This window comes from Chiloscyllium punctatum, chromosome 17 (assembly GCF_047496795.1).
Source record: "Chiloscyllium punctatum isolate Juve2018m chromosome 17, sChiPun1.3, whole genome shotgun sequence".
In the NCBI taxonomy this organism is placed as follows: Eukaryota; Metazoa; Chordata; class Chondrichthyes; order Orectolobiformes; family Hemiscylliidae; genus Chiloscyllium; species Chiloscyllium punctatum.
The window spans coordinates 99648565-99792743 of record NC_092755.1 but is presented as its reverse complement, the minus strand read 5'-3'; the positions used below and the strand labels follow the sequence as shown (position 1 = coordinate 99792743).

Here is a 144179-nt window from a genome sequence, read left to right as displayed (position 1 = left end):
AAGTTACTGTGTGTTCGAGCTTTTTTCAGAGGTTGTAAAACAACCCAGGCTCTGAAACGGCTGAGTTGGTACAGAGATGAATGGTTTATTGGGACCCTTGTTTACCCCTAAATAGATGATACTCAGGCCAAAGGCTCTAATGTTTTAGAAATAATTTATATAATGAAAGGGGAATGGCCAGTCCTTGTAGCTGAGGTTGTGTGGTTCAGTTATTGCAGGGGATGTTTGAAACAGGCTGCTGGCTTTTCTCTCTCCTTGCAAACTGTAAGCCTTTGTTTGATTTTACCTTCTGTGTGAAGGGATTTGTGCACTGGGATTGTTGCATGTATTTTCGGAACAGCATCATTAAGTCAGGTTTGGATAGGATAAGTTATCGGGTATTGTATTTTCAGTTCTGTGTGTATCATTCCGTAATTTTGTACATAAATTTTGTTTGTTTAAAACTTGGCAGTCAACCCAACTAATTTACACAGGAAATATCTACTATATACCTTGCTAAACAAATAGCAAAGTTATGGTCTGGGCTACCTGCTTAAAAATGTTTTGAGGGGTCTGGCCTAGTCCATAACACTCCTCAACGTCTGAAGATATAAAAATGGAAGCTTCAGAAGAGGCATCAGCAAGGCTGCTCTTGCAAGATCCTCACCCCAACCAACTCAAACACCTTCATGGGGGATCATTAGTGTTCAAAAGTTTAGGAGCCCTCACTGTGACTGCTCTAAGTTTGGCCAAGGAAAAAAAAGGCCCAGGCCATTGGAATTTGGAGGAATGCTGGAGACCAAGCACCTCTCAGTCTCAGGCAGGAGAGGAGCATGTGATATCGGCACCTCTGTGGGGTGCAATGGCCCTTATTGCCCAGAAGCTTTAACAGCAACTGAGCCTCTCATGCCAATGTCTGTCTGCCTCCATGAACAGGTCAATGGCTGCCATAGCAAGCCAGGTCCAGCACATTCAGGCTGCTATGCATGCCTCTGTAGTCATCCCCTTAGAGGTTGAGCCATCGCAGTGGAAAGAAGAGTGGGACATGCTAAGTTGGTGCAACGTGGATGTTGCATGATCCCTGCAGGAATGAGGTGCCTCCTTATTCATAATGTGTGAGACAGGGTGGTCCCATGGATTGATGTCTCTGTTGAGGGCCTGCTGCAGCACCTGGAAGCAAAAGAAATGAGGTGCCTACAGGCTATTGGGTCCTACTGACATTACTGATCCGTATCCTAAAACAGCCCTATTCTTTCCCTGGTCAAATGTGTCGGTGTGAATGCGTTGGTCAATGGTATCTGGACAGGGAAGCACACAGTAAACAGGGAGTCAGTCTTTTAGGATAATCAGGAATTGGGGATTCTGCAGGTCTGTGCAGTGCAAGGGTCTGTATGTAATATTCGTTCTCCTCAAAGGGCTTTACATTGGGTGTTGTGCAGCTCCTTCCCTCATAAGTCACAATAGTTACCCTGCTTACTGTGAGTATGGTCATGGCCATTTTCTTCCCCTTTACATGCTCTCAATTTCTAGCACGCTGACAGTGAGTACTCTTTGGTCAGTGCTTTCCAGCCTCTGCTTCTCCATGTCAGTGATGCCCTGAGCATCCAGAATGAGCCGATATGTTGGTCTTTCCTGGAAACCCCACAGACCTTACATCTTCCTAGATCTCCAGCCAAATCATCTACATGAGGCTGCAGCTGCCTGTCTTACCCCACCTTCAGCTGGCAAACCATGTGGTGACCATGTCAGTCATGATCACCCTTGAAGCCAGGGTGTTCCTGACTGTGGACGGAACCCTTCTCATCCATGCATTACCATATCCCCATTACAAACAATATTGGCCTCTTCGCTTTTGTCACAGCCACTTTTTCCTTCAGCCTGCAGTCTCCAATCCTAAAGAATAGGTTTCTGACTGTCTTTTCTGTGGTAGAAGCCTTCCCCTTAAATCCTGCCTCATACCACACCCCCCACCACTCTTTCCCTTTCCTTTCTGTGACAGATTAACTCATTCCCTCAAGTGACCAATCAGGATGGCCTTGAGTGAGAAGGGGCCAAAGCTCTGATTGATGCCTGTACGTCAGCGCACCCATGTTATCCTGACCCTGGTCTAGCTGCTTTGGAGCCACCAGACCACTACCCCCCCTCCTCCCAGGTGCCTGACTGGGGCAATCCCCTCGACTAGTATTGGAAAGTTCCATTCATCTACTACACTGGGACCTCCTGACAGATGGGTGCCTCCATGGGCTTTGGTGAGGACTACTCCCTGAAGACTTTGAGTCAGGCCGCCTGCTTGCTGCTCACACAGTGTGTTTCCCATGTCGCATATGGTGCAAGTGAGAGCTTGAAGTAACATACCACTGCATGGCAAAATGACTGAGCAGTGATAACCAGTGGGGCAGTCTGCCTGGTTGTGTGAACTATGGTACTTGGCTGTGGTAACAGCACCTTGTCTTGCTTTGTCATGCTATGTGAGTGAAGCCAAAAGGGAGAATGTGGGTTGTCCTGAGATGCAGCCTGGTCCAAACTTTGAGTTGGGTACCTGTCCACAACCTCTACCCAAGAAGAAGGTACATAAACCTGAACACATGTACCAGTCGGTTTCGAAACAGTTTCGACCCACTGTTGTGAGAATACTGAAGGGACTCAAACTCTTAACATTCGCCTGTACCTGTGTTTTTGTTTTTGCTGCTGTTTACCTATTATTTACTTATGTATGCTACTTAACTATGTGATCTGTCTATATTGCTGGCAAGCCAAAGTTTTTCACTGTGCTTCAGTACATGTGACATTAAATTCAATTCAATTCCACCTGTGCAAAAACTCCCTGCTGCAGGTTTCAAGACCAGCTGCAGAAGCAGGCCACAATGTAAGTCTGTGAATCCTAGTGGCCTGCAAGTGGATTGGAGAGGTGCCATAATGGTCACAAAGGCTTGGCAACTGTCAGACTCCAATGTCAATGGATGACTGTGGATGAGGTTTGCTCCTGTGGATGGTGCCCTGCAATACAGTTTGCGACTGAACAATGTGGAGTCTGATCACAGCCAGTGGTAAGCTGAAGTTGCTGCTTTCCCACTCTGACTCCCATGTCAAGAATGCTCAAAGTCCAGCTTGTTTGATGCATCTGGTAAGAGTGGAAGCAGAATATTAATGAACAGATTTGAAGTTTTAATCAGGTTTTTAACATGCTATCATCATCTTTAATCAGCAGCTCATTGTTACCTAGTGAGAAACTTACCTTGCTGCTCACAAATGCATAAAAGATGCAACGAGATGCTTCTGATGTCAAGATAGGTCTGACTGATTCCTCCCCCAATCCTGCCATAAATCATGCAGACCCCGATAAGATAAATTTAAAAAAGGCGTTCTGAAGAAACATCAAATTTAAGTCACTCTTGGTTAGATACAAACATTCCTGACATACACTAGGCCACAATTATTCAAAGTGGACTCAAACTTCAAACTATGGTAGCAGTGGTGTTGGTATGGTGATACTAATCAAACAACAATTTGTGTCATTGCTAAACACAATTGGGAGAAATCAGAAGATTCTTCAAAAGTCCAGCCTTGACTCATCAACAATTGGTCATGATGTCACCACCCCTCCTCCTACAGCAGTCACTGCCCCTCCTACAGTCAGTAGAAAACCCCATAGGTCCACAGATGGTCCAGTATTGGGGTTGTAGAAAAAAAACTTCCAATCGAACAGCATTGGGTTTGCAGGTCAAAGGGCAGAGGCACCCTGTTAATACATTCCAGTAACGAGTTGCATCTATAACTGACAAAATCCTTGTGAGAAAGGGGTATAAGAGGTCTCTGCAGATTTTGAAACTGCCCTAAAAATCACTCATAATTGAGTAAGCATGGTTCAAACAGATTCCAAAGGTCATCAAACTGACCATTAAAGGCCTGTACGGCTTAGCCAGTTGCTGCGATTTGGTGTATGCAAGGATGAACTAATTCGTGACTGGATCGTTGTTAGAGTCTGTGACTAAAATTTGTTAGATCTTTTGCAGAGCAAAGGCAACCTAAAATTCTAACAGGTGGCTCAATACACTACACAGGGCAAACATATGGAGAAAAATTAGAACATAGTCCCTGGATTGCCAGGGCTTTGGATGAATCTCTTCGTTGGTAATGTTTAGAAGCAGGACTCCACCAATTCAAAAACCCGCCAAAATAGGGGAAAACGCAGGAAACCCAGCAGTAGCCATTTTAAAGGTTTTGTATAATGAAGCCAGGAAGTAGCACTGAAAGCATAGTTGCCCAGCAGAGGGCGCAGAATGGTTCCAGTGTAGAAAGGTAAGACAATTCTACAAACATAAGTATGCAATTAAGGGAAGAATACAAGGGAAAGTCACTGAAAAGCAGACAATTCAGGAAATTATGAATACAGAAAACATTGTGAATACTGATTGTTTCAGAGGAGTACGGGATCAAGAACAACGACAACAAAAGGCCATAAGCTGTAGAGGTTAAAAAACTTTCAAACTGAATCCAAACTTTATTCCTTTATTCATAGAACTGCCGACCATTTGGAAAGTTTCAAAGCAATAGGTGTCCAAAGACCAAAAATTAAAGTGCAAATTCCAGGTGGTGTAGATCTCCAACTAAAGGGTTGAGAACTACCACCATTCTCAGCCAGAGATTAACAAGAGCATGTACATCTTACAAAACGCACAGCTCAGTTCAGCAGAAATGTATATGTACAACTAGGCCTTCTGAAGAAAAGTAGACAATGTCTTACAGCATGTCAATAGGACAGATTCCTCATTTCGAGCAATACTTCTCATAGCACATGCTTGGCTAAACGCAGTACACAGCAGACATATTATCGAGAGGTGTGCCTGATCAAGTAATAACCCAAGAATTGATGCTTCTTTCAGGGGTGGAGCTATTTGCAGCAATCATAACAAACTTTTTACATCAGCTCATGAGAAAAATAAACCAACTAGAAATCAGAAAAGGGAGATGCCAATGATCAAGATATAATCCAAATGATTAACTCATAAGGAAATGCCAAGAAAGAGTAAACATCTAGCAAGGGTTGGGACTAGATCTTTGACTGCAGGGAAAATGTGTACTAGATCACACTGGATTATTGTTCAAGGAGACTGGAAGCTACCAGATCCCATGGAGCAACAGCTGAATACTGTTATTAGAACATAAAAATATATCTTTACAACACAAGATTTTCCAGACAAAATTGATCCAGATGGTGGTTCACAGTTTGTGTATGAATATTTCAAGAAGTTTGCAGGTGACTATGGAATTGATCATGTTACTAGTTCTTGTCCACAGGCCAATGGAGAGACCAAGATTGCATTGAAAACTATTAAAACAATAATGATTTGCTGAATTGTAGACTGATATCCTCAAACAATGGATGTTCACTGGTGGAGCTGTTATGGGCTGAAGCTTGAAAAACTACAAATGTTATTGTTGTGGCAGGACATAAAACCAAATACTTCTATGACCATAAGAAACTAAAAATTGTGTGGAGAAACAAGAAGATCTGGCATAATTGCAGGCATAGAGTGCAGACTTTTTTTTTAGCCTCTTTAGTACAAGGTAAAAGAGATTTGAATGAAAAACTGAAAGAGTGAAAACATTGCCCGTAATGTTAGGTAAGGGGCAAATGGAGGGGTATGGGTGGGTTGCGCTTCGGCGGGTCGGTGTGGACTTTTTGGGCCGAAAGGCCTGTTTCCACACTGTAATGTAATCTAATCTAATCTAAAAACAGAGATTACACAAATAGAACAACCACCTTCCAATGCCTCTTGGAACATTCAGAAAACACAGAAAAAGTTTGAGTATTATTAGAGGAATTACGAACAAATTAATTTGAGTATTACAAGCTCTGCCCTGATGGAAGCAAGGCTACATCAATTTATTACAAAATGCTGATAAGTTAATGAACCATCTGAAAGTATCACCCTTGATTAATGGCGACAAAAACAAGATTAGGGAGAATTGTAAAGGGACAGCAAAGGCACCTGTCAAATGCAGAGTTTGCAGGGAGATGGTGAGAATGTAAATAGATTAAGAAAGTAATTTTTAAATATTCAAGAGTGTTATTTTAAAAATTGCAATTATCCTTAGAGTGAGATAAGGTCATAGAGATGTACAGCATGGAAACAGACCCTTCGGTCCAACCTGTCCACACAGACCAGATATCCCAACCAAATCTAGTCCCACCTGCCAGCACCCGGCCCATATCCCTCCAAACCCTTCCTATTTATATACCTATCCAAATGCCTCTTAAATGTTGTAATTGTACCAGCCTCCACCACATTCTCTGGCGGCTCATTCCATACATGTACCACCCTCTGTGTGAAAAAGTTGCCCCTTAGGTCTTTTTTATATCTTTCTCCTCTCACCCTAAACCTATGCCCTCTAGTTCTGGACTCCCCTCCCCCAGGGAAAAGACTTTGTCTATTTATCCTATCCATGCCCCTCATAATTTTGTAAACCTCTATAAGGTCACCCCTCAGCCTCCGATGCTCCAGGGAAAACAGTCCAGCCTGTTCAGACTCTCCCTAGAGCTCAAATCCTCCAATCCTGGCAACATCCTTGTAAATCTTTTCTGAACCTTTCAAGTTTCACAACATCTTTCCGATAGGAAGGAGACCAGAATTGCATGCAATATTCCAACAGTGGCCTAACCAATGTCCTGTACAGCTGCAACATGACCTTCCAACTCCTATACTCAATACTCTGACCAATAAAGGAAAGCATACCAAACACCTTCTTCACTATCCTATCTACCTGCGACGCCACTTTCAAGGAGCTATGAACCTGCACTCCAAGGTCTCTTTGTTCAGCAACACTCCCTAGGACCTTACCATTAAGTGTATAAGTCCTGCTAAGATTTGCTTTCCCAAAATGCAGCACCTCGCATTCATCTGAATTAAACTCCATCTGCCACTTCTCAGCCCATTGGCCCATCTGGTCCAGATCCTGTTGTAATCTGAGGCAACCCTCTTCGCTGTCCACTGCACCTCCAATTTTGGTATCATCTGCAAACTTACTAACTGTACCTCTTATGCTCGCATCCAAATCATTTCTGTAAATGACAAAAAGTAGAGGATCCAGCACCGGTCCGTGTGGCACTCCACTGGTCACAGGCCTCCAGTCTGAAAAACAACCCTCCACCACCACCCTCTGTCTTCTACCTTTGAGACAGTTCTGTATACAAATGGCTAGTTCTCCCTGTATTGCATGAGATCTAACCTTACTAATCAGTCTCCCATGGGGAACCTTGTTGAATGCCTTACTGAAGTCTCTATAGATCACATCTACTGCTCTGCCCTCATCAATCTTCTTTGTTACTTTTTAAAAAAAACTCAATCAAGTTTGTGAGACATGATTTCCCAAGCACAAAGCCATGTTGAACGGGTAAAGAGTAATAAGTTCGTGATATAATGCGGAAATATCCATGATATCATCAGTAAGGGATGATGCAATAGTCTGTGAGAAAAAAGAATCTACGGAGAAGTATAGAAAGTACCAAAGTGATGAGTCATTGATTTACAGAGATGTGCAGCACAGAAACAGACCCTTCAGTCCAACTTGTCCATGCCAAACAGATATCTCAACCTAATCTAGTCGCATTTGCCAGCACTTGGCCCATATCCCTCTAAACCCTTCCTATTCAGACACCCATCCAGATGCTTTTAAATGTTGTAATAATACCAGCCTCCAGTTCCTCTGGTAGCTCATTCCATACATGCACCAACCTGAAAAATTTAAAAGTGCCCTACCGGGCAAATTTTTCGCCCCTCACCCTCAAACTATGCCCTCTCATTATGGACTTACCCACCCCAGGGAAAAGACCTTGTCTGTTTACCCTGTCCATGCCCCTCATGATTTTATAAACCTCTATAAGGTCACACTTCAGCCTCCGACGCTCCAGGGAAAACAGCCCCAGCCTGTTCAGCCTCTCCCTATAGCTCAAATCCTCCAATCCTGGCAACATCTTTGTAAATTTTTTCTGAACCCTTTCAAGCTTCACAACATCCTCCTGATAGGAGGGAGACCAGAATTGCACGCAATATTCCAAAAGTGGCCTAACCAATGTCCTGTACAGCTGCAACATGACCTCCCAACTCCTATACTCGATACTCTGACCAATAAAAGAAAGCATACCAAACGCCTTCTTCACTATCCTATCTACCTGTGACTCCACTTTCAAGGAACTGGACAGGTTTTTCTTGACATTCGACACTGATTTCATGATTGTCATCAGACTCTTAAATGCACATTTTTATTGGAATCAAAACTCCATCATCTGCAATGACAGAACTTGAACCCTTTACCCAGATCTCTACTATGGTCTCTGGATTAATAGTCTACCGATAATATCACAAGGGCATTGGGATTGAGAAATTGTGGAATTTCATGGGTTTCTCAAACTTTTGTGCACACCTTTCTCCATAGTTAACGATCCAAAAGTATGCCTGATTCCCCCAAAGCATCCGTGACCCCCATCCCAAAGGATACCTAACCCTGAAAGAATGCATGAATCCTATCCCAAGATATTCTGAGATAGTATGTTCAGGGATACTCCAGATCTCCACAGGGGCACAATGCACTCAGAAGGGAAATGGTTTTACCTGACATAATTTGTACAACTTGGGTTCCAGACACCAGCAACTTCAAAACCCTTTTTGAGTGGAAGGAGCTGATCATCTAAATGGCCAGGAGCCTCTGTATGTGTGTACCATGATTCTCCCCAAATCCCATCCCATGAAAATATGAAATGCTGGGTTTGGGAGCAAGATGCCTCCTTGAATTTTCATCTTGGTGGCAGAAACTCTACAATGCAATGAAAACCTGGCGCAATGTCATTTTCAAGCATTGCCTAAAGAATATTTTTGATGTCATGGTCACTGGAGTTGAGGCTGTGAGGGCAACCTTTGTCTCAGAAAATCCCCTCGTGTTTCATTCTCTGAGGTGTTTATTTTGAAGGAGAAAGTGTTGTGATCCTCCACCTTATTGATCAGCCTTTGGAAGCCGGTAGGAAGGGATTATGAGAGATCATTTACATATATCTTTGGCCAAGGAATGGACTGAAGAAAAAAAAACGATTGTTTACAAACTAAGAGAAGTCAAAGTAGACAGATTGGCACAACCATGACAAAGAGGGATACATTTCCTTTTTGTTTTACATGAAAAAATATCCCCCAAGAACCTAATCTTAGTTTCCCTCCACTTCTCAGATATCAGCTGCCCATCAGTGACATCTTCTAAAAACACCAAGTAACATTTCATCTGTGCTCTGATGAAACCATACTATCTAAATGCATGCGATTAGTGTTATAAAATTGTTGCATTATTCTTTGGGAAAGGAAAATAATCCTGTGATCCAAGAATAAACAGCAGCATTCTCACAGAGTCATCATTCCAGCTCGTTCTATTTGCTGCTCTCAATCTATTTCATAATAAATGGGAGTACGAAAAATGTTGAGAGAATGAATTTTGCAGATGCTGAACATGTGGACACCACGTGCACTTATGCACAATGGCTTGAGACTACTGAGGATTAAATAGTTTGAAAGTGGGCCGCCTGCTGTGCATTTAGAACTGCAGTCACATTTACAAAGCTCGTTTGAAGGCTTGATACCATTCCTGTAATTTTTATAGCAGGCTTAGGCTGTGCCAGTTCTTTGCGAAAACATTGAGCTCTCTCAAAGACTGGGACTGAATAAATAGCGCATGATCCCCTCAAGGCCTCTGTTGCCAGGTAACAACTTCATTTGAAGGTCATCCAGTCCTTATTTGAGGAGCCAGATGATTAAAATTAATGGGAAACTTTGTCTCAAACTGAGAGTTATATAACTCAGCAGTTGTGCCTTCTAGTGTTGCCCCATTCTCCCATGTTTAGTTGTTGTTTGTCATGTACAAGAGTTACTCTTTTGAACCAACTCTCGCCTCTAAAGGAACGAGACTCTTGTTTTGGTTTAATTATACTTGTGCCTGCAGCCCACTGTAACTTTATCCAATCAGCTACTCTTCATGGCTGAAGCTGAGCACTCACTGTCGGCATTATACTAAGCATCAGAACCAAAAGCGATCCTCATATAGAGTCCACACAGTCTTGGTCTCCAACTAGGCCCAATGACTGATGATCATGAGTCAGAAACGTAGTTAATTTTCCCCTCTCTCACCCCGAAACGCTGCTGCCAATTTGTCAAGCTCCCTATTACTTCACCACACTATAAATAATATAGAAGCCACATCTTGTAAAATATTACTGTCATCTGAATAATCTGACATCTGCTACTACGTAAACCAAATGCAAGTAAACTGAGACAAAAAAGAGAGGAGATTTCTAGCCAACAATGGTTAGTGGGGAAGGACTGGAACCCTAGATGGCTGCAGGCATTGAGTGAGGATTTGGAAAACAAATCCCCCACCACAAAGTTTACTAAGACTGTCAAATACTTGAAAATCGCTCTTCTGGCAATCTTATCTAGCAGACGTAAAAGGGGTGGAATGTCATCTTGGAGAGACTTTGAGACAGTTGAAAAAAGAAACCTCTCCGTGTGCTCTCAGTTTCTGGCAGTGATGACAGGTTATGATCCCAGCTCTCACTTGTCTTCCCGAGCCATTCATGACATAGACTGGGTATCCAGCCCAGAAAATGTGGGTGATTAACAACTTTAAAAAGATGCTGGATGACTTCAGCAACAAATTGTGACTTTTTGAAATTCATTCACAGAGCCCAGGCATTGCTGGCTCGGATACACTTATTGCCCATTCCTAAATACAAAGAGGTCAGTTAAGAGTCATTCGCATTCCATTGGGCTGGAGTCAAATGTACACCAGACCAGGTAATAATGGGAAATTCCCTTCCCTAAAGGAAATTAGTGTCCCAGATTTTCTTCATTGTGGCCTCCTATACATAGAGGAATCAGTGCGCAGGCTGGGTGACTGCTGCACAGAACATCTACGTTCCGTCCCCCAAAAAAAGACCCCAAGCTTCCAGTTTCCTGTCACTTCAACACCACCCTGTTCCCTGGCCAACATCTCTGTTTCAGGCTCGCTGCTCCAGTGAAGCTCAACACAAGCTGGAAGAACAGCACCTCATTTTCCACTTGGGAATTCTACAGCCTTCTAGACTCAATGTTCAACAATGTGAGGGCTTGAGGCATTTTCTCCCATGATCCTCACGAATCATCTCCAACAACAGCCATTCATTCTCCTGGGCTGACCACTATCCACACCTTTGTCTGTCCAACTCTCTTCTGACTCTATCTCTACCTATGGTTTACGCCTTACCCCATCCCCTTCTGCATAAAAACTGACATTTTCCTAGCTACCACGCATTCTGAAAAAGGGTCACTGGACTGGAAACATCAGCTCTGATTTCTCTCCACAGATGCTGCCCGATCTTTTAAGATTTTCCAGCAATTTCTCTTTTCGAGCCGACAGATACAGCCTGGTCCTATCCATGAACTGAGTGCATGTCCCTGAGCACAGTGTTCTTGCTGCAGTATTACGATGAGAGTTACCGCTGCAGCCCTAAGGTGGCACTGAAGTGCAGAAGTGTCCTATTGGTGGATTGGATGTGCCATGAAGTTTATTACATGCTGGTACATATCTGATGCCAATGTCAGTGGATGTGGCCAGTGGCTATGGAGTGTGCCCTCAGATGTTGGTGTCCATTTGGAATCAGCCCTCTGGAACATGCTGAAGTTGCTAGGTACCTGTTTTCATTTCCATGTCGAGAATTCTCACGTCTAGCTTATTTGATGCATTTGGAGAGATGGGAATCTGTACATTACTGAGGTGAGTTGCCCTCTATAATGACGTGTTTAATAAACTACAATCCCCCTGAATTGGCGACTCGCTACTGCCTAGTGAGAAAATAGGCAAAGGCATGAAAAGTGTGGCGAGTTGCTCCCAATGTCGAGATAGGCCTTGCCTGATTTCTCATCAGATCCTACTATAATCTCAGTCTAATCCATCATCCAGGCCTCTATAAAATTCCAGTCTGAAGGTTTATTTCTCATTTCAAGGCAGTGAAGGTTCAGGAATAAACTTGGAATGACTGAGTTGAAGTTTATTGATTTAGCTTGAGCACAGGATGAGGACATTGGGATTGAAATAAAATAATTTGTATTGGTGCCATATGGTGTTTAGAAGGATATTATCAGCACTTTCATTTGATCATAGGAAGGATGCACACAATCTCTGCCACCAATGATAATTTGTAAATATTTGCCCATCGCAGCCCTCCTAACACACTAAATATGCAGGAGTTACCTGGTCAAATTGCATACTCCATCTTTGTCCCTGCAATATTCTCTCACTCCAAATAAACACATAAGAAAGTGGTGGAAGATGCCATAATGGTCTTCACATTCTGTCAAATGCCTTCCAAAACCACGGTTACATCCCTTATGATGGCATTCTCGATTTTCTTTTTAATGGTAAAGTAGCCGACTGGCAAAGTCAAGGAGTTGCCACCTGATTTCCCCAAGATACCTGTTATAAATGATCAGCCATGCAACTAAGGGACTCCTATATCTGTAGAAGACATAGCAGGCCAGGGCCGAAGGGGCACACGTTAGTTCTGTGCATTGAAGGACAGCACAGTGCTCACCAATCACCAGATGTGAATTTAAGAGAAAATCAGTCTATTTTCTCACTGACAAGATATATACAGAGTGATTAGGGCCAAGACGCAAAGAAGCCTGGACAGAACCATTTCCAAATGGAAGCCTTGGTAGTCAGGGAGGAGAGCTAGATGTTAGCAAGGAATTGAGTTTGTTTCCCAGGAGACCATAATAGCAGGAGTTCTTTGGCTTGTGATCTGTGCACACAGCTGTTTAGCCGCTGGTAGAGTTCTGCCACATTTTTGGGTTATTACACTGTTTAAGTCTCGAGTTCAGAATCACTGGTCACTCCCGAAAACAGATGTTGTACATCTATAATATGCAAAGCACATTTTCCTGTCTGATATGTAGATACAGGATAGCATGATCCAGGGAAAATCACAAAGAAACCTTACACTGCTCCAATGGCTACTGAATATATCAGACATCAGTGTATGTTAATATCAGACTGGACACAATTACATTAATATAATTTAATATACGTTAATATAATTTAAAGGGCAGCACAGTGACTCAGTGGTTAGCACTGCTACCTCACAGTGCCAGGGACCCAGGTGACCGTGTGGAGTTTGCACATTCTCCCCGTGTCTGCGTGGGTTTCCTCTGGGTGCTCCGGTTTCCTCCCATAGTCCAAAGATGTGCAGGTTAGGTGGATTGGCCATGCTAAATTGCCTAATAGTGTCCTGCAATATGCAGGCTAGGTGATTACACATGGTATTTTGGGGGGTTACAGGGATGCATTGGGATGCTCTTCAGAAGGTGAGTATGAACTCAATGGGCTGAATGGTCTTCTTCCACAATGTAGGGATCCTATGAAACCTCAAATAAGCCTTTCATCCAATAAATAGTGGATGTGAGGTATTTAATGTGAAGGGCACAATTAAACAGATTAATATATAATCATATACACTTCTTGAAATACAAAATAAAGGTGTTACAAGTTGACTTTATAAATAGGGATTAAACAGATTATTGGCAGTGAGCGTCCTTTCACCTAACTTTGCTTGTTCACTTATTGTGCTACAAGATTTGAAACAATGTTGACTGTTCCTTGGAAACCGACTGTGGTTTGCTGTTTCAATCTTTTTATTGCCAGTGTCTCAGCCTACCAAACTGTCAATCAGAGCACACTGTTGGCAATCAATAGCCTTGGCAAAAGTGAGGACTGCAGATGCTGGAAAACCACAGCAGGTCAGGCAGCATCCGAGGAGCAGGAAAATTGACGTTTCGGGCAAAAGCCCTTCATCAGGAATAGAGGCAGGGAGCCTTCAATAGCCTTACTCTCTGCTGCTAGTTCTTGGTAACAACCGTCAATCAAAAGTTTTATACCATATAGGGGCCTATCCCTTGAGTGTTTGATTAGGGAATTTCTCATAATCTGTTTGGTTATATGTCCTTCTGGACATTTAGCAAAACTTTAAGAGTAAAACATCCAAACGTTGTGCACCATGGCATCTAATTGACAATAGTTCAGGCTTACTGGTTTTCCAAATAGCAGACTTCAGCTTAACTTAATAAATAATGCAGTCATTTTCTTATTTCTTTATTATTGCAACTTTCTCAGACATTTCCAAAATATCAGTTTGATGCTGAAGTCGTTCCACCTGGTTCTGTGCCCACATGCCAGTGGATATCAATGGTGCCTAAATAGTCTGGCCTTTCTATGATTATCTTATTCTCTCTCCTCATTTTTTTTGTAATGGCAGAAGAACAAGGTTGGGCTGAAGGGAAACGTCTCTATTTCCTGCAGGGCTTATAAACCAGTAGGAGTTTATTCAAACGAAAACTACTGCTGTGCTTGGGTCTAACCAAGAGCACATCGCCAAAAGGAAATTCCACAGCAGCAGTCTTCTGGAACTACTTTTGGCTGTTTTCTGGCTTACAAAGTTTCCTGTGCCTGTGGTTATACACAAGAACATGCCATTGTTTCTTTGATGTAAACGCTTACTTCAGGAGACGTGGCCATGGGCAGTCAGGAAAAGAAATGGTGCCTCCTAGAAAATACAACCCTTTTAATGTTATCTGCACAGGGCAAGGCCGGTGAGCTGTGCTTCTGGTAAACTGTACAGGAACTATTAGTGGTGCTGGGGAGAAGTCTGAGAAGGGACAAGGAGTTCAATTGTAAGAATTGCTGACCAATTTTCATCTTTTGGCCACACACCTAAAAAATTGGCAAGCTTTCTGACCCTAGCCTGGGCATCTAAAATGTTAATAATCCCATTTCCCACATCTAGTTGAAAGTGAGGACTGTAGATGCTGGAGATTAGAGCTGAAAAATTCTTCCTGAAGAAGGGCTTATGCCCAAAACATCGATTTTCCTGCTCCTTTGATGCTGCCTGACCTGCTGCACTTTTCCAGCAACACATTTTTCAGCATTTCCCACATCTACCAGCCATCAACTTAACAAAGACTGCTCCAAGGTTTAGCTCTTATCTAGATGTTTTCTCCATCTCAGAGCTACTGGACACTCTCATTAGTGATTCGAATGTATTGTTGTCAGGATTGTACCCATGCTGCTCAATATCTGTTTATGCAGTGGTTGAACCCAAAGGTATAACAGTAAGGGCTCCTTATGGTTTGAACTGGAAGTTGTGTTTTTTTCAAAAAGCCTTGTATGACCTTCTTTCCAACTTTTTCAAGCAGACATGACCTGATGTGAATTGTTAAAATGCTTTTTCTTAAAAACGTAACCACAGTAAGTGAACAGATAGAATAGCAGTTATAAACACACCTCACTTTTTCCAGTGTTTTCCTTAAATTCTTGAATAATAAGGAAACACATTTGTTTTGTGTTATTTCCTTTCTCTATAGTTTCAACTGTAAAATAACTATGATCTACACCTCAGATTCTAGTCCTAGGCTTGCTGTTTGTCAGCCCTGATTAAAGCTTAATTCAAGGAGGTCAGGATACCTCACGGACATGCTCCTGTGCTCTGACTGAGCAGTCGGCCTGTCATTAAAACTAACTACTTCCGCAGTTCATGTTTGTGGCCTCTTGGTGGATGCAAGTTGGGTTCATATAGGAAGGTCATTCCAATGATAAAAGTGTAACTGTTCTCCAGAATTTCTAACTTGCACTGAGTGTGTGCGCGCGCGTGTGTGTTTCTGTGTCTGTCTGTGTGTCTGTGTGGTGCTTGAGAGATGATTCTCTAATTTGAGAAATTGGAAGCCAAGGATACTGTACAATACCAACATTCACTGGTGCAAATTTTCTGTTTAACATAACAGCAAGATACAATACCTTTGTTCACCAGTCACCCATAAATACTATCAAAGCCCATTGAGTGTGACTTAGGCCAGTTATGGGTCACAAAGATGACACATCCTTTCTGTGCACTCAAAATTGTGATCAAAATTCAGAGCCAATAAAACATTAAAAAAATGATGTTAAAATAGTCCACAAAGTAACACAAACACGAACAGAAGGCTACATTGTAGAACAATAGTTCAAGTACTTTAGATAGGTCAGTTTTTGACCAATGTGTGCAGGAGGGTTTCCTGACACAGTAAGGAGACAGGCCAACAAGGGATGAGGCCACTTTGGATTTGGTATCAGGTAATGAACCCGGCCAGGTGTTTGGATGCAGGTGAGCACTTTGGTGATAGTCACCACAATTTGATTATGTTTATTTTAGTGATGGAAAGGGATAGGTATTTACCATAGGGCAAGAGTTATAGCTGGGGGAAAGGCAATTATGATGTGATTAGGCAAGATTTAGGATGCATAGGATGGGGAAGGAAACTGCAGGGGATGGGCACAATTGAAGTTGGATCTTATTCAAGGACCAGCTACTGCGGGTCCTTAATAGGTCTATAGCAGTCAGGCAGGGAAATGGTTGTTGAGCGGGGGAGCTATGGTTTACTGAGGAAGTTGAATCTCTTGTCAAGAGGAAGAAGAAGGCTTATGTTAGGATTGGATGTGATGGCTCAGTTAGGGCCCTTGACAGTTACAGGTTAGCCAGGGAAGATCTAAAGAGAGAGCAAAGAAGATGCAGGGGAGGATTTGAGAAGTTATTGGCAGGTAGGATCAAGGAAAACCCTAAGGCTTTCTATAGCTATATCAGAAATTTAAAAATGACGAGAGTAAGATTAGGGCCAATAAAGCATAGTAGTGGAAAATTGTGCGTGGAGTCAGAGGAGATAGGGGAAGCACTTAATTGAATACTTTTCGTCAGTATTCACACTAGAGAAAGACAATGTGGTCGAGGAGAATACTGAGATACAGGCTATTAGACTAGATGGGATTGGGGTGCATAAGGAGGAGGCGTTAGTAATTCTGGAAAGAATAAAAATAGTTAAATCCCCTGGGCCGGATGGGATTTATCCTAGGATTCTCTGGGAAGCCAGGAAGGAGATTGTCGAGCCTTTGGCTTTGATCTTTGTCACCATTGTCCACAGGAATAATACCAGAAGACTGGAGGATAGCAAATGTTGTTCCCTTGTTCAAGAAGGGGATTAGAGACATCCCTGGAAATTATAGACTTGTGAGCCTTACTTCAGTTGTGGGTAAAGTATTGGAAAGGGTTATAAGAGAGAGGATTTATAATCACCTGGAGATGAATAAGTTGATTAGGGATAGTTGACATGGTTTTGTGAAGGGTAGGTTGTACCTCACAAACCTTACTGAGTTCTTTAAGAAGGTGACCAAATAGGTGGATGATGTGGTGCATATGGATTTCAGTCAGGCATTTGGTAAGATTCCCCACAGTAGGCTTTTGTAGAAAGTACGGTGGCATGGAATTGAGGGTGATTTAGTGGTTTGGATCAGAAATTGGCTAGCTGAAAGAAGACAAAGGGTGGTGATTGATGGGAAATATTCATCCTGGAGTTCAGTTACTTGTGGGATACTGAAAGGCTCTGTTTTGGGCACTGCTGTTTATCATTTATATAAATGACCTGGATAAGGGCATAGAAGGACGGGTGGATGACACTAAGGTCAGTAGACTTGTGGATAGTGACGAAGGATGTTGTAGGTGGCAGAGTGACATAGATAAGCTGCAGAGCTGGGCAAATGGAGTTTAATATGGAAAAGTGTGAGGTGATTCACTTTGGAAGGAGTAACAGGAATGCAGATTACTGGACTAATGGTAAGATTCTTGGCAGTGTAGGTGAGCAGAGATGTCTCAGTGTCCAGGTACATAGATCCTCAAACGTTGCCACCCAAGTTGGTAGGGTTGTTAAGGAGGCATATAGTGTGTTAGCTTTTATTGGTAGAGGGATTGAATTTCGGAACCATGAGGTCATGTTGCAGCTGTACAAAACTCTGGTGCGGCCACATTTGGAGTATTGCATGCAGTTCTGGTCACTGTATTATAGGAAGGATGTAGAAGCTTTGGAAAGGGTTCAGAGGAGATTTACTAGGATGTTGCCTGGTATGGAAGGAAGGTCTTACAAGGAAAGGCTGAGGGCCTTGAGACTGTTTTCATTGGAGAGAAGAAGGTTGACAGGCAACTTAATTGAGACATATAAGATAATCAGAGGGTTAGATGGGGTGGACAGTGACAGTCTTTTTCCAAATTGGCAATGGCTAGCACAAGGAGATATTGCTTTAAATTAAGGGATGATAGATATAAGACAGATGTCAGAGGTAGTTTCTTTACTCAGAGAGTAGTAGGGGCATGGAATGCACTGCCTGCAATAGTAGTAGACTCACCAACTTTAAGGACATTTAAATGGTGTATGAATTGGCATATGGATGAGAATGGAACAGTGTAGGTTAGATGGGCTTCAGATTGGTTCCCCAAGTTGGTGCAACATCAAGGGCCGAAGGGCCAATACTGCACTCTAATGTTCTATGTTCTAACACAATCCATTCACTTGTTGGAACAGTAAACCACACTGGGTTATAAATGTGTTCCTGCTGAAACCATTCCCAAAAAATACAATGTGTCTTCTAAGGAAAAGAATTAAGAAAGGCAAGCTGTTATCACAATGGATGACAGAGTTGTTGAGGAATGCAACAGGACACATCCGAGAATGTTATAAGTAGATGAGGTAGAGCAGTTCATGATTTAATTGTTAGATAGTGTATGTACAAGTCAGTACTGGAAACAGATGAGAGTATCTTCGATTCAGTTGTGGCTACTCCTTGCCAACTCTGATTGGATGACAATAAATGAAGACTTGCCATTGACATCACTAGAAGAAATACATGTATATCATAATTTTCTCACCATAACGTTTATCTGGTTATTTTGCTTGCTTCAAGTCAAACTAATAAGGAAATGCTCATATACAGTGCTTGGTGGCTGATGTTAAACTTTTCACAGCCAGTTGCTAAAGGAGATCAAAAGTCAACCTTTACTCATTTTTAGACTTACTTACAAAGTAAATCCTTACAGTGAATAGCTCTTAATTCTTTCATACACGCTGCCGATGTCCATACGTGTCTCTTTACAATTTTCTGATAAAATATAAGGACACCAATGTTAGAAGCCTTATCCATCAGGCAACATAGTTCCTGTGTCTCTGCATTCACACAAATCATCTTTCAGTGAGTAACTGCTACCTGTATACACATAATCTAATTAACAGCTGATAGTTGGAGAATCCGGCATTGGGTTGTCATACGGAGCTCATGTTGCTTCCATTAGTTCAATCCATAGAAATGGAACAATTCAGTTGCAAACAAAATATATATTTTGTAGTCTTTTGCCTCCCATGAGAGGTTATGGTTGGGTGGAGTTGTTGCTGAGCTGGTAATTCAGAGGATGTACAGGGTTCAAAGCCTACAATGGGAGAAATTGAATTTAATAAAAATTTAGAAGTTTCAGAAAGCCATACTTGTTGTTGTTAAATACCCAACTAGTTCACAAGTGCCCTTTAGGGAAGGAACCTGTTCTCACTTGATCTGGCCTATACATGACTCCAGACCCACAGCAATGTGGCTGATTCTAGTAAGACATTCAGTTGGGCAGGCCACCTGGCATTGAATAAGGCCTCATTCCTGATGAAGGCTTTTGCCTGATATGTCGATTTTCCTGCTCCTCAGAAGCTGCCTGACCCGCTGTGCTTTTCCAACACCACTCTAATCCTGACTCTAATCTCCAGCATCTGCAGTACCCACTTTTGCCCATTGAATTGAATAGTCTTTGCTCCAAGTGCCAAGGGATACACATGTAAATGAATTTGACAATCCAACACTAACTGCATTATGTCAAATATCAGGTCTCCATTTTCTGTCAAACCCACTTACTCCTCAAGAGCAAAGATGACCCCCTAGCTTCCGTTTTCTGGTCTACTCACAACTCATGTTCCCTTTGCCCCCACATTTATGCCCAACAAGTAGAAATAACTCACAGCATTTTTATTTTCATGAAATTGAAATTAGCGGATCTCCTTCTGCTGCTTTCCTTCTCCTTTTCTACCAAACTTGATTTAGAAAGTCAGCTGTTTCTGAAGCCCTGAGATGTTTCCAAAGCCCTGAGTGCAGATTTTTGAGTAATCTTCGTCATCCCTCATTTCTCTCTGGGCTTGATCTCATCCATGAGACTGAACACCAGCTACTTTTATCCCATTTTCATGAACACATACTTTTTTTTTCTTGCCCCATGCTAGTTTTGATTGCAATAGTTCTGTCTCCTGAAGTTGTATTCCCCCTCTGCTTGAAACTCCCATATTGTCCCATCCTTAAAAAGCTCATCTTTGACCATTCTCTCTGAGAAAATTATGTCCAGTCTCCAACCTCCCTTTCCTCTCCTATGTCCTTGAGAGACCAAAACCAAAGTCAAAAGTGACATTCTCTAACTATGGTGCAGTATCCCATCTCATCCACTTTGAATTCACTATAGTCTTGAATGTAATTGATAACACCACCTCGTCTAAGTCCTCTGTTCTGTTTACAGCTTAATTTTACACCAATCCAACTGATCAGAACATCACCAACAATGGCTTCACTACCCCACCATGCACTGCTACCTCTTTGTCCTTGACATGGTGCCCTTTGGCATAGAGCTAACTTCACAATTTGACACCCAGCGTTACCATTTCCAAGACTTCACTGGACTCCTCCAACTGGCTCCGGATTGTCAGATTGCTCATCTAACATCCCGTCCTAGATGAGCCTTGATTCTCTTCAGCTAAACATTAGAAGAAGTATAACTGTCATCTTTGACTCTCACCACAATTCTCCCCAGCCCTTTGCTGCAGTTGAACCAAACTCTTTAGAACATTGGTACAGTTGATGCTAAGCTGAACTTCTGACCCAATACCCCTTTAGTCAAAAGCAGCATTTAGTTCTAAGCTGTAACATCACCCACCTCTTTTCCACCTTGTCTCATTTGCTGCTAACCAGCTGATAATGAATAGATGCGGTTTTATGTACAGTAAACTGGGATTGACACAAACAGGACAACTAGTAACACAAAGGGAAGTACTGTTGAGTATTCAGGAGAATCCTTTTTTCAGGTGTCTCAATGAGTCTCTGACCTGGGAAAGGTTGGGGCAAATTCAATGGTTTGGCATCCAACTCCAGCTACATTGCAAAGTAAATGATCAATTCCAGGAAAACTTCACTGGAATATACTTTGTGCAGAGCAGGACACATCGTATGTTTCTAACACTATCCATTTCACTGCATTGCATGCACTGAGTGTCCTCTACTGGTAAACATTCAGACTGCAACCAATTACAGATGGCATTGTAACCTAATGGTGGCGCTGTTCACCTTTGTTGTCAGCTGATCCACTCTCCATCAGTTTGAGAAAGTTTAAATGAAAACCAGAAGCAGCAGCAGCTCTTTGGGGGTACACAATGATTATTAGACTGTAACTTTAAGTGGTTTAATTAAAGTATTGCATCAGTTGGGATACTTTTACAATTATTCATAAGACTCCCTTCCCACTGACCTCTATTTTTGCCAGAGGATGTGGCACATGTTCTCCTGAACAGGCAAGTTGGAGCCAATGGCGTCCTTTATTAAATGTGCAGATCAGGTGATCATTGTTGCTTCATTATCATAACTATAGGCCTGTGAGAGAAAACCTATTGTGAGGTGCTACTTCGAAATTCATAAGAAAAAATTCAACCCTTTTTTTTTGATTTTTGTTTGGGTATTGCTGATGGACTGTTGTTCTCTCTGGAGAACTTTTAGTTTTCTCAATGTGTGTAACCAAAGGCAATTGAGTTGGTGAAATAAATGATACTCTTCTTTTGACTTTACCATGGGTTAGATTTATGTGAGGAACTTCCACTAAGATCTTTAGCTATGTTGTTTCAGTCAATATCATCATTTTATTTGCTTTCCTCACTGCCAATGGCATTGACTGTGCCTTGGTGGTAATCCCTTCTCTGAATGTTTGTGTTCTCTGGTCTGAATGTAGTAAGAATTCGCCAGTGGTTTCAGATGGAGGTTCTACAAAGACTTTCTGGAGGACAAATTCTGAAGATTATTTCATTAGTAAGGAACAAGTAAACAATTCTTTAAGCACTGTGAAATTAGTCGTCTTTTCCGTGTTGGTAATGTGAAACAATTGGTTAATACTAATGTCGCTGGTCTTATTTGGTGTGTGGTTACTTCTGGATTTAGCCAGTGTTCTTTTGAAACCAGTAGGGTCTCCTTGTTGACATATGTCAAGTTGGTCAAGGATCCATGTCTTTTTGGATGGTTGGAATCCTTCCTCAAAGTTCAAGATGCTTAAAGCAAAGTATAACTGCTGGCTCAAAGGTGAAGTCTTTTGGTTCTGGGTATCATAGGTATGTTCTACAAACTGATGATTTTATGTCTTAAAGAAACTTCTACCATTCCTTCAATCTTTAGCGATTGTTCTGTCTTCCCTATGTCGCATCAAATCAGTAGGCTGTACCTTCAGCTTCTGTTAAGGAGGTCAGTCAGATAATGCACTGTCACTTGATCCTGCATCAAGTTGAATGTACACCAACATGGATGAACTCTGTTATTTCTGGTTCAGATCGGTCACCCATTTCTGACAGGAGCTGCTGTGGTATGTTTTTCTTGAGAAGGAATATCATAATTTATGGATACACGATCCAATGGAAGTATACCTCGGGAATCTTTTATTTCTAATTATGTTTGATATAAAGTATTGATTTCTTTGCAGATGTTGCCAGCACTCTCTCTGTTAGATAGGTAGTATTTCTGTGTTTCACACATTTTTAAAATAAATATTCACTTTCTTGCAAAAGTGATATTCTTTTCAGAGAGCTGGAGATTGTTTTGCTTCAAATATCTTGGTCAATATCTTGGACAGTTACTCAGAGTATCAAATATTTGAACACTCTTTGTCATGTGACTGTTTGAGGTTTTTGCATCTTATGAAGTTGATAAAATTTGAAAGTCTCCTGGAGTACATTTGTCCCTCTCTTTCTCAGACTTCCAGTGGATTTAACACAGTCTGGATAGCCATTTACAATGTGAGACCTTGATTTCATTATAAAAGACCTGATAAAGATCAGAACTTTGAACACAATTCAGTCCTTTAGTTCTATTTGTAATGCTTTATATTCACCAGATTCAGGCTGTGTATGAACATCATTGATGAAGTTGTCAAAAGGTTCTTCTGGAAACTGTATTCCTTTGTTGAATCTATTGAAGACACAATCTTCTTATAGTTCTTTAAACTATAATTTTTTAAAAACTGATTTGTAGCTTCTTTCTTCAAATCTGCTTTGTTTTTTTCTGTAGAGTTGTCAAAGCATATTTTAATCTTTTTATTGTGAAGATAATTCTTCAATAAAGCTTTGAAATCAATTTCAATCATTTAAGGATGTTTAAAAATTCTTTTTAAATTATCTAGAATTCCTACAGTGTGGAACCAGGCCCTTCGGCCCAACAAATCCACACTGACCCTCTGAAGAGTAACCCAACCCATTCCCATTTCCCCATGAATAATGCACCTAACCTACACATCCCTGAACAATATGGGCAATTTAGCATGGTCAATTCACCTAACCCGGACATCTTTGGACTGTGGGAGGAAACCAGGGCACTCGGCGAAAACCCATGCAGACACAGGGAGAATGTACAAACTCCATGCAGACAGTTGCTCAAGGCTGGAATTGAACCCTGGTCCCTGGTGCTGTGAGGCAGCAGTGCTAACCACTGAGCCACTGTGCCACCCCATAAATTGTCATTATTAATCAATTTAAGATATAAAGAATGAATTGGAGGGCTAGAGTTGTTTTTGGTGGGTTTTCCACCCTTTTTAACAATGTTGATAATTTGCACAACTTCTACTTCACCCTAGCTCATTTGCACCTTTTATAATTGTAAAAGGTGCATGCAATTTTAGTTGTACAACAAAAAATCATTTCAACTTTAAAACAATTACTTTCTTTATCTCAAAATCACCTATTTAAAATAAATCTGCATTCAACTTGTCTTAAACTCACTACTGATGTTAACGATTTGAATTATTTTATGAAGAATTATCTTGTTTTAAAGTATTTTACTCTACTTACAGTAATTTTCACAGCCAAAAAAGGTAGTTTTTAATCAAGGTAAAGATTCTGTCAGGTACTCAACCCAGAGCTATGCAGCTTAAGTAAATATTTTCACCTTTTCCTTTTTCAGAGATATAAAAACAGTTTTAAAAAATTGAAACTAATTAAATAAAGACGGATGGTCAGGTGACATGTTGTTGCTGCATGATGTGGGAGCTGGTGCACCCCATTGTGGATCCCAGTGACCATGTGGTAAATGTTGATTGCTGGAAGAACTCTGGCTCAGAGTCAATGATCTGGAATCTGAGCTTCAAACATGACACATCATCAGGGAGGGGGGAGAGTTGCCTGAATGCTGTGTTTCAGGAGACAGTCACACCCCTTAGACTGACTAACTCAAATTCAGCCAGTGCTCAGGGACAGAAAAGTGTGACTGTGAGAGAGGCAGATAGAGGGATCCAGGAGGTGGAGTTGCAGGAGCCTTGGGCCCAGTCCTTGTCCAACATGTTTAAGAGTTTTGCTCCCTGTGTGGACAGGAATGGAGACTGCAGGGAGAATGAGCCGACTGGCCGTAGCACCGTGGTGCAGGAAACCATTCAAGTGTAGGGAGAGGAGAGAAATGTTGTTCTAATTGGGGATAGTATAGTTAGGAGACATAGACACTGTTCTCTGTGACCAGGATCGAGAGTCCCAAAGGTTGCGATACCTCCCTGGTGGTTAAATTGGGGATATCTCATTTGGGCTGCAGAGTAAAAATCCAGTGGTTGGGGTCTATGTAGGTACCAACAACATAGATAATACTAGGTCAGAGGTTCTGTTAAGGGAGTATGAACAGCTAGGAGCTAAATTATAAAGCAGAACCAAAAATGTAATAATCTCTGGATTACTACCTGAGCCATGAGCTAACTGGCACAGGGTCAATAAGATTAAGCAGGTAAGTGCATGGCTCAAAGATTGGTGTGGGAAAAATAGGTTTGAATTCATGTGGCATTGGCACCAGTACTAGGGAAGGTGGGGACCTGTTCCGATGGGATGGTCTTCATCTTCATAGTACTGGGACCAGAGTCCTAGTGAATCACATAAATTAGAAAACCTGAATTAAAGAAGGAGGTAAGAGTGCAGAACTCAGGAGTGGTTATTAAAATCTCCAGCACAGACACAAATAGGACCACGTGTATGGAAAGGGTTAGCAATCAGACTTCAAGCACACTGGACAAACAAATGGCAATGAGAAGAGAGAGCGTTAATACAGGACTGAAGGTGTCATATCTGACTGCACACAGTATAAGGAATAAGGTAAATGAGCTTGTGGCACAGATTGAAATTGGCAGGTATGATGTGGTGGGCATCATGGAGATGTGGCTGCAAGGACATCAGGATTGGGAGCTGAATATTCAAGGATATCCATCCTATCAAAAAGATAGGCAGGTGGGCGGAGGGGGTGGAGTTGCCTTATTAGTAGAAATCAAATTAAATCAATAGTAAGAAACAAAGTAGGGTCAGATGGTGTAGAATCTGTGTGGGTAGAAATGAGGAACCACAAAAGGTAAAACAAAAACATAGTTGGAGTTATGTACAGGCCTCCAAAAAGTAGTCAGGAGTTGGGGCGCAAGATACACCAGGACATAGAAAAGATGTGTAAGGAAGGCAAGGTTACAGTGATCATTGGGGATTTCAATATACAGGTGGGCTGGGAAAATCAGGTTGGTAGTGGGTTGCAAGAAAAAGAATTTGTGAAATGTCTACAAGATGGCTCTGTCCACCAGGGAACGGGCAAAACTGGATTTAGTGTTAGTCAATGAGGCAGACTTGATAAGGGAAATTGAGGTGAAGGAACCCTTCGGAGGCAGTAATCATAATATGATTGAATTTAATCTGCAATTTGAGAGGGCGAAGGTAGAATCAAAGGTAATGGTATTATAGCTGAATAAAGGCAACTACAGAGGCATGAGGGAGGAGCTGGGTAGAATTGACTGGGAGAGGAGCTTAGCGGGAAAGACAATGAAACAGCAATGGCAGGAACTTCTGGGAGTAATTCAGGACACAGCAGCGATTCATCCCGAGGAAAAAGACACATGGTAAGGGAGGATGAGGCAACCATGGCTGACTAGGGAGGTCAGGGATAGCATAAAGGCAAATTATATAATGTGGCAAAGAGTAGTGGGATTCCAGAGGATTGGGAAGCTTACAAAGACCAACAGAGGGCAACAAAAATAGAAGTAAAGAGGGAGAAGATTAAATATGAAAGTAACCTAGCCAGTAATATAAAAGAAGACTGTAAGAGTTTCTTTAGATATATAAAGGGCAAAAAGGAAGAAAAAGTGGTCATTGGGTCGCTGGAAAATGATGCAGCAGAGATAGTAGTGGTAGCAAAAAAAACGGCTGAAGAACTGAATAATTACTTTGTGGCAGTCTTCATGTGAAAGACACAAGTAATATCTCAAATATTCAAGAGAGTGAGGGGGAAGAGCTGAGTATGGTGGCCATCACTAAGGAGAAGGTGCCAGAAAAACTGAATGGCCAGAAGGTGGATAAATCACCTGGACCAGATGGACTACACCCCAGAGTTCTAAGGGAGATAGCTGAAGAAATAGTGGAGGTGTTAGTGGTGATCTTTCAGGAATCGCTAGAATCAGGGTAGATCCCAGATGACTGGCAAATCATTAACACGACATCCCTACTTAAAAAGGGAGTAAGGCAAAAGTTGGAAAATTACAAACCAATTAGCCTAATCTCGGTCGTGGGTAAGATCCTGGAATCCATTGTGAAGGGTGAGATTTCTGAATACTTGGAAAAGTATGGTAAAATAGGGCAACATCAGCATGGTTTTATCAAGGGGAGGTTATGCCTAACAAATCTGCTAGAATTCTTTGAGAAAGTAATGACTAGGTTAGGCCAAGCAGAGCCAATGGATGTTATCTACCCAGACTTCAAGAAGGCCTTTGACAAGGTGCTGTACAGGAGGCTACTGAGTACGTTAAGGGCCCATGGTGTCAGAGGCAAGGTGCTAGCATGGTTAGGGGTTTGGCTGTTTGGCAGAAGGCAGAGAGTGGGGATAAAAGTTCTCCCCACCTTTATCTCCCAGGATGGGAGCTGAGGACAAGTGATATTCCGCAAGGCTCAGTGTTGGAACCACAACTTTTCACTTTAAACATACATGATCTAGATGAAGGAAGTGAGGACATTCTGGCAAAGTTTGCAGACAATACAAAGATAGTGGAGGGACATGTAGTATTGAGGAGGCAGGGAGACTGCAGAAGGATTTGGACAGGCTAAGAGAGTGGGCAAAGAAGTGGCAGATATAGTACAACATGGGAAAAAGTATGAGATCATGCACTTTGGTAGAAAGAATAAAGGCATGGATTATATTTTTAAATGTGAAGAAAATTCACAAGTCTGAAGTGCAAAGAGCCTTGTGAGTTGCAGTCCAGGATTCTTTCAAGGTAAACTTGCAGGTTGAGTCTGTAATTAGGAAGGCAAGTGCAATTATGGCATTTATTTTGAGAGAACTTGAATATAAAAGCTGGGGATGTACTTCGGAGGCTCTATAAGGCTCTGGTCAGACCACATTGGAGTATTATGTGCAGCATTAGGCTCCAATCAGGAGGGACGTACTGGCCTTGGAGCATTTTCAGAGGAGGTTCACGAGAATGGTCCCAGGAATGAAAAGCTAACATATGAAAAATGTTTGGGCACTCTGGGTCTATACTTGATGGAGTTTAGAAGGATGAGAGGGGAATCTAATTGAAACATACAGAATACTGAATGGCCTGGACAGAGTAGATGTTGGAAAGATGTTTCCATTGGTAGGACCCGATGGCACAGCCTAAGAATAAAGGGAAGACCTTTTAGAGCGGAGGTAAGGAGAAACTTCCTCAGCCAGAGAGTGGGGAATGTATGGAATTCACTGCCCCAGAAGGCTGTGGAGGCCAGGTCATTGAGTATATTTAAGACAGAAATAAACAGGGTTCTTGAATATCAGGGAGATAAAGGGTTACAGGTAGAAAATGGGACAATGGGGCTGAGAAACTTATTAGCCATAAGTAAATGGCTGGAGCAGACATGATGGGCTGAATGTATTAATTTCTGCTTCTAGATCTTATGGTCTTTTACGAATTCAACTTGTATCTGGAGTCCAATTGTTGACTGCTTGTTTCCCAGGTCATAAGATGGAATCTCTCCCTTGTAAGTAGGTGACTCTTGATCTAGTCTTTGCTAACTCTCTCTGTACTATTTCCTGATGGCTCAAGCTTGAAATAATTGCACAGAGGCTGGTATCTCAACACCAAGTCACTCCTTATTTACATATGCACAGTGCATAGTCTCTGACTAGACAGAATAATATTATTTTAGTATAATGTTACCACTGTTCTTGCTGCACCTCCAATCTCATCCTGTCCTAATGCACAGGCTAATCCTAAATCTCCCTCCAATTGTAAACATAATTATAGTCTTAGTCTTAATAGTCTTAAAGCAAACCTATTCTTCTTTGAAATCTTGCCCTCATTAGCTACATAATCTTCTCGAGAAACCTTCTTAAGAATGGAGAATAAACCTTCACTGGAATGGAGAATAAACCTTCTCGAGAATGTCAATCTTTGATCTACTAGGGTCAAAGGTTGTGGGGGGCAGGCAGCAAAGTGGAGTTAAGATCACAGTTAGATCAGCTATGATCCATTGAATGATAGGGCATGGTGTCAAATTGACTTCCTCCTGTTCCCAGCTCTTACATTTTTATAGTTGTTGTAATTACCACCCTTTTCACAATTACTCTGACAGTGTAATCTACATGAGTGCTACAACTGGCCAAATGGAAGAAGTGTTATTGGCTCAGTTGGCCTGATTGCACTGTAAAAAGAACAAAATTGATTAGATTAGATTACTTACAGTGTGGAAACAGGCCCTTCGGCCCAACAAGTCCACACCACCCCGCCGAAGCGTAACCCACCCATACCCCTACATCTACATTTACCCCTTACCTAACACCTACGGGCAATTGAGCATGGCCAATTCACCTGACCTGCACATCTTTGGACTGTGGGAGGAAACCGGAGCACCCGGAGGAAACCCGTGCAGACACGGGGAGAATGTGCAAACTCCACACAGTCAGTCGCCTGAGGCGGGAATTGAACCCGGGTCTCTGGCGCTGTGAGGCAGCAGTGCTAACCACCGTACCGCCCACAAAGTGGAACAGAAGAAATGGAAATGACAGCCAGGCTGCTCAGACCCCTTGGCATCATGGGAGCCCACAAACCCACCAACACACTGAAACAGCAGCTAATGAACTTGAAAGACCCTATACAGATAACAAGCAAAACTACTGTCATTTAAAAATACCTTGGAAGAGCTGTAATAATCACTACATTGGACAAACAGGCAGAAAACTAGCCATCAGGATACATGAACATCAACTAGCCATAAAAAGACATGACCCACTCTCACTAGTATCGTTACATACTGATGAAGAAGGACACCACTTTGACTGGGACAACTCATCCATCCTAGCACAAGTCCATCAGAGACACACAATAGAATTCCTAGAAGCATGGCACTCCGACCAGAACTCTATCAACAAACATATTAACTTGGATCCCATTTACCACCCCCTGAGAAAAAGAACAGGAAATGACATCACCATAGGAAATGAGGTCACCACAGGAAATGACATCAATCCAAGGGAATCTAAACATATAAATAGAAAGCGGGCTACACCATCAGTGCTTCATTCGGAGGCTCACTGAAGATGGTGTGGTGACGAAACATCTGAAAATGAACCTTCTAGCTAAGTGAGCAAACCTACATTCAGAAAGTTTTGTGAGTGCAGAAGGCTTCTCTCAATTTAATTAATCAATTCTTTTCAAAATCTGAAAAGTCTTCATCAAATCATATTCTGTATTCAACCTTAAAGCATATTTCATCATTCAGTGAGATCAGGACTGACCAACTCCATTTATACAGCTAGGCTCCATTCTCCTTAGTACCCTTGACTGTGAAAGGTCTGTTAAACATCAGATTTAAAAATACAAATTAACCTGGCATCAATTTCCATTTCTGGGAAAGAATTCCAAACTGGCATCACCCTGTAGGTGAAGAAATGTTTTCTGACTTTTCTCCTCAATGGTCTGACCTTGAATTTGGAGATTGGTTCTTTCCTCTGAGATAGCTTCATGAGTGCAGAAAACTTATCTCTATTTAACTAATCAATTCTTTTCAAAATCTGAAAAGCCTTCATCAAATCATAGTCTGTAATCCAAAGGCTGGAAGCATAGTTTTCGTAAATCTTCACTTCATAATTTAGTTATTGGAGTCTTGGTATCAATCTTGAAGTGAGGTCAGAGTTCATCCTTTGACAATTTTTGCATTCAGATTACAATTAACTGCTGGTTTTGTCCTGGTGTACCACACAGCTTTAGTTTAAATGAGGAAAGAAAATATATTTAAAGACTGATATCCCTGAATACCTTCAGAATGGCTCTTGGTTACTTCATGGTCATGGTGCCCTTGTTCTGGGTCTAGCTAACTAATTGCTTGATTTAGTTTTCTACAGCTTGTGAGCAGAGTGCGCACCACTAGCAATACCATCAAAGCAGACAGGGCAGTGCCTCCTACAAGCACTTTTTCATATCCTGTTTCTGCTCATAGGATGGGTTTATCAAAACATTATCTTCGCCTAATTAATGATGTTGACTTAAAATACATTTCCTCCTCTGTACCACCCTGGGTCAGTTCGGAGTTTACACTTAAAAGGCAGAGATAGTTGCACCCTTCTGTTGACTAGAGAAAGAAAAGGCAGAAATGAGAAATCATTTTAGACACAGCATCATTTAAGTGACTTGTCTTTTACTGACTGTTTCAAGTTCTCTGCAGGTTCCCTTTCTTTTGCATTGTCATATGTACAGGAGCAAAATAGTTATGAAACTGTGCTAAGATTTTGTGTGCCCATGTACATATGTACAGATGTATACATCCAAAAGGGCAGGCTGTAAGGCCATGATTCTGAAAAAGGTAAATGGAGTCTTTCTGGCTGTTTCCATTTGGATAATAATATCCCTACAATGTGGAAGCAGGCCATTCGGCCCAATAAGTCCACATGAAGAGCATCCCAACTACCATATCCCTGTAACCCTGCATTTCCCAGCCTAATCCACCCAGCCTGCACATCCCTGATCACGATAGACAATTTAGCATGGCCAATCCAACTACCCTCCACATCTTTAGACTGTGGGAGGAAACCGGAGCACCTGGAGAAAACCTGTACAGACACGGGCAGAACGTCTGTGTGGAGTTTGCACAGTTGCCAGAGGGTGGAATTAAACGCGGGTCCCTGGCGCTGTCAGGCTAACCTCTAAGTGATCCATTCCACTTCTGTCCATTAATGCTGTTGAAGGCCCTTCAGACCTGCAGAAATCCTGAATTTCCACACTTGTTTTCAAATGCAAATCGTTGCCAAGGAAAAGCAGTGCCCTGAACCAGCTTATTTAGGTTGGTTCATGTGACCTGTGGCAGAGTTTCACTTAAGTCCATTCTGTCTGATTGGAGTGAAGACTGCAGTAATGGGTAAAAAAAAACACCCAATAAAACATAGTGTCAGTGCTGGACACACGTTGCCAACTTTGTATAGTAAAGCTTACTAAAGACACAAAGAAAATAATGAATCCTTGGACTGTAACCAGGAGAAGGCTGTTTTCAGAAAAAGGTTTAATTTTTACTTCCTTCTGGTATTAACAGGTCATCCAAAAGTTAATATTAAATCCAAAGAATGATCAATGGTTGGGAAGGAGTCTCAGGTAAAAATGCTGAATAATTTAAAATCTAAGAATTGGGTTTGTGGACTCTGCACCACCAGCTAAAGTGTTGAGACAAAGATGACATCAACATTGAATTTCAAGGGGGTTTTTAGTGCATTCCCCTCTGGTGGGTAATTCTAGCGGCTGAAAATGTGTTGCTGGAAAAGTGCAGCAGGTCAGGCAGCATCGAAGGAACAGGAGAATCGACGTTTCGGGCAAAAGCCCTTCTTCAGGAATGAGGAATTCTTCAGGAATTCTAGCGGCGCCAAGATTAGTTAATTTTGTGAGCCTTCTCCTGAACACTACAAATCAGGAGGAATTAATATCAAGGTCCAGTGGATCAATATTGGCTCCTACTCCAGAAACTGAAAACTGTGGCATTTTGGCCCTGGTGTGTCAGAATGCAGCACTGTCAGATTGAAGGGATCTGTAAACACAGAACTGTGACCAGCAGTGCCTAATGGTTGAGACCCTAATTCTAGGCCCCAGACCATAATATATAATTAGATATTTGTAAAGCAGAAAAGGTCAGGATCTAGCCAACCATGGATGAAAATAGTGTGCTTTAAATAGATTCTCAAGAAAGTGTATTTACAATTCTGAAGCTACTCAATGAATATGATACATATATTCATAGCATGTTTGAATGTGTATGAACAGCAATGGTAGGCCACAGCTCCTCAAGACTGATCCATCATTTAATAAGATCATCGCTGATCTGATTGTAATCTGAAATCTATATCCATGCCTACTTCTGATAACTTCTCATTCACCTACACCCTCAACCACGTAGAGTCATAGAGTTGTACAGCATGGAATCAGACCCTTCGGCTCAACCCGTCCATGCCAACCAGATATCCCAACCTAATCTAGTCCCACTTGTCAGCACCCGGCCCATAACCCTCCAAACCCTTCTTATTCATAGACCCATCCAGATGCCTTTTAAATGCTGTAATTGTACCAGCCTCCACCACTTCCTCTGGCAGCTCATTCCATACATGTACCACTCTCTGCGTGAAAATGTTGCCCCTTAGTCCTCTTTTATATCTTTCCCCTCTCACCCTAAACTTATGCTCTCTCGTTCTGGACTCCCCCACCCCCAGGGAAAAGACTTTGTCTATTTATCATGATTATATAAACCTCCACAAGGTCACTCCTCAGCCTCCGACGCTCCAGGGAAAACAGCCCCAGACTATTCAACTTCTCTGTATAGCTCAAATCCTCCAAACCTGGCAATATTCTTGTAAATCTTTTCTGAACCCTTTCAAGTTTCACAGCATCCTTCCGATATGAAGGAGACCAGAATTCCACACAACACTCCAAAAGTAGCCTAACCAATGTCCTGTACAGCTGCAACATGACCTCCCAACTCATATACTTAATGCTGTGACCAATAAAATAAAGCAAACGCCTTCTTCACTATCCTATCTACCTGCGACTCCACTCTCGAGGAGCTACGAACCTGCACTCCAAGGTCTCTTTGTTCAGCAACACTCCCTGGACCTTAACATTAAGTGTATAAGTCCTGCTAAGATTTGCTTTCCTAAAATGCAGCACCTCGCATTTATCTAAATTAAACTCCATCTGCCATTATTCAGCCCATTGACCCATCTGATCAAGATCCTGTTGTAATCTGAGGCAATCTTCTTCACTGTCCACTACACCTCCAATTTTGGTGTCATCTGCAAACTTACTAGCTATACCTCCTATTTTTATATCCAAATCATTTATATAAATGATGAAAAGTAGAGGACCCAGCACTGATCCTTGTGGCACTCCACTGGTCACAGTCCTCCAGTCTGAAAAACAACACTCCACCACCACCCTCTGTCATCTACCTTTGAGCCAATTCTGTATCCAAATGGCTATTTCTCCCTGTATTCCATGAGATCTAACCTTGCTAACTAGTCGCCCTTGAAGAATCTTGTTGAACGCCTTACTGAAGCCCACATAGATCACATCTACTGCTCTGCCCTCATCAATCGTCTTTGTTACTTTTTCAAAAAACTCAATCAAGTTTGTGAGACATGATTTCCCATGCACAAAGCCATGTTGACTATCCCTAATCAGTCCTTGCCTTTCCAAATACGTGTAATTCCCATCCCTCAGGATTTCCTCCAACAACTTGCCCACCACCGACGTCAGGCTCACCGGTCTATAATTCCCTGGTTTGTCCTTACCATCTTTCTTAAATAATGGAACCACGTTTGCCAACCTCCAGTCTTCCGGCACCTCACCTGTGACTATTGATGATACAAATATCTCAGCAAAGATCCCTGGAATCACTTCCCTGGCTTCCCACAGAGTTCTAGGGTACACCTGATCAGGTCCTGGGGATTTATCCACCTTTATGCATTTCAAGACATCCACTACTTCATCCTCTGTAATATGGACATTTTTCAAGATGCCACCATCTATTTCCCTACATTCTATATCTTCCATGTCCTTTTCCACAGTAAACACTGATGCAAAATACTCATTTAATATCTCCCCCATCTCCTGCGGCTCCACACAAAGGCTGATCTTTGAGGGGCCCTATTTTCTACCTCGTTACCCTTTTGTCCTTAATGTATTTGTAAAAACCCTTTGGATTCTACTTAACCCTATTTGCCAAAGCTATCTCATGTCCCCTTTTTGCCCTGCTGATTTCTCTCTTAAGTATACTCATACTGCCTTTATACTCTAATGATTCACTCAATCTATCCTGTCTATACCTGACGTACGCTTCCTTTTTTTTCTTAACCAAACCCTCAATTGCTCTGGTCATCCAGCATTCCCTACAGTTACCAGCCTTTCCTTTCACCCTGACAGGAATATACTCTCTCTAGATTCCTGTTATCTCATTTCTGAAGGCTTCCCATTTTCCATTTATCTGCGAACATCTGCCCCCAATCAGCTTTTGAAAGTTCTTGCTTAATACCATCAAAATTAGCCTTCCTCCAATTTAGAATTTCAACTTTTATGTCTGGTCTATCCTTTTCCATAACTATTTTAAAACTAATAGAATTATGGTTGCTGGCCTCAAAGTACTGCCCCACTGACACGTCAGTCACCCGCCCTGCCTCATTTCCCAAGAGTAGGTCAAGTTTTGCACCTTCTCTAGTAGGTACATCCACATACTGAATCAGAAAATTGTCTTGTACACACTTAACAAATTCCTCTCCAGCTAAACCCTGAACACTATGGCAGTGCCAGTCTATGTTTGGAAAGATAAAATCCCCTACCATAACTACCCTATTATTCTTTCAGATAGCTGAGATCTCCTTACAAGTTTGTTTCTCAGTTTCCTGCTGAACTATTGGGGGGTCTATAATACAATCCCAATAAGGTGATTATCCCTTTCTTGTTTCTCAGTTCCACCCAAATAAGTTCCCTGGATGTATTTCCAGGAATATCTTCAGTCAGTACTGCTGTAATGCTATCCCTTATCAAAAATGCCACTCCCCCTCCTCTCTTGCCTCTCTTTCTATCCTTCCTGTAGCATTTGTATCCTGGAACATTAAGATGTCAGTTCTGTCCATTTTTGAGCTATTTTTCTGGAATTGCTATGATATACCAATCGCATGTTCCTAACCATGCCCTGAGTTCATCTGCCTTCCCTGTTAGGCTTCTTGCATTGAAATAAATGCAGTTTAAGTTGTCAGTTCTATCTTGTTCTCTGCTTTGTCCCTGCCTGCCCTGACTGTTTGACTCACTTCTTTTCTCAACTGTACCAGTCTCAGATTGATCTCTTTCCTTTGTTTAGCAAGCATGTATACACATCCTCTTACAAGGATGCCTTCCTTGAAGAAGCTAACTTCCATTCCTGAAGAAGGGCTTATGCCTGAAACATCGATTCTCCTGTTCCTTGGATGTTGCCTGACCTGCTGTGCTTTTCCAGCAACACACTTTCAGCTGTATACACATCAGCCTACTTCCATTACCTTTTCAGGAAGAGAATTGTCAAGTCTCCTGGCCTTCAAAGAGGAAGAAAAAAATCACTTAATCTCTCTTTAAATGTGTGACCCCTGATTTTCAAACTGTGACTTCTAATTCTTGTATATTTTATGAAACCATCGCACAATTAAGTGTTAATTCACATATCAGATTATTGTATGTTTTGAGTCATAATTGTTTGTGTTTTTTGGATTTTATATTCCCATATTCAGTTAATGGAACACTTTGCCTCACTACTGCATGATAACAATGAGATGCATCTCCCCCTATATCCGGCTGTTTGCAGTTTGGGGCAGTGAGTATTGATGCCTATGTTAACTGGGGTTAGTACTTTCCATAGTATTTGAGAGACTTGCTGTGCTGAAAGGTTAGACTGGAAGCATGGGTCTTTGAGATCAGGACTTAGATTGCCTGATACTTTTCCATTTGGATTGATACATGAATAGGAAAGGTTTGGAGAGATATATGTCAGAAGCAGGCAGGTGGGACTAGTTTGGTTTGTGGTTATGTTCAGCATGGACTGGTTGGACCGAAGGGTCAGTTTCCATGCAGTATGATTCAATATATCAATGCATCAAAATGCAGGCAAAGCACAACTCTCACATGATCCAATTGACAGATGTCCTGCATGTGTTTCAGCCACATATTTGCTATGAGTGTAACTACATTCAATCATAGTAGAGGGACCCCATCTTCTTGCAGTTGGTAAGAAGGATTGTGTGCAGAACAGGGTGGGCTCTCCTCTCTGGAGGACAATGTTGAACAAGCATTGGTCAAGGCCCGATATCCAGGCATTCTTAATAGCAGTGTAGGAAATCAGTAGGAACAACTCCAACATCTGAAACTCAATGAATTGTCATTGCTGAACTGGTCGTCCACTTCTGCTTGTTGAAAAACACTTCATAATCTCCTAAATTTAGCAAATTGTGTTCTGTGCTCTTGTGACATCATTATCGAGATGAAATGAAACAATAGTGTATTCATGGCCAATCAAGTTCAGGAAGTGGGTTTGGATTTTGGTCATTCCAGTATGAATCAGCTTTTCAAACCCAAAGCAAGCTTAGGAGCAAATCATTCCAAGTTTATATGCTGGAGTGTGAAAGTGCACAAAGGCATTGTTGTAAGTTTACTGGTTTGTCTCTGATCCATGTTGGGTTGGGAGTGGTCTGCTTTGCTCTCAGATGCAACATATTTCAAAAAGTATAATTTGTTTTGTTGGTTCTGCTGTTTTAGGAGTCAGGCAATGATAATGCTACTCTTATTTTTTAAAATAAATTTGTTTCAGCAACTCCATTGCAGAATGAAGAATTTAAAAATCTGTTCAATGGGACTGCAGTGATTCCAAGAAAACAGTGGACGCTATTGTTTGTGAGTGATGGCAAGGCCAAAGTTGAGCTACTCCAGGATGGGAAGAGTCCTTATAAAATGTTATGTTGGGTTACATTCTTCAGTTCATGATCACAAGCATTGGAAGAAAAACTGTTGCAGTTCACAGCTGGCTCTGAGGGAGATGGACCAGTGTCAAGGACTTTCCACACGTGAATAAAGGGTGACTTGAGGATGGGAAAGTGGCCTCTGTGGAGGTAATAGAGTGACGACGAGATAAAAGAAACTTTCTTGCAACAGTCGCCTTTGAGTTGGGGTGAGGATTTCTGGCATCATGTTGTTATTTGGGAAGCTTGACTTGTTTGATCCTGCCATCAAAGACTGGGTGCAATATGTGGAATAAATGTGTTATTTTCACTGGGCAAGTGATATTGAGGCAGATGAAAAGCAACAAGCAAACAAAGCTGTATCAGAACTCTATTCCAATGAGCCACCACACACTGCAGCATAGACAAACTTCGGAAAACAGAGGAGAACCACCTATACAACATATTCAAGAAGAACGGATACTCAAAAAATACAGTGCGCAGATTCCTCAAGAGCAAACCACGACAAGCAGACCAAACACAGCCAGAAACCCTAACCATCTTATCATACATCAAAGAAGTTTCAGAAATGACAGCCAGACTACTAAGACCCCTCGGAATCCCAGTAGCACACAAACCCACCAACACTCTCAAACAAAAACTAACAAACTTAAAAGACCCAGTATAACCCATGGACAAAACCAATGTCATCTACAAAATTCCATGCAAGGACTGCCACAAACACTACGTAGGACAAACAGGAAGAAAGTTAGCCACCAGGATACACGAACACCAGCTAGCCACAAAAAGACACGACCCCCTCTCCCACGTAGCTCTACACACGGATGAAGAAAACCACCATTTCAACTGGGACAACACATCTATCCTGGGACAGGCTAAGCAAAGACATGCTAGAGAATTCCTAGAAGCCTGGCACTCCCACCACAATGCCATAAACAAACACATAGATCTAGATACCATCTATCAACCCCTCAGAAAACAAACAGGAAATGACATCACCACAAACCCCAGGAACCCCATCCAGGAGAAAGATATAAGTAGAAAGCAGGAGACAACAGCTTCGCTTCCCTTGGAGGTCGCCACTGATGATGTTACCGAGCCAGGTAATGAAACGTCTGGATATCAAATCTACAGCTCAGTGAGGAAACCTACACCCGAAACCTCAATCTGAGCTACAAACCTTCACAAACCTTGCAACAAGTAATTATCCTGACAGTCTGTGGACCAGCAGCTCTTCTGATTATTAGCGGCCTAACTTCCTCTGAGGCAGCAGATACGAAAACATTTCATGAGTTGATGGATTTAGTTAAGAAATATTTCAACTCCAAGTCTCCTGTAATTTTGAGACACTATCGTTTTCACTCGGCAATTCAAGAATCAGGGGATTTTTGACGAGGTTAAGATGACTGGCAGGGGCATGTGACTTTTCTTTAACCCTTAATGAGATGCTGAGAGACCAGTTGGTATGTGGTATTAATGGTATAACCTTGCAACAATGCCTACTAGCTGAAACCATTTGGAGTATCGTCAGCCTGAGCAATTTTTCAGCTGACAACGAGATAATTTTGTAAGGTCTACCTAAGTCACCATTTATCAAGATGAAATGTGAATTACAAAGAAGACCAAAAAGGAGCACTTAGAGAACTTGAACATAGTCCTTTGATGTTTCTCCCAGGCAGCCACACGCCTAAGGAGGGAAAAGTTTCAGGGACCCCAGATGACCTACTTGGGCTACAGAGTTGACATTGGAAGATAAAGTGTGGGTCATCAAAGGTGTCCTGGCTCCCATGTCTGTACAGGAGCTTAGTTATTTCCTTGGGGTGGTGAATTATTATGGAAAATTCATACATGATCTGGCCTCCATCCTGGGACCTTTGTATAAACTCGTAAAAAAAGGTCAGCCTTGGAAGTGGTCATGCAGCTAAGCCATAGCCTTCAGGGAAGTGAAGAAACAGCTATCATTTTCAAAGGTTTTGGCACACTATGATCCCAGACAAGATTTGGTATGCACATACAATGCCTCCCCGTTTGGCATCGGGGTAGTTTTAGCTCATAGATGGCCTAATGAAGAGGAATGCCCAATAGCATATGCATTCAAGACTTTGACTAATGCAAATAGCAAATATGCCCAGATAGAGAAGAAAGGTTTGGCAGTCGTATCTTCAGGCAAGAAGTTTCATTATTACCTTTCCGGTTGGAAATTTGTAGTAATAACGGACCTCAAACCCCTGCTAGGTCTACTTAAAGAGGACACCCACATCTTCAGGCCAAATTCAGCAGTGGGCTCTAATACTAAGAGATAATAATTACAAGTTGGAACACTGTTAAAAGGCCGAGTAGCAAATGTGAATGCATTGAGCTGCTCCCACTGGCAGATACACTACTGGCTTGTACCACCACTGGAAGATTCTGTGCTGGTTTTGAATTTCCAGTCACAGCTGACAATATCAGACTTTGGACACAGAAGGATCCACTCCTGGCAAAACTGAAACAGCTGGTGGTGATGGGGGAAACTGAACAGCCGTCACAACCAGAACTGAAATCTTTCTGAACTCGGAGAGACTGGATCCTAGTAGAGGACAGCATATTAATGTGGGCAGCAACAGTGATTGTCCCAAGCAAAGGTCGCTGCCAGATACAGGCTGACCTCCACCAGGGTTATCCAGGGGTTTCCAAAATGAAGATGTTGATGAGAGGTTATGTCAGGGTGAGGATTTCTGGCATCATGTTGTTATTTGGGAAGCTTGACTTGTTTGATCCTGCCATCAAAGACTGGGTGCAATATGTGGAAAGAATGTGTTATTTTTACTGGGCAAGTGATATTGAGGCAGATGAAAAGCAACAAGCAAACAAAGCTGTATCAGAACTCTATTCCAATGAGCCACCACACACTGCAGCATAGACAAACTTCGGAAAACAGAAAAGACAACGTATTCAAGAAGAACGGATACTCAAAAGATATAGTGCGCAGATTCCTCAAGAACAAACCACGACAAGCAGACCAAACACAGCCAGAAACCCTAACCACCTTATCATACATCAAAGGAGTTTCAGAAATAACAGCCAGACTACTAAGACCCCTCGGAATCCTAGTAGCACACAAACCCACCAACACTCTCAAACAAAAACTAACAAACTTAAAAGACCCAGTACAACCCATTGTTGCATTGGTGGGGCAGTACCCAGAGTGTCAACAAGGACAGAAACTACCACCAGCAGCTCCCCCACATTTATAGAAATGGCTAGGTAAACGTTGGACTCGGTTGCACATAGACTATGCAGGTCCTTTCATGGGCTCAATGTTCTTAGTCATTGTGGATGCCCACTCAAAGTGGCTAGACCTGCATAGGGTTCATTTATCAAACACCAGGACAACAATAGAAAAACTGTGAGCATCTTTTGCAAGACACGGACTCCTGGAATTGTTGGTCACAGAAACTGGGCCATCGTTTACCACCTGGGAATTTGAGTATTCCTTAATGTTGAACAGGATTCAGCATATAAGGGCAGCTCCACGCCATCCATCATCCAACAGTCTGGCAGAAAGAGCAGTCCAAACTTTGAAGCCAGACTTTAAGAAGCAGCCCACAGCTTCACTTGATACCAAACCGTCTTGGATCCTATTTGATTATCAGACCACCCCTCGTGCAATCACAGGGATAGCTCCAGTAGAGTTGTTATGGGGGAGAAGACCCCACACCAGGTTAAATCTAATCTTCCTAGACCTAGGAGGGAGCATCAGGAATGCCAGTGTCAGATGCCAGACTCTGCTATGTGTGTGTGAGAGAGAGAGAGAGAGAGAGAGAGAGAGTCTATTACAGGGGATAAAGTTGATGTAGGAACCACGGAAATGGTCCTGCATGGCTAAGAGGGTGAACAATGTGAGGTCAGGACCAATGACGCATAAAGTTTGAGTAGGAGTCACAGTCCTCAACAAGCGCGTGGACTACAGGAAAGCCGCAAACTTGCAAACAGTGCGGGAGCAAAACATGGCCTGTTCCTTGGAACAGTTGGAAAGGCTTTCAGAACTCTAGGTTCTTTCTCTCCATCAAGCATTGCAGAGACCTCCAGAACAGAGAAGGACTCAGCAGACCTTGCTGCATTGACATCTTTGCCACCAGAAGGACAGAATGAACTTCTCCTGAGGCGAGCTCCTGTGCTTCACATGTTGCCTGTATCCATCACAGAATCAGAGGAACCTAATCTGGTGCTAACATGCCCCAGGAGACACTAAAGGAAAAGGACCGGCCTATGCCCTTAGACTCAGAGGGGGACGGATGTAATGGTTTTAATGAGGTCAGCCAGGTGAATCTTATAGAACATGAGTTCCCTGATTGGACCAGATTAACAGTCCAAACAGGGAGCCCTGGCTGACAGATAAAAAGAGGAGTATTAGACATCCTGCTCACTCTCAGAGTTGGCTCTGAGGGAGCTGGACCAGTATCTATATGTAAATATTTCTATACGTAAATAAAAGGTGACTTTGTGAAGGGGTACTGGCCTCCATGGAGATATTTCAGTGACCAGCAGGCCAGGATTGTGTACCTGACTTGTGTACCTGGCAGAGAGAGAAAAAGAGAGGGAGACAGAGAGAGAAAGGGAGAGAAAGATCATAAGGGCCTAAAGGCAACTTAGAGCTTAAAGTATTGTTCTACTGTGCTGTTACAACATGCAACTCATACAAAAGCAGCAAAACAAACCCAAGGTTGTTACACTTGAGTTTTGCAATGGGCTACACTGGCGAATCAGAGATGGGCTTTAAGTCATAGAGTCAGAGCACTAGAGACATATAGCACATAAACACAAACTCTTTGGACCAAGTTGGTCAGAAAACCTGGTTAGCATTGACAAGCCACTTTGCTTGCTTTTGGCCCATAGTCCTCTGAACCTTTCCTAATCATGTACCTGCCCAAATGTCTTTGAACTGTTGTAATTGTATTCACCCCCGTGACTTTCTCTGGCAGTTATTCCACATACACACTACTATCTTTCTGAAAATGGACCCCTCAGGTTAATTTTAAATCTTTCCCCTCTCACCTTAGACATATGCCCTCTGGTTATGGACTCCCCTAGCCTGGGGAAAAGACTTTAGCTGTTCATCTTACCTATTTGGAAGTGTGGAAATGTTCCCCTGGAAATTCTGATGTATCACGTCGCTAGTGAGAGCAAGTGAGATACTGAACACTTGTAATGTCGAGATGGAGCACAACATACTCAGGCAGGTCAAAGCCATTTGAAGCACTTTAAAACAGTCTGGTCTAATTTGGGTTCTTTTATACTTTATTTCCAGTTCCACTTGTTGTTCTCTGAAAGTTTATTTGGAATGAATCCTTTGTTTGTCCTTTCAAATTTAAATTTCCCTCTTGCAGTGTTCAGGACAACTTACTGGAAATGAACAACAGATGGAACTGAATAGAATGCCTATTTCCATTCAAAATTACCCTTTTCCTTTAGAGATGTGGGACGAGAAAGACATTTTATAGCCTGGATCAGAAACAGCTGTGACTGCATCAAAGTTACTTACTTCCACCTTTCTTTCAAGAGCAGAAGTTGCTCGTTGCTGATTGTGAATTACTTTGGAGGTTTCATTAAGGTTTTTGATTGTTAATTTGCATTGTATAATAGGGCCATCATTTGTTTCTGGCAGGAGTCTCAGTCTGCCCAACTGAAGGCCTGAAGTGGAAGAGAGGCAAGAATAGAACAGGAGGTTTGGCATATTATTTTGAATGAACTGCTGCCTCACTTCCTCCTGAGAATCCACTGGAGGATCCCAGCTGAAAGGATAGCAAATTATTCAGCACAGTGATCTGCTATCGCTGCTATGAATTGCTGTACCATTGAGCACCAGGACACTGACACCCGCCAGTGGAACCAATGTTAGCTGACCAGCGGGAAAAATGATTAACATTTGCTGAGACACAAAACAATAACAAAAAGCATTAGGATGTCAGCAAATTTGATTTGTAAGGTTAAACGAGTTCTATTACTGCCAGGTGATAATGTTATTCTAAGAAATAATGTTGGACTAGAGCCAGTTGATGGATAGATAAGTGTCAACTTAAAAATATGATTTAGCAGTATTTGTAATTATGAATAAAAAGAGAAATTTGTTGTGTTGCTCTTCGTTTCCTCTTTAGATCCGAGAGCAGACACAATAAACTGAAAGCCTGGATTGAAACCAAAGGGCAAGGTACTCAAGTGAGTTCCTGGGAGTCTCATTCTGAGGATGTCTACCAGTTAGAATTGCAGAGATACCCAACTGACTGGAATCAGGATTGTAAAATGGAGTTTGTTTTTAACCATCTCGCCAGCCCTTTCGCAGAATACTGCTTTCCTGCTTGAATGATTTGGAGGTGCTGATGTTGGACTGGGATGTACAAAGTTAAAAATCACACAACACCAGGTTATAGTCCAACAGGTTTATTTGGAAGCACTAACTTTCGGAGCACTGCTCCTTCATCAGGTGGTTGTGTCCACAGTGCTCTGAAAACTAGTGCTTCCAAATAAACCTGTTGGACTATAACCTGGTGTTGTGTGATTTTTAACTTCCTACTTGAAGACCAACAGAAGAATGTTGACCTCAGTAAGAAGTGTTTGCACAGAATAGGAAATCTGGTTTTAACATGAAAATTGATGACTATTTTACTTTTGGTTACAATTATGGTTTTGCTTTAGTACAAATTCCTTTAAAACTTATGTTAGGATGTTCTTCATTTCTAGAGTTTTCAGGGATAATAACCATTATTTTTATTTAATTAATGCTGAAGTTTTCCATATGAAACCTCCCAGGTTTCTACTTCATAAATTTAAGTAGCAGCTGCATAGGTAAACATAGTTTTGGATTTTGGCAATAATTATAGCATATCACAGTACTATACTGCCTGGGAATCAATGCTGCCTGCTCAATTATTCCTGTTGAACAGAGGATGTCAAATCAAATGGATTTTATTCTGGTATAACAGAAAGTATTGTTTCCAGTTTACTTCTGTTTTCCTGAAAGTATCTTAAACATACATCAGAGATCCAGTCGGATATTTCTTTGAGGCTGAAGATTTTGAGCTTAGCATTCTAATCCTCATAGCTTTGATTACAGACACTCGGCATTATCATTGCTGGTCTTCAATGCATTCCTTGTATGGCCTTGATGTTGCAGTGACATAAATTGCACTCCGTATTGAAGCGGTGATCTTCAGCATGCTCTCCAGGAATTTCGACACTCTGATTGACATATTAATGCAGTATTCTGTTTGTTTTACTTATTATTGTTTCAGCGTCGAAAAAGGTGGCACTGGAAAAGCACAACAGGTCAGGCAGCATCTGTTGAGCAGGAGGGTCAACGTTTTGGGCATACGCCCTTCATCAAGAATGAGGAGGGGGAAGTGGGATGAGAGGGGGTGGGCATGGGGGCAAGGTAGCTGGGAAGGCGATAGATGGATGCAGGTGGTGGGTAATTGTGATAGGTCGGGGGGGGGGGAAGTGGAGTGGATAGGTAGGAAGGATAATGGACAGATAGGACAGGTCAAGAGAGTGGTGCTGAGTTGGAGGCAAGATTTGGAAACTAGTGAAGTTGGTAGTGATGCCGTGTGGTTGAAGGGGCCCAAGGCAAAATATGAGGCATTCTTCCCCCAGTTGGCAGATGGCAGTGGAGGCAGCCCAGGATTTGTTTGTCATTGGTGGAGTGGGAAGGGGAGTTGAAGTGATTGACCACTGGGCGGTGGGGTTGTTTGGTGCGTTCTATGAGTTGGCCTTCTTTCTCAGATGCTATAGATGAGGTGGTAGATGTGCAGGAAAATCTCTCCCAGTTGTGAAATGATCCTTTGGGGCCTTGGGCAGTGAGGGGGAAGTGCGGGCACTGGTTTTACACCTCATCCAGTGACAAGGGAAGCTGCATTGGTGGGGGCTGTGGACCTAACAAGGGATTCGCGGAGGGAGTGCTCTCTGCGGAGTGCAGATAGGGGTGGGGAGAGAAATATATCATTGATGGTTGAGTGTGATGGAAGGTGGCGGACATAGTGGAGGATAATGTGCTGTGTTCGGAGATTCGTGGGATGGATGGTGAGGACTGGGTGGGGGAGTGTCTATCCTTGATGTAGTGAAGCGATGGGGTTCAAGGGCGGAGGTCCGGGAAGTGGAGGAGATGAGCTGGGAGGGCATTGTTGATCACACGGGGGGTGAAATTGCGGTCTCTGAAATACAAGGCCATCTTGGATGTCCTGGAGTAGACTTGCTCCTCCTGGGAGCAGATACAGTGGAGAAGGAGGAATTGGAGTAAGAGATTGCGTTCTTACAGGAGGGAGGGTGGGTAGTGGTGTAGTCCAGGTAGCTGTGGGAGTCGGTGGGTTCGAAGTAGATGTCTGTGTTGAGTTAGTTGCCGGACTTGGAGGTGAAGAGGTCCAAGAAGGGGAGGGAGGTGTCCAAGCTGGTCCGTGAGAACTTAAGGTAGGGGTGGAAGGTGTTTGTGAAGTTGATGAACTGTTCAAACTCCTCATTGGAGTGCTTGAGGTTTTCATAAGAGCTGCCACCTATATGCCATTCTATTCAGGCTAGAAGTCAGACACTGAGACATTGGTTAAATATCATTTACAAAATTTGTTGACAAGCTAAAGCCAGCTAAGAATGTGTGCAGTAATTGGCTAATGAAGAAAACAAGTATAATTGGTACAGGGGCTTAGATCACAATGGGAAGGAAGGGTTTAAGCAGAGTGCTTTATTTTTTGCTGCTGTTCCAGATATAAATAAATGTACTGGAACCACAATCACAATGTAATGCGACATTTTCAGATGGAACTAAGGCATTGGGATAATGAACTCAAGAGGAGTAAACGAAAATCTTGTGAAGAGCATGCAACAGACTTGCACTACTATTAATCAGTGGCAAATGAAATTCAGTTCAGACAGCTCGACACTGACTGTAAATTTGAAATAAAAAAACACACATGAACACCACAGGTGAAGCAAAACGGCCAAAAGCAAAGCTCAGAAACTAGAGGACTCATTCCTCTCACTACAACTATGGAACTCAAGATGATAAATTGTAGGAAACTAGGGGCGATTTTTTACATATTAGGAATAGCACTGAAGACCAAACTGTAAAGTGGATTACATAACTCAACTATAAGTATTAAAGCAACAAGGGCTTTTAACACTGAAATAAGATCATAGTGGTCCAATGTGTCCAGTTCTGAAATCCGGTGCTCTACAATTCATACTCAGTTGTTTTGGTTACTAAAACAAATTCATCTGACTCCCTCTCAAAACTGCTGAAACAATTCACCTCCTCTTCCATCCTGTCTCACGTATTCACCATGCACTACATGAAACAGTTAAATCTATGTAATCTTTTCATCCCTGTTTATATAGTTTCTGAACATTTAAGAAATGCTTTCATCTCATTCACTTATTATCCACCTTGAAAACTTCTAAGCGCCTTGTACTACCTTTGTTGCACCATAATATTCCCAGCATTGTAACTCCCAGGTAGCTGAATTCCTAGTATTAATTCATTTCCTTTCTCTATGCCCTCTCTGTGACCATGTCAATCATTGCAATGTGGTGAACAAGACTCATTACCAACCCTGACTCTTGTGTTTAACTGTACCATGTAACATCTTGCTTGACTTCACTGTGATCTTTCAAGAAGCTGTCCACTTGTACTTATATCCCTCTCCTGTGTTATGTACCATGAATCTATCATATTGGTAGTATATTCTGCTTGTCTATTTCCCTTGCATTTGTTCATATTAAATAAAATTTGTTGCTTATTAGCTCGGTTTATCCACTATAGATACCACTATATTGTGTGGGTAATCCTTCCATTATTGTATCAGTAATACATTTGTGGAACTTTGCAACTGTGCTTTAGCGACTTCGTCTTCTTCCATTGGAAGGCTTCTTTCCTTTGACTCAATTCCAAGTTGCTGAACCAATTTCTAACCCATTGCATTGGTTCCTCACTGTCTCTATTTCTTCTGTTATTATTCAACTCCAAAAACACTATGAAAAGCTTAGCTATGTTTGAAGTATATTGATTTTTTTAATGGTAATTGAACATCACTGCTAAACAACCAATCTCAGAATGAAAAAAGTAATTCTATTTTGTGGAGTTTTGTCAAATGCTTCCATCCTTATTAGTCAGTTTCTTTAAAAAAAATTATATTCCCCCCCCAATTTATCTTCTTCCTTAGCCTCTTGTGCATGCCCGACCTTTATTTTGATGTCTGTGAGAAATTCTTAAGTGTGATTGGCAGCTTAGACAGCTTGACGACGTCACTGCAGCTTGAAACTGAGAATTTCCAACTAACTGTATCCATAATCAAGTGAACACTGAGGAAATTAATATTCATACTATAGGCATTGCTACATTTTTTGGGAGTGTTTTCTTCAGGGTCAGTGCTGAGAACTGTTACTTTTTCACTTGTCTAAGAAATCCACGCCAATGTTTACTGAGATCTCCTTTTCCACAAGTCCATTATATTCCCAAGTTTCAGTATGTTCAACAGGACTAAAGTCCCTAACAGTTTTGTGTTGCACCAGGTGTTACCTTAAGCGTTATGCCTTCCAGCAGTGTGAGACATAATAGTGGCTAGGATTTAGGCTCAGCCTATTTGTTGGTGCCAGTTGGTGCCACATGAAACGATGCAAACTTTTCAGTGGAACATATAAACAAGTATCGAGAATAATCAAAAGGAATTAATGGAATACTTGCCATAACATAATAGAATAAAATGTTAGAGAAGTTAAGCTACAGCTATACAAAGCCCTGGTTTGACTATATGTGGAATACTATGAGTAGTTCTGACATTATGTCCAATGAAGAATATGTTGGTCTTAGAAGGACTGGAGTAGAATATTTCCTGGATAATAACGGTTAAAATATGAGAAGAGACTACACAAACTGTGGTTGGATTCTCTGGAACTTAAAAGATTTTTTGATAAAAACTTTTGATATGTTAAGGGGAACAGATAGAACAGATATGGGTAAGTTATTTCTACTGGGGAGCGCAGGATGAGAGGTTATAATCAGCTCCTTTGAGGATGAAATTAGCAAGTACTGTTGGATCCAAACCATGATGAAAGTTTAGAATTCTCCTGTGCAGTAATCAGTTGGTGGTAAACCAATTGTTAGTTCATAATCTAGGATTGATACCGTTTTATTTGTAAAAAGGATATGGGAGAAATTTGGTTTGGAGTTAATTTATAATCTCATTGAATGGCAAAAAGGCTTGTGGTGTTAAATAGCCAGCTATGGTTCCTATATTCCAAAGGACGGCTAGGATGGAAGTGAGTTAGGATTTTGCTAGAGATCAGGGTACCATGGGTGGAAGGGTATGTGTGTGGTTGAACAGATAAATGACAGACAAATAACATTATTCATACCCCCTTAACTGGGGGAAATAATATACACACTCATTACTGGGCATAATCAATACCCCTTTTGTCTTTGAATTCTTCTTACCAAAGTGCATGACCTCACACTTTACTGCATTTAACTATCTGCCTTCTTTAAAAATTTACCCATTTATACTCTTGCAGATTCCTTAAGTCCTCATCACAACATGCGTCCCACATATTTTTGGATAATCCACAAATACGAATGCATTCAACTCAGACCCCTCCATGTAATTAACATAGATACTAAACAATTGAGGCCCTAAAATGCATCCTCATGGCATTCCACCTAGTTATATATTTCAATCTGAACGAGACCTATTAATCCTGGCTTGCTATTTTCTGTATGTTAACCAAACCGTAATCCTTTCTAGTACATTATCCCGAATAGCATGAGCTCCCCTCTTGTGCAGTAGTCTTTTGTATGGCACCTTCTGAAATCTGAACACACTATCTACCAGTTCCTCTTTATCAACTCTATTTGTTGTATCCCCAAAGAACTCTGACAAATTTGGCAAACAAGATCCTCCTTTCACAAAAACCATTCTGATTGTTTGCTTGTTAAATGTCCCTAAATGTCTTGCTAGTTCTTCCTTAATAATAGATTCTGGCATTTTCTGAATGACAGATATTGGACTAAGTAGCCTATAGTTTCTTGGATTGTCTCCCATCCTTGTTGAACAGAGGTATCATATTTATGGTTTTGAAATCTGCTGTAACCCTCCCAAAATCCAATATGATCTCAATTATTTCAATCAGTGTCTCCACTATCTCTGCAGTTACTTCCTTTAAAGCTTTTGGATATAGGCCATCAGGTCCTGGCCACTTGTCCATCACTGGGTACTGCAAGTAAATACAGACAGGATTATAATTGCTTTCTTCTACATACACTCATAGAGTCATAGAAACAGACCCTTAAGTCCAACCCATCCATGCTGACCAGATATCCCAACCCAATCTAGTCCCACCTGCCAGCACCTGGCCCACACCCCTCCAAACTCTTTCTATTCACATACCCGTCCAGATTCCTTTTAAATGTTGCAATTGTACTAGCCTCCACCACTTCCTCTGACAGCTCATTCTATACACGTACCACCCTCTGAATGAAAAAGTTGCCCCTTCGGTCTCTTTTATATCTTTCGCCTCTCACCCTAAACCTATGCCCTCTAGTTCTGAACTCCCCCACCCCAGGGAAAAGACTTTGTCTATTTACTCTCTTCATGCCCCCCCATGATTTTGTAAACCTCTATAAGGTCACCCCTCAGTCTCTGACGCTCCAGGGAAAACAGCCCCAGCCTGTTCAACTTCTCCCTATAGCTCAGTTCCAACATAATTGGTCGTGCTGTACAATTATTGCTGGAATATTCGGTCATGTTGTGTACAGTCTGTATGTATGTAACTTTGGAAAGAGGAAGTGTAAATTGAACGATGGCGAATGGGCAGCCTGTTCTGCAACTTGAGAATAATGTTAGGAGCGATGTGAACGAAAAGCAGAAAGATCTGAAGTAGGACATGCAGCATCTGCGGAGAGAGAAGCAGAGTCTTTGCTCCGATTCCAGGACCTGGGAACAGCAGAGCTGTGGAACAGGCTGCCGGTACAACTTCTACACAAAACAGCAACCCAACATCTTCCCCCATTTCTGGTGTAAACTCAATCTGATTTTAGGAGGAAAAACCAAACTCAATATCCAGCAGCAGCCGAAACAGAGATGCTGCACCCATTCGTTAGAGCTAGCATGGAACTGTCGTATCATCGGAATGTATCCCGTTTTCTCTCGGGCTCTCAAACGGATCTCTGGTCATTTCCTGGTCCTGTCGCGTTTTGGAAACGCAGGCTGGTGTTCGACTTAGAAGTTTTCTAATTCAGAGCTGGCGTGAATAGATCTGGGCTGCCAGGAAGGGGGTGAGCAATTCCTTAACCCTCCTGGGAACTGTCCTGACTTCAGGAAACTAAAGAGAGGTCACGTTAATGGGCGTTTGTAAAACTTAGACACAGGCAAAATAATTGAACTGTGTGTGTGTGTGTGTGTTATTTTCTCTCTCTCTTCCTAACACACACGCACACACACCCGCGAATGACACACAGCCTCTTTTTAAGTTTTTAAAACCCCAAGCAAGAAATAAGGTAACGAATCAGAATTCCACACCCACTCCCCCACCCCCCACCCCCCTTCTTTGGGCTCCTCCTGTTGGAACTCCCACATCCTACAAACCCCTCTCTTCTTCATCTCCACTGACTGACTGCTGCCGCGGCTGCTCCAAGTTTCCCGTCCAGGACTCCAGCTCGCCGAGGGAAAGGGAGGGGGGGCTAGGGGGAGCAACTACAGTGGACAACTTTTCCCAACTCCGGGAGTGTGTGAAATAATAATTTACTGCGGGACAATGAAGGAGCGACCTCGGAGCAGGATTACAGACAACCCTGGGGAATAATTCAAACAACCAAGAAGCAAAACAGGATTATTTTTTTCTTTAAGAAAGAGGATTTAAATACTTTTTTCTTTAAAAGGGCATTCTTTTTTTCAAGAATGGAACGGGACCAGTGGAGGAAGGAGCTGAGCTTCTGAAAAACATTCCCTCGGGTTGTTTCTGTGAGCTTGGGATTGCTGAAGGAATGTTTGGCTGTAGGAGTTACAGGGGGTGACCCACTCACCCTCTCTCTCCCAAGGGGACGTGCCAGAACATGTGAGCCTGGGGTAGGAGGGAGGGGGGGTCAGAGAGCGGAGCAGCCCCGGAGGGGATGCTGAACCGGGCTCCCCACACGATGGATCCGAGTGTAGGCGGCTGCTTCTGGCTCGCTGTACTGACCGTGGCGGCTCTGAGCCGGGCTCAGGAGCTCAATCCTAGCGGCAGGAATGTGTGCAGGGCGAAGGGGTAAGACGTCGGGAACTGGGCAAGGGATCTTTGTTTGGAGGAGGTTGGGGAGGTGGGGGTGGGAATTCTGATACCCTCCGAATTGCCCTCCAGGCGGATGCAAGGGGGAAGGGGGATTGTGCCCATTGAACTGTCAGGTCTCTTACCCCTTGGGATGGGGGGTGGGGGGGTTGCAATATCAGGCACATCCTCCAAACGCACCGAGAATTACGTTCGCCTGCCTCAAACTTTTCTCAATTCGCCCCCTGTCCCAAAATCACCCGAAATCTGATCCCCTCCCCAACAACCCCTCTGAACTCGCACCTGGACCTGATGGCTCTCTGTCGGGCTCTTCCGAATAATTCGTCCGCTTCTGTTTGAATTTCCTCCAAATTCCAGGCGAGGCGTCAGACATCAGGGGTCAGACTGGGGAGTGGGATCTGGAGCCGGGAGAGAGAGAGCTCCCCTCAATCTCCAAAAATGCTATCCCGGTCAGAAAAGGTAATGTTATTTCAATGTCGGGAAAGTGCAGTGTGAACCGGGACATCTGAATGTTCACGCAGATTTTCATTGCTTCATAAGGAAATGAGTTGGCATTGTAATTGGGGGAGGGGGCGCAATCAGTTCTCTTACCCGAGTTTGTATAGTTGACAAGACTTTTTTTCCCTCTCCTCCATAAGTTCCCCTGAAGTTGTGTGTTGTCCTGGGTGGAAGCAGCAGGAGACTGACTGTCCAATAGGTCAGTAACAATTCACTCATTCTTTCTTTGATTGCTTGTCATTTTGTATGACCTGTACCAGCCTCACCTCGCCCTGTGCATCTCTCTCTCTCTTTCCAGCTGTCTGTCAGGGAAATTTCACCTGCAAAGTGAATGAGATTTGCGTCAGACCTAATGAGTGCCGTTGTAGACACGGATATTTCGGAGCCAACTGCGAGACCAGTGAGTAAAATCTTACTGATGGGCGTGGGCAAGGAATGCCAGCGCTACACAGCGAGTTACCCATGTCCTGCTCAGTGAGACAGAGAGTAGGAGCAGCTCATGGAAATGCTAGTTGACCCAGTGCCTCCTAAGAGTTGTCACCTAGGAAAAGAAAGCCAGAATAAGAAACCATTCCACAGAGCTACACACTGAGTCATCCTTCCCCTGTTAACTAAACTATAATTTGGACAGTTATATCTGAACAGATCCTTAACCTTGTGGATAAATATGCCTGAATCAACTGGAATCTTGCAGAGTGACATAGAGACCCTAAACCCATTGAGTCAACTGTAATATTGTACCATGATATAGAGACCCTAAACCCATTGAGTCAACTGTAATATTATACAGTTACATAGAGACCCTAAAACTCTTGAATCAACAATAGCTTTGTACTGTTACAGCAATGAGTGATTCATGCCTTTCTGAATGAACAAGTAACCTGTAAGGTTGTGTGTCAGAGGTTCTTAATGGGAGTTTATTGCTTCTTTTGATTGACATGATGTAGGTACAACCCAATTATCTATATATTTTTTAAAATCACATTTAGGTAATGGCCAAAGCGGCTGTTTTAATGTAAGCATTCCAATTTGTGGGTTATACTCTGAAATATTAATGAAATATGGAATATTAAAGCCATTTACTGTAAATTGAACCCCATTTTGTATTTAAATTTACTATACTCAGAATTTGAGGTGAATAATAAGCTTCCAGTTATCTAGGATATTGATCTCCGACCTATCCAGGGAGGTATATTTGCCCTGCTTGTGGTGAGGGAGTATGCCTGCACGCCATGTAGCAACATGACTGAAGCTGCCAGTTTACCGTGTGTTAAATCGAGAACCTGGAATTTCCCAGACAGGTGTGGTTCAGCTTCATTATATTCATCATGGCGCTGAGTTGCATTATCAGATACAATACAGCAAACCATTACAAAAGCTCAAACTATCAGCCTGCTAATTTGACAGCAGTGTGACTTCAGGTTCTATCTTGCTTTCACATTAAAAAGAAGCCCTCCATTTGTATTGATCTTGCAGTTTTCATTGTACCCAGCATGTTTTGCATCAACATCATCTCATCCAAAACCTCCCAATTATCCAGCTTCTCTCAACTGTGTGCATTAAGCTTGCTACCAATGCTAATTTGATTCTAAAATGTTAAATTCACATGAAAAATGAACTTGAGTGCACTCCATTCACCTTGTGCGATTACATCTTTTACATTGGAGTTATTGTGCTCAGATCTCCATTAATGTCTTATGGAAGGAACAGCAATTTTGATTGCAGGGAAGTCTGTACATTTATACACCTGTAATTTGTACAGTTACACAGAGTTAACCTTGTCCCACTGAACAGTCATTTTGCATAGTTACACAGTGGTTGATCCTTGCCTGCTGAATAAATGAAGACTGCTGCAAGCAATTTACTGTTATTTTCACAAAGCAGACAGCAGTAAAACAAGAAGTGCAGTGGGCGTGGAGGATGCTGCCAATAATTTTTAGGCATATTTTTAGTTATTATGGGACTGGCTAGATAATTTGTAAATGATATTTAATCATAATAAAAATGAAATATTGCCCACAGGAAGGGAAGAAAAGTGATTGTCCAAACACCAGCTTTGGTTAGGGAAAGGCAGAATATTATTACAATTGAGCAGAAGTGTAAAATGATCTGGAAGTCTCAATAGATTCAAAGCTTCCTATATGCAGAACTGCAACTATGAAATAAAATAGAGTGCGAGGATGTATTGTCAGAATAGCAGAGTCCGACCGAAGAGTAGTTTCTCAGATTGTATTGATAGGTGGAATGCTGCTGTATAATCTGTGTTAAGGCTGTTGTTACTGTTATATCCAGAGAGAACCTGGACATGGGAATGGAGAGTAGAAGAAGAAGTCGAAGCAAGTGCAGGATATACAGCCTTTCGAAGCTATTATCATTAATTAGGATCAAAACTGAAATTCCACAACAAGACTTTATCCAGCCTTATCTTTATATACCTCAATTCTCATAATCTCAGAGTTAAAGAGTGGATATCCACAGGTCTCTGGGTTAGAGAATTCCAAAGATTTACAAATAAACGAGTGAAGAATTTTCCCTTTATCTCAGTTGTAAATAGTCCCCCCCATTTCCCTGAGGCTGTGATCCCAAGTTCCCAATTGTCCAGCCAGGGGAAGCAGCCTTTGGATTCTTGTCAAATGAAGCATTCGGAGCATTTTATTCATTTGGGGAGAACATCTCTCACTGTTCTAATCTCAAAAAATTATATAGAGCCATTATTTTCTCCCAGGACAACTCTCTCATCAGATAAATTATTTTAATTAACTTTGATTGCACTCACTTTGCAGTGTGTATATATATATATTAGGTGACAAGACCAAAACAACATTTCCCTACGTTAAACTCCTCCTGCCCCTATCTTGCACTTCCAATTAATGGGTCTAAATCTTTTTAGATTATATTTGTGTCCTCTTCATTGTTTACTTTGCCATATAGCCATGCAATGATATCATCAATACAATGTTTATTATATAATGAAAATTATACACAATATTCCGACCAGTCCATTATTAAACATCAGAACATGTGAGCATAAATATAACCCTCAGTTTAGGAGCAAACTCAGGAAGCACTTTTTTTCTAAAAAAAGTCATAAAAATTTGAACCTACTACTCCAAAATGCAATGTATGTTAAGCATTCAAGACCAAGCTCAATAGATTATTAAGGGGTAATAACATCTTACCACCACCTTCTCAAGGGCAACTAGAGATAAGTGATAAATGCCAGGGATGCCAATGCCCCATGTGAATCTTTTTAAAAAATCACATGATATGGAACCAGAACAAGCAAATTGCTTGAGGTGCAGATCATCCATGATCAAACTGAATAGTAGTATAGACTCAAGGATCTGAATGGTCTAATTGTGTCCCTAATGCTCCTTTGCCTGGCATATTTCAAGATGATATATATTGTGTAGATTAAGCAGAGGGGAGCCATACAATTCAATCTCAGTATGAAGGGGTATGCTCTTGGGTAACAACGAAGAGCTGGGTTAGTGAAATCTAGAGATCTTTCATTTCATGTATTGACTGGTACAGGAAAGGTTAACTGATTGTTATCTAAAGATGAATTAGACTAGTAGGAGTAGAGAACGTATATTTAAATAAACAAATAGTTAACATAAATCTCAACGCACAGGTATTTCTTTACTGTTGAGTAATAAACATTTGGCATAACCTAATATTCAATCAAGAATTTATACTTATATTGTACCTTAAATGTACTGAAACATCTCAAGGCACTTCAGAGGAAGATTATCAAGTAAAAGTTGACACTAAAACAATTTTCAGGAGATTTTAGGATAGGAGTCTAAATCCTTGGTCAAAATGGAACTCATAAAGAGCATCTGAAAAGGAGAAGAGAGGTCGAAGAGGCAAAGAAAGAATTCCAGATTTATAGGGTCTAGGTTTCTGGCAGCATAGCCAAAGACACTGGAGCAATTAAAATAAGGGATGTAAACCAGAGGAGTGCAGACATCTGAGAGAATTTTAGAGCTGGAGGAGGTTACAAAAATAGGAAGGATTGACAAGGATAAGGAAAAACAAAGATATGAATTTTAAAATTAACGATGTGAAAAATGTTTCAGTGTACATTTGGATGTTATACTGAGAGAGTTAGTGTACTACAGTACGAGCTTCAATTCATGAGTTGGCCTTTTCGTGCCCTCAATTTTTCCTTTTGTTTGTGCAGTGGGTGTCAAACTGCAGCTGCTTGTAAAACAACATGCAGAAAAACACAGAGCACAGCTGAGAAGTCATTCCTTAAGAGTTGCCTCAAGCTGTGGTCTTTTATCTTTTCAGAGTGTCCGGAACGGTTCTGGGGCCCGGACTGCAAAGAGATGTGCCTGTGCCACCCGAATGGGCGCTGTGCTGATGCGACTGGCAAGTGCACCTGTAACCCGAACCGCTGGGGGCCGACCTGCAATAAACTTTGCCTGTGCCACTACGGGAAATGTGACCAGGAGACTGGGAAGTGCAAATGCGAGCCACGCCGATGGGGTCCCACCTGCTCAAACCTTTGCTACTGCAGTGCCAACTCAAAGTGTGACCCCAAGACGGGCAAATGCATCTGCCAGCCGGGCTGGTGGGGACGCAGCTGCCACAACCAGTGCTCCTGTAACAACTCGCCGTGTGACCAGCTGATGGGCAGATGCCTGTGTAAGGAGAAGTTCTGGGGACCGAGATGTGAGCCCTGCCTATGTGTGCACGGGAAATGTAACCCTACTGATGGATCATGCTCATGTTATCCTGGATATAGAGGAAGGTACTGCAGGGAGACCTGTCCCGCTGGATATTTTGGCATCGGATGTAAAAGGAGGTATGCTTTACAGAATTATCCCTGGATTCTAATGCTTTGGTCAGTTCAGGGCCTCAAGCTAATTGGAATGGTTCAGAGTCTCACACAAGGGAATTGACATAAGAAGTTTTTAATGGCTTTCTACAGGGAGCAGAGACTCTTCATATAGGCTCACAGCTCAGTTACTGATGCAGAGGGAAGTTAGGCACAGGTTAAAATCAACGAGGTAAAATGCTGCCTGAACTGCTGTGCTCTTCCAGCACCACTAATCCAAAGTTAGGCACAGGTTGCCCAGAGACAAAGCATAAAGTGACCAAATGTGGGCTTGGACAATGTTGCAATTAACCAGCAGGGACAACAATAACTTGTAATTATGTAGTGCCTTTAATATGATAACGTGACATATATCCTGATAGGCAGGTGTCTTCATTGTGCCGTTCTGTCTTCAAGAAGCCAGACTTGAGGAGCAGGATTATCTGAGATGGTTATGCAAATGGATGAAATTACAAATGAAGTAAGAGATAATGGCATGCTATTTGAAAACAAGGATGATTTTTTTTAAAAATCCTCATGTTGCCAAACAGGGAACCGATATAATGGTAGCCGTCAAAGCGGTGGTAGGTAAACAGAACTTGGTGTGAATGATCACATCCAACCAGAGGTTTGGATGGTTTTAAGCTTACGAAGGTTAGGAAGTAGGAAATCATCCAGGAGCTTATTACAATTATCAAGTTTGGAAGTAATGAGAGCTTGAAAAAGGTTTCAGCACCAGATGAGTGGAGACAAGGGTGAAGTAGGGTGATGTTACAGGTGCTAGTGATGGCATAAATATGAATCTAAACACTTATCTCAGGATCGAATGTGATATTAAGATTGTGAATAGAGTGTCTTGGTCTCAGAGAGAGTGAGGGAATCAATCACTTTCAAAGAGGTTTGAAGTGGAAGCTAAAAACCCAAAGTCTTCAGTCCTCCTAGTCTTTAATTGAAGGAAACTTCTGTTCATCCAGTACAAGATAAAGAATAAGCAGCTTGAGAACTTACCAACAGTGGAAGAGCTGGAGATGTGGCACTGTGATAGAGCTGAGTGTCATCATTGTATGCTTGAAATCTAATGGTGTGCTTTTAGCTGATATCTTTGAGGAGTAGCATGCAGATGAGAAATAGGAGGCAGCCCAGGACACAGCCTTGGGGACATCAGGGTAACAGTGTGGGAGCAGGAAGAGAAACAATTTTAAGTGATTCTCTAGGATTCAATGGATAAGAATAGAATCAAGAGCAGTCCCCTTCAACTTGTCAGCAGTGGAGAGGCATTAAAGAAGTATGCTGTAGTCAAATGAATCAAAGGCTGCAGACAGGTCGAGAAGGACTACCTCTAGGTCTGGCAATAAGTCTGGTTAATTAGTCAGTCATCAATGCTACTTAACGGTAATGGTCCAGGTCATAAATTAACAAGTCTGGCACAGAAGATTAAGTCAGTTCTAACCTCCTTTCATCAGGCGCATTGTCTTGGAGCTGACACAAACCAAATGGGCCCATTTCCCCATCCTTCTCTTCTCCTCTAACCACTAGGTGGCTACAAATGTGGTTTTACATTTCACTGAATAAATTGCAAATACCAGGAACTCTTGAGAAGCTTGTTGAGTAGCACCACTCATTACCAAATGAGCACACAGGAGTACAGATGGACATCACTAGATCAGTCCACATCTCTGTTGTCACAGACAGACTATGTGAGTATTAACTTCAGGTGATGTCGATTTAAGCATCATCTAATTGGTTACCCATTCACTGCCACATCCAAATTTCCTTTCCATTGAAATCAAAGGTAGGGAAAGTCCAGTGAGCCTAAACTGCACCAACGTCCCAATTTAAAATGATGTTAATTGATAAATAGACTCAAGCACACAGATAGTAGTCAAACCAACTGGCATTCCCTCTCTTTCCAACCAAACACCATCCCTGAGGAGATCAAAGTTTTCATAACTGACATGAATTGACTCCAATTGGATTGACTAATGTGAAAACAGCAAGTGTGTACATTGAAGTGGCAGTTCATGAGCAATGTCCATTGAAATAAAAATTGGCAGAGCACCCCATTTTAAAATAGTATTGTAATGGCTTTCTGGTATAACATGTAGTGACTGTAGTGTGCGGCTGAGAAATGAACTATCGTCTTGAATGGATATTATTGTCTTCACTGTTAAGAATTTAAGAATCCATTCAGAAACTTTTGGCTGAAGTATTTCTGCTAAAACCATCAAATGCAAGCAGATCTTTATTTTGTTATGCAGTTTGCTGGAAAGTTTGCCTGTGAGATACATCATGGTAATTTTAGCTAGCTTCTTGAGGGCAAGTTTCTCTTCATCCCTTTCGGAAATAAGGTATAGAGATACTGTCAATTTCTGCAACCCATACAGGTCATCATCAAGTACAGCTTTTATTGTCTCATACTATCAGAATCCTATGTCAAGAAGTTGCTGATGAAATGTTACCTGCTGATTAATGGTGTATGCTTGGGCTACACTCCCTAGTACTGCTGGATATGGAGTGAAATGATCTATATCCTGAAAGGAATGGCTGCCAGCTATTTTGCTGAGTTTTTGTCACTTGTTCTGTTATTTTTGTCAATGAGGCAGAGAATTATCACCCCACCACTCCACATAAAAATATGTCTATGATCATTCTCAAAAAGCTGATGTAAAAAACATGTGATTGTGTAACGGCACTCAGAAAATCACAAGAAAACAGATGAGGAATAACAGGTGTAGCTACCGGGATTACACCTCCTCCCATCCTCCTGCAAAAATGTCATCCCGCATTCCCAATTCCTCTGCCTCTGCCATATCTGCTCGCAGGAGGACCAGTTCCACCACAGAACACACCAGATGGCCTCCTTCTTTAAAGACCATAATTTCCCCTCCCATGTGGTTGAAGATGCCCTCCAACGCATCTCATCCACGCCCCATACCTCCGCCCTCAAACACCACCCCTCCAACCATAACAAGGACAGAACCCCCATCTCCCTCCCCACCCCCCACCCGTCCTTACGTTCCACCCCACCAATCTCTGCATAAACCACATCATCCGCCGACATTTCCTCCACCTACAAATGGACCCCACCACCAGGGATATATTTCCCTACCCACCCCTATCTGCCTTCTGCAAAGACCGTTCCCTCCGTGACTACCTGGTCAGGTCCACGCGCCCCCTACAACCCACCCTCCCAACCTGGAACCTTCCCCTGCTACCACAGGAATTGCAAAACCTGCGCCCACACCTCCCCCCTCACCTCCATCCAAGGCCCCAAAGCAGCCTTCCATATCCAAAGTTTCACCTGCACATCCACCAATGTCATTTATTGCATCCATTGCTCCCGATGTGATCTCCTTTACATTGGGGAGACTGGACGCCTTCTCGCAGAGCGCTTCAGGGAACATCTCTGGGACACCCGCACCAATCAACCCCACCACCCCGTGGCTGAACATTTCAACTCCCCCTCCCACTCTGCCGAGGGCATGCAGGTTCTGGACCTCCTCTATTGCCATTCCCTCACCATCAGACACCTGGAGGAAGAACGCCTCATCTTCCGCCTCGGAACACTTCAACCCCAGGGCATCAATGTGGACTTCAACAGTTTCCTCATTTCCCTGTCAATTTCACCTGTCAATCTTCCTTCCCATCTATCCCTCCTCTCCGACCCTTTACTCCTTCCTACATCCACCTACTGCACTCAACTACTTTCTCCCCAGCCTCACCCCCTCCATTTATCTCTGCATCCCCGAGGCTTCCAGCATCATTCCTGATGAAGGGCTCCTGCCTGAAAAGGCGATTTTCCTGCTCCTCGGATGCTGCCTAACCTGCTGTACTTTTCCAGCACCACTCTAATCTTGACTCTAATCTCCAGTATCTGCACTACTCACTTTCGCCAAGATGAGGAATAACACTTACCTCATGCTACCTCATTAATATGGAACCAGTCTCATGCTTCCACAGCACTGCTGTTTATTAAATGATCCCACATGTTCTTTGTTAGAGAGTCACAGAGATATACAGCACAGAAACAGACCCTCCGGTTTAACTCATCCATGCTGACCATAAAGTCATAGAGATGTACAGCATGGAAATAGACCCTTCGGCCCAACCCGTCCATGCTGACCAGATATCCCAACCTGCCAGCACCTGGCCCATATCCCTCTAAACCCTTCCTGTTCATATACCCATCCAGACGCCTTTTAAATGTTATAATCGTAACAGCTTCCACCACTTCCTCTGGCAGCTCATTCCATACATGTATCACTCTCCATGAGAAAAGTTGCCCCTTAGGTCCCTTTTATATTTTTTCCTTCTCACCTTAAACCTTCTCCATGCCCCTTACAATTTTATAAACTTCTTTCAGGTCTCTTTCAGCCTCCAATGCTCCCAGGAAAACATTGTAAGGGGCCTGTTCAGCCTCTCCATATAGCTCACACCCTCTAACCCTGGCAACATCCTTACATCTCCTTCAAACCAAACCTCCATTCCCCACCTGTGTAAATACTAGTATCAAACTTTGTGTAAACTCTAACTAGATTGAACCTGTGTCCATTTGATTATATTGTCATTGTTTAACTTGAAGCAGCATTTTGGATAAAGTGCAATTCCCTTTTCAAATGTGAAACTCTGGTGGTCTGGCTGAAGGGTCCATTCACAGAAGCAGTTTCTTCAAGGAGCTTGGAGGAGTGAGGGTATGATATGACCATGGAGCAAGGTAGAGTGAACATCCTGGTTGACTGTCTGAAAGATTAGGATCAATGTGAAACGGATGTTTCTGCCCTCCAGTGCTGAACTTGTAGGAGCAAATCATCCTTTCATTTTGTCAGGATGTAAGAGGAAAACAGCATGTATCTAGGATCTTTATTGATATCTGGTTCCAAAGCACATTTTAACAGATGTGTAGTCACTGTTGAAATACAGGAAACAGGCAGCAACGAATAATGATAAGATTATTTATTTTTAGTGGTGTTTAGTGAGTGCTATAAGCTGAGTAGAAATCCTTGTTCTTCTTTGAAAAAGTGCTATGTGATCTTTTGTACTTACCTTTGAGGGCAGACTGGACTTTGGATTAATGTCTCATAAAACAAGACCATAAGATTAAGTGCAGAAGTAAGCCATTTAGCCCATTTAGTCTGCACCAAGTTTCATTGAAATCCTCAACTTCACTGTCTTGCCTTTTCTCCATAACACTCGAATCTCTTGCTGATTTGAAATCTTGTCTGTCTCAGCCTTGAAGATAATTAGTGAGCCAGCATCTATAGTCCTCTATGGTAAATAATTCCATAGATTGACTATCCTCAGAAGAAATTCCTCCTGATTTCCATCTTAAATAGGAAAATCCTTACTCAGAAATTGAACTCTCTGTTCCTAGGCTGTCCCACAAAGGGGAACAATCTTGACAAATCTGCACTTTCAAGCCCCAAAGAATCATGTATGTTTCAGTTATCTCTAATTCTTCTAAATTTCAAAGAGTACAAGCCCAACCTACTCAAATTCCCATCCTAAGAAAACCCTTCTGTAGTTAAGGATCAACCTTGTGACTAACACTGTTCATCGTAATCCACTTATAGACTGAATGGGAGTTTCTTTGTATAGTATTAGCAAGACTTTCCTATTTTTATACTAGATTCCCTTTGAAGTGAAGGTCAATATTCCATTTTCCTTCTGTATTATCTGTTGAACTTGTGTGCTGCCTTTTTGTGATTCACAGAATTCCCAAATTCCTCTGTGTTGCAGCTTTCTGCAGTCTTTCTCCATTTAACATTTAGCTCCTCCATTATTCCTGCCAAAGTACATATCATTTCGTCTGATATTATATTCCAACTTCCCAGTTCTACTCATTTAACCTGCCTATATCCTGCCTCTGTAGAATTTTTGTGTCATCCTTGAATGTCTGAAAGACAACTTCTAACAGTGCAGCATTCCCCCATTACTGCACAGGGAAGGCCATCCTAGATTATCTACTCTGCTCTCTAGTTTGAGGTGATTAACTCTCAAACTTATGAGTTAGAAGGGAGGCAACCAACTGAGCCACAGCTGATCCCTAAAGGATTGCCAGAAATGTGTACATAAAGTAAAGTTGAAATGAGAAAGTTGCATACCTGATATTCCTCCTTGTAGTTAGGCATAGAGTACACAAATATATAAAGAACCCACATTCAGTCACTTAATATTACATGAATGTCACTGAATAAAAAGTGACATACTGTTGAAGATTTTTATTTTGCTCTCATCAGGACCAAACTTCTAGAATAACAAATCTCAAAGGGAACAACAATTTATCCTTTAAGAGAAAAGGGTGATTAGTAAGAAGCTGAATACCAAGGAACAGTGACCTGCTAAGCTTTTGTTTAAATTCAAATGAGACAGAGTCATAGAGATGTACAGCACAGAAACAGACCTTCAGTCAAACTCATCCATGCCGACCAGATATCTTAACCTGATCTAGTCCCATTTGCCAGCACTTGGTCCATATCCCTCTAAACTCTTCCTATTCATATAGCCATCCAGATGCCTTTTACATGTTGTAATTGTACCAGCCTCCACCACTTACTCTCACAGCTCATTCCATACACTCACCAGCCTCTAAGGCCCTTTATTAAGTGCTGGGCTGTTCCTCTATAAATTGTACTGAAAGGCATGAAAAAGTTGCCCCTGTTAGGTCTCTTCTAAATTTTTCACCTCTCACCCTAAACCTATGCCCTCTTGTTCTGGACTCCCCTACCCCAGGGAAAAGATCCAGTCTGTTTACCCTATTCATGCCTCTCATGATTTTAGAAACCTCCATTGACTCTAATTGAGCATTGCTATGAGGAATACAAATGGAAATAAATTGTTCCCCAAACTTTTGCTTGGTTGAAATGAGTGCAATATGTGGACATATTCTTTCAATTTGTAAAGGACCGGGGTCTTCGTTGCAAATGTCTGGAGCTTGTAGCATGTTTCTATTGAACCATACTGTGAGCTCAACTATTAATCCTACATTGGTCATTCAATGTAATTTTAGCACAAACAAGATTATTTAGCAAGTATGGTCCAAATGTGTCAAGTTGGACTCTGTATTCTGAGTTTTGCAAGGCTGGTTGGGTGTGGTCAGCACTCTGCCTGCTGCAAACAGCCATAGGAATGAAGGTATATTTAGCTAAAGGAATATTGAGAAAATATACATCTGGATGTAAGTTTGCTTTCTGAACTGGAAGGTTCGTTTTCATGAAAATGAACCTTCCAGTTCAGCGAGCAAACTTATATCCAGAACCTAAACCTGAGCTACAAATCTTAAAACCAGCTAAGATATACATCCTTCAGCACCTTATTGCTTACATGAACAGTAACTACTGCCACTACCTCCCACAGAAAATACTGATTAAATGAAAGTGATTTCTTTGAACCAGTGCCCTGTTACTGAAATGACGAATTCAGATATGGGGTTCTACTCGCTGGACAAGTTCATACAAATACAATGGCTCAATGGGTTTTAAAACTCTTCTCTGTGTTCTGTTGGTGTTGCTAGTTTGGTGAAGCCCGAAGCTCCTATTAACTTGATGGAATAAGAATCCCTCTGCGCACTATGTGGAGTCATTTGTAACCAGGATTGTTAAGATTACTTTTGGTATTTCTAAGTGAAACTATAAACACATTCCTTTAGAGTACATTTACGATGTCATCTCCATAGGAACTGAAGCCCTTTATTGAGTGCTGGGCTGTTTCTCTATAAATTGTACTGAAGGGCATGAATGACAGTCAATTATTTTTAGTATGCGTGTCTATGATGCTGAAAATAAATCATATCGTATAAAGGAGACCTTCTGTCCAGGACAAGAGAAGGCTTGATGTGAACTCTGGGTCAGAGTGTGGAGTACAAGTAAACCAATGTGCAAAGACATAATTCCGTGAAAGCAGGTTACCTTAGTTTAGCTAATGTACAGAATGAGGAGACGGGAGATGCAAAACTACTATTGAAATAGTTTGATAAGTTTATGTAGCTCGCTTTGGACACAGGCACCTTTAATGGATAAAGGTGACAAAGAGGTTTTGCAGGTAGGAGATGCATGCATGAGGATTATTACAGTTTACAGGTACTTATACTTACAGGAAGTTTAAAAGTGGCTTAAGTATCAGAGGCATCCATTTGAGGTATGAGCTGACCCCAGCACTCTACCACACTCTCAACAGGAGCGTGCTCCAGTTGCTGCTCCTTGCAAGGCTGTTGGAAATGGTTTACTCCCAGATGAGGGAATGTTCCCTCATTCCTGGGGAAGAGAAATTCAGCAATGAGTTAAGTCTTCATTGCTGTTTTAATGGATGGTGGATGGTCCAATACCTCCAATTTAAATTAGAAGCAAACATGCCACAGCTGGCAAACAAAGAGAGAAAGAGAAGCAGCTCCTTCTAATTGTCCACTTTGACACTGTGCTAAAGAAATTAAGGTGGCATGGGTGCCGCTAGGTTAGTTGATCATTGCTGTTATGGCAGTTAAGAGCGAGAGAGATTGGGTTAATCCCATCTGACCTAGAATTTGTGCTTCTAAATTGATAACCAGTGAGTCCTGTTGGCAAATACTTTCATTGGGATATCGAGACTAAAAATTCTGTTGTCCTCCACAGGACAACACCATTTAAACTTGTGCCAAGTGAACCACTGGCACCAGGGAAATTTACCACAGAAAGAGATATTCCCCTTCAAGAGAGCATTGAAGAAAACTGTGAAATAAAACCAAATCATGAAGTTCGCTTTGTTTATCTGAACCATTAGTACCAGAAGTGAGAATTCATCCGCAGACTGTTTTGGTTATTGGTCCAGACTGTAAAGGAAAAGACTAAAACTTGGATGATCTTACGCAGTTCCCAGAAAAAAAACTGACAGAGTTCCTGGGGTGAGATTTAGGAGCAGGTCGAGGCCACTCATGTGACATGGGGGCTGTGAGCACTTAAAATAAAAACATGTGGAACTTCTCAAACAGGATCACAGAATAAGGCAAAGAAAGATGTAAAACAATCCGCAACACAGTCTAGACAACAGGAAGACCAGATCAAAACACACAGAGCAGCAGTATGTGGGCAGGCGTACAGAATATTAAATCAGAACGAGGCAATGCTGTTAGGGACTGGTGAATTCACGCTCTCTCACTCATCCTCCTCAATACCAGTCACACTACATAGGTGTCTCTGCCACAGGTATGCAGCTTGCTACATTTTCTTGTTCTTATGGCTCTTCTTGTTCTAATTCTGATCTGTATAAAATGCTGTGACATTCAATACAATATGCAGAAATATAATGCTTAAACTTAATTCCCATCAGTTCAGCTGACAATCACTGCTCCAAAGTGTGCAATTGTTACACACAAGCATTTTTCTTTCATAATGTTTTTTTCAGTACGTGTCAGTTTGAAGTCAAGATTTAAACATGACTATTAATAATTTGGGCTGTAACTTTTGAGGAAAGGCTTCCGAGATTTGTATACATTATAAAATAGAAAAGTGACCACATTTAAAGCTTGGAGAGAAATACACCTCTGAGATGTATTAGTGAGATTTGAACTACAAATTCAGAGCTAGAAGAGACAGACTGAAAGTTAACAAGCCTTAAGCAATGCGAATGTTTAAAGTTTTCTTTATCCTCTCCCAGCAGAGTGGTTGTGTAGAACAGAGTCCCAGCTGAAATCAGTCATCACTCTGTAAAATAATTGTTTAGAAGGGGAACATTGTGGCCCCAGGTTATAGTGTCAGTAGACAATGCGATAATCATGTGTTCCATGAGATACAATGGGGCAGGTATTCACGTACAGACTCAGAGTTTTCCTCCCAGTCCCAATAAAAGAGACAAATTTTCCTGGACTCCCAGCTGGTATAGTGTGTATTTGTGGTGTTATTTTACAAAATGACAAACCTGTTCTTATATATATATTTATATTTGAGCCTGCAGTGAGTGGGTTGCCTCCTGATTCTGTACCACCTACAAGGTACAGTGTGTGAAGGTATACTCTCCATATGCCCGCATGAGTGCAGCTCCAACAACGCTCAAGAAACTCAACATCATCCAGTGCAAAGTATTCTAATTGATTGGCAACCCATCCACCATCTTAAATACTTACTGCTTCCACTTTTGGTCCAATGTGCTGAAGTTATTGTACAAGCTGTAGGATATACTGCAGCTACTTGTCAAAGCACCTCCTAAAAAGAACAATAAAGCAAGTTCTCAGGAAGATGACCAGAAAAGCATTGCATGTGAATACCTGCCCCACTGTGTCTCTATACTTTCTTCACATTACACAAAAGCCTTGTTTGCACAGATACCACCAAAGCTTCATTGTCATTAGGTCAAAATCTTGTCACTCCTTCCAATAACAGCCTGATGAGCAAAGAGTAACCTTGTGATCTACAATGGTACAAGATAATGATCCACCATTAACCTCTCAAATTCAAATAGAACATGGGTAATAACACTGGCTTTGCTCAAAATGCTTATACCATATTTCATAAAACCACTTATATTGCTGCAGTTTGACAATTTTTTTTTCCTGTGGCTTTTGAGTGGTCTATTCGAGTCAGCTTTTTGGAGCTACATCACCCTTTGCTCCAGTGCACAAATTTGTTTGAAATCTGAGCATTTCCTGGTTGTAAGGAAAATAAGATGTCTATATATTTTGTTTTTGTAAAGACAGTATCATTTTGTTGTCATTTGTCTGTCTTTTTGATTGTGGATTCAAATGGGGAAAAAAAAATCAGCGTTAAAAACCACAAATGACCGCACTTTTTAAAAGCAAGTAATTTGACCCTCATTGTAAGCACTGTTTACACAGCTACTTGCTGTAGTTTGCAGTTGAGCAGAAGCCAAGGACTGAGCATGAACAGAGCTTTGGCTGGTAACTCGTTGTGGAAGGATCTGTGGACTGGTAACCACTTACAAATACAAAGGCCTGCTGCCTGCCAACAGTTATGTGATTGGTTCCCAGGTAGCTGAACAGCTAGGCGCTGTGAAGGTTTTAGCAGAAACCATCAGACCTCGAATGATAAAGAGCTGTTTTTGCTTTGCAGTAAAAAAAACTGAAAAGCCAGTTTATTTTCACTTTCCAGTGCTGTAAGTTGTGACAAATAAAGATCTTTAACTTATCGATTATAAGTGTGAACCAGTTACTTTGCACATCCTGCAAACACACAAAAGTATCTGGAGAAGCAGTATTTTGATCAGCACAAGAAGTACCTCAGCAATTGGCCTTGACTGTATGTATAAGAGGGTTAGAGTTTCAAGTAGTAGTTATATCATGATGGTTCATAATTCTATCTTTGTAGCTATAATGTATTTATTTATAATAAATAGTCATTCTTGTTATATACAGAAACAAGTTCCATGCTCTGGATGTAGGTTTACTCACTGAGCTGGAAGGTTCATTTTCAGTTATTTTGTCACCATACTCAGTAGCATCTTCAGTGATCCTCCAGATGAAGCACTGCTGACGATTCCTGCTTTCTATTTATATGTTTGGGTTTCTTTGAGTTGGTGATGTCATTTCTTGTGGTGATGTAATTTCTTATGGTGATGTCATTTCCTGTTCTCTTTCTCAGGGGATGGTAAATGGGGTCCGAGTCAATGTGTTTGTTGATAGAGTTCCAGTTGGAACCACAGGAAATGACATTACCAACCCAAAGAAACCCAAATATATAAATAGAAAGCAGGAATCATCAGCCGTGCATTGTCTGGAGGCTCACTGGAGATGTTACCTAGTATGGTGACAAAACGTCTGAAAATGAACCTCCAGCTCAGTGAGCAAACCTACATCCACAATCTCAACATGACCTACAAATCTTCTTAAAACTCGCTAAGCTCCATGCTTTCGGTCAACCTGGAACTGAAGGACAGATAAATTGAGGAACTCTATCCAAACATCTTTAACTTTCACAAGGACTCCAAGAATAATGGGCTTATTTACCAGCACACTAACTGACTGAGGCTTAGCACTCTGTTTGGGTGTTCTCTTGATTATTTCAGTTGTCAAATTTGTACATAGGGCACTATGTACACTCACTGACTTGCAAGGGTCACTTCATACTAATGTCTATCATTCAGTAGCTGTTCATTGCTATAAATCGTTGGCTTCTAACAAATCTTCCTGGAATCTTTCCCAAATCTTTCTCCAGAAGCGTGGCTGAGATCATCACTTTAAGTCAACGGATATAAAATTTTAACCCAACTCCAAATTGCTCTTTTAATTTGTTCTATATCTTCCAGGAATCTTTCATGTCTTCAGCTGTTAATCCTGATGCTTTAAATCTGTGTAGACCTTCGTCCCAGGCATTAAGCAAATCTTAATGACTTGCATTTTCTCACATTGCTCACATCTGAGTCCAGAAACCATTGCTCTGAAGGCTGTTTGAACATTTAAACTCTGTTAAGGAGGCCTGTTGTGTCCCAAATCAAATTACACAATTTTGTGTATATTCTGACAATATGCCTTTGACCTCCTTTTGCAGGCCATTGACCCAGTATACACGTTTCCCTGCTGTTTTGTCCTAAAAAACTGTTTTTTCTTTAAAATGCTGTATTTTGAAATGGAGGGCTTCACCTTTTGCAAGTTAGGAATATTGTTGCAATAAAGCTCTTGGAGTCTTGAAAACCATTTCCATTTTTAGTCTACCAAGTATTCTTAAAATAGGACATAAATATCTTCCTTAATTTCTCTTTACTTAAACAAAATAGTGAATTTACTTCGATCCCTCCATTTTCAAAATGGGGACCATGAACATGCTTGATTTAATAAAAATTCTCAACTTTTAGTAAAAGATTTTCAAGCCTCAGAATTGTTCCTCCTTCTTGGATTGGTTTGTTTTAGTTTCTAAAACAACTTTCTTGCAGTTCCAATTCAGTTTTACTCACAGCATCTAGTATAACCAGTATCTTCTTTTTTCTGGAGTTAGTTGCAGATATTTACTTAAAGATATACTCACTGCTCTATAGAATCATTCTACAGCATTTCTATCAATGCTTCTCTTCAGACTTTTAAAGGATTCTCACATTTTAAATAAAGCTAAAAAAAACTCCTTCATATCCATTGCTTGTTCCCGTTTAATACTAATAAAATTTGCCAACATAATCAACCACACCTCATGGAGTAATTAACTGCATGGTTTATTTGAAACAGTAAAGAACAGCCTAAGTCATTAAACAAAGAGTGCAGCAGACAAAATAAGCACTGCCTGTAAATTCAGCTGGACTGATAAAATGGTAGGTGGAGTTGCAGCCTTATATATACTCAGTGCCTGTGTTCTTAAAGGCAAATTGGGGTAAAGGCAAAGATATGTATACACCAGCATTGCTGTAGGAGCTGACATTACTTTAAGAGGTGGGATTAATGCAGGAGGTGCTTTTGCTGGATGAGGTGGTGTTGCTCTTTAGGCAGCATTGTTATTGGTGGTTGCACTCAGTAAGATATGGCATTGCTATATGAGGTGATGCTGCTGCAGCAGGTAGTGTTGCTGTTCAAGTTTGCAATCTGTAAGAGGTGGCAATGCTGTCTGAAATGGCATTGCTTTCAGTGGTGGTGGTGGTGGTGGTGATGGTGGTGATGGTGATGGTGATGGTGGTGGTGATGATGATGGTGGTGATGGTGGTGATGGTGGTGGTGGTGATGATGGTGGTGATGATGGTGGTGGTGGTGATGATGGTGGTGATGATGGTGGTGATGATGGTGGTGATGATGGTGGTGATGATGGTGGTGGTGGTGGTGATGGTGGTGGTGATGATGGTGGTGATGGTGGTGGTGGTGGTGGTGGTGATGATGGTGGTGATGATGGTGGTGGTGGTGGTGGTGGTGATGGTGGTGATGATGGTGGTGGTGGTGGTGGTGGTGATGGTGGTGGTGGTGGTGATGGTGGTGGTGGTGGTGGTGATGATGGTGGTGATGGTGGTGGTGATGATGGTGGTGATGATGGTGGTGATGATGGTGGTGATGATGGTGGTGGTGGTGGTGGTGATGGTGGTGGTGGTGATGATGGTGGTGATGATGGTGGTGATGATGGTGGTGATGGTGGTGGTGATGATGGTGGTGATGGTGGTGGTGGTGGTGGTGGTGATGGTGGTGGTGGTGGTGGTGATGGTGGTGATGATGGTGGTGATGGTGGTGGTGGTGGTGATGGTGGTGGTGGTGGTGGTGATGATGGTGGTGATGGTGGTGGTGATGATGGTGGTGATGGTGGTGATGATGGTGGTGATGATGGTGGTGGTGGTGATGGTGGTGGTGGTGGTGATGGTGGTGGTGGTGGTGGTGGTGATGGTGGTGGTGGTGGTGATGGTGGTGGTGGTGGTGGTGATGATGGTGGTGATGGTGGTGGTGATGATGGTGGTGATGGTGGTGGTGATGATGGTGGTGGTGATGGTGGTGGTGGTGGTGATGGTGGTGGTGGTGATGGTGGTGGTGGTGGTGATGGTGGTGGTGGTGGTGATGATGGTGGTGATGGTGGTGGTGATGATGGTGGTGATGGTGGTGGTGATGATGGTGGTGATGATGGTGGTGATGATGGTGGTGATGATGGTGGTGGTGGTGGTGGTGGTGATGGTGGTGGTGGTGGTGATGGTGGTGGTGGTGGTGGTGATGATGGTGGTGATGGTGGTGGTGGTGGTGGTGGTGATGATGGTGGTGATGATGGTATTGCTGTCAGGGCCAGAGATAGAAATGGTGAGCCATAGTGCCCTGTTTCTGGGTCACTTTCCATTCCTCCTTTTAACCCTTAACAACTTCTGTCAAGTGCATTTGGGATCCCACAGAATGAAATAATGGAATATTCATCTCACCAAGACTGTGGTGTTCTTTCCAGTCAGTTCTACCATTTCTATTCTTTGCCTAAGTACATTTTTCTGTAAGTATTCCAAATCACATCCACACTTCACGTTATTTTTTTTCTTTATGTTGCTTCTGTTTCTTTGTAATTAAGCAAGTGAAGTTAAAAGTGGGCTTTGTGATTAGTGATCCTCCAGCCACTGAAAAATTTCTACTTATTCCCGTCATAAACTTCGAAATTGCCATGAAATCCCCTCAAGCCTCTTGGTTCTAAGGGAGAACAACCCCCGCATCTCTGCGATCTCTCATCTGAGAAATTAGTCTTGTAAATTTCTTCTGAAGTCTCTGCAAAGCCTTCACATCGTTTTGGGGTGTAGAAGTGGAAACCATAGTTACAGTAGGATTGAAATGTTTTATGTCTTTGCTTTTGTACTCTATGCTTCCATCCATAAAGATCATCAAAATTGCAGATTAGGACGTGATGTACTTTGTGTTGTTATATCTCACAGTTAGTGTCAACAAACCTTGAAGAAGATGCTCAAGATATTATCACCAGATTGTAGCAGAAGACCTGAGGGTAGAATGTTTCAGCCTCCATCTTGGTCCATTTGAAACTTGACACCCGATGCAATCATGCAACTGTTTGTAACTGATTGACATAATGTTAACAAAGCCACAGATTGCCTGTGAATGTAATATTCATATATGCCAGTGAGCTATATTAAAGTTCTGTTGGATCTTTTGATAATGCATTACCCATGTCCTAGTTCATTGTCATAAAGTCATACAGCATGGAAACAGACCCTTCGCCCAAACTGACCAAGTTTTCCAAACTAGTCAATTTGACCCATATAAACTTTTCCTATTCATGTACCTTTTAAATGTTGTAACAGTACCTGCATCTACCACTTCCCTCGATAGTTCATTTTACATACGAACCACCCTCTGTGTAAAAACGTTTCCTCTCAGGTCCCTTTTGCCAGAGGAAGTGGTGGAGGCTGGTATTTCAACATTTAAAAGGCATCTGGATGGGAACTTGATTAGGAAGGGTTTAGAGGGATACGGGCCACGTGCTGGCAAATGGGACTAGATTAATTTAGGATATCTGGTCGGCATGGATGAGTTGGACTGAAGGGTCTGTTTCCATGCTGTACAATTCTATGACTCTATAAATCTTTCTCCTCCCACCTTAAAAATGGGCCTTTGAGTTTTGGACTCCCCTGCCCTAGGGAAAAGACCTTTGCTATTCATCTTATGTCTGCCCTTCATGATTTTATAAACCTCGAGAAGATCACCCCTCAACCTCCAGTGCTCCAGTAAAAAAAAGTGTTGCAAGAAATAACATAAGAATTGCTGCAGCAGGTAAAGATACCCTCCTGGGGGTAAAAAGCACATTATACTTTACAACTATCATTTGTCAAACAATTGCACACAGCTTGATTGTTCAAATTATGCAAACTTAGGCTTCACTTCTTTAAACTTAGGTCCATATCAAAATAATATTTTTCAAGGCCTTAAGATTGTTTTTCATGAACTGCTTTTTTGATTTTCAGAGGTTTCATTTCCATTTTCACTAACTCATTTATTAGGTAATACTCATGTAGTAACAATACCTTCTGTAGGTGTGTTCACTCACACAGAATGCAGAATAAGATAAGAATTATTTCTGGACTCTGGTATGCCCAGCCTAATGATACATAACGTACATTAGTAGGTTTACTTTGCAATTATGTCAGAGATGTAAAAAAAGTTGCATTTGTATAGCACCTTTCATGCCCACCAAATGTTTCAAGGCACATTACTTTCAATGTAGTACTTTTTGAACTGTGATCATTGTTGCATTATAAGTGAATTAGCAACCAATTTTCTCAAAGTATACCTCTATATCAGCAATATGAAGATGATTAGATGATCTGTTGATGTGATGTTAATTGAAGGATATGTATTGCCTGGCACACTGTTGATTATTCTCCTGCTATCCTTTGAGACTGTGCAATGAGATCTTTTTACACTACTTATGAATGCAGTTAGGGCCTCAGTTTATTATTTCATCTGAAAGTATATCTCCAACAATGCAGCACTCCCTCGCTACTCATGCTGAGTGGGAATTGAACCCACAAGCTCCTTCGAGATGTCAGTGCTAACAACCAGTCATTGAGTCATAGAGCACAGGAACAGACCCTTTGGTCCACCCAGTCCAACCAATCCATGCTGACTATAATCCCAAACAAAACTAGTCCCACCTGCCTATGCTTGGCCCCTATCCTTCCAGACATTTCTGATACATGTACTTATCCAAATGTCTTTTAAATGTTGTGACTGTATCTGCAAACATCACTTCCTCTGGAAGTTCATTCCATGTACAAACCACTTTCTTAAAAAAAAATGCCCCTCATGTCTTTTTTAAATCTCTCTCCACTCACCCTAAATACATGCTTCATAGTCTTGAAATCTCCACCCCAAGGAAAGGACACCAGCCATTTACCTTACTTATACCCATCTATAAAGCCACCTCTCAAACTCCAACGCTCCAGTGGAAAATATCCCAATCCTTCCAGCCTCCCCTTAAAACTCATACCCTCCATTCCTGACAATGTCCTGGTAAATATTTTCTGATCCCTCCCTAACTTAATAATATCCTTCCTATAATAGACATGGCTGACACACTACATTGATGTGTTGGTCTATATTCTATCAGGGACTTTGGGACTCCTAATATCAGGGTGAAATGTCTGGTCTGAACCTGAACTTGATGACAATGTGCTGCCTGGCCAGGAGGGAGTTAGCTTGCCTTTGGCTAAATTCCTCCCAGTAGGACCTATAGTTCTGCAAATTGGCTTTTGTTTCCTTGAAACAGAGAGCTGATGTACTTTGCGGCCTGCCATGGGGAAAGTTCCCTGGTGGTGTAACTGCTTTAGAGACCTGGCAGGCTGATGACATCCCTGTGGGCTCCTTGCTATTTTACTGTCTACCTCACAGCATCTGTTCCTGCCACCCCCTGGGAGCCAATAGAATACTGCTCATTTGCATTCAGTAATTTGAGGATATTTGACATCGGAACCCTGGTAAATCTAAGATGTGACATATTTCAGGTGTCCCACTTTGGATGTTTCTGCAGTATTCAAGATCTTGTGCGTATGGGCTGCCTTCAGCAGAGCTATAAAATCCGGCTGTGTTTGCAGTGCTGCAGCTGGTTCTCCAGCAGCCCCATAAATTGATGATTGTGGTCAGAATGCTTCCAGGTCCCTCTAGTGAAGCCTGCATGGCACAGGTTAACTGCCTCAGTGCTAAGACAAGCATGCCAGGCGGTCAAGTTGGGCTACCTACCTCATCAGGTGATGTCACACATTTCTTGGAGCACCCAAGCCCCAGAGAACACCCTCTCCCTTTTTCTTATGACTGAATGTACATTCAGCTGCTGTTTTGTGTTCTTTCATGGGAAGTTGGCACCATGGCCATAAGTATGTGCTGCCTATCCCTACTAAGTGGAGTGAACTGTTTTGGAGTCTAGCACATTACATTGGATTCAAGAGTCACCTCTAGACCAGATTGGATAAGGATGCAGATGACTTTCTCTAAATGGCATCGATGAAGCTGATGGCTTTTACGACAATGGCTGATAGTTTCATGATCACCATTAATGAGACTAGCCTTTGGTTTTATGATTTTCATGAACTGAATTCTAGTTCCATCAGTTGCCACAGTGGTTTCTAAACCCTTGTCTCCAGATGATTAGTTTGCTTCTCAGGATAAGTAATCCAAGGACATTACAGCGTTGTCCGAGATAGTCCCTTACCCCACCAGCATGGATTAAACACCTAAGCATCCAAGTACAGGTTGAGCTGGTTTTGATTAACTTTTGCCATTTTAAGGTTTGTGAGAATGTTGTGCCCTTAGAGGGAAGTCAGTGATTTTTAGGACTTTACAAGCAACATTATTGCACTGTGGCAGTGAGGTTAGAGAAGTTTCCTACCAAAACAAAGCCTCTTAGAGCTATGTGGGCTATGAATGTAATTGCTCTTGGGATTAAAGCCTGATAGGGACACAATGTGCAGGCTGCAGAAAGGGAAAGCTATACACACAGGCTGAAGGAGAACAGTCGTCAAGAGAAGACATGAAGGGTTTTCAGGCAGTACTTCTACATTCATGTGTGAGGTACCTGTGATTCATCAAGGAAGTGACTAGAATATGCCAGGGGTCCAATGAGCACAGAGCAAAGCAAGGACACGTCTATCATACCTCACCACATTCAGATCCCAGCTCCACTAGCCTCAAAAACATTTGCAGTGTCAGTGTCTGAGATGGTGACTGCAAGTGTCACACAGGTCATGGTGCTTCTTTCCCAGAGATCTGCAGCAGTTCTCATAATTCATACTCTTGATGATGCAGGTGGCAGCTCCTCAATATCTAAAAGCAGAAATACAGAAGGCAAGCATTGAATTCTTGGAAGCAGGTGTCGGCAGGACAGCTAGGGATCTGTGGTTGCACAACCATCAGTTCTTGCCAGAGAGCTGCATGACGGTGAGGTAGGATTTGTAAATGGCCATACAGTAGGGAAATACCATTACAAAGAACAAAGAACAAAGAAAAATTACAGCCCAGGAACAGGCCCTTCAGCCTTCCAAGCCTGTGCTAATCCAAATTCACTGTCTAAACCCATCACCCAATTCCTAAGGATCTGTATCCCTCTACTCCCCACCTACTTATGCATCTGTCCAGATGCATTTTCAGTGAATCTACCATGCCTGCCTCGACTACCTCTGCTGGCAATGTGTTACAGGCACCTACCACCCTCTGTGTAAAGTACTTTCTGCGTGTATCCCCCTTAAACCTTTTTCCTCTCACCTTGAATGCATGACCTCTCGTTATTGAATCCCTCACCCTGGGATAAAGCTTATCTCTATCCACCCTGTCTATACCCTTTATGATTTTGTAGACTTCAATCAGGTCCCCCCTCAATCTCCTTTTTTCTAATGAAACAATCCTAACTTACTCAACCGCTGTTCATAGCTACCACCTTCCATACCAGGCAACATCCTCGTAAACCTTCTCTGCACCCTCTCCAAAGCATCCACATCCTTTTGGTAACGTGGCGAACAGAACTGTACACAGTATTCTAAATGTAGCCAAACCAAAGTCTTGTACAATTTTAACATGACCTGCCAACTCTTATACTCAATACCCTGTCCGATGAAGGCAAGCATACTATATGCCTTCTTGATCACTCTATCCACCTGTGCAGCCACCTTCAGGGTACAATGGACCTGAACTCCCAGATCTCTCTGCTCATCAACTTTTCTCAAGGCTCTTCCGTTTACGGTATAGTCCATTTACAGTACAGTATATATTACCCTGACCATTGCAAGTGACACTGGGTGCAAGGGGCTCTGTCATAGCCCTTTTCATGATCCTCAGAACCTTGTCCATGGAGTTTAGATGAAGCAGATTTGTCTGGCTTCTCTCCGGTTCTGCTCAGTTCCATCCTGTTATGGGCCATTTTGTTCTGCAAAAGAGATGGAAAGATATTAATGAGTGAGTTGCAAAACATCTGGGTGATAAATGCTCTTATGCTGGTTAACTGCAGATAGATGGAAGCCATATGAAAGTGGTGTGTGTGTAGGGGTGAAGTGGACTCAATGTTCCCTGTAAGCTACATGATCATGTACAAATATTTAAAGACACTGTGCATTTAAATAAGTCACCTGCACAGTCTGAAAAAAATTAGAGGGTGCATTAGGAGAAACTCTGAATATTATGCATAAGTGCTATTGCCAGTGAGTGAGTGATAGGGAATATGGTGTATTGAGTGGTGTGAAAAGCTGATAGGACAGTAAGTAGGAGATACCAATGAAAATGCCATTTATGGGAGCCCATTGATTTTCTTATGGAAAGGAATGCATGAATTAATTTCCCTGGCCACCTCTATGTAGTCCTAGGGAAAGTGTCTTAGTTGTTTTGAGGCATAGAATACAAAAGCAATGAGGTGATGTTGAACTGGTATGAGACACTTTTCAACTTCACCTGGAGTACTGTGTATGTTTCTGGGTGCCACATCATAGGTAGGCTATAAATGCGTTAGAGGGCAGAAGCAATTTACATAATTGGTTCTGGAGATGAGAAACTTCAGTTATGAAGATAGATTGAAGACATTGGGGACTGTACTCTCGAAGAAAAGAAAGCTAAAAGGAGATCAGATAAAGACTTTCAAAACCATAGGCTAGTTAGAATAGGTAGAGAGAAACTGTTCCCACCTCTAACAGGAGCATGTATGAGAGAGTACAAATTTAAAGTGATTTGAAAGATAAGCAAGGACAATTTGAGGAAAAAGAATCTTTTTTACACAGCATGTAGTTTTGTGTATGGAATGTGGGGCCTGGGAATGTGATGGAGGCAGATTCAGTTGAGTCATTCAGGGCTACTGTTGGTGTAAAAGTAATGTGCAAGGGAATGGGAAAAAATGCAAGAAATTGGCTCTCACTAATGAAGCTTGTTTGAAGAGCTAGTGTACATGATCAGCTCATTGGCCTCCTTACATAGCATAAAGCTTCCGCGATTCTGAGTGTTTGCCTTGAGGGCTACCAGAGCTGACAGAAACATTGCTTCTCTCCCCATCTACATCTTTTGTACACAAGCCTCCAGCATGTCATCGAAACCCCTGTGAGCTCTCTCTCTCTGATCAGCTGCTTCATTTAAGTGTCCTTCTCTCCACAAAGGACTGCACCTGAAAACAGGAACAATAGAATTGTCGGAGTATTGATTGTTTGCTTGAAGTATTTATGGTATTGGTCTTTCATTTCACTGTTTTATTGCACTTGTTCTCTGTCCTATTGAATTTGCTTTGCTATTAATTCCAAGTAGTAGTAGGTTCCAGTGCAATTCTAGTTTTGGAAAACTGCTGCAGAGTGTGACAGTTTATATTGAGGGAAAGGAGAAAGCAATTGATGCTAAATTTCTGCAAAAGTGTATCTGTGTCTTTTATTGTTCCCAATGCTCCCAACTCCAGAAAACTACATGGTTGGGTTCTCACTCTCTGAATGGGTAACCATCTTTAACTCTGTGATAGAGAATATAGATGTGACATCAATTTAGCGTTGACCCTATTGCCAAGAAATCCAACATAAATGTTGTTTAAATAAAGTCTATTCCATAAGTATAGCTGGTTTCCTCTTTTTCCTGACTCTCTAATCAGTTGAATCAGGATACTTTTCACAGTCCTTTGCTGTATTTAATTATTTTCCAAGATTTCAACCTTGAAGATTTCCTTATCACCCTCAGCCCTTCCTGTATCCTATGAACTATAAGCTTTGAAATCTTGGCTTGATGTCACTGTATCTCTATTCCCTAATCTGTGTAGTCTTATTACCTCCTCTGCTGACCTTTGTCACGTCTCACGCTATGAACTTAGTCCTTCAGTAAAGCTAATCAAAATAGAAATATGTTTAGGAACGATTTATGGTCCCTGCTTTGGAATGGCTTTGATGGGTGTTATGATTGCATTAGGGGAGGTAAACTTATTATTTTTCTTGTCCCACTCCACTAATTTAAAAGGGAGATATTGACAGTTTTATATAAATCAGACTGAATATAGCTAAGTTTTCAAAAGGGTCTATTAGAAATAAACAAAGTGCTAGTTTATTAAAAAACAATACCAAATATTCCAAAGGCATAAAGATCATTAAAAGAAGGGTTTCAACTATACAAATTTGTACAAGTATCTTTTTTAACAAACTGACACATATACAACCTCTAAGTATGGGAAAAAAAAATAAGAAACTGCAGAGATTTATCTTAAAAGCACCCTGGCCAAAAAAACAATTAAGTTCAGATTTTAAAAAATATTATTCATAGTTTGTTCCAAATGTTGGTCTGTAGCTGAAGTCCTTTTACACATAACCTTTTGCCATTGGTGTGTTTTTGTGGATTGGTCTTAGCTGGCTCAAGTCACTTTTCTGGAGATAGTAGCATATGTTTTGAATTCTCCCTTAGGAACCCTCAACTTGCAGTGAAGAGACCTTCCAGTTGGGTTTTCAATCATAAATTTTGTTCATGGAGCTTCAGAGAAAAGTCAGCATGAGGACAAAGGTTGTTGCTCCAGGCAAATCCTCCCTCTGATTCAGTGTTCAAAACCAATGTCATTTTATTTCCACCTCAAACTGCATCACTTGACCTCTCTGAAAATATTGTAGCCTTGGTTTTCCATTCAAGCAACATGTTCCTTACAATTGCAATATTGCTCTATATTTGCAGCTCATGTCTTTTGCTTTGCAAAGTGTTCTATCCAAAAATTCCAAGGTATTGATATATCTCCAGTCCGTGATATCCTAAATTAATATTTTCAGATAACACATATACATAACATAGGGTAAGCTGACAACCTGATCATTTCTTAAAAAATTATGAAGGAGATCAAACCCTTGCTTTAAGTGGACAAAACTGATTTGGTATGAATATTTGTGTGGTGCTGGACTAGGCCAGGTCTGGATTGAAGAGATTAACAATTACATAGAAAATGTAGAGTATCTGCAATAGTTCATTGTCGTATAGCATAGGCGGAGCTCTGTTTTGACTCTGTTACAGTTTTCTGGCTAAATGTGATATGTGTAGAGTTTGGTTGAGTGATACTTGGAATCAGGCCAGGCAAGTTTTCTTGTCATATTTTACCAAACTTGCGGCATTAATTAGTATTTCAGACTTTATAGTGAATATCACGTCCATTTCCAAACCATCTTACATGCACCATGCATGGAGTTACTCACCACACACTGGACACTCCAGAATTGACCGGTATCCCTGGTGTGGGTGCCATATTTAAAAGGGCCATTTTGAACCTGGATAAGAACTGTCCGACCAGAGCTATCCTGCATGGTTCCTCAAATTTGCCCAGATATACAGACGGGGCAAACCGTTTCGAGCATTGAGGGCAGAGTCTTGGAGCCCGGTTGAATGGAGTTGTGCAAAGGCAACAGTTCCAGGAGCCTCGTGACCAGCAGAGGAAGCCTTGACACCAGGCCATGTCCACCTGGTTCAAGGTTGAGACAGCATGCTCGAGAATGGAAGAAAGCCCAGGACTGTAGGAAGATGGTTAATATCCCTCTCCATCAACCTGCCAGTGCAAGTACCACCATCTTCTCTCTGATAACTCAGTTACTCAATCTCTGCTACTGTACCTAACTCCCACCAAAGCTCATGCCCTACCACTCTCACTGTTTTCTATAACTTCTCACCCACCTGCCCCTACCCAGCCTAACCTGTGTCACATTCTGTACACTCTCTGTGCCAGATACACACTCACTCAGGAAACTTCTCCCCTGTTCACCAACACTAATAGCTGTGCCATCCACCTCTCCCTCATTCCTGGAGAAGAACAGTTCACAATAGGGCAGAAAGAGTTAAGATGGGTTAGGAAGGATCTGCCTGTCTTTCAGCTCCACACACATTATTGGCAGAGGACCCTGAGTTTGAGCAAGGCCTGGACTGGTATCCAAGGCTGCCTTTGACTGCTTGTACTGGGAATCTGTCAGCAAAGGCCATCTCCCTTGATTGGCTTCTTGGACTGAGGCTTGCTGACAAACATGCTTCCTGGTTTTATGTCAGCATCATGTCATATGGCAAGTCAGTAATAATATGAGCCTGGTATCTCTGGCAGAGGGACAAATGTGTGAAAAGGCATTGCAAGGCATTGAGCTACCTGGTGGACACAAGAATAAGTGAGTCCTATGATAGCGAGTGAACTGCGTGGAGATGCAGCCTGGCACAGTCCATGAGGTGGGTATGTGTCCCTGAGGACTCAGCGTCCTTGAAGCATCATTACAATAGTAGTTGTCAGTGCACGTGGTGTGGCATAGAAGTGCAGAAGCAATCTTTAATTGAATCAAGAATGTTCCATGAAGTTTCACAGAGGCCGGATCATGTTGATGGCCAATGTTCATGCTTATGGGTACCCATGAACCATTCCTGAGAGAGAGTCATACATCACGGAAACAGACCCTTCAGTCCAACTCATCCATGACACCAAATTTCCCAAACCTATCCCATTTGCCTGTATTTGGTCCATATCCCCCCAAACCTTTCCTATTCATGGACCTATCCAAATGTCTTTTAAATGTTGTAACTGTAACAGCATCGACCATTTCCTCTGGGTAGTTCGTTCCACATATGAATCACCCCCTCTGTGAAAAAGTGCCCCTCAGGTCCTTTTTAAATATGCCCTCTAGTTTTTGAACACCCCTACCTGAAGGAAAAGACCTTTGCTATTCACTTTATCTATGCCCCTCATTATTTTATAAACCCCTAAAAGGTCACCTCTTAACCTCCTACGGTCTAGTGAAAAATGTCCCAGCCTATCCAGACTCTCCTGAAAACTGAAATCCTCCAGTTCCAGCAATATCCTTGTCAATCTTTTCTGAACCCTCTCCAATTTAGTAATATCCTTCCTATAGCAGGGTGACCAGAACTCCAAAAGTACTGCTGCCCAGTGTCCAACATGAGGATTGGTTGTAGGAAGCAGTGAGTGGAACTCACCAAGTACCTACTCTGATTTCCAAGTCAAGTTTTTGTGATAGTTAGTTTGTATGGTCAGTTGATGAGATTTCCAACTGTGGTAAGTTGGGCTGTAAACAATGCATTTAACAAGTAATAATGGCCATCAATTGGGAACTCATTGCTGCGAGTAAGAATCTCACTTGAGAAAAGCATAGAGGATTTGACTGGGGCTCTTCTGATGCGGTGGTAGTGTCTCTAACTCTGGGCTAGAAGGTATGGGTTATAATCCCAAACCTGCTCCAGGTTTCTGTCATAATATTTGAGCTGTACAGTGCTCAGTGGTTAGCACTGCTGCCTCTTAGTTCCAGGAACCTGGGTTCGATTCCTTGGGCGACTGTCTGTGTGGAGTTTGCACATTCTCCCCGTGACTGTGTGGGTTTCTTCTGGGTGCTTCGGTTTCCTCCTACAATCCAAAGATATGCAGGTTAGGTGAATTGGCCATGCTAAATTGCCCACAGTGTTCAAGGTTGTGTAGGTTGGGTGCATTAGACAGGGGAAATGTAGAATAATAGTTAGGGGAATGGGTCTGGGTGGTTTACTCTTAGGAGGGTCAATGTGAATTTGTTGGACCAAATGGCCTGTTCCCACACTGTAGGAATTCTATGAATATTTTTCAGAACAGATTAACCAAAAACATCCACAAGTTGGAACTCAACAACATCTGATTCTGTCGCTCACCTCACTATCGCCCATCTTCCTTCGAGTTTGATAAGATTTTGCCGTACATTGCTTTATGTTTTATCTAAAAATACAGTGATCCAATATGGACATAATATAATCCTAAATATAACTTTGCCTGTACCTTATAGGAGAGTGTTTTATTTCACAGTGTAGAGGCAGCCTGATTCCCTATTAAACCTGTTTTATACCTGACATGTGAGCTATCACCTGGGGATGGTTCTCCACTTGTGATACAACTCTATATTGAGGGGGTCATGGAGAAAGAGCTTTACTCTATGTCCAGCCCATGTTGTAAGTGACCTGGAATTGCTTAATGATCTTCATACAGGAACTTTTTAGCGGCATGCAAATTTGGTACAGAAAGCAGTTGATAATAAGTTATGAGGTATGTCCATGCTATGGTCAGAAGGTTTTCAGAAATATTTTTATTCCAAGTTGTAGTGCTTATGGTCAGTAAATAAATATTATGAGAACAGTTTTAATCCCCTTACAGGAGGAAGGATTTAACTACGTTGGAGACAGTTCAGAGAAGGTTCACAAGATTAATTCCAGAAATGAAAGACTTGTTTTATGAGGATCATTTGAACAGGTTTGGCCTTTATTTGCTACAGTCTAGAAGAATGAGAGGCAATCTGTTTAAGATATATAACTTGTTAAAGGGACATTGACGACGTTGACATTAGAGCGGATGTTTTCCCTTGTGAGCAATGTAGATCGGGAGGGTTTAATGCTCAGGGTGGCAGATTTAAAACAGAGATGAGGAGTAACTACTTCTCTCAAAGGCTAGTAAATCTGTAGAATTCATTATCTCAGAATGTGGTGGATGCTGGCATACAGAATAAATGTGAGGAGGAGATTGACCGATTTTTAATGAGTAATGGGCTGAAGGGTTTTGGGGAGTGGGTAGGAAAGTGGAGCTGAGGCTGAGATAGGATCAGCCATGGTGCTATCAAGTGATAGAGTAGACTTGAGGGGCTGAATTGCCTACTCCTGCTCCTGGTTCTTACACTCTAAGAACTGTTTGAGAGTTATCCTCGCTGTTCTACATCTAGCCCATGTTGTAAGTGACCTGGAATTACTTGATGATTTTCGTACAGGAACGTTTTAGCTGCATGCAAATTTGGTACAGAAAGCAATTGATAAAATAGGTTATGAGGTATATCCATACTATAGTCAGAAGGTTTGAAGCAATATTTCATTCCAAGTTGTGGTGCTTATGGTCAGTAAATAAATGATATGAGGACACTTTTAGTCTCCTTACAGGAGGGAGGATTTAACTACATTGGAGTTGAAGGGTTGAAGAGTTATGGGGATTGGGTAGGAAAGTCGAGCTGAGGCTGAGATGAGTTCAGCCATGATGCTACCAAGTGACAGAGTAGACTTGAGGGGCTGAATTGCCTACTCCTGCTCCTAGTGCTTATGTTCTAAGAACTGCTTGAGAGTTATCCTCGCTGTTCAGCTGTACAATGACCAGTGACTCATTAGCTTTTTTTGCGGGGTGGTAGGAGAGATTTCCTTGGATGTAAGATTTGTCCAGTATAAACCACCTGATGATGCAAGTTAGACATAATCTCAATCCTCGATCTAAGATTTGGGAACTAATACTTGAGCCTGATAGACCTGCAGTATTCCAAGATGCAAACTGTTTGTCTGTCTGACAGAATCTTAAAGCACAAAGTTGTTCCTCAGGACTGGAGTTCTTCCTTTGCTCTAAATAACCCTGTAATCTGATATTATAACATGCAGCAGTATGAATGACCATTGGATTGTGGTCGCAGGGAGAGAACAGTGGCAACATTGTTTAATTTACAGATTACATTTAACTAAATTTTAACATATTTTGATGATTTAAACTCAGTTTCATTTTGTAAGGAATAAACTAGCTCATGTCAGATGTGTGAATTAAAATAATCCGACCCGACGAGGTAATAAAACAACCTAGTGTGACAGAGACTGAAAAGTGAAAGTACTGGGTAAGGGACCACCTCACAGCGTAGTCCTCGCTATTGATGGTAACAGGAAATGCTGACAGGTTTCCGACATGGAAGGAAGAACGGCCCCAAATAGAAGCACAACGATTACTATATTAGCAATTGTTTCAACCAACTTAAAATAAACTGGCCAGTGTCCAAGCTAAAATGGCAGAGTAAAAAATGCCAGAAAGCGTCGAAGCGCTCGTCCATTGATGACGAAATGGCTATTTCTAGGCCACTTAAATGCACAAACATTTTCTTATCTAACAAATCTGAGTATGTTCCTATTCTTTAACCTTAGGTGTGGCCAGTGTAAGAACCTTCAGCCCTGTATGATTGCTGATGGTCGATGTTTAGCCTGCGAACCTGGATGGAATGGAACCAGGTGTGATAAGATCTGCGCTGCTGGTTTCTATGGGGAAGGATGTGGAGAGCAATGTCCTCAGTGCAAAGATGGACATGCTTGTAACCATATCAATGGGAAATGCCTGCACTGTAATCCTGGTTGGATTGGCACTCGGTAAGGATTTGCTTTGGTTATTGATTATTTTATCAAGCTAAGGTTTTTGAGTGACCCCCTTTTCAATCTTAAATCCCATTGGTTTTTTCACCATTTTTGTTCATACTGAAGGCCTTGATTGCTTGCTGGTGCATAGTTTCATGGCACCAGTGTCATGCACTGTTAACCATTCTTCAAGATCGAGTCAAAATAGTGAGTATCCACCGTGCTGTACTAGGATGGTCCTTCATGGGATCTATATGCACAAGGACCACTGGATAGTGATTACAAATGGGAAACCTTGGTTAACTTCCACTCTCTACAAGTGCATGGAGCTCAATTGTAGCACGTCCACCAATTGAACTGATCTAATTTACAGTTTGATTTGATTTATTGTCACATGTGCCTCAGTACAGTGAAAAGTTTTATTTTGTGTGCAGTACAGGCAGATCATAACATACAAGGAAAAACAGGTCATACATTGTTTAGACAGAGTGAGGCATATAGGGTTATGGCTGTGCAGAAAGTACACAAAAGCAAGATCAACATTAGATTTGAAATTAGAGAGGTCCATTCGGCAGTCTTATGACAACGGGGACTAAGCTGTTCTTGAATCTATTGGTATGTGTGTTTGAATTCCTGTATGTACAAACTAAGTATAAAATCTCAAAATGGTTTGCTCTTCATTGCTTGATAATCATTGCTGGATAAACTCAAAAGCTACTAGGAAGATATATTTATATTTATTTGTTGGCACTAAACATAAACATTGCTAAAAAGAGACAAGAAATTGAAGCAGCCTCCATAATCCCTTAGAATGAGTCCCTTTTTGCCGGTATTAAATATTAGTATATGCAGCTTCGAGTACATGCGGATGTTTCACACTAGTAATCTGGTTGATGATATTCAATGGCAAATCAGACAGTTACAAAAGGAGCTGTTTCATAATTTTGGTTTAATGAAACAAAGAACAGTGGATGCTGGGGATCTGAGATAAACAAAAAACAGAAATTGCTGGAGAAACACTGCAGGTCTGGCTACATCTGTGGAGAGAAAACAGAGTTAACATTTCAAGTCCTGGGACCTCAGTTCTGAAGCAGTTCTCTGGATTCAAAACATTAACGATTTTTCCTCTCTACAGACGCTGCCAGACCTGCTGCATTTCTCCAGCAATGTCTGTTTCTGTTTGTAATAATTTTGATAATTGTACATCATCTGATGGCTGAGGATGTCTTCTGTGATGGATGGAACATCAGAAGAGAGTACTTTTATTGTAGTTCCTTGTTTCAAAACTGTTTTCTTTTTTATGTAATAGGTGTGATGTAAAATGCCAAAACGGTACCTATGGTGAGAACTGTAACTCCGTCTGCACCAATTGTATTAACGGACTTTGTCATTTTGCCACTGGAGAATGCATCTGCAACAAAGGCTTTCACGGCCCTTTGTAAGTATTGGAGTGCAGAGGACCACATTCCATTAAGATGCAATGTGAGCTCAAAAATATTTTATAAACAGACAGTCCGCACATAACTTATGAACATTCAAAGCCGTGACATTTCTCACATATGAATGCTGTATGTTGGACAGGTTAACACATTGCACGTTTGTCCATTAGTGTTTGTGAACTTACTTGTTGATTGTTTTTTTTCTCTCAGCATGGCATTATCACAATTGGAGCTTTATCAATGTTAAGTATTTATTTTCTGAACAAAATGGAGCATTGTGCTATATTGATGTTTTTTCTGGTAGTTAAAAGATTGTTTTCTGTTTACCTGTTCCTGGCTTGCCATTGGGTGGCATGGTGGCTCAGTAGTTAGCACTGCTGCCTCACAGCACTAGGGACCCGAGTTCGATTTCCCCCCCTCGGGTGACTGTCTGTGTGGAATTTGCACATTCTCCCCGTGTCTGCGTGGGTTTCCTCCGGGTGCTCTGGTTTCCTCCCACAGTTCAAAGATGTGCAGGTTAGGTGAATTAGCCATGCTAAATTGCCCGTAGTGCTAGGTGCAGGGGTAAATGTAGGGGAATGGCTCTGGGTGGGTTGCTCTTTGGAGGGTTAGTGTGGACTTGTTGAGCCGAAGGGCCTGTTTCCACACTGTAGCAAATTTTAAAAAAACCTAAAGTGTGCAGGTCAGGTGAATTGACCATGCTAAATTGCCCCTAGTGTTAGGTGCGTTAGTCAGAGGGAAATGGGTTTGAGTGGGTTAGTCTTCGGGGTCAGTGTTGACTTGTTATGCCAAAGGGTCTGTTTCCATACCGTAGGGAATCTAATCTAATCTAATCTTAATGCTCATTTCAGGTGTATGGATCACAGTATGTTATTAAATCATTCCACACTAAGGCAGTCCTAATACAGTTCCTGGGCTACACTGAGTTAGACCTCAAGACAATCCAATACAGTTAGTAAATCTAGTGAAAATGAGGAATGTCACTAACAGTGGGTCTTGGGTCCCTGTGGCACTGAAATGTCACAAGATACTCTGCAGGCATACAAGAAAGTTAACCGAATATCTTCAAGAGAGACTGAAGGGAAAAGTTGAATGTAATTTAAGATTAAGGCTTTGAGATAGATGTGCCAATGCTATAAAATTGTGGCTGCTCCATGCCTTAATGTGACAATGAACACTAAACTAGGTTGGCAAACAGATCATAGGTTTGCTGATATTTGAGACGGCTGGACAAAACTTGTCAACACTGAATGACATTAAACTACGAGGGGCTTGGGTACACGTGCTTTTGATGACTGGGTCAGGAGTAAAATATTTCCAGATGTTAGCCTGTTAGTTGCATAAATGAAAGGTTTAATTCAGCTTTCACTGAGGGCTGGTAGTTGAAACAGCAGCAAGTCAAAATCAACAGGCATTTTAATCACTTCAGAATTTGAGACCGGATTTTAAACTTTCAGATATGACTCCAAATGCATTTCAGACCTTGTCGTTTCCTGGCTCGTATCTTTGCATGGTTGATGTGCTTTTATTTAAGTTGTACAAGCTATCTTGGAATCTGAACTCATTTTTATGTTTGCCTCATTTGGTTCTGTGCTGTTATACATCCCACAATAGATGTCTGAGTAGCCCAGTTAAACATGCTTTTCCACAAAGAGCTGCCACTTCCCTGACCTCTCAGAAGCCTAGCAGAGTATCAGCAGCCAGTTGGATCAGGCCGTTGAGCAGCTGATGAAAGGCTACCTGGGAGTCCATGACACTGATTCCCAAAGAGTAGTCTTTTGTTTAAAACAAAACACTTTTTTTCTGAGGTGGGGTGTGGCACTGGTGTTTCTTGGGAGAAATCCAATATCCCATACCACCTTCCTCATTCCTCCCTTCTAGAGCAATGCAGTCTTCAACTGGATTTTAAAGTGGGTCATTCAAAATGGTGCCCCAGGTCTTCACTATAGTCGTAATGAATATGGATGGCCATCTAACCTTCACCCCTCACAGCCACCTTACCTGTAAGTCACCTAGCCCTGATGCCTATCCATTGACAACACACAGCCTCAATGTCCATAACAGCCTCTAACCCTCTAACCGCCCTAACTACACCTATATCTCCATTCTCAAGAATTGTAACCCACTTCAGAGAATAGGAGCACATTAATAGACTTTGTGAACAGTGAGTCTTTCATGGGTAGTCCCTGGACATGAATGGTTCCTGTAGTAAATGAGGATCTTATTTACAAGCTGCTGAGTATAATGACAGATGGACAATGTGTTTTCTTTTGTTTTGCTTCAGGATTAGCTCAGAAATCCAGGATGCTGGGCCTGAGGAAGTGGTTGCTGATCATTTCCTGTCATCAGCCTCTGTGACAAGACATAGTTGTCAGTTGTCAGATGATATGTAAAGACATGATTTTCTTCTCGCTCTCTCTCATGCAGAATTGCAGCTGTAGGGTTTCTGTGTCTCTTCTTCCAATATTATTCCCTTCCCCCCAAATTTAAAACAGACTTCCTGTTTGAACAATGCAGCTTGCAAACTAGAATCAAACTTTCCTGCTCATGGCTACATCAAGCTCTTTAGAATTAGAGTGGAGAGGAAAAATTAGCTCATTGTTTTGATCTTTTCAGAATACCCTCATCTTTCTTCCCAATACATTCACTCCAGCAGGACTGTTATTCTGCAGATGACCACTGTCTGCTATCTCAGCCAGGTGCCCTCCTTCTTGTGATTTTCATTAGGCTCTTCAGAAATGAAGGTTATCACAATGGAGGTATATTGTTGCTCTCAACCCATGTGAACACTATGATCTTCATACACATCACTGGATAATCATTGAGAGATGAACCTGTCTTGATATTTTGTTCTTTTTTCCAAACCCATGGTTGACAAGATACATTGCACCATTCCAACAGCTACACATAGTGACATGTTGATGGGTCAGTGGTGGTGTCTGGGATTTTCCAGCCTGTTATGGCTTGTCCAATCATTGGAATGTTAAGTACCATTTCTGACTCCCTAGGTGTACTGAAGCAGTCTGTATCCAAATGCAGCAAGACCCAGACAAGTTTACATGTGGATTGATAAGTGACAAGTTAGATTTGCATCATGCAAGTGCCAGGCAAAAAACAGCTCTAAAAATCTAAACAACCATTCCACCTTGACATTCAATGGCATTACTATTGCTGAATTCTCCACTGTCAATAAGCTGGTAGTTCCCATTGACCAGAAATAGAACTGGACCAACCATATAAACATTATGTATCTAATAGCAGGTCAGAGGCTGGGAATTGTCTAGGGAGAAATTCACCTCAAAATCTATCTATCATCTCCAAGGTACAAGAAGTATGGTGGGATACTCTCCACTTGTTTGGATGAATTCATCTCCAATAACACTTAAAAAGCTTGACGTCATTGAGGATTAAAAAACCACTTGATTATCACTCCATCTAAAATCTTCACCATCTACTCCCACCACCATGCATGCACAGTATCGGCAGTGTGTACCATCTACATGATGCATGGGAACAAATCAAGGCTTCTTCGGTAATTCCTTCCAAACTTGCAACCACCTGGAAGGACAAGGGTAGCAAATACATGGGAACACTATCACCTGCAAGTTCTCCTCCAAGCACACCATCCTGACTTGGAAATATATTGTTATTCTTTCACTGTCACTGGGTCAAAATCCTGGATTTCCTTTCCAACAGTACTGTAGGTGTCTCAACACTAAATGAATTGCAGTGGTTCAGGAAGGTAGCTCACCATCACCTTCTCAAAAGGCAATTGGAAGAGATAATAAATATTGCTCTAGCCAGCAATGTCCATTTCCTGAGAATAATAAAGAAAAGCTGCTCCACTGTAGGATCCTGCTAAAAGTTTAATAATTTATTTAATGAAAAGCCAATACATATGTGTTTCAGTGACAATTCTTTTTACTGAGTCTGTTCTGTGTTTTTTGGCCATGACCAATGTGCGTTATCTGCCTGCATTCTTCTCCAATTTTCTGCATCATTGTATGTTGTGATTACTACATCTTTTCTAATGTGCCCATGCTGATATTGAGCTGTTTGGCATATTCTTGAATGTTTTCATTGTTAACTTTGAGTGTAATTGAAATAATAGCATAAGACCTTAAAATACAGGAGCAAAATTTGGGCATTCAGCTATCGATTCTGTTCCACCATGCGATCATGGTTGATATGATTCTCAACCTCATTCTCCTGCCTGCTCCTCATAACCTTTGATTTACTTATTAATCAAGAATCTATCTATCTCTGTTTTGAAAACACTCAATGACTTGGCCTCCCCAGCTTTCTGCAGCAATGGGTTCCACAGATTCACAACTCTGGCTGAAGAAATTCCTCCTCATTTCAGTTCTTAATGGCCAAACCTTCACTCTGAGGTTGTGACCTTGGATCCTAGTCACTTCTACAAGTGGAATAGCTTCTCCACGTTCATGCTATCCAGGTCTCTCGGGATTCTGTAAGTTCCTTCAGGGTGCCAGGAGGGTTAATCCTTACTTAGCACACTGTTTTTTTCCCCTTTTGTCAATGCTATATTCACAGGAACATTGTCTCTGTCTCTGGTCATCTCCTACAAGTGTATTGATATTCTGATATAGCTCTCCACATTTTCTATTGGATCTTTGATTACTTTTGTTTGCCAGACTCTCAAGTTTATGCAGCTCCATTTCTGGATAACTGTAGCCTTCATCTCTGGTCACTCTGATCTGTCAGCATCACATTTCTTTTCAGTTACAGTGAACTTTCTGAAGCTCAGAAAGACCATTTACAATGTTGATGGGCTTGCACTTTAAATCTCATATCTTGTTCATTACCAAGTCTGCTTACTTGCACCATTCCATGGTCTCCTGCCTCCATCATCACTTCAGCTCATCCAGTGCTGAAATCCTTGGCTAAGATCATAGAATCATAGACTCAAACAGCATGGAAACAGAACCTTCAGTTCAACCAGTCCCTGCCAACCATGTTCCCAAACTAAACTAGACCCACCTGCCTGTGTTTGGCCCAAACCTTTCCTATTCATGAATTTATTCAAATGTCTTTTAAATGTTGTATCTGTACCTGTACCAATCACTTTCTCTGGCAGTTCATTCTACACAAGAACCACTTTCCTTGTTAAAAAGGTTGCCCCTCGTGTCCTTTTTAAATCTTTCTCCTCTCACCTTAAAAATCTACCCCTAGTCTTGAACTCCCCCATCCTAGGGAAAAGACTCTTGCTATTCATTCACCACATCTATCTTCCCCATGATGTTATAAACCTCTGTAAGGTCACCCCCTCAACCTCCTATGCTTCAATGAAAAAAGTCTCAGCCTACCTTTATAATCCAGCAACATCCTGGTGAAACCTTGCTGAACGTGCTCCAATTTAATAACACTCTTCCTATGACCGAGTAAGCAGAACTGCCACAGTACTCCAGACTAGGCCTCACAATGCACAGTATAACCTCAACATGATGTCCCAACTCCTATGCTCAAAAATCTAGGCAATGGAAGCATCCATGCTAAATGCCTTCTTAACCACCCAGTCCCCTTCATGTAAATTTCAATGCATTATATACCTGAACCCCTATATCTGTCTGTTACACGACACTACCCAGGGCCTTACCATTAATTGTATAAATTGTATATACCTCACATTTATCCAAATTAAGCTGCCACTCGGAACCCTATTGACCTAATTGATCAAGATCCCTTTGTAATCTTAGATAACCTTCTTGACTGTCCACTATAGCATGAATTTTGGTGTCACTCGCAAATTTACGAACCATGCTATAATCTATATTCTAATCCGAATCATTTGTATAAATGACAAACAAAAGTGGACCCAGTAGTGATCCCTGTGGAACACCACTGGTCATAGGCCTCCAGGCCAAAGTACAACACTCCACCACCACCCTCTGTCACCTACTGTTAAACCAATTTTGTATCCCATTGGCAAGCTCACCCTTAATCCCATGTCATTGAACTTTACTAATTAGTCCACTGGGCAAAATCTTGTGAAATGCTTTACTAAACAACATCTCCCGCTCTGGCCTCATCAATATCTTTGGTTTCTTCCTCAAAAAACTCAATCATGTTTATGAGATACGATTTCCCTTGCATGAAGCCATGCTGACTATCCCTAATCAGCCCTTACCTTTCCAAATGCAAGTAAATCCTATCTTTCAAAATCCCCTTCAATAACTTACCCACCACCAAAGTCAGAGTCACAGGTCGATTGCTCACAGACTTCTCCTTACAGCCTTCAGCTCTCATTACTGACTTTCCATCTTGCACTGTCCATTAACTCCAACACGTCCAACAAGTGTTCTAATGCAACTCTGACCTGCAATAGATCCTTGTCTTTCATTTCCCCCTCCTTACCGATTTACACCAGATTTCTCTCCTCAATGCAACAAATTAAATATCCTTCAACCAGCCAAACTGCATAATACCCCCCAGCTCAGTAACTCTTTATGAATTGCCTCGGGAGAGTTCACTTATGTGATCAGTTTCCCAGAACTTCCAATTACTGTTGTCGGTGGACAGCTCGTAAGGGGTTAACAGATGCTGGCAAGAATAAAGAAAAGCTTGTGTTTCTACATTTCTCAATACATTTCTCAAATTCTCAATGTGTTTCCAATGCAATGGAAAAAGAGAAAGGAACAACAAAGGTAAATATTGGAAATTTAGAACAAAATGAGAAACAGAAAGTGCTAGCGTAGTTAAAAATAAATGTGATTGGCTTAAAAATTCAAGCAACGCAGTTCACTGTTTTACTTCAGGTACAATAATTTGTGTGCGTTCCTGTTGTAGTCAATGGGTGACTTCAAATCCATATGAAGGCAGCTTATTCTTAACTACCCTCTGATTTTCATAAAAACTGCTTTCTGGCATTGAACTACCTGTAGTTCAAGAGGAAGACCTGCAATTATCATCTCAAGACAATTAGGGACGAGCAATAAATGCTAGTCTTGACAGTGATAATTAAGAAAACACGCAGTTTCTGTGAAGAGAAAAGACAAATTAATCCTTTAAGTACAACTCCAGCTGAAGGAATGTTACAGATCAAGCTTAAATCTGCTTTTTCATTGTAGATGCTGACTGATATGTTGGGTGTTTGAAGTGGGATAAATGTGGCTCTCACAGAGCCCATTTTGAGAGATAATCCATTTTTGATGCTGTTGAACAAGGGCTCAACTATAACAGGGAAGGCAGGAAAACACTTAGTTGCTCTTCAAATAATGCCATAGGCTCTTTAATTCAAATTAGAATTACATTTTATTGTCACATGTAATCATGTCCAGATACGCATACAGTGAAAAATGTACAAAATCGCCATTCTCCAGCACCATCTAAAAAACAAAATACAAAACCAGAATTTTAAAATAAACAAAAGAAGAAATAACATAAACAATACAAAAGATTTTTTAAAAATCCAGATCTTAAAGTCCTTATCTAAAAGAAAAGGAAAAAAGTCCAAATTTTAAAATTAAAGTCTGAGCCTTCATTTTAAACTTCAGTGACCAATTCTGGGTATGTTGAGGGAAATGTATACATGGTTTCCCTCTGCCTTCTGTACACATGCTTAAAGGGGACATGAGTCTTTTTCTCGAATAATGCTCTTAAGCAGCCATTGTCCCTCAAGGTTCCTGCTTTTCCACCATTAGCAGAAAGATTTGGTCTTTGTTTTCTGCCTGACCCTCACTTGGACCTGACTATACTTGTAACTTGTAATGGAGTTGCCTTGACACTGCTGAAACAGTTTGCAGAATGGATGACTGCTTTTCAATGGGTGAGTATGACCGCATGTTTGCGATCACCTCTCACTTGAATTATTTCTGCACCACAGCAGGCTTAGGCCAATCAGGTGGAGATAGTCCTGGAGTTAAGGTGAACTTGTGGTGTTTGCCTGAGGGAGACAGCCAAGTTCTGGCTGTGCAGTGAGGGTGTTGGTGGTGTGAGTAAAAGTCATCTGCTCATTTCCTTCAGTGGGGGGCTGCTCTTGCTGACAGGGGCGATGTCTCCATGGTAACAAGGCAACAGATCAGGACAGTCACCACCTCACTCCACCCGCCTCTCCCAGCGAGGCCACCAAGAAATTCCCCACTTGTTGAAATGCCCACCATCAACGAAAGCAGTTTTGCTCACTTAAGGATCATTGTCGGTAGCTGATCCTCCAGGTCAGTAGAAAGACGATGGGCAGTCACCCTCATCCTTCCTTCTCCCACCCCTGCCAACCTTACCACCTTCCAACATGGTTTCCAAGTTCATATGAAATCCCAGATGTTAACTCTGTTTCTCTCCCCACAGATCTGCATTAACTTAACAGCGTAGTCTCAATGTTTTCTATTTTCAGTTGCTTTAAAAGAGGCATATTTAAGGCTCAATTGGCTGCCAATGTCTCTCCAGCCCAAAGTTTGGCATTCATCAAGTGTTTTTAAGTACCCACAAAAATATCCAGTTGATACATGTACAAAACACTTTTTTGTTGGTGTAACAGTCAAAAAACAGATCGCTGTGCCCCGTTTTCACTGACCAAACATAGTCAGCAGACATCCCTGATGGTGAATGCTTTTCTCCAAGTCAGAAAGGCGGTCATTTTATTTTTTAATCTGTACATGTGATGTCGGCATGGCCATTCTTTGCCCATCCTTAATCCCCCAGAGGGCATTTAAGAATCCGCTTGATTGCTGCTTGGTTTGTGTGCTGGAGGATGAATATATGTAGTTGGTATTATAGAATTTTACAGTCTAGAGGAGGCCGTACAATCCATTGCATCTGTCTGAGCTTCCAAAAGAGCTACCCAGATAGTCTTATTGCCAGACCCATTGCCATAGCCCTCGAAATAACTTCCTTTTGAATATATATCCAGCTGTCTTTTGGAACCTTGTGTAGAATTATATACCACTCTCCCAGTCACATCTGAACAACTCTTTGAGTAAAGATGTTTTTCCTCATCTCAGGTAGGAGATAGAAGGTAATGGTGCTTTTTGGACTGGAGGCCTGTGACCAGTGGCATGCCTCAAGGATCGGTGCTGGGTCCACTGCATGTTGTCATTTATATAAATGATTTGATTATTGAATATAGGAGGTATTTGAGACTAAAATAGATGGAGTAGGAGGCAGTGAAGAAAAAACACAGACATTGATTAGATGGGCCGATGGACTGAGGAGTAGCGGATGGAATTAAATTTACTTCTTACGCTCTCACCGTAGCGAACTCTGGACTGGAGTTAAACATTGCCAGTTGTAATCTCTGGGTGATGGACATGTCACCATCTGCACTGGACATGTATCTGTCTGTGGATTTTAAAAGCAAGTTAAGTGGTGGCACTATACCAGCTCTGCATTGTCAGCTTAGATTATGTGCCAATTCAAGCCCTTGATTGAGGGTGAACTCGTGACCTGCTGTCACCAAGGCAGGAGTATTATCAGTGAACTAAACTAACACTTAATCTTAACAGCAGAAGCAACAAGCCAGGCCTGGATTCATCAATTTGACCTTGTTCCTTATCCCAAACCAGCCAGCCAGTCCCCTGAAGGAGCCTGATAATTTATTACTGAATTAAACGTAGTTTGATGTTGAAGAATCATAGTGCTTCATGTGGTTTTGCTTAGAATAGGAGCCACAAACAGTGCCTGCTATGTTCACAGCTGGCTCTTGTTCAGGTCTGTAGGTATATTTGAAAGTGCTGCACTGGAGAGTTTCGTTGCCATCACATTGTTCAGTGCTGCGTTTTGAGGATGGGGAGGGGAGCGAGGAATGCAGGGGTGGGGTGGTGGGGCTGGGTAAAAGTTTCTTCTCGTGTGTTTAATTTAGCTTTGGCAGGAGAGCACTGTCTGAGTCTTCAAAGAGATTTCGAGCGGATGTTGCACTGTGCAGTCCAGCTGGAATATTGCCCGACTCTGGCCACTTCCTGCTCTGCTCCTGCATTCTGTGCAGTGATCCTATTCTTTGTGTGCGTGGTGGGGAGTGGGGGGGGGGGGGGGGTGTAGGATGGAGGGCAGGCGAGGATGTGGCGAGAGAGAAGTGGTTGCCGGCGGAGGGGAGGGGGGTGGGGGGGGGAGTTGTTCAGGGAGGGGATTATATGTCAAACAAAAATTTCATTAACAGGGTCTTGTGGTCAAGGGCCAGTTATGTGGGGATTTGCAAAATGCAAAATGGAAACATTTTCGAAAGTCATCAGGAAAAAAATCTGCTTGACAGGAATTTGTTTTGACATTTTCAACGTTATAAGGCTCTGCTGGCTTGTAATGGAAATTCTGAACTCCCCTCCCCCAAGACCCCCTGCCATCTATTCCCCTCTTAGCCATATCCTGGAGGCTGCTGCATTCCTTAACTTCTGAGGAAATTCGGCGTTTAGTCGGATGAATGGAATGATCCCACTGAAGCCTTGGACGTAACAATTGACTACAATGAACGATTGTGAAGTGTCCACAGTATACAGCAGCGGCTGGGCACAGAGTTACTTTGACAGCCACTCAAAGAGTCCTGATATTTTGCCAGACAGTGCACAGAACCTAAGTCATTGCCAATCACACTGACATCCTGTAAAACCACCGCCACTTGCAAAGTTCAATCACAGCAATAGAACGTGCTGCAGGACATTTGGGAGTGAAGACTGGGATGGAAATGACTGGCACAGCCATATGTTGGAGTGTGTAATGTTGGGGCCGTGTCGGTGTGTGTAATGTTGGGGCCGTGTCGGTGTGTGTAATGTTGGGGCCGTGTCGGAGTGTGTAATGTTGGGGCCGTGTCGTAGTGTGTAATGTTGGGGCCGTGTCGTAGTGTGTAATGTTGGGGCCGTGTCGGTGTGTGCAGTGTTGGGGCCGTGTCGGAGTGTGTAATGTTGGGGCCGTGTTGGTGTGTGTAATGTTGGGGCCGTGTCGGAGTGTGTAATGTTGGGGCCGTGTCGGTGTGTGTAATGTTGGGGCCGTGTCGGTGTGTGCAGTGTTGGGGCCGTGTTGGTGTGTGCAGTGTTGGGGCCGTGTCGGAGTGTGTAATGTTGGGGCCGTGTCAGAGTGTGTAATGTTGGGGCCGTGTCGGTGTGTGTAATGTTGGGGCCGTGTCGGTGTGTGTAATGTTGGGGCCGTGTCGGAGTGTGTAATGTTGGGGCCGTGTCGGTGTGTGTAATGTTGGGGCCGTGTCGGAGTGTGTAATGTTGGGGCCGTGTCGGTGTGTGCAGTGTTGGGGCCGTGTTGGAGTGTGTAATGTTGGGGCCGTGTTGGTGTGTGCAGTGTTGGGGCCGTATCGGAGTGTGTAATGTTGGGGCCGTGTCGGAGTGTGTAATGTTGGGGCCGTGTCGGTGTGTGTAATGTTGGGGCCGTGTCGGAGTGTGTAATGTTGGGGCCGTGTCGGTGTGTGCAGTGTTGGGGCCGTGTCGGAGTGTGTAATGTTGGGGCCGTGTCAGAGTGTCTAATGTTGGGGCCGTGTCGGTGTGTGTAATGTTGGGGCCGTGTCGGAGTGTGTAATGTTGGGGCCGTGTCGGTGTGTGTAATGTTGGGGCCGTGTCGGAGTGTGTAATGTTGGGGCCGTGTCGGAGTGTGTAATGTTGGGGCCGTGTCGGTGTGTGTAATGTTGGGGCCGTGTCGGAGTGTGCAGTGTTGGGGCCGTGTCGGTGTGTGCAGTGTTGGGGCCGTGTCGGTGTGTGTGTAATGTTGGGGCCGTGTCGGAGTGTGTAATGTTGGGGCCGTGTCGGAGTGTGTAATGTTGGGGCCGTGTCGGTGTGTGTAATGTTGGGGCCGTGTCGGTGTGTGCAGTGTTGGGGCCGTGTCGGTGTCTGCAGTGTTGGGGCCGTGTCGGAGTGTGCAATGTTGGGGCCGTGTCGGTGTGTGCAGTGTTAGGGCCGTGTCGGAGTGTGCAATGTTGGGGCCGTGTCGGTGTGTGTAATGTTGGGGCCGTGTCGGAGTGTGCAGTGTTGGTGCCGTGTCGGTGTGTGTAATGTTGGGGCCGTGTCGGTGTGTGCAGTGTTGGGGCCGTGTCGGTGTGTGTAATGTTGGGGCCGTGTCGGTGTGTGTAATGTTGGGGCCGTGTCGGTGTGTGCAGTGTTGGGGCCGTGTCGGAGTGCATAATGTTGGGGCCGTGTCGGAGTGCGTAATGTTGGGGCCGTGTCGGTGTGTGTAATGTTGGGGCCGTGCCGGTGTGTGTAATGTTGGGGCCGTGTCGGTGTGTGCAGTGTTGGGGCCGTGTCGGAGTGCATAATGTTGGGGCCGTGTCGTTGTATGCAGTGTTGGGGCCGTGTCGGTGTGTGTAATGTTGGGGCCGTGCCGGTGTGTGTAATGTTGGGGCCGTGTCGGTGTGTGCAGTGTTGGGGCCGTGTCGGTGTGTGTAGTGTTGGGGCCGTGTCGGAGTGTGTAATGTTGGGGCCGTATCGGTGTGCGCAGTGTTGGGGCCGTGTCGGAGTGTGCAGTGTTGGGGCCGTGTCGGTGTGTGTAATGTTGGGGACGTGTTGGAGTGTGCAGTGTTGGGGCCGTGTCGGTGTGTGCAGTGTTGGGGCCGTGTCGGTGTGCGTAATGTTGGGGCCGTGTCGGAGTGCGTAATGTTGGGGCCGTGTCGGTGTGTGTAATGTTGGGGCCGTGTCGGTGTGCGCAGTGTTGGGGCCGTGTCGGTGCGCGCAGTGTTGGGGCCGTGTCGGTGTGCGCAGTGTTGGGGCAGTGTCGGTGTGCGCAGTGTTGGGGCCGTGTCGGAGTGTGCAGTGTTGGGGCCGTGTCGGTGTGTGCAGTGTTGGGGCCGTGTCGGTGTGTGTAATGTTGGGGCCGTGTCGGAGTGCGTAATGTTGGGGCCGTGTCGGTGTGCGCAGTGTTGGGGCCGTGTCGGTGCGCGCAGTGTTGGGGCCGTGTCGGTGTGCGCAGTGTTGGGGCAGTGTCGGTGTGCGCAGTGTTGGGGCAGTGTCGGTGTGCGCAGTGTTGGGGCCGTGTCGGAGTGCGCAGTGTTGGGGCCGTGTCGGTGTGTGTAATGTTGGGGCCATGTCGGTGTGTGTAATGTTGGGGCCGTGTCGGTGTGTGTAATGTTGGGGCCGTGTCGGTGTGCGCAGTGTTGTGGCCGTGTCGGTGTGTGCAGTGTTGGGGCCGTGTCGGTGTGTGCAGTGTTGGGGCCGTGTCGGTGTGTGCAGTGTTGGGTCCGTGTCGGTGTGTGTAATGTTGGAGCCGTGTCGGTGTGTGCAGTGTTGGGGCCGTGTCGGTGTGTGCAGTGTTGGGGCCGTGTCGGACTGTGCAGTGTTGGGGCTGTGTCGGAGTGTGCAGTGTTGGGGCCGTGTCGGTGTGTGTAATGTTGGAGCCGTGTCGGTGTGTGCAGTGTTGGGGGCGTGTCGGTGTGTGCAGTGTTGGGGCCGTGTCGGACTGTGCAGTGTTGGGGCTGTGTCGGAGTGTGCAGTGTTGGGGCCGTGTCGGTGTGTGTAATGTTGGAGCCGTGTCAGTGTGTGCAGTGTTGGGGCCGTGTCGGTGTGTGCAGTGTTGGGGCCGTGTCGGTGTGTGCAGTGTTGGGGCCGTGTCGGTGTGTGCAGTGTTGGGGCCGTGTCGGTGTGTGTAGTGTTGGGGCCGTGTCGGTGTGTGTAATGTTGGGGCCGTGTCGGTGTGTGTAATGTTGGGGCCGTGTCGGTGTGTGTAATGTTGGGGCCGTGTCGGAGTGTGCAGTGTTGGGGCCGTGTCGATGTGTGTAATGTTGGGGCCTTGTCGGAGTGTGCAGTGTTGGGGCCTTGTCGGTGTGTGTAATGTTGGGGCCGTGTCGGTGTGTGCAGTGTTGGGGCCGTGTCGGTGTGTGCAGTGTTGGGGCCGTTTCGGTGTGCGCAGTGTTGGGGCCGTGTCGGTGTGCGCAGTGTTGGGGCCGTGTCGGTGCGCGCAGTGTTGGAGCCGTGTCGGTGTGCGCAGTGTTGGGGCCGTGTCGGAGTGCGCAGTGTTGGGGCCGTGTCGGAGTGTGCAGTGTTGGGGCCGTGTCGGAGTGTGCAATGTTGGGGCCGTGTCGGTGTGTGTAATGTTGGGGCCGTGTCGGTGTGTGCAGTGTTGGGGCCGTGTCGGTGTGTGCAGTGTTGGGGCCATGTCGGTGTGTGTAATGTTGGGGCCGTGTCGGAGTGTGTAATGTTGGGGCCGTGTCGGTGTGTGCAGTGTTGGGGCCGTGTCGGTGTGTGCAGTGTTGGGGCCGTGTCGGAGTGTGCAGTGTTGGGTCCGTGTCGGTGTGTGTAATGTTGGGGCCGTGTCGGTGTGTGTAATGTTGGGTCCGTGTCGGAGTGTGTAATGTTGGGGCCGTGTCGGTGTGTGTAATTTTGGGGCCGTGTCGGTGTGTGTAATGTTGGGGCCGTGTCGGTGTGTGTGATGTTGGGGCCGTGTCGGTGTGTGTAATGTTGGGGCCGTGTTGGAGTGTGCAGTGTTGGGGCCGTGTCGGTGTGTGTAATGTTGGGGCCGTTTCGGTGTGCGCAGTGTTGGGGCCGTGTCGGTGTGCGCAGTGTTGGGGCCGTGTCGGAGTGTGCAGTGTTGGGGCCGTGTCGGTGTGTGTAATGTTGGGGCCGTGTCGGTGTGTGTAATGTTGGGGCCGTGTCGGTGTGTGCAGTGTTGGGGCCGTGTCGGTGTGTGTAATGTTGGGGCCGTGTCGGTGTGTGCAGTGTTGGGGCCGTGTCGGAGTGTGTAATGTTGGGGCCGTGTTGGTGTGTGCAGTGTTGGGGCCGTGTCGGAGTGTGTAATGTTGGCGCCGTGTCGGAGTGTGTAATGTTGGGGCCGTGTCGGTGTGTGTAATGTTGGGGCCGTGTCGGTGTGTGTAATGTTGGGGCCGTGTCGGAGTGTGTAATGTTGGGGCCGTGTCGGTGTGCGCAGTGTTGGGGCCGTGTCGGTGTGCGCAGTGTTGGGGCCGTGTCGGTATGCGCAGTGTTGGGGCCGTGTCGGAGTGTGCAGTGTTGGGGCCATGTCGGAGTGTGCAATGTTGGGGCCGTGTCGGAGTGTGCAGTGTTGGTGCCGTGTCGGTGTGTGTAATGTTGGGGCCGTGTCGGAGTGTGCAGTGTTGGGGCCGTGTCGGAGTGTGCAGTGTTGGGGCCGTGTCGGTGTGTGTAATGTTGGGGCCGTATCGGTGTGCGCAGTTTTGGGGCCGTGTCGGAGTGTGCAGTGTTGGGGCCGTGTCGGTGTGTGCAGTGTTGGGGCCGTGTCGGAGTGTGTAATGTTGTGGCCATGTCGGTGGGTGTAATGTTGGGGCCGTGTCGGTGTGTGTAATGTTGGGGCCGTGTCGGTGTGTGTAATGTTGGGGCCGTGTCGGAGTGTGCAGTGTTGGGGCCGTGTCGATGTGTGTAATGTTGGGGCCGTGTCGGAGTGTGCAGTGTTGGGGCCTTGTCGGTGTGTGTAATGTTGGGGCCGTGTCGGTGTGTGCAGTGTTGGGGCCGTGTCGGTGTGTGCAGTGTTGGGGCCGTTTCGGTGTGCGCAGTGTTGGGGCCGTTTCGGTGTGCGCAGTGTTGGGGCCGTGTCGGTGTGCGCAGTGTTGGAGCCGTGTCGGTGTGCGCAGTGTTGGGGCCGTGTCGGTGTGCGCAGTGTTGGGGCCGTGTCGGAGTGTGCAGTGTTGGGGCCGTGTCGGAGTGGGCAATGTTGGGGCCGTGTCGGTGTGTGTAATGTTGGGGCCGTGTCGGTGTGTGCAGTGTTGGGGCCGTGTCGGTGTGTGCAGTGTTGGGGCCGTGTCGGTGTGTGTAATGTTGGGGCCGTGTCGGAGTGTGTAATTTTGGGGCCATGTCGGTGTGTGTAATGTTGGGGCCATGTCGGTGTGTGCAGTGTTGGGGCCGTGTCGGTGTGTGCAGTGTTGGGGCCGTGTCGGAGTGTGCAGTGTTGGGGCCGTGTCGGAGTGTGCAGTGTTGGGGCCGTGTCGGAATGTGCAGTGTTGGGGCCGTGTCGGAGTGTGCAGTGTTGGGTCCGTGTCGGTGTGTGTAATGTTGGGGCCGTGTCGGTGTGTGTAATGTTGGGTCCGTGTCGGAGTGTGTAATGTTGGGGCCGTGTCGGTGTGTGTAATTTTGGGGCCGTGTCGGTGTGTGTAATGTTGGGGCCGTGTCGGTGTGTGTAATGTTGGGGCCGTGTCGGTGTGTGTAATGTTGGGGCCGTGTCGGAGTGTGCAGTGTTGGGGCCGTGTCGGTGTGTGTAATGTTGGGGCCGTTTCGGTGTGCGCAGTGTTGGGGCCGTGTCGGTGTGCGCAGTGTTGGGGCCGTGTCGGAGTGTGCAGTGTTGGGGCCGTGTCGGTGTGTGTAATGTTGGGGCCGTGTCGGTGTGTGTAATGTTGGGGCCGTGTCGGTGTGTGCAGTGTTGGGGCCGTGTCGGTGCGTGTAATGTTGGGGCTGTGTCGGTGTGCTCAGTGTTGGGGCCGTGTCGGTGTACGCAGTGTTGGGGCCGTGTCGGTGTGCGCAGTGTTGGGGCCGTGTCGGTGTGCGCAGTGTTGGGGCCGTGTCGGTATGCGCAGTGTTGGGGCCGTGTCGGAGTGTGCCGTGTTGGGGCCATGTCGGAGTGTGCAATGTTGGGGCCGTGTCGGAGTGTGCAGTGTTGGTGCCGTGTCGGTGTGTGTAATGTTGGGGACGTGTCGGAGTGTGCAGTGTTGGGGCCGTGTCGGAGTGTGCAGTGTTGGGGCCGTGTCGGTGTGTGTAATGTTGGGGCCGTGTCGGTGTGTGTAATGTTGGGGCCGTGTCGGTGTGTGTAATGTTGGGGCCGTATCGGTGTGCGCAGTGTTGGGGCCGTGTTGGAGTGTGCAGTGTTGGGGCCGTGTCGGTGTGTGTAATGTTGGGGCCGTTTCGGTGTGCGCAGTGTTGGGGCCGTGTCGGTGTGCGCAGTGTTGGGGCCGTGTCGGAGTGTGCAGTGTTGGGGCCGTGTCGGTGTGTGTAATGTTGGGGCCGTGTCGGTGTGTGTAATGTTGGGGCCGTGTCGGTGTGTGCAGTGTTGGGGCCGTGTCGGTGTGTGTAATGTTGGGGCCGTGTCGGTGTGTGCAGTGTTGGGGCCGTGTCGGAGTGTGTAATGTTGGGGCCGTGTTGGTGTGTGCAGTGTTGGGGCCGTGTCGGAGTGTGTAATGTTGGGGCCGTGTCGGAGTGTGTAATGTTGGGGCCGTGTCGGTGTGTGTAATGTTGGGGCCGTGTCGGTGTGTGTAATGTTGGGGCCGTGTCGGAGTGTGTAATGTTGGGGCCGTGTCGGTGTGCGCAGTGTTGGGGCCGTGTCGGTGTGCGCAGTGTTGGGGCCGTGTCGGTATGCGCAGTGTTGGGGCCGTGTCGGAGTGTGCAGTGTTGGGGCCATGTCGGAGTGTGCAATGTTGGGGCCGTGTCGGAGTGTGCAGTGTTGGTGCCGTGTCGGTGTGTGTAATGTTGGGGCCGTGTCGGAGTGTGCAGTGTTGGGGCCGTGTCGGAGTGTGCAGTGTTGGGGCCGTGTCGGTGTGTGTAATGTTGGGGCCGTATCGGTGTGCGCAGTTTTGGGGCCGTGTCGGAGTGTGCAGTGTTGGGGCCGTGTCGGTGTGTGCAGTGTTGGGGCCGTGTCGGAGTGTGTAATGTTGTGGCCATGTCGGTGGGTGTAATGTTGGGGCCGTGTCGGTGTGTGTAATGTTGGGGCCGTGTCGGTGTGTGTAATGTTGGGGCCGTGTCGGTGTGTGTAATGTTGGGGCCGTGTCGGAGTGTGCAGTGTTGGGGCCGTGTCGATGTGTGTAATGTTGGGGCCGTGTCGGAGTGTGCAGTGTTGGGGCCTTGTCGGTGTGTGTAATGTTGGGGCCGTGTCGGTGTGTGCAGTGTTGGGGCCGTGTCGGTGTGTGCAGTGTTGGGGCCGTTTCGGTGTGCGCAGTGTTGGGGCCGTTTCGGTGTGCGCAGTGTTGGGGCCGTGTCGGTGTGCGCAGTGTTGGAGCCATGTCGGTGTGCGCAGTGTTGGGGCCGTGTCGGTGTGCGCAGTGTTGGGGCCGTGTCGGAGTGTGCAGTGTTGGGGCCGTGTCGGAGTGGGCAATGTTGGGGCCGTGTCGGTGTGTGTAATGTTGGGGCCGTGTCGGTGTGTGCAGTGTTGGGGCCGTGTCGGTGTGTGCAGTGTTGGGGCCGTGTCGGTGTGTGTAATGTTGGGGCCGTGTCGGAGTGTGTAATTTTGGGGCCATGTCGGTGTGTGTAATGTTGGGGCCATGTCGGTGTGTGCAGTGTTGGGGCCGTGTCGGTGTGTGCAGTGTTGGGGCCGTGTCGGAGTGTGCAGTGTTGGGGCCGTGTCGGAGTGTGCAGTGTTGGGGCCGTGTCGGAATGTGCAGTGTTGGGGCCGTGTCGGAGTGTGCAGTGTTGGGTCCGTGTCGGTGTGTGTAATGTTGGGGCCGTGTCGGTGTGTGTAATGTTGGGTCCGTGTCGGAGTGTGTAATGTTGGGGCCGTGTCGGTGTGTGTAATTTTGGGGCCGTGTCGGTGTGTGTAATGTTGGGGCCGTGTCGGTGTGTGTAATGTTGGGGCCGTGTCGGTGTGTGTAATGTTGGGGCCGTGTCGGAGTGTGCAGTGTTGGGGCCGTGTCGGTGTGTGTAATGTTGGGGCCGTTTCGGTGTGCGCAGTGTTGGGGCCGTGTCGGTGTGCGCAGTGTTGGGGCCGTGTCGGAGTGTGCAGTGTTGGGGCCGTGTCGGTGTGTGTAATGTTGGGGCCGTGTCGGTGTGTGTAATGTTGGGGCCGTGTCGGTGTGTGCAGTGTTGGGGCCGTGTCTGTGTGTGTAATGTTGGGGCTGTGTCGGTGTGTGCAGTGTTGGGGCCGTGTCGGTGTACGCAGTGTTGGGGCCGTGTCGGTGTGCGCAGTGTTGGGGCCGTGTCGGTGTGCGCAGTGTTGGGGCCGTGTCGGTATGCGCAGTGTTGGGGCCGTGTCGGAGTGTGCCGTGTTGGGGCCATGTCGGAGTGTGCAATGTTGGGGCCGTGTCGAAGTGTGCAGTGTTGGTGCCGTGTCGGTGTGTGTAATGTTGGGGACGTGTCGGAGTGTGCAGTGTTGGGGCCGTGTCGGAGTGTGCAGTGTTGGGGCCGTGTCGGTGTGTGTAATGTTGGGGCCGTGTCGGTGTGTGTAATGTTGGGGCCGTGTCGGTGTGTGTAATGTTGGGGCCGTATCGGTGTGCGCAGTGTTGGGGCCGTGTCGGAGTGTGCAGTGTTGGTGCCGTGTCGGAGTGTGCAGTGTTGGGGCCGTGTCGGTGTGTGTAATGTTGGGGCCGTGTCGGTGTGCGCAATGTTGGGGCCGTGTCGGTGTACGCAGTGTTGGGGCCGTGTCGGTGTGTGCAGTGTTGGGGCCGTGTCGGTGTGCGCAGTGTTGGGGCCGTGTCGGTGTGCGCAGTGTTGGGGCCGTGTTGGAGTGTGCAGTGTTGGGGCCGTGTCGGAGTGTGCGTTGTTAGGGCCGTGTCGGTGTGTGCAGTGTTGGGGCCGTGTCGGTGTGTGTAATGTTGGGGCCGTGTCGGAGTGTGCAGTGTTGGGGCCGTGTCGGAGTGTGTAATGTTGGTGCCGTGTCGGTGTGTGTAATGTTGGGGTCGTGTCAGTGTGTGTAATGTTGGGGCCGTGTCGGTGTGTGTAATGTTGGGGCCGTGTCGGTGTGTGCAGTGTTGGGGCCGTGTCGGTGTGTGTAATGTTGGGGCCGTGTCGGTGTGCGCAGTGTTGGGGCCGTGTCGGTGTGTGCAGTGTTGGGGCCGTGTCGGTGTGCGCAGTGTTGGGGCCGTGTCGGTGTGCGCAGTGTTGGGGCCGTGTTGGAGTGTGCAGTGTTGGGGCCGTGTCGGAGCGTGCATTGTTGGGGCCGTGTCGGTGTGTGTAATGTTGGGGCCGTGTCGGTGTGTGCAATGTTGGGGCCGTGTCGGTGTGTGCAGTGTTGGGGCCGTGTCGGAGTGTGTAATATTGGGGCCGTGTCGTTGTGTGCAGTGTTGGGGCCGTGTCGGAGTGTGCAGTGTTGGGGACGTGTCGGAGTGTGCAGTGTTGGGGTCGTGTCGGTGTGTGTAATGTTGGGGCCGTGTCGGAGTGTGCAGTGTTGGGGTCGTGTCGGTGTGTGCAGTGTTGGGGCCGTGTCGGTGTGTGCAGTGTTGGGGCCGTGTCGGTGTGTGTAATGTTGGGGCTGTGTCGGAGTGTGTAATGTTGTGGCCGGTTCGGTGTGTGCAGTGTTGGGGCCGTGTCGGTGTGTGTAATGTTGGGGCCGTGTCGGAGTGTGTAATGTTGGGGCCGTGTCGGTGTGTGCAGTGTTGGGGTCGTGTCGGTGTGTGTAATGTTGGGGCCGTGTCGGAGTGTGCAGTGTTGGGGCCGTGTCGGTGTGTGTAATGTTGGGGTCGTGTTGGAGTGTGTAATGTTGGGGCCGTGTCGGTGTGTGCAGTGTTGGGGTCGTGTCGGTGTGTGCAGTGTTGGGGCCGTGTCGGTGTGTGCAGTGTTGGGGCCGTGTCGGAGTGTGTAATGTTGGGGCCGTGTCGGTGTGTGTGTAATGTTCGGGCCGTGTTGGAGTGTGTAGTGTTGGGGCCGTGTCGGTGTGTGTAATGTTGGGGCCGTGTCGGTGTGTGTGTAATGTTGGGGTCGTGTTGGAGTGTGTAATGTTGGGGCCGTGTCGGTGTGTGTGCAGTGTTGGGGCCGTGTCGGTGTGTGTGTAATGTTGGGGCCGTGTCGGAGTGTGTAATGTTGGGGCCGTGTCGGAGTGTGTAATGTTGGGGCCGTGTCGGTGTGTGTAATGTTGGGGTCGTGTCGGTGTGTGCAGTGTTGGGGCCGTGTCGGTGTGTGCAGTGTTGGGGCCGTGTCGGAGTGTGCAGTGTTGGGGCCGTGTCGGTGTGCGCAGTGTTGGGGCCGTGTCGGAGTGTGTAATGTTGGGGCCGTGTCGGAGTGTGCAGTGTTGGGGCCGTGTCGGTGTGTGCAGTGTTGGGGCCGTGTCGGAGTGTGTAATGTTGGGGCCGTGTCGGTGTGTGTGTAATGTTCGGGCCGTGTCGGTGTGTGTAATGTTGGGGCCGTGTCGGTGTGTGCAGTGTTGGGGCCGTGTCGGTGTGTGTGTAATATTGGGGCCGTGTCGGAGTGTGTAATGTTGGGGCCGTGTCGGTGTGTGCAGTGTTGGGGCCGTGTCGGTGTGTGTGTAATATTGGGGCCGTGTCGGAGTGTGTAATGTTGGGGCCGTGTCGGTGTGTGCAGTGTTGGGGCCGTGTCGGTGTGTGTGCAGTGTTGGGGCCGTGTCGGAGTGTGCAGTGTTGGGGCCGTGTCGGTGTGTGTAATGTTGGGGCCGTGTCGGAGTGTGTAATGTTGGGGCCGTGTCGGTGTGTGTGCAGTGTTGGGGCCGTGTCGGTGTGTGTAATGTTGGGGCCGTGTCGGTGTGTGTAATGTTGGGGCCGTGTCGGAGTGTGTAATGTTGGGGCCGTGTCGGAGTGTGTAATGTTGGGGCCGTGTCGGAGTGTGTAATGTTGGGGCCGTGTCGGTGTGTGTGTAGTGTTGGGGCCGTGTCGGAGTGTGTAATGTTGGGGCCGTGTCGGAGTGTGTAATGTTGGGGCCGTGTCGGTGTGTGTGTAATATTGGGGCCGTGTCGGAGTGTGTAATGTTGGGGCCGTGTCGTTGTGTGCAGTGTTGGGGCCGTGTCGGTGTGTGTGCAGTGTTGGGGCCGTGTCGGAGTGTGCAGTGTTGGGGCCGTGTCGGTGTGTGTAATGTTGGGGCCGTGTCGGAGTGTGTAATGTTGGGGCCGTGTCGGTGTGTGTGCAGTGTTGGGGCCGTGTCGGTGTGTGTAATGTTGGGGCCGTGTCGGTGTGTGTAATGTTGGGGCCGTGTCGGAGTGTGTAATGTTGGGGCCGTGTCGGAGTGTGTAATGTTGGGGCCATGTCGGTGTGTGTGTAGTGTTGGGGCCGTGTCGGAGTGTGTAATGTTGGGGCCGTGTCGGAGTGTGTAATGTTGGGGCCGTGTCGGTGTGTGCAGTGTTGGGGCCGTGTCGGTGTGTGTAATGTTGGGGCCGTGTCGGAGTGTGTAATGTTGGGGCCGTGTCGGTGTGTGTAATGTTGGGGCCGTGTCGGAGTGTGTAATGTTGGGGCCGTGTCGGTGTATGTGCAGTGTTGGGGCCGTGTCGGTGTGTGTGTAATGTTGGGGCCGTGTCGGAGTGTGTAATGTTGGGGCCGTGTCGGAGTGTGTAATGTTGGGGCCGTGTCGGTGTGTGTAATGTTGGGGCCGTGTCGGTGTGTGCAGTGTTGGGGCCGTGTCGGTGTGTGCAGTGTTGGGGCCGTGTCGGTGTGTGCAGTGTTGGGGCCGTGTCGGTGTGTGCAGTGTTGGGGCCGTGTCGGTGTGTGCAGTGTTGGGGCCGTGTCGGAGTGTGCAGTGTTGGGGCCGTGTCGGTGTGTGCAGTGTTGGGGCCGTTTCGGTGTGTGCAGTGTTGGGGCCGTGTCGGTGTGTGTGTAATGTTGGGGCCGTGTCGGAGTGTGTAATGTTGGGGCCGTGTCGGAGTGTGTAATGTTGGGGCCGTGTCGGTGTGTGTAATGTTGGGGCCGTGTCGGAGTGTGTAATGTTCAGGATATGTCAGAGTATGTCAGAAGCACAAACCCAGCATGGGAGAAGCAGGAATGTAGGCTGACTTCACAATATCGATTCAAGAGGAGAACTCACATCTTAAGTTTAGAGCTTTGTTCTGCTGGGCAGTGGAGATGGAGCAGGGAGGCGAATCTTGACGCTGTGGAATGGTGTCAAAGGATGCTGGATTGTCAGCAAAAGAGCCTGTAGTTCCTCAGAAATACAATATTCATAACATGATACGAGAGAAGCTCTACCCCCAGTACCACAGTCAGTGATTCTGCTGACTCCAACATCATTCAGATAGTTTTCTGCTAATCTACAGTCATTGACCCAACTCAGAATGCTGACCCTCTCCTCATCGTTCTGTGATTGGTGAGGTATAACTGTAACGTTTGAGGTTAGAAGCTAACTTCGACTTAACACAAATGGTCGATTGACAGTGAAATGAATGCTGGAAATCTGAAATAAAAGCAGTCAGTACCTCAGCAGGGTGGGCAGCATTTCTCCACAGACACTGCCCGATTTGTCAAAGTTCTCCAGCATTTTCTGTTTAAGTTGGTATAAAGTTTCAATTGATTGGGCAAATAAAAGGACAACGAGCAGGAGAAACCAATCAATTTTGGGAGAGTGAAAAGGTTAATTGTGGTTCTGTGCAAACATTTGAGTCATGGGCAGAACAAAAAGATAATTCTTTAAGTGTGGTCGAAATATTGCACATGCAAAACATTTGCAGCTTGAAGATTTTAACAATTCCTCTGTTTCTTGAACCGAAATTTCCCCTTCCTTTACAGCTGCAACATGACCTGCCCCTTGGGACACTATGGAGCTAACTGTGCCCATCCCTGCCCCTGTATCGAAGCAGACTGTGACCCTGTCCATGGTACATGCATTCTGGGTAAGCTCATCGGGACGTGTGGAGATTCAAGAAAAAACTACTTTTTTTTTTGGCCAAAGCCTTCACAGTGATCTCTCTCTCTCCGTGCGCAGAGAGGGATTACAGGCTCAGAGAAGTCTTTCAATTGCTAACAGATTCAAACATGTGATGAAATGTTTTAGAATGGCTCTGTTCAGGAGAGTTTCAGAACCCTTGGCTTCAAAGATAAACACTATTTCGGTAATGATTCAAGAACATCAGCATTTCACATGTCTCTGTAGGAAAACGTGGTGCCGACAGAACAGTGTCCCAAACAAGAATTCAGCAAAACACAAGGGTAATTGCACACACTTTGCTCAGGTTATCACTTACCGCAGTAGGAAATGAAAACAACACTCCAATTTACAATACAATTCTTCAGACAGTCTGTACACAGTCACTCAGAACCTGTTCCTCCTGTCTCAGTCTGTACACAGTCACTCAGAACCTGTTCCTCCTGTCTCAGTCTGTACACAGTCACTCAGAACCTGTTCCTCCTGTCTCAGTCTGTACACAGTCACTCAGTACCTGTTCCTCCTGTCTCAGTCTGTACACAGTCACTCAGAACCTGTTCCTCCTGTCTCAGTCTGTACACAGTCTCTCAGTACCTGTTCCTCCTGTCTCAGTCTGTACACAGTCACTCAGAACCTGTTCCTCCTGTCTCAGTCTGTACACAGTCTCTCAGTATCTGCTCCTCCTGTCTCAGTCTGTACACAGTCACTCAGAACCTGTTCCTCCTGTCTCAGTCTGTACACAGTCACTCAGAACCTGTTCCTCCTGTCTCAGTCTGTACACAGTCACTCAGAACCTGTTCCTCCTGTCTCAGTCTGTACACAGTCACTCAGAACCTGCTCCTCCTGTCTCAGTCTGTACACAGTCACACAGTACCTGTTCCTCCTGTCTCAGTCTGTACACAGTCACTCAGTACAGTCTGTGTACAGACAGATGCAGGAGAAGCAGGTACTTAGTTACAGTCAGTATACATTCACTTAGTACCTGTTCCTCCTGTCTCAGTCTGTACACAGTCACTCAGAACCTGCTCCTCCTGTCTCAGTCTGTACACATTCTCTCAGTACCTGTTCCTTCTGCGTCAGTCTGTACACAGTCACTCAGTATCTGCTCCTCCTGTGTCAAGTGTGTACACAGTTACTCTCGGTGGCTCTTATGACACAGCCAGCAAACCAGATGGCTTAAAAAGTTAAACAATTAATACTACATGAATATGGCGATTATTTTTATGGACGCTCATCTTTCCCCAGCATGCGGCTGTTGGTACTAAACAGGACCAGAGGTCTTGCCTGCCGTAGTTGAGGCCATGCCAGTGAATTGTCGCAGAGGTTGTTGCTTCCCTGACTGAGATTACCTGGAATATTCCTGGTTTGTTTCAAGCTGCTAATCACTAGCAAGGCTCATATGCATGCACCATCTGATAGAAAGGCGATGTTTGGCAGCAGGAAACCTTGTGTTGTGCCAGCAAACTCTTGTGAAAGCTCTGGGGATCTAATTAGGCTGTATTGAACTGTGTGCGATGTCTGGGAAGTGAGTGGCTATTGCGCACCAGTCACCATGGGAACTGACTACAGCACCTTGGTCCAGAGCAAAGCAGACAGCTAAGATGGGTAAGGATTCAGCACTATCCACATCCTCAAATCTCCCAAGATGGAACTCTACTGCTAGTTGGAGTGTGGCAAGTCACCTGCATTATTGAAGGAGTTGTGAATGGAGCTAATGACTGCAGAATTATCAGCAGACTGTGCCACATGTGATCTTGTGACAGAGTAGGGGTCATTGATATAGTTGAAAATGGTTGAGCAGAGGCTGTTGCCGTGAGGAACTCCAGCATTACTTGCAGTTAAATCAGAAACTTCAATGAATGCCACTTTTGTCTGAGATTATATGTATTTGGATATAGTAGGTTCTGTGCAATAGCCAGGAATCACATGAGGATCGTGACAATCTCTATATTTATCTGACTTGATGACCAATTGGAATAAATCACAGATAACAGAACCATTAGTCTGTTTTGATTCTGAGGGGATTATTGAATAAGTGCCATGTTCTCCTGATAAGTTCTTTTTCAGCACTGAGTTTTTTTCAAAAGGCCATAGTTTTTTTTTGTTCCCCAGCACCCGTGTGTGGCCATAGTATTTTATTCTTTCATGAGACAGTTTTGTTGCTAATTGATCAGTATCAGCCTCCATCGAGATGAGATTGGCTGTTAAAATTTCCTGCACAAAACATCTTCAGGGTAGGAAAGAAAAGAGGAGAGGTGGCGGTATATATTAAAGAGATAATTGCCATACTGCACCATATGCAACTCCTCGGATACTGAAGCAGTCTATGCTCAAGTGCTGCAAGACCTGGACAATACCCAGTTTTGGGTTGTCTAGTGGCAAGTAACATTTGCACCACGCTAGTGTCAGGCTGTGCCCATCTCCAACAAAAGAGAATCTAACCAATTCCTCTTGTCATTCAATGGTATCAACATCACTGAATCCCCCATTATCAACATCCTGGGGGGGTTACCATTGACCAGAAACTAAACATTTGTTTTTATTCACTCATAGAATGTAGGCATCACTGGTGACGCCGATATTTATTGTCCATCTTGGTTGATCCATGACAAAGTGGTGATGAGTTGACTTCATGAAGCAGTTGAAATTCTAGCTTTGTGGCAATTACTATGATGTTGCATCTGGGAAATTAATACTTTCATTGTGTGCTGTGGTACTAGTTTTCATGGAGAGTTAATTATCGAGGATATTGATAAATTCTTATAATTCTGTTTCTGTATGTGTCCAAATACGCCAGCCTTCATTTCAAAATTGGAAGGTCTTGTTATTACATGGTTACATCAACTAACAAGATGGTTTTATGAAAATGGAAACGCAGCCCCTCAAAACCAAGATGTAAGCCCCAGAAAATAATGGCGTAGCCTTCAAGAAAATCCTAAGAAGGTTCCTTGAAAAGAATTGTTTTGACAAAAGGCTAGATCACAGAAAAGGATCTGGATGTATAATATGAATGACCAAGTTGTATGCTGCAGGAGATACTGCAAATATAATGTTACGTTAGCAATTAAATACATTTAATTAAAATACATTAAAATTCAATTAAATACTTTAAATAATTTACCATAGTAGGAATTTAGATATTTAAGTTACAGATGGTACTATATCTTAACCTAGCAGGTACAGATGTAATGTTTTAATTTATTTTGTACTCAGGAAGCTCCAATGGATTCTAACTCTAGCTTTAACAGTGATTCCTATGGGAATTAATGCTTCACTTAAATGGCATTCTCTGGAACCCAACTGCAATTTTAACTGAGGATGTCCTGTACACTTCTCACCAACCAGTTCAAGATCTAATACTTTCCTCTCTGTAATACTTCACTCATCACCCTCATAGTGATATTCTGATACACTTTGCTCGTCTGACCCAATGGTGCAGTCTACAATGTGTGGGCTTTTGTCGCTTACTCTTTCTTCCTCTTTACCCACAGGCTCCAATGGGAGAGTAGGTGTCATCGCAGCTGGGGCTCTGGTTTTGTTCCTTCTGCTCCTGCTTCTGCTGTTTTTGTGTTGCTACTGTCTTTGTCACAAGAAGAATCGGGATAATGAGTGAGTATTCCACAGCACAATGTCCGATTCTCCAGTAATCGAGAACTGTTGACTAATTCCGATAAGCATTTTTCAAAAGGAGAGTGAGCGATGCAATGGATCAATAAATTTGATTTGTCACTTTCATACTGAAATTTGAGTTCAGCACAGACTAATGAGATGAAGGTCTTTTACTTTTACTACTTCCAGGTTCAATTGGAAATAATTTTAACTTCTAATGTTAACATCTAGTCTGTTGCAATGAACACCTGAGTCATTAATTCTGAAACATACAAAGGAACACATACTGATGACTAAGCAGTGTCATATTACATTGATTCCTATCCTATTTATGAATGTCAGTGTTCTAATTAGTTAACCAATGATTTCCTGCAGATGTAACTGGGCTAACTTACTCAGCACTATACTGAGCAGGAGGTGAATCAGTGCAATCCCTAATGGATGTAACTGATTTAACCCTATTCCATATAGTCCCCTACATGTATGACCAATTTAACTCATTCAGAACTGGCCCCTGTAGTTGTGGTCAAATTATCCTATTCAGCATTGATCTCTATTGAGGTGAGTGGATTAATAGATTTGCTTCCCCATGGATGTGAAAAGGTTAATTCAATCAAAAGTGTTCCCCCTGTGGGACTGAATAGATTAATACAGAGGAAACTGCCCAATGTATGTCTGGGTGGGATAACAAACTTAGCACTGCCTCTTGTGGGTGTGGAGGTAGGTTCACTCACTCAACATTATATGCTCTATGTGAGAGTGAGCTAATTCTCTCATCTAATTTTTAATGTCCTGTTACACACTGGAAACATATTTCAGTATGGAGTTAATGATCAATCTCATTTGTAAAAAATGTGAAAAGGCGTTTAAAAGAAGAAACACCAAGAATGTATATTCCCTTGTTGAAAGATGGAAAAAAAGCTCAGCCTGAAGTTCACTAAAACATAATCAAATGCCACAGCCACATGAAAAACAAATAGACTACACCTCAGCCCAAACCCCTACCTTATCAAACACATCAATAGTATGTAAGTAGAAACTCCGAGCTGGATAGAGCTATTAAGCTCTTTAAGCCTGCTACACCATTCAATATGAGGAAGGTTGATCCTCCATCCTCACGTCATGTTCCCTCTGTCTTCCATGCCTTAATGCCTTTTAATATATCTAAAAAATAACAAATCTCTCTCTTGAATACACTCCCAGATAGTATTTGAGAATTCTATCAAACTATCTGTTGTTAATGAAGACAATATAGGGTAGAATTTGTGAAATCATAGCGCTGGTATCCTGCCACCAAGTCACCCTTTATTTACATGTGTACAATACTCTGGTTGTGGTCAGCCAGCACAGAGTCAGTCCCCTGAACCGAAGAGATTCTAAATTCCTTGTTTGTATATATATTTTACTTTATCAGACTGTACAAAACACAAACAGTCAATAATGAACAATAAGCAGCAGTTTGCAAGGAACAGCAATGGACAGGGGCAGCAAGGCCAAATCCCACTGTACAACCAGTTCACAGAGAAATGCGGATGAACCCCAAATCCCACATTATCTTACCCCTGGTTATCTTGGTCAGCCAGGGCTTTCCTGATTGGTCCAGGTTAACAACGCCAATCAAGAACCTCGTGGTCAATGAGGTCCATCTCGTTCTAATCACTACACTTTAATATTGAGAATTAAAGTAAAATGTTTCACATCTCCTAGCAGAGATTTCTTGTCTGTTATCTGTTCTACTACTGGATATGTGATATGACAAAGGAAGAAAACTGTTTGTGAATATTACTAGCAGGAGTACATTAACGTGAGTGGCATCCAGTGCATCACTTGTTGTGTATCTTTGGCCCATCAATGACAGAGACATTCTGTTCGGCCCCATCTCTCTAACATTGTGTGTTTTGTCTCATGCCAGTTCCAATCAAGCCATCGCTGTCAGAGGAAAGCAGGCACGGAGACGTTTGAGGGGCACCTTTAGCCAGATCAGTACCAAGCTACCTAGAATTCCCATTAAGCACCAAAAGTTCCCAAAGGTTGTTGGTGAGTAGGCAATTCTTGCCCCAAAATTAAAAATGTTCAATGTATACCAGTTGGTGCTTTTTGTTAGATATGAAGAAAAGTTTGTAAATTGTTGAATACCAATGAAAAACAAAAACAAATCTTTGGAGGGCACAGAAAATTTGTCAATATTTGAAGAAGAAAAGGGATGTGAAAGGGATGGAAATTCCTTTGATGCCTGATTCAGGACCTATACTGTACACTTAATATATTTGATGATGATGCCCTTTGCATTGCAGTTATAAAGAACAGGCTTACCATTCTATTATACACAAGAGGAATTCTTCTCCACTTGTTATTTTAGTGAAGAAAAATTTCACAGGAAAATGAGCTTTTTTCTTAACAAAATTAATGTGCTTCTCTCTTCTGTCCAGAGGCTCTTATATCACTCTGAAAGAATGTTTTAATCCTGAGGCCTTTCTCTTTTGGCTGATTCCATTGTCCCATATGTTCAGTCTGCCTCATGTTGTGTTGTCTATATCTCCACACCTGCATGGTTATTCCCTACACCACATCTTTACATTTTATTCCCTTGCAATCAATGTAATTAATGATATAGCATTCAGACCAGGAGCTGGCCTATTAATGGACAAGTCAGAGAATGATACTACTTCCCAAACATTTTTCAGACATTACCCTGGTTTCAGTTCTAAACAGCCTGTTTCCTGTTACAAAACACAAGATTATTTCATTGGAAACTGTTGTATAAAATATTCAAACCTAACTCTCCAGGAATTGAATCAAAATAAAATAGTTTTATATTTTTCTGTAACTATTTGAAACTGTGTTATGCAAATCCAAATTAACCCTAGATAAGATGTAGTAGTTATAGACATTATCCCATTTTTAATTATTGCCCCACCATTTGTGCTCTCTGTATATTAGCTCAGAGTGTCCTCACCAATCAGGACCTGCAGGTTTGTAATGTCTTCAATCTTGAAAGGCACCCCAAACCATTTCTCAATGGGTATTTATTTGTAACTTTAATGTTCAGTACAATTAAATACAAAGATCAAGATGATCATTTTGTAATATGTTCAAGAGGTTAAATAGCCCACCTTTACCTGTTCCTGTGTGAAAATAGTTAGAAGTTAGTCTGGACTTGTTTACAGACTGATTCCTGAATGGGTCAGGTTGTGAGGAATGTTGGATCAACCATGATCAGATTGATTGGTAGAGCAAATTTAAAGGGCCAAATGGCCTACTCCTGTTCGTATTTCTATACTGTTATGGTGCCAATGCCTGTTGCACTCCAACTGAGCTGCCTAAAAAGGGGCATTGTATATGTAGCAGGCCATCCCTAAATTGGAAACATAAATTAGTATGCACTGTGCTTGTTTTACCTTGAATATTGGGCACGACGCACACCTATTTCTACTCTAGTGCATTCTGCCAGCCTTATCCTGCAGTCTGCTCATTGGATGCTGCAGCAGTTCTTCAAGCCTTGTAACTCGAAACTGTTCCTTCAGGGTTTTGTTCCCAACTTTTGCTCTCTGGTAGAATTTCCTTTGTTCTGAGATCAGCAACTGTGTGTGAAATGGTGCTCAGTGGTTGTGTGTTATAGGTGCTGCTTGAACATTTTTGGCATGAGTCCCACTGGGTTCCATCATATTGAGGACTTTATCATTCATGCTGCTGACTTAATTATTACAACATGATTGAAAGATTAGCTGTTATATCTAAAGGTGTTACATGAAAATAAATTATTTTATTGTTGTATTAGTAGAAAAGCTTCACTCCACTAAAATTGTCAAATGGGTCTATTAAGCAGCAAGAGGAATAGTGAGCAGAAACAATGGGGCGGGATTTAACTGGCCCAGTGATTGTCTTGCCCACTGATTGGAGAAACCCCACTCCACCAAACTCCAGGTAGTGCGCTGGGGAAAGCCCGATAGTACTTGCTGAACTTCAGGTACACAAGTGGCCACCATTGGTCCTTATCTAGGTATCAGATCTCTGGCAATGGAAGCCCCACTTGAAGAGGTGCTGCTGGCTAATCAAAGACTAGCAGAACCTCACAGCCATCAGTGATACCAGGAGCATTGGCTGAACAATGCATTCACTGGGGAATGCAGAATGGCTCCAGGCCACGGGCCAGTGAGGGTAGGCTGAAGATCGCAGGCTGAAGGGTGGTATTCACTTTCTGAGGACATCCCCTCCCAGGTCCCGAACTCTTTCATCTGCCCCTGAACCACCTCAAAAACAAAAGCAAATCTAGCAAGATTTGCTGAGCAGTCCTGGGGTGACAAAGGAAAGCCCTGTGGCTCCCAGTTGACCACTGAGCCACCTCTGAATTGCAATGGACTTGGGAGATATTGCGTGTCAATTTTCTCATTGATACCAAGCCGCCACTGGCAGCTACAAATTTCACATCAACCTCTTGCATCCTCTGGCTTATTTGGGGTGATGCTTAACTGTGGCAGGGTACTGGCACTGAGTCCAGCCCCCATAGTTGCCAATGTGATAGACTGGATTAAATTCTGCTCAATAGCACACTGAATTTGCAGACATTACACATTCCCTGAATATAAACTTTTTCTGTCATCATTTGTGTCTCTGATCTTTTTAATTGGAATGCTCCCATCTTTGAACTTGAAGAAATATTTGTTAGAAGTCATTGGTACAAAACAGATGGCGATGTACATCTCTTAATGGCAAAAAAGACTAACAAGATGTTTATATTTATACCCATCCAAATTAGAGAATAATGCCAGGTTGTCTATCAAAATAAGATATGTTATGATTTACAACACTAATATCAACATATATTTTTTTTAAAAAGCTGATATTTGTTATATCAGTTGTTCCATTGCTTTGTTTTCATATACTTGAGACAAGATCAGAAAAATAAACAATTGTCCAGAATGTGGCTGTCATTTTGAACGCCTCTTAAAGGAACAGCTTTTCAAGTAACATTAGGCAACGCAGCCTGAAGGCTCATGAAGAATGGACAAAATTACTCTATTTTTGTCACAGACCCAACAACAATGACTTGGAGTTATAGAATGACTTTAACACAGAAAAATGTTCCGAGGCGTGTCACGGGAGTTAGTTCAGAAATAAATGTTATTAAGACAAATTGTTTGATATTAGGAAGAGTCATCAAAAAAAATGTTTAAAGTATTGCATAGAGTCTATAGCACTAACATTGGTCATTTGGTCCACTGTTTTATGCTGGCATTTACACTCTGCTGAAACCTTCTCCCTCTCCTCTTTATTTAACACTCGCAGCTGATAATATCATCCTCAGAATGACATCTTTAAATGAAGGAAGTGTGCCATAAAGGCAAAGTAAAACAAACCAATCTAGTCTTTGTTGCACGATGAATCCCCTCCCTCCTCCTCATATTGTATGAGTTGACTCGAAGCTTGGTCACCTGGAACGAATTTAGCTGTCACTGTCCTTCTTTTAGTTTTTGATTTTGAGGACCCGCTTTGTCCAGTGTGCCAGAAGAAAACCATTAGGTAGTCTAACAAAAAGAGCCTTTTCTCTTAAACAAGGTGACATCAACTAGATACAAGTCAGATTGGTAAGATGGACATTTTTGTAAAGACTATGAGGTGACCTCAATAGTAGGTCTGTTCCTTTGAAACTTATATCTGTTCTCCAAATGTCCCCTCCCTAATCTTTATGACATCATCAAATTAGTTGGAACTTAATGTCCTCCTCAGCAGAACAAAAGACCTCATTCAACAGTCTTCACCAACATAATCCAGGAATTAGTCTTCACCAACTTCGTAAGGAACATTGCAGCCTATTATGATCTGGGTCTCCAAAAATGACCATATTCCCGAGTCTAGTCCACCATTGTTAGTTTTGAAACTGCTGCTAGTCTGTACTAACAGAAAGCTAATGCTTGGCTTCATCTGAGCAGCCTGGCAGCTTGCCTGTAATATTATTTTCTTTCCTGCACCAGTTGCTGTGTATTAAGGAGGTAGATGTGGAGGCCATGATTAGCACAGATCAGCCATAATCACCCACAGCTGCTATTACAGCTAATGGCATAACCACATCAAAGCAACACACCAGCAAAATTGCAAAGATTAGAAATTCTTCACATCTTCCTGTGGCATCACCAAGGTATTACATCTGTGTTAGTAAACAGTTTAGTTAGCATCCTGTGACTTCCCAATTTGAAATGCCGTTCAGCACGAGAAGGGCACAAAGTACATGAGGCTATGTCAGGGCAAAAGACTGGGGCAGGCAATGGTGGATTTCATCACCCTCCTGCCTTCGTCCTGTTAGAGGAAGTATCTTCAAGAGTTTGTCATGTGGAGCAGAAGCAATTGTTAAATCCTGTGCTCATGCCATGTCAACACCGTTTTACACTTAGTCAAGAATCATTATTCACTGCAGGAGGGAAGCATGGGGAATGTCAGACACAGATATAGCATAATCAGAATAGGAGGTGGTAGTCCCATTTGATAGTCACAGAACAGTGGATTTTCATAATATAATGCTGTCCCACTGAATGACCTATTGACATGCTGCCTGGTTGATTTCCTGGTGGAGGATAGTACAGCAGCCAACCTTTACTCAGGCTTCCATTAATGTAGAATTAAGCATTTCAAGGACATAGTTCCTAATTAAACCAAATTGTAAATTCAGCAGTATCTTTGCTTTGACATTTTGTAGTGAGCCTTTTCCAAAATGCTATCACACACCTCTGGATGAGGCAGAACTTGAAACCAGACCTCCTGACTCAGAGGTAGAGTCACTGCAGCACAAGAATCCTCAGCAGTATTTTCTTGTGTGTTAGGGAAACCCAAATTATTGTCCTTTGACTGAATATAGTCAAATACAATTAATATGACACCGACACCTGATCATATTTTATGAGGCTTACAATGGTCAATAGGTCAGAAAAGCATGAAAGTGAGGGTTGATGAGCTCAGTTGGCCCAGATTGCTGGTTTGCATTACAGAGTGATGCCAATAATATGGGGTCAAGGGACTCTCTTGAGGTGCAGTGGTAGTGTCTCTGTGCCTGGGCCAGGAGGCCCAGGTTCAAGTCCCACCTGCTCCAGAGGCATATAATAACATTCAGAACAGGTTAATTAGAAAAATAGATTAATTTAAAAGAAATAAGTAGCATGGGTTCAATTCCTCCACAAGCTGAGGTTACCATGATGGACTGTCCTCAACCTCTCCCAGCATTTAATGCACAGTGATCCTCCGGTTAAATCAGAATGAGCCTTCTCTCTTTGTCTCTAATGAGAAAGCAGCTCTATGGGGGATCCAGTAGGGCTATGGGGACTCATACATCTTACTTTACCTTGGTAAGAGTGCATAAAATATTTTCCAGTACAGATAAATAGCATAAATCTGGACTTTAAGGCAGAAAAGTAAGACCAAGCAATATATGTTTAAAAAGACAAAAGGAAGACTATTACACAATGTATGAGATATTTTAAATATTACTCAGTCCAGGATTGTTGGGGTTAAAATATTAAGTATATTTTAATGGGGTGTGGTGTAGTTCTGAATGCTATAACACAAGTTAATATGGTGCAATTGTCATTTGACATTTCTCTCAACTGTCACATTGCAGGCACGTCATTGATTGGTGACAGGTGACTGTAATGTGCAGATGGTTCTTTAGGCTGGACTCAGTCATTCCTTTTGCTCAATCTTTGATTCTTCTTCTAGTGGCTCATCATGACATGGAAAACACCTTAAACTGCAGCTTCATCGAGCCACCATCTATGATGGATCAGCCATCTCCATCTTGGTCTTCCCATGGCTCTTTTTCCTCTTTTGATACAGCAGATGACGGTCCTGTGTACTGTGTCCCTCATGAAGGTGAGTACAGATGTCAGTGGTTGCATGTAGACACAAAGCTCCAGTTTTATCATCACATCTCAGCTTCTGCAGTAACCATAGAATGGTTACAGCATCGAAAGGGGCCATTGTACCATCATGTCTGTGCTGATCCTCTGATGAGACTGCTCATCTAAAGCTATCCCCTGGCTTTACCCCATAGCCTGGCAATATAATGATCCAATTCCTTCAAAAAGCCTCAATTCATGCTGCTTTCACCGCACCTTGAATCAGTGCATTCTGGATCCTCACCATGTGTGGAGAAAGTTTTTCTAACATCTCCAGGCTTCCTTTGCTAATTACCTTACATGTGTGTTTTCTGATACTCAAAAGCTGAGTAGACCACTCATGATCTTTCAAATATCGATTCTCCAAGGAGAACAGTCCCAATCTTTCCACATCACTGAATTTCCTCATCCTTGAATTGTCATTAAGCTTGTCTACATCCTCTCTTGGGTTTTTACACATGCTCTAAATTGTGGTGTCTAGAATTAGACATTATGCTCCAGCTGAGGTCAAATCAGTGCTTTCTACAGGTTCAATCTAACTTTTTTGCTTGTGAACTCAATGGGTGCAATTTCCTCTCCCTGGAGGTGACAATGGAAGTGGCAAGGTGGACAAATAGTTGGGTAGGTTGACCCTAGAAGGATGCTAATCCACCGCCTGTCACCTCAGCCACTAAGTTCTGGGCAATAAAGCCCATAGGCACCATCCCATTCCACCACCAATTAAGGTTCCTAACTCATCAATTAACAGCCACTTCAGACTGTCTTATCATTGGCCCAATTACCTGCTATCTGGCAGGTGAGAAAATAGCTTCTTTCCAACAAAGGGAACCATGGCACATGCCTGCTGAGTTGAAGGGTTGGACAGGGTGAGGTGGTACTTCCAGTCTGGTGGAACTCAGGGCCAGGGTGCAGCTAGAGGAGGTAGCCACCAAGAAGGAAAGAACAGCAATAAAATTGGTGAATGGTCCAACTTAATTTTGTATGCATCAAAATAGTGTTCCAGTATGGCCAGTATCTTCATTTCCAAGTATCACTGGCTTTCTAGTGTCTTTGCTGTCTGGGCACTGAAAGTTAATCCCTTGCCCTTGCTTTTAGAGTCATAGAGATGTACAGCATGGAAACAGACCCTTTGATCCAACCTGTCCATGCAGACCAGATATCTCAACCCAATCTAGTCTCACCTGCCAGCACCCGGCCCGTATCCCTCCAAACCCTTCCTATTCATATACCCATCCAAATGCCTCTTAAATGTTGCAATTGTATCAGCCTCCACATCCTCTGGCAGCTCATTCCATACACGTACCACCCTCTGCATGAAAATGTTGCCCCTTAGGTCTCTTTTATATCTTTCCCCTCTCACCCTAAACCTATGCCCTCTAGTTCTGGACTCCCCCACCCCAGGGAAAAGACTTTGTCTATTTACCCTATCCATGCCCCTCATAATTTTGTAAACCTCTATTAGGTCACCCCTCAGTCTCCGACGCTCCAGGGAAAACAGCCCCAGCCTGTTCAGCCTCTCCCTATAGCTCAATTCCTCCAACCCTGGCATCATCCTTGTAATTTTTTTCTGAATCATTTCAAGTTTCACAACATCTTTCCGATAGAAAGGAGACCAGAATTGTTCACAATATTCCAACAGTGGCCTAACCAATGTCCTGTACAGCCGCAACATGACCTCCAAACTCCTGTACTCAATATTCTGATCCATAAAGGAAAGCATACCAAATGCCTTCTTCACTATCCTATCTACCTACGACTCCACTTTCAAGGAGCTATGAACCTGCACTCCAAGGTCTCTGTTTACCAACACTCCCTAGGACCTTACTATTAATTGTATAAGTCCTGCTAAGATTTGCTTTCCCAAAATGCACCACTTCGCATTTATCTAAATGAAACTCCATCTGCCACTTCTCAGCCCATTGGCCCATCTGGTCCAGATCCTGTTGTAATCTGAGGTAACCCTCTTTGCTGTCCACCACACCTCCAATTTTGGTGTCATCTGCAAACTTACTAACTGTACCTGTTATGCTCGCATCCAAATCATTTATGCAAATGACAAAAAGTAGAGGACCCAGCACCGATCCTTGTGGCACTCCACTGGTCACTGGCCTCCAGTCTGAAAAACAATCCTCCACCACCACCCAGGTCTTCTACCTTTGAGCTAGTTCTGTATCCAAATGGCTAGTTCTCCTTGTATTCCATGAGATCTAACCTTGCTAATCAGTCTCCCATGGGGAACCTTGTCAACCGCCTTACTGAAGTCCATATAGATCACATCTACTGCTCTGCCCTCATCAATCCTCTTTGTTACTTCTTAAAAAAAATTCATTCAAGTTTGTGAGACATGATTTCCCACACACAAACCCATGTTGACTATCCCGAATCAATCCTTGCCTTTCCAAATACATGTACATCCAGTCCCTCAGGATTCCCTCCAACAACTTGCCCACCACCGAGGTCAGGCTCACTGGTCTATAGTTCCCTGGCTTGTCTTTACTGCCTTTCCTAAACAGTGGCACCACGTTTGTCAACCTCCAGTCTTCCGGCATCTCACCTGTGACTATTGATGATACAAATATCTCAGCAAGAGGCCCAGCAATCACTTCTCTAGCTTCCCAAAGAGTTCTTGTGTACACCTGATCAGGTCCTGGGGATTTATCCACCTTTACCCGTTTCAAGACATCCAGCACTTCCTCCTCTGTAATCTGGACATTTTGCAAGATATCACCATCTATTTCCCTACAGTCTATATCTTCCATATCCTTTTCCACAGTATATACTGATGCAAAATATTCATTTAGTATCTCCCCCATTTTCTGCAGCTCCACACAAAGGCCGCCTTGCTGATCTTTGAGGGGCCCTATTCTCTCCCTAGTTACCCTTTTGTCCTTAATATATTTGTAAAACCCCTTTGGATTCTCCTTAATTCTATTTACCAAAGCTATCTCATGTCCCCTTTTTGCCCTCCTGATTTCCCTCTTAAGTATACTCCTACTTCCTTTATACTCTTCTAAGGAATCACTCGATCTATCCTGTACATACTTGACATATGTTTCCTTCTTTTTCTTAACCAAATCCTCAATTCCTTTCGTCATCCAACATTCCCTATACCTACCAGCCTTTCCTTTCACGCTGACAGGAATATACTTTTTCTGGATTCTGGTTATCTAATTTCTGAAGGCTTCCCATTTTCCAGCCGTCCCTTTACCTGAGAACATCTGCCTCCAATCAGTTCTTGCCCAATACCATCAAAGTTGGCCTTTTTCCAAGTTAGAACTTCAACTTTTAGATCTGGTCTATCCTTTTCGATCACTATTTTAAAACAAATAGAATTATGGTTGCTGGCCCCAAAGTGCTCCCCCAGTGACACATCAGTCACCTGCCCTACCTTATTTCCCAAGAGTAGGTCAAGTTTTGCACCTTCTCTAGTTGGCACATCCACATACTGAATCAGAAAATTGTCTTGTACACACTTAAGAAATTCCTCTCCATCTAAACCTTTAACACTGTGGCAGTCCCAGTCGATGTTTGGAAAGTTAAAATCCCTTACCATAACCACCCTAATATTCTTACAGATAGCTGGGATCTCCTTACAAGTTTGTTACCCAATTTCCCTCGGACTATGGGGGGGGGGTCTATAATACAATCCCAATAAGGTGGTCATCCCTTTCTTATTTCTCAGTTCCACCCAAATAACTTCCCTGGATGTATTTCTGAGAATATCCTCCCTCAGCACAGCTGTAATGCTATCCCTTATCAAAAATGCCATTCCCCCTCTTCTCTTGCCTCCCTTTCTATCCTTCCTGCAGCATTTGTATCCTGGAACATTAAGCCCTGCCCATCCTGATCAGCCTGATTCTCCTCTCACCATGGACCACATCCTGCAATCTCCTCCCAAACATAAACAGTGCAACCGATGCAGCACAGCCTGAGACTCTCTCAGTACGTTTTAGCTCCTTGAGGCTGTGAGCCTGTGATTAGCAGCCTTGAGTGGGGCAACATGTTAACAGAGAGACTCCTGGTTCAACAAGAAGCTCACTGGGTCAGCACTTATTGATGCTTGATCTGGCAAACTTGGGGTGGATCTTGTTACTTTTGGTTTAAAGGACCCTGCTCCCACATCTCGTGTGTGGAGCACTGAATCCTGGCCTGTGTTTCTGTAGATACATCCCTGGACAACACAGGCATTATTAACTACATTCTCAACCTGTCCTGCCACCTTCAATCATTTATGTACATGCACCCGGATCCCTCTATTCCAGCAGTCACTTTAGAATTGTGTAGTTTATTATTACTTTAAATCATCCCTTTCCGCAATCTTCTTATCAGAATTAAATCTTTCCATTAAATTTCAACTGCCACTTTTCTGCTATTCCACGAGTCTGTCTGTTCCATTGAAGTTTGATGGCCTTTTGCCTATTCTCAATGCTTTCAAGTTTCAGGTAATTTGAAAATGTTGAATTGTGCTCTGTACATGAAGTTTAAATCATTAATATATGTCAGGAAGGTTAGTATCCTAACAGTGATCCCTTGGGAACTGCACAACATCCTTTAAGCCAATCCATCATCACCCATTTACTTCTTTGTTTCCTGTCACCCAGCCAATGTGTATCCCTTTTGCTACTGTCCCTTTTATTTCATGACCTCTAACTTTGTCTCTTGGCAGACCTGTGAGCATTGTATCAATAACATTTTCCAAGTCCATGTACACCACATCAACAGCATTATTCTCATCACCCCTCTATTATTAGTTATGATCACAGTCCAAACTGCCAATTAATTAAACAAACTGACTATGAACCAGCAACATTTTATTAGGTAGACATGTGTCAATGATCTACATCTAATTCTACCTTATTGATATAGATTCTGTTGTGCAAAGGACAGTTTCAGCATTTGCAGATAATACAAAACTTGAAAACATAGTTAACTGTGGGGGGTTCCAGGCAGACAAAAGGATATGGAATGGGTGGATAGATGGCCAATGAAGCTCAAGATTATCATCTTGTCTTTAAATGTGGTCCATCATTTAAATACATTTTTTTTTTGCCTGTTAATCTTCATTTCCATTTATCTGGGCCAGAACCAGAAGTACCATTTCCCACAAACTAATTGTTCTTATTCTGCTTGCCCCTTGTCCTTTTGCAAACATAAACTTATGGAGCCCAAGATCACAATATCTAAAAACTCCCATTCTGACACTTGTTCCACCTTGCCCACCTCATTCTCAAGTGGGACAATGAAGATCCTTACTACGAATTGAGAGAAGAGTAGGTGGTAATTGGTACCTATTATTTGAGATAATGGATTGCTAACTGCCACTGGGAGGAGTTGAGGCCTAGTGGCAATGTTCCTACCTCTGGTCCAGAAGCGTTAGGTTTACATGCCACCTATCCTGGAAGTGTTATGAAATGTCTGAGTTCCTTGACTAAAAATAACTTGAGAGCTGTTTTGGCACAGTGGTAGCATCCCCACATTTCAGCTAGCGTTCAAGTCCTACCTGTATCAGAAACGTATTGCAGCATGCCTGAGCAGGTTGAATTAAAAAAAAAACTTATTCCATTTATATTCAAAGTAAGGATCTTTGTAACAAATTGTTGCCAACTGAATGGATAGTAGTAATTCTTCTGTCTGATCAGTAAGAGGTTAAGATATATCTTTCCAATTTCTTTGAAAGGTGAAGATTTTATATGAACATTTTATGGAGGTGAGAGAGGGAAGGGTATAAAGATTGCCAGTCATTCTTCTTTGAGGTTTTGGTGCTCGGTGATTGGATTTTACAGTGTAGTGTCAGTGACTGTAAAAACATTCTCACGTTAAGATTTGCTTTGGTTTTACAGAGAGTGTTCTGGAGAACAGTGTCCGGGAGAAGGTGAACTTGGCAGAAAAGCTAGTTCCCCCAATCAGTGAAGAGGATGCTGGGGAGTACACATGCCTGAAAGGTGACCCCAACGAATCGCTCTTGCTTAAATTATCAGACAGCGAAGCCTCTAGCAATGGCTCTGGGTCCACCAGTGGGGCCGTGTACGCAAAGGTAGCACGGCTCTCTAAGCAGTCCAAGGATAGCGATGTCAGTGTAAACACCAACAGCAGCAAAAACACAAACATGAGTGGCAAGCACCCATCACCTGAGAGGACCAAGCCTCCCCCACCTGACCCTTCGACCAAGCCCAAATTATCTTGGATTCATGGCAAGTTCAACACCTCATCAGCGACAAGATCACCATCGCTGGATAAAGCAGCCAACCAAGTCGAGAGCCATCATGGGACAAGCAGTAGTAGACGGAGGAATTTAAGTGAGTCATGTGCTGGGAGTTATGGCAGGCAAGATGAGAAGAGAAGCACCTCAGAGGTAAAAATGAGGCACAAAGAGAAAGGTCTCAACCGGGCAAGAGAAACAGTTCCCAACGATATAAGTTGTGGGAGTAAAGTGCAGAAAAATAAAGCGAGTCCTGAACAGATGCAAAATCTCAATGGTGCTGTCCAAAATGCTCTGAAAAGAATTGGGACTTTGCCCGATGATAAGAGTGTAGCAGAAGAGAAAGGATCACCACGCAGTCCACCACATGCGAAGGGTAGGCCAGAGGTCATTCACCCCCACCTACCCTCAGAGACAGCTAATATGTTGGCTCAACTCAAAGAAAAGACTCAAAATAAGTCAGAGCTTAACATGAGACAAAATGGGCTGATTTCACCTCAGCAGCAGAGGGAAAAGCCTACTCCACCACAGAAAGCAAAACGCTCATTCGGTGCAAATAACCAGAAGCTAAATAAAGCCATCATTCCAACGTCCACCAATCTTCAGAAAATGATAAATCCTTCTCCAGAACATCAGGAAACGACAGCAGGCAATGACAGGTGCTCAACCCTGGAGGACAGGCAAAGCTGCAACTACCAGGAGCAGGATGGAGTGAACTGTACTCAGGCCAAACAGGAAACAGGTGACCAGACACCTAAAAGGACACCCATTAAAAAACCGCCCAGGAAGCGCAGCAAAGAAGCAACGTTGGACTCACAGCCTAAAACAGCTGTGATGCCACCTCAGGTGCTGGCTGTTAAAGAGTCATAACCAAAAATCAAACACTTTCTGCTCCTGTTCACCTCATTGACTTTCATGGAAAATCCAGGCAGAAAGGCACTTGTAAAACCCAGGACAGCACAGCCATTATTGTGGATCAGTGCTGTAGCCCGTCCACTCAACATGAGGCAAAATGAAAATGATTGACTTTTCAACCTAATATATTCACGTGTCACTTAACCCTCCTTGATGGTCGAACATTACCAAAAGTGCATTAAATTTTGGATTGGCAATACCTTGGCAGATGACTAAAAGCAGTGTCTTCTTTCCTTTAACCGTACAACTGCCTGTGACTGATGATCAGTAATGGTACAGAGAGCCTCTGGCATTTCCGCTATTGTTAGAGATAGGCTTCTTTCTATGGACTGTAGAATTGGAGTTTTTATGACATTATATATTTTGATTAAATTTTGCATAAGCAAAGCTTTCTCTAAAAAGGAAAATCTCATCTCCTTAACGTTTTTTGTTGTTCTATTCAGTAAAGAACTGCTGGCTTTTGTATTTTATTATTTTACGGTTCTTCTGATGTTTATTTTGACTGAAAACAAAAATGGTAAAAGACCAAAGATGCTGCCTTTGTGCCTCATTGCAGTGTGTGAAACTAGCTCAGTGCAAACCAGCTACCTGTGTAACTTTGGCAGAGGGCTGTAGCAGCAGGGAGTGAAGGGAGTTTAGCACTAAAATATCATGGAGGTGAAGGACCCAATGCTGTTTGAACTAATTTGGAGTTGGGAGAGAGGTCCTGGAAAGTTAGCCCAAGAGATCAGAGATGATTGATGCAGAAAGGGTCAGCTTAGTTTAAAAAGTTCATTGTATTGACAGAACGCACTGGAGCACAGAGACTGGAGTCTACAGTGAGGTAGTCAGCAGCCACAGTGCTAGTCTTATGAGCATTCTGCGGTAGCTCGCAAACATAGTTTTAGTTTTTCAAGTATTTTTGACATATTTACAGTGTTGCATACTACTTGAGACACTCAGCAAGGTTTTGCCATTTCACCATCTTTGAATAATTGTCAGGGAAAAGCTTTGTTTCGCCCAGGATACTGTGCTGCTGCCAGTACACTGGGACTCCTGACGCACTGTGTCCCAGCTGCTTTCTATATACAATGATGTTTGTAAAATATTTTTTTATTTCAATCATTAAAAATTTCAAACAAAAGGAATAAAACATTTTCTTTCTTTAGCCATCTCCTGTTTTTTTTTCTTCACTTGACTATTTATTGTTGAATAGATGTTAAGCTGCTCGTTGTTAGAAATCTGAAGCAGTGGAAGCCTACGACACAAAAAGGGCATTTGGAGAACTGGGGAGGGTTGGAGCAAGAGGAATGTGGAGAGGGAACTCCATTGAAATCTCCTCAACAGACAGAGTCAGACATGGCTTCCATCACTGCCCCCTGTTCAAGCCACTTACACAGGGAGAGAGGTTGAGGCAGGAGTTCACTGGGAGAACTTGAAAAGGTTTGAACTGACGTTGAGGCATCCTGTAAGTTTGGGCTCGGCATCAAATTTGTTACACTTGTCATTCCATCAAAGCACTTGCGATATCTGCTCTTCCACACTCATATTGCAGTTTCAACTGATGAATCCTTTCCAGATTCCGTGGGTTCTGGCTGAGGAATGGTATGCCATATTTCTAGCACTAGGAGCAAGTGAGGACTGCAGATGCTGGAGATCAGAGCTGAAAATGTGTTGCTGGAAAAGCGCAGCAAGTCAGGCAGCATCCAAGGAGCAGGAGAATCGACGTTTCGGGCATGAGCCCTTCTTCAGGAATGGAAAAGGGTTCATGCCCGAAACGTCGATTCTCCTGCTCCTTGGATGCTGCCTGACCTGCTGCGCATTTCCAGCAAAACATTTTCAGCTTATTTCTAGCACTAGTGAGGGTGACAAAACCAACAGCATGTCACATTTTGCGAAATTACTGCTGATGAAAATTTTCAAAAAGCTTAACTTCTGCAGAGGCTCCCCAGATCTTCCAGGTCACCCTCTGTATCTGCTGTCCACAGTGCTGAGCACTTGGAGTCTTGCACACTCTCATTGCTGTCTTCAGAAATGCATGAAGTGTCATACACATTTCCAAAACTCAAATGTGATTTCACTTCCAGTTAAGTTGGGGTTGCAGTGGTATTGCAAATGTCTTTTGTTCTGGATGAATATTTTAAATGCCAGGGCACTAGAGGCCATGAACCAAGTGCAGGAATGAGTCTATGATTTGAAAAATCCATATGTGAAAAATTACCAAATTTGTTCTGGTGAAGGACTACATGAAATCTTCAACTCAGAAACAACCCAATTAATCCAAGTCAATGTTTGTGCTCCACACAGCCTTTCCCCACTCTATCCAACAGTAACCCAGGTGCTCTTCTTTCCTCATGTACTTATCCAGTCACCCTTCAAACAATATTGTGTTGAATTTGAGGCATGACAGAACAGAAAATGAACGCATTTTTATTTTCAATACTGTGTTTTGTTTCCCTGCATTAAATGACTATTCATGAAAAGCGATAGGTTTAACTGTATCTTGTTGAAATATTGGCTCCTGCAGGCCATACAAAATAACTATAGACTGATTCGGCTCTAAATAGGCCCATCTTGGGAAGAGATCATTGACCTGGTAGTCTTGAATGCATGTCAAACTGGGTTAACGTTAATCTTACACAAGACCACATTGGGTGATATCCAGGTTTGAAGTCTTCAGCAAGACTTTATTTTACGTTGAGTCATTGCTCAGATATTGTGTTCAAAGCAGAAAGATCCAAACTGATGGCATGGGTAAGGTTGTTCTATTGAAACCTGGGATCAGATTTCATGTTGCAGCAGAAGTTATGCTCTGCATTTGCCTGTTGCTGTGCTTAATCTGAGCGTGCATTCTGTTGTGCACCACCAGGCTTGATGTTGCATTTTATTTGGGAGTTCTTGGGCTAAAATGTTAAAGAACTTCATCTAACAGCTTAATCAATGTTGCGATGAATGTGAGGCACAGCATTTTTTTGCTGGCGTGGACTAGATGTGCTGAATGGCCTTTTCTGTAATTCTAAAGCTTTCTATTCCCAGTAATACCTCATACCTGACATTATTGTTCAGACTGATGTCTCAGGGGGAAAGTGAATATTTTTGACCGAGTAATCTGCACAACAGCCTCAGTGTGGATTCTTCTTCTGAAATAGTTAATGGATGGATGTGTGTGCATATGTATGTAAAACCAGCTCACAGGGCTATTAATCAGGCCCAGTCAGTGCAGGATCAAGGTGTCTGTGCACCTCCCTGTGGTAGTTATGCAATGCAAGCGTGTTTTCGACGTGCATGGTATCAATTATAAACCACAAGGTCCCCATTCTCAACTTTCTCTCAATTTGCTGATATATTTTCCTGAGGCCCCGCGCATAGAACCCCGACTGTTAGGCTTTGAATGAGCCTCTTGTCTTCGCCTGATAGCAGTACTGCATCTCTAACTCCAATTGCTTTGCTGTTTAGAGTCAGTGTTTAGATAGAGGGCCAGTGTTACATGGCCAGCATTGTAAAAAAATACACAGGGCTATGGAGAGAGGTCAGGGCTGCTATAAAACTGTGACTGGTTCCTCCTTAGTGTTGGCAAGTCAAGGTGATTTCACTGTACTTCTGACAATTGAGCAATAAAATGTTGGAAGATCTGTGGCCCACTGGGGATGCCCTGATGGGTAGCTCATGACAACAACAGGATACAGTTCACAAGGTCAATCGCAGAGCAGCCTGCCATTCAAACTGACAGCCTTGTGTGTTCGGCACTCGATATAGTTATTGCTAAACCAAGTCACAAGGAGAAGTAACAGTGGTCAGGAACAGTAAAGCCCTTGACATCACTTTTGAGAGAGAGAGATGGCAGGAAGTGAGCTATAAATACAGATTGTGTTTGCAGATGTTTGGAAGAAAAATGACAAAGTTTGCAGAATTGAAAGATAGACAATTGGAATCTCTCTGCATATGACAGAACCTCAGTTAAATGATTAGACAAATTGCACAGTTCTCTGATACAAACAAGGGTGTTTCTCAGCCCACTGCCCAGAGCACCTCAGATTGACTGGCTTTTAATCAACGACAGTAAATTCAGCAGGAGTAAATTCTCAACGGTGAATAGTGATTGACAATGCAATAACTAGCAGGAGGTCAAACTTCCACTAATTTGGGATTAGGGGTTGGGGGGTGGAGGTGGAGGGGACACAGGCTGCAATGCAAAAAGACAAAGCTGAAGCTTTTACAGCCACCTTCAGCCAAAATTGCCAAATGAATGATCCACAATCTCCTCCTGAGGTTCCCAGCATCCCAGGTATTAATGTATAAACGTGAACAGTTGTGGTCCTAACAGTGAACCCTGAAGAAGTCCACTAGTCATTCTCTGCCATCCTGAACAAATGCCTTTATCCACACTGAGTTCTGCCAGTTAGCCAATCCTCTATCCACACCAATCTTGCCCCTGACACCATGGGCTCTTATGTTATTTAGAAACCTCCTGTGTCACACCATGTCAAAGGCCTTCTGGAAATTCAAATAGATCACATCCACTTGACTCTTCTTTGTCTAACTTGCTTGTTACCTCCTCAAATAATTCTAAAAGCTTTGTCAGGTATGATCTCCCCTTGACGAAGGACTGCTTGCAAGTCCTCAACAATCTAACCCTTAACAACCCACTCAAAAATCTTATCAATGAACATGGTCAGGGTAACTGGCCTATAATTTCCTGTCGTCTGCCTCTTTCCCTTCATCATAAGGTGAGTATTTGGTATACTTATTGATGATTGCATAATGTTCAGTACCATTCACAACTCCTCAAATATTCAAACAACCCATGGCCGTATTCAACAAGGTCTGAACAACAGTTTGGCTTGGTCTGATATTTGGCAGTGATGTTTGTGCCACTTAAATGCCAGGCAATGATGATTTCCAACAAAGGTGAACCTAACTATCACCCTTTGACATTCAAGAGCATTACTTTAGCTGACTATCCTACTAACACATTATGGAGATCATTTTGATCACAAACTGAACTGGATCAGCAATATGATTACTGTGGATACAAGAGCAGGTCAGATACTAGGAAGTGTGAAATAACTAAGTCAACTGCTAACTTCCCAAAGCCATCTACAAGGCACAAGTCAGAAGTACGATGGAACACCTTCCACTTGCCTGGATGAGTGCAGCTCCAGCAACGCTCCAGAATATTGACATAATCTAGGTTAAAGCAGTTGGGTTCATCCACCCATTAACACATCTACTCCTTCTCCAGTGGCGTTCAGTGTGTCCTTGATAGTGAGAACCACATTCATGAAATAATACAAAGAATAACAATTCTCAGGATGTGGGTGAAGCAGCAAAGTCTATGGGTAGAGAATAGCCTTATCTAGCAATATATGCAACATTGCAATGGTTGCATTGTTCTCTTTGTGACCCCTGCACTGCTGACCCCTTATTGTGCACCCAAATGTCATTCTTTTGGTGATGAGTGCACCTGAGAATGTATTCCTCGTGTGAACTGGAAATCATTGATGTGGCCCCATGTTGCTGTCAGACAGTGCAAATGGCTGAATTGAAGCCAAGATACCAAATTTAGCCAACATATATGCAGGCCATGATTTTTTTTCCCAAGAAGAAAATAAACATTTTACTGCAAGACTGGGCGCTACACAAGTACAATTTGGACATGTACAGATCTTTTTCAATATATGATTTCAGTTACATCACACTGTAAACCTTTGCTATTAATTCTGTGTCTTACCAACTTATACTCCACAACCACCTGATGAAGGAGCGTCTCTCTGAAAGCTAGTGCTTCCAATTAAACCTGTTGGACTATAACCTGGTGTTGTGTGATTTTTAACTTTGGACATGTAGGCACCCAAAATGAAGATGAAGTAACTTTTCTTTCTTCTTCTCATTGCCAAATGTCTGGGAGCACTCATCATCATTGTGTTACCAGCCCCTGTAAGATGCCCCACTGAGACACTTCTGTATCCCCCATTCTGAGAGAGAAATGGCACACGAACTCTCCTTTCCCCTGCTCTTACTGCAGCCCACTCATGCCCAAATGACTCACCATATACTGATCCCAACTCTACAAAAGTCTTCAAAATAAATAGTTCTCTTTTGGTCTCAGCAGTGGCAAAATGCCATATTTGTTTTGTCAATGCTCCTCCTGTGGAACAATTTGGGATGCTTTATTACATTAATCATAGAATAGCTATGGTGTGGAAACAGAGCATTCAGCCCATCAAGACCCTCTCTGAAGAGCATACTACCCAAGACTCACCCCATCCTCTGTAACTCTGCATTTCCCATGGCTAATCCACCTAACCTGCAAACTATAGGCGATTTAGCATGGCCAATCCACCTAACCTGCACATCTTTGGACTCTAGGAGTAAACTGGAGCACACGGTCAAAACCCACACAGACACTGGGAGAAAATGCAAACTCCACACTAATAGTCGCCCGAGGCTGGAAACGAACTTGGGTTTCTGACACTGTGAGGCAGCAGCACTAACCACTGAGCCACCATGACACCCCAAAATGGGCTACAGAAATACAAGTTGTCATTGCTGATGGAGCTGAGTTACATGAATTTGTTCTTGCCAATGTTAAACAGGAAAAGGTTCTGGTTTATCCACATTTTAATGTTACTCAAACTGCAAGGCAATAGTTGAAGGCCGTTATTCTTTACATAAACCAACGAAACGCTTCAATTAAATTCTAGTATGGAACTCAACACTAGGTATTATTGATACTATAAATATAAACTATCCAAATCTCTCAAGTGCATTGCAGCAGCCAGGGATTTATCTATATTCTATATATTTATGTGTGTGTGTGTATATAAGTATATAAACCATATCTGTCAGTTGAGCATTCGATAGGCTCTGAGTTCAGACTCCTATTAGAGGGTAAATTTGTCTTCTTATTCTTGCTTGTGAGATCTGGGGTTATAGCTGGGTGGAAATTCATCAAATGATCCTTTTAACGTGATAAATTTAAAGAAATATAGAGAGGAGTGTCTGATTGAAGCAGTCACTGAAAGAAAGATGAAACAGTAATCGCTTTAACCCTGCCAAGTGAAATAGTTCAGAAACCTCTGCTCCAAACCCAGTGTCAGGCCCCAAATAAAAACTGTGTTCATATAAACCTGTCACTGAGCCAGGAGCGGGCCCCATGACAACACACTCGATCACGAGCTTCCCAGAGAGCTGAGCAGCCCACGTCATCCACATCTGGTAGTTATTCAGAGACAGGAAATTTATAAGGAGGGAAGGTAGTGAAGACTGCAGGAATGCTCAGCTCAGGGAAGGCAGTGCTTCAAAGGGAACTGCTCCTTCACGTTTCATCACGGAGCAGTTTTGTGGGGCCCACAGCAAGGAAACAACAACAGCCACCATCAATGACCCATGTATCCCACTGCTCACTGTAATACTCCCTGAGATATAATATACCCAGTTTGATGTAAAAAAACTAGCAGCTTTTCTTATAACAAATCCTGGTACATCACACTCCACTCACTGTAACACAATCTGCCATGTCCCATATTTCTTCTTAAAACATTCCCAGTTATAACCACAACCTTTGTGCACATGCTCCCATATGTTCCTCTTCCCTCCTGTAAACATTCTCTGATCTGCACCCAACCATTCACTCTGACACTGGTAAACTTCACACACCTTCTTGTGACACTTGCTGATATTCATCAAACTGCCCATAACATAGCCTGGAGTACCCTGTCTTGATAAAAATGGTCAAATAATCAATCGCTCATCAGGACTTCATTAACCCAGAGGGTTATTTAGCGAAGTCAGTTAGTGCGGTTGGCTAGTTTGTAATGCAGAGTCAAGATTAGAGTGGTGCCGGTAAAGCACAACAGGTCTGGCAGTATCCGAGGAGCAGGAAAATCGATGCTTCAGGCAAAAGCCCTTCATCAGTAATTGCAGCATCTGCCGTATCCACTTTCACCTGGTTTGCAATGCAGAATAACACCAATAGCACAGGTTCAGTTCCTAGACTGACTGAGGTCACAATCAAGGCTCAGCCATACCTGACGTGTGGGGGCCCTTCGGTTAAACTCACAATCAGTCATAGCAACCAATGGCTCTCATGGTGAGTTCCTCTGGGTTACGTAAAGCACATTATAAGTTATGAATTTGACAGCAAAGCAATTAGTTCGTGTGTATGCAGACTGACTTATTAGCTACAGGTAAAGTTGCAATGTTGTGCACACACAAAAAAACAGAAATGAACTCTGATAAAAGCAAGGAACACATAGTTATCAATAAGCATTCTGTGGATTTCCATGGTACCTTGAATGTCACAAAAGATCCAAAGCATTATAAGGGTACAACCAGAACAAAATAAAAAAACACTGTGTCAAAGAAGGAGATGGTAAGAGAAGTGACTGAAGACTTTTCTTAAAGTACAGGGAGACAGATGGAGAGATGATGCAGTTTGAGGAGGGAATTGCAGATCCTTGAACAGAGGTGTTTAAAGGCAATGCTGCAAAAGAAGAGGTGAAGGATGTCGGAGATGTACTGTGACAAAGGTGGAAGAATCAAGGATTGTAAGAGATTGTAGAATAGTGAAGGGTGAGGGCATGAAGGAGTTTGTATAAATGGATGAGAGTTTAAATTTTCAGGCACTGATGGGTTTATGAGCCAATTTTTAGTTCTACCCATCCCTTTCATCCCAAAATTGTGGAATATGAACATTTCAATGCCACACTACCAAGTCTTGCATCCCAATCATTTACATTTCATCATGGTTATATTTTCATTGGACTGCCAACTTTTGGTAGACGTGCAGTGGGAAGCTGGCAGATTTTTAGGTCTGTTGTGCACTTGAGCCTTTGAGAACAGGCAAGTTCTATTTCATTGTCTGTGTGTCGGCTGATCTCAGCAGTCATATCAGAGGTCTAACAAATATTATGATACAATGTGAGAGATCCACCTCAGGCAATCAATGGTTAGGCAATGGTGAGAATCTTCTGCATTTTCAGGCACCGCTAAATCTGATCTCATCAATACAAGCAACAGTGAACTATCTTGTCATGGGTTTCGTAACCTAAATCACCCCTCTCAACACTGTAACACAATCTGCCATGTCCTATATTCCTTCTTAAAACATACTCAGTTATATCCACAACCTTCATGTACATTCTCCCGTATGCTCCCCTTCCCTCCTGTAAACATTTTCTGTTATGCACCCCCCCACCATTCACTCTGACACTGATAAATTTCCCACACCTTCTTGTGACTCTTGCTGATAGTCATCATACTTTTACCCTTTTATTTTTTGTAAGATTCCTAGATGCACCCAAAACCTGCCCCCAATAAAGCCTGGAGTCCATCTGGTAAACTCTACCTCAGGGAAACACAGTTGGGACCCTGGGGGAGTCATGTGAGTAGGCGGATGCTCCATCTTATATCGCTTCTGCTCTGCCAAGGGAAGTTCCGGCCTGTTTCTTTAATTATAACATTCCATTTGGATACAGGATGTGCCCATACCCATTTAGCATCCATTTTCTCTAGACTGCAGTTTTTTCAACAGCATAATGAGACATTATTAGGCTGGGGTCCAGGCAGCTCCTGCAGCATGGAGACAGAGACAGAGATCCAAAGTCACCCTATTCACTCACTTCCTGAATGTTTTTGAAGAAACAAATAGAGGCAAGAATAAATATTTACAAGATTAATCTTTCAAAGACCATTCTTTTCAAACACTTCTTCCACTATTTTTAAATATCTGAGCAGTAAATACCTGGCTACATTGTGGATCAATGCATTGAGTGGCACTGGACATGGCAGGTCAGTACAAGATTTAATCCTTCCACTAATGGTTTAAACAGTTTTAGTTAGGATGAGAATAATCTGCTGTCAACACTTTTGGTTGAGAAGCAGCACTATAAGCTTCTGTTACCTGGAGAAAAGCTTCCACAACAGGATGGGCTGAATGGCCTTTTTGCTGTGGTATAAATTCCCGCAATAGTCAGCTTCCCATTTTTGATCACTATCACATGGCACCTCTGGTATATCGACATTGGGTGCACACAGAATGGGCTTAACTGTGATATCCCTAAAACTAAACATGACACAACACCAATGTATTAGATAAACCTAGATGGCTGTTGAGTCTTTAGTCATTTAGAATGGGGCACATAAGATCAGCTTTATTTTGACACTTTGAGCTTTTACTTATAAATTCTGTGTCCTATGTAACCTGTCCCATTAGCTACCTGATGAAGGAGCAGCGCTCTGAAAGCTTATACATTCAAATAAACCTGTTGGACTATAACCTAGTGTCATTGCCATTTTCAACTTTGTCCAAACCAGTCCAACACCAGCACCTCCATATCATGATCACCAAGCTTCAATAGTTTAATGATATGGATGGTCTCAATCCATGTAATTGCATAAGAGTTACGTTTCCCTCTGATATGACCAGACTCTGCAAGGTTCCCCAATTTATTACAGTTCTAAATGGGATGCCCCAAACCATTAAGCTGAGGATGGATGAACCGGCTCCCCTTCGTTATTCACACACCCTCTCAGTAATTGCAATAAGGTCAATTTAGAAACAGTCCTTTTCTTTGTAGATAATGTCTTTTTTATTCCCAGAGCAAAGGAATTTAGATTTTTAAATGAACTAATTTAAACAGGTGTTTTTAAGTCAACAAGAGTGTCAGTTCATTCATTGTTAAATGCCAGAAGAAATACTAATGTACCGCACATACAAGAAAATTAGAATAAAACAGAGTCAAGAAAAGATACACAGGTCAGTCTCTGAGTTACTCATGAAGACTAGATGGAAGAATGTGATGTCTGTTACAGTGTCTGGCTGTTACTGATGTTGGTAGTTGAACAGTTGATTTTGAGATTCTTGGTTTTGTCGATCAATTGTCCTGTCTCCTTTCCACAAGTGGCTGGTTGGCAGTGCTCAGAGTGAGCCATGTATTCCCTCCCATGTCCCTTCAGTGTCATTCGTACTTGGTAGGAACGTCAGTCATCCAAACCAACCATAGCGGAAGGGATACATTGGTGGTGGCTGATCTGGTTTGCACAACACAAGGAAAGAAACTAAGGGGGTGTCATTTTTGACTTAACTGTCCTGAAAGAAAATTTTCAACATCAGGAACAGCACTGCTTTTAAACAAAGTGTTGAGAGGAACATTTACCTTTGAGCAGGAATATCTTAATATGCCGTCCATCATTCTTCATTATGAGATATATTTCGATGTATAATCCCATGACTCTGCAGGTGGTATACAGCAGCAATTCTACAGGTCAGATGTGTTCCATAGCCTCCTTGTTAGCATTGTATGTTTATAGTCTTCAATAAAAAGCCCACATAATGTTTTAACCAATTTGTGTTGTACAACTGATATGTTTGTAATCAATAGAAGGATGCAACATGACCTTCCAACAAATCATTCCTCTTCATTGACGATGATGTGTATTATTGGGTGCGATGTAAACCTAGCATTGTACTCTATGGGTTTCCTGCTCCATGAATTAAATTAAATTGACCATTCAGGTGTTAGTGAACAAAAGTAAGCAACTCCTAAATTAAGCTCCCAGCTTAAACTTGACTCTAATTAAATAATCATAAACAGAGCTGAACGCTGTCTGGCATTACTCCCAACTGAGCCAAGCCTTAGGTCTCATCTCTTTAAGTTGAGCTTAGTCCTTGTTGGCAATATCCCAAAATGAGAGGAGACTAAGTTGCTGTCTCTTGATTTGAATTGAGGCTACAGTGCAAATTGAATTTTCAAAAAATATGATAATTCATGCAGTACTGGGAGCCAAGTTTGATGGTTTCTCTTGCCAATCAATTTCAGGTTGTATTGTTTAATAAATGTTTAATGAATCTCTGGTTCTTTGGATTGAATATGTTTCATGGGAGACAGGATAATGTTTCTAAGTCTTGTTCTGTCAAATACCATCCAGACTTCACTCTTCTCCAATTCCATTTACTAAAATGTTTGCTTTGCATTTGTGGTAAATGCAATCCTTTTAGTGATTGTTCTCTTCTTCCAATAGTTATTTATAAACACCAGTGCACATGATCGAGAACTGTTGGATGCAACCATCACAGAAGGTAATACCATTCTGAATTATTTAACTGATTCACTGAGCAAGATGACAAAGCTTTCTCAACACAGTCAGCAGAACTCAGCAAGTCCCAGGAACTTTTGGAAGATTCAAATTCCGTTTCTTTGATCAATGAATCTGACACAGATTCTGTTCTTCGCATTTCCTTACTGTAAAGTTTATAAAATTCACTGAAGTTTAATAAGTTCAGGAATTCAAACAGCTACAATGACTCTGATTTTAGCTGTATTTGTCCAGCATTAAAGTACATCAGTCAAGGTTTGTGCATTCTTCAACCAATTGATAACCTGTGGGAAATCTTGAAATCCTCATTACAATATGTCCTCCCACCTACTTTTGGATCATCAACAAATTTGGATACATTACTCTCTGTCCCCTTCTCCTAGTCATTAATATAGATATTAAATGATTGAAGCCATTATACTGATCATTGTGGTACTCCAGTAGATTAGATTAGATTACCTACAGTGTGGAAACAGGCCCTTCGGCCCAACAAGTCCACACCGCCCCGCCGAAGCGTAACCCACCCATACCCCTACATCTACATCTACCCCTTACCTAACACTATGGGCAATTTAACATGGCCAATTCACCTGACCTGCACATCTTTGGACTGTGGGAGGAAACCGGAGCACCCGGAGGAAACCCATGCAGACACGGGGAGAACGTGCAAACTCCACACAGTCAGTCACCTGAGGCGGGAATTGAACCCGGGTCTCCGGCGCTGTGAGGCAGCAATGCTAACCACTGTGCCACCGTGCCGCCCAGTAGTTATGTCTTTCTAAAAAAGACCTATTAAACCCAATTTCCTGTCTTCAAAGTGTTAATGAATCCTCAATCCTGCTACTCCCAATACAGTGAGCTCCTATCTTGTGCATAACCTTTTACGTGGCACCTTATGACATGCCTTCTGGAAATCCAAATAGGCTACATCCAATGGTTCCTCTTTATTAACTCGACTTGCTAAACCCTCAAAGGAATGTAGCAAACTTATTAAACATGGTCTCCTTTTCACAACATCAGGCTGATAGTGTTTAATTGTATTAACTTTCCCTAAACATCCTGCCATTACTTCCTTAATAATAGAATCTAGAATTTTCTGGTGGCAGACTTTAGACTATAGTTTCCTGCTTTTTATCTCCCTCCCTTCTTGAACAAAGGCGTCACATTAGTGGTTTTCCAATTCACTGGATTCCTCCCAGAATCGAGTGCATTTTGCAAGATTCCAAACAATGCCTTCACTATCTCTGCAGCCCCTTTTTTTAAAACCTTTTGGTGTAGGCCATCAAATCCTGGCAGCTTGTCTGCCTTGCACTCCTAATAGTTGGAGTGAGGTGCACATTAGGCCACTTCAGAGGGCAATTAAGGGTCAAATATATTGTTAAGGATCTGGAATCACCTCTAATCTAGAACTTCTTTCCTATCAGGACATTTGTATCTCAGTTTTTTTTAACAACAATCAATATAGTTACATGATCACTGTAACTGGACTAGTTTTTAATGCTAGATTATATCAATTGCATGTAAATTCCTGCAGCTGCCTTTTGGCAAGATTTGAACCCTTGTTCCCAGATCATTAGGATGGCTCTCTGGATGACTCATTCAATAACATTAACAGTATACCATTCTTTCTTCTGTCTCCAAATGTCAGTCCACTTTTGAAGACCCAATGTGACCATCGTCAATGTCTTCTGTTGCTAATTGCAAAGTGAAACGCCTCTTTATTACTCAATGTGTTAAAAATTATCCAGTTATAATATTTTAACAAAAGTTTTTAGTAACTTTTTTTAAACACTTTTTTTTCCTTCTGGGGTCGACACGACTGTGTTCTGAGATTCATTTTTAATTGCTGGGGTCTCCAGACCAGTGCTGGTGGGTTGGCACTCTAGATCCTAACACCATAGCAACCTGGGAATGTAGTTCTGTTATATGAGACAAGAGGACAATATGATGCTTTATCAGTTGTTCAAATAAGGACCGCACTTGATTACATGCAAAGACAGACCTGGTGAAGTTGTTTTCCTGACTGGCATCTGTTCAAGTCCCTTCTCTGACTTATCATCTTTAGTTTAGACTCTTTTCCAAGTGGGGCCTTCAGAGTGACTGAGACATATCTGAGATTAGTCTTTTGTAAAAAAAATACATAAACTTATTGGGATTAATGGGCATCAGAACATAATGGACAAGGGAGGGACAGAATAGACCGAGGCAGACTGCACACTACACTTGATCCCTGGGGTTGGGGACTGTCTGCCTCATTTAATTAATCACTTGTGAGCAGGATGAGCACCAATGCCTTACCTGAACTGTTCTACCAAGGATTTGACCTTAAGTTCCATAATGCAAACAATGCTGAAGCTGTCATCAATCAAAGAAATGGATTGTATGTTGGGCACTCAGTGCCAGTGTGAAGGTCTGGATGTTTGTACAATTTATTGTGCAAGTGGAAAAGACAAGGTCAGGAAATAAGGAAACATTACAGCTTCGATCATTTCCTGTTTCATATCTATGAATGACTCAACAATGTTACTGTAAATGGACCAGAGTCTGAGGAAATACTGGGTGTGTCAATACTTGACAAATATTTAACATGCTTCTGTCAAACCTCCCTCTCTGTCATTTTAATTGGGGGACCAAAGCCTTTTAAAATAAATAGGTTCCACCAAAGTTGGAGTGTCATAAAACTGGGACAATGAAATGAACATGGGTTCGGTGACTTTGTCAGATCCTCACAGCCAACACTTTACACATTTCCATCAGCTCCTTACAACTGACCCATTGTATTGAGTTTTCACATATATTTTGCTGAAATAAAATACCAATGTGTGAACAATGTAGCCTGCCATTTCTGCATAAAAACAGTTAGCAACTTATGCTGAGGGAGAGATACTTTGTAAATTGTGAATCGTCACAAGGCTGATTAAACCCTTCAAATGTTAGCCTTTTGGAAAACACCCCTAATCTTCTCATGCTTTCATGATGTTGCTATATTTGTACATCAACTGAATCTTTTAAGTTTTTAAATTACTTAAGTCCTCTATTCGCAAGGTGATAAATGTGAATGATTGTCATTTAACTTCTCTTGCATAAAAGGTATTCAATCTCAATCTTTCCGATTTTGGCTGGTTTACAATTTTAACAAAATATTGAAAGTGTCTTTTCTTTTCCCCCTCTCTCCTGTAATCCAATCTTTCCCTCCCATCTATATTTCTCTTTCTTTCTCTGATTGAATTCATTGATTTAAACTACCCTCCTGTACACCCTTTCCGCTGTTTATTTCTTAATCCAGGTGTGGGAAGCATGCCCCAGTATTGCTTGCAGAGCTGTCAGCATCCACCCGGGGTAGTTGTCATTGTTCAAAGGCACTCAGCTCCTGATCAAGGAACCTGGCTTGAAGAGGTTGATGGGGAGTGTGATGAACCTGCTGAGAGACCCACTTTCCTTGTTGCCACCCAACCCCCTCCTGGCATCACTCAACTCTGTCACACAAGCAGCAGCCA

General features: G+C 43.3%; 1 protein-coding gene across 1 annotated transcript; it reads left to right on the top strand.

Moving 5' to 3' along the window:
- Positions 1-50750: 50750 nt before the first annotated feature.
- scarf2 (scavenger receptor class F, member 2) lies at positions 50751-129751 on the top strand. Its single transcript, XM_072588051.1, has 11 exons — positions 50751-51414; positions 52074-52132; positions 52232-52333; positions 56230-56746; positions 85026-85244; positions 86539-86667; positions 109863-109966; positions 113490-113607; positions 115520-115644; positions 121312-121464; positions 127331-129751. Exons 1-11 carry the CDS (start codon positions 51281-51283, stop codon positions 128557-128559), a joined length of 2889 nt encoding a protein of 962 aa, XP_072444152.1. The 5' UTR covers positions 50751-51280; the 3' UTR covers positions 128560-129751.
- Positions 129752-144179: the final 14428 nt, after the last annotated feature.

Excerpts from the sequence above, each read along its gene's own strand:
- scarf2 (XM_072588051.1), top strand. The coding sequence starts at position 51,281 with ATGCTGAACCGGGCTCCCCACACGATGGATCCGAGTGTAGGCGGCTGC. Across the intron at positions 85,245-86,538 it reads CCTGGTTGGATTGGCACTCG|GTGTGATGTAAAATGCCAAA; the intron begins GTAAGGATTTGC and ends TTTATGTAATAG. Across the intron at positions 115,645-121,311 it reads AAAGTTCCCAAAGGTTGTTG|TGGCTCATCATGACATGGAA; the intron begins GTGAGTAGGCAA and ends TTCTTCTTCTAG.